This window comes from Bubalus bubalis, chromosome 9, assembly GCF_019923935.1.
Source record: "Bubalus bubalis isolate 160015118507 breed Murrah chromosome 9, NDDB_SH_1, whole genome shotgun sequence".
In the NCBI taxonomy this organism is placed as follows: Eukaryota; Metazoa; Chordata; class Mammalia; order Artiodactyla; family Bovidae; genus Bubalus; species Bubalus bubalis.
The window spans coordinates 79481776-79625954 of record NC_059165.1 but is presented as its reverse complement, the minus strand read 5'-3'; the positions used below and the strand labels follow the sequence as shown (position 1 = coordinate 79625954).

Below are 144179 nucleotides of genomic sequence, written 5' to 3'. Positions count from 1 at the left end.
AGTCGCAAAGAGTCGGACACGACTGAGCGACTGATCTGTTCTGATCTGAGGTGACTTATGTGTACACAAACTTTTTGAAGCAGTGATCTGAATTAACCATTCACCAAAGGCTTCCCAGGTGGCTCAAGTGGTAAAAGAATACTCTTGCCAGTGTAGGGGGCACAGGAGATTTGGGTTCTACCCCTGGGCTGGGAAGATTCCCTGGAGGAGGAAATGGCAATCCGCTTGAGTACTCTTGCCTAGGAAATTCCATGGACAGAGGAACCTGGCAGGCTACAAGGGGTCCCAAAGAGTCAGACACAACTTAGCAACTGAGCACATTCAAGTTGAAAGGCTTTTCAGGGAGGCTTTAGAAAGTTACCTTTTCCTCCAGCACCGCATATAAACTTGCAAACAAAGTAAAAATCAAGTTTGTTCTGCAAACAAAACTTCAAAACGAGTCAGTCCCCTAGTACCCTCTTCAAACATTCGGGAGCCACCACCTATTTCTTTACTTTTCTTCTTTCTCTGAAATACTTCCTAGGGTAAATACCTTCCCTGTTTGCATGGATTGTTTCACCTGTGACTTTGAAAGCTTGAATAACAGCTATGGTATGACAACAGAAAGAAGCAATACTGAGAGATTTATAGGAAAGAAAAATAAGTTAAAGACATGGCATAAATACAAAATACAAGCAAAAATATCATGAGTGAGAGAAACAAATATCTATGTATTTTATTTATATTGCAAATAGATTATCTAAAAGAAGGCATACTAATAGTCTCGAATAAGTTTTGCTAATTAAAAGATTGCAAATTCTCAAATAATACATAAAACAGTGGTGTCCAAAAACATCATCATGAAGGGAGAAATGTCTTTTGTTCTTTCAGTGCCCAGCATCCACTTACCCATTTCCAGATAATTACCCCTTCAATTTTCCTAAACTGAGATCCCTCCTCTCTCCCCCTGCCCCAGCTGATTCTCAGGCCACACACTATAGGTATTATCCTAGATTACCTTTGGATATGGTGGAGATACAGTGGAAAGTCTGACACAGCATACAGGCCTAAGCCAGTCAGAACTGCTGTTCTCTAGATCAGAGTGTTGGTTTGGGTATAAGCACAGATTTTATTTTCTTGGGCTCCAAACTCACTGTGGATAGTGACTGCAGCCATGAAACTAAAAGACGTTTGCTCCTTGGAAGGAAAGTTATGACAAACCTAGACAGCATATTAAAAAGCAGAGACATCGCTTTGCCGACAAAGATCCGTACAGTCAAAGCTATGGTTTTTCCAGTAGTCAGGTATGGATGTGAAAGCTGGACCATAAAGAAGCCTGAGCACTGAAGAACTGATGCTTTTAAACTGTGGTTCTGGAGAAGACTTTTGAGAGTCCCTTGGACTGCAAGATCAAACCAGTCAATCTTAAAGGAAATCAGTCCTTAACACTCATTGAAAGGACTGGTGCTGAACCTGAAGTTCCAATACTTTGGCTACCTGATGCAGAAAGATTCTGATGCTGGTAAAGATTGAAGGCAAAAGGAAAGGAGGCAGCAGAGGATGGTTGGACAGTATCACCAACTCAATGAACATGAGTTTGAGTAACCTCTGGGAGACAGTGAAGGACAGAGGAGCCTCGCATGCTGCAGTCCATGGGGTCACAAAGAGTCAGACACAAACGACTTAGTGACTGAACAATGCTGCTGCTGCTGCTAAGTTGCTTCAATCGTGTCCAGCTGAACAATAACAAAGCACAAATCCCAAATTAACCAGCCAAGTCTGGTGAACCCAGAGCTTTCAACTGAGTAATTAGAAAAAGACTTTCTCTCTTCCTTGCCAGGGCTGATACAGACAGGAGAAGAGGCAAAAGCTGTGGCAGCCTCCTTGTCACCATGAGGGGAGATACTGTTCTGAAGACAAAGCCACAGAGAAAGTAGGGCAGAAACTTGGAAACAGGGGAAAACTGGCTGTTCATGATGACCTTGTTTGAAGCCCTGGAAAAGATGTGTCTAAAAGCAGACCAAAACTCTGTACTTTTCAACTATCTAAGCCCCCAAATTCCTCTTTTGCTTAAATTAGATTGAGATTCTGTCACTTGTATTCCAGGGAAATATAACTAATACATGTCTGTATATTTCTATGTGCACAGCTACATAGATGGATCTTATTATTTACAATTGCATGTTCAATTCATTCCTTACCTACTATTTTAACCTGCTTTTCTTAACCCCCCAAAAAATCATGAACATCTTTCTGAGCAAAGAAATTCAGATCTATATTGCTATTTTATTGGATACAGGATATCTTATAATTTATATTATAATTAATCATCAGTTTCATACTGAAGGATATTTACAGATTATTTATATACATGAAAAAGAACCTCAAATATATTAGTTTAGCCTACCCAAGATCTCTTTGGGATAAATTTCTGGAAGTGGATCTATTAGGCCAAAGGTATCTAATTTAAGACTTTATACACACTCCCACATCGCTTTACAAAAATCTGTAGAATTACATTTACATCAATATGACTTGGACAATTCAGTGTTCCCTACAGTCACATAAACATCTGCAAATTTCATGAGTGAAAAATAATATATGTAATTTCTTTTCCACTGCTCTACTAGTGAGAGTGACTATGTTCCACTTGCTTGTTAATCCTTGCATTTCTCCACTTGTGAACTACCTGTTATTTTTTTACCCATATTTCTGTTGGGGTGTTTGACTGCCTTATTGGTATGCTGGAACTCTTTATATATTAAGTGTATTAATCTTTTTCATATATATACCAGCTTGTATTTTGATTTAACTTAAAAGCTTATTTCATGGCAGAGAAATTTTACATTACTATGTAACCAAATTTATCAAAATTTAATTATGGAGCTTGTATTACTTATATTGATTAGAAATATTGTCCCATATTTTATTCTAGTAGTTTCTGGTTTCTCTCTTTTCTTTTCTTATCTTTTTGTGTAGATTTAACTCTTTGATCCATCTAGAGGTTATTTTACCATAGGAATTCAGCTTGCTTTCCCCCAAATGTCTAGCTGGTAATCCCAATGCTATTTACCAGAAATTCTATTCATCATCTCACCAGTTGAAATGCCTGCCATCTTTCTCATATAACTGACTACCATATATCCTTGGGTCTACTTCTGGCTGCTTTATTATGTTTCAGTTCAGACTGTTTCTGCCTCCTGAGGCAGTTTTGTGTCAGACATTATAATTTATAAATTTAATATCTAGTAGGATAAGTATTGGAGAAGGCAATGGCACCCCACTCCAGTACTCTCGCCTGGAAAATCCCATGGGTGGAGGAGCCTGGTGGGCTGCAGTCCATGGGGTCACTAAGAGTCGGACACGACTGAGTGACTTCACTTTCACTTTTCACTTTCATGCATTGGAGAAGGAAATGGCAACCCATTCCAGTACTCTTACCTGGAGAATCCCAGGGACGGGGGAGCCTGGTGGGCTGCTGTCTGTGGGGTCGCACAGAGTCGGACATGACTGAAGTGACTTAGCAGCAGCAGCAGGATAAGTATTCTTACATTTTTAAATCCTTCCAAAATTTCTTAGCATTTTCATTTATCTCTTTTTAAAATTAACTTTAGAATAGCTAAAAAGTTTCTAAAGAAACAGTACTTCAATATTGAATAAAAATACATGGATATTATAGATTATTTTGAAGAAAGTGAATGATAGTAAAATATTAAGTATTGGTAACCACAACATGGCATGCATTTGCATTTATTTAAATTATATTTAATGTTCTTAAGAATATTTTAGTTTTGTTTTATATACCTGATTAAGGATATTTCTTAACCAGTTTATTCCTACATATTTTATTTTTATGTTTTTACTACTATTTTCAATACTTAACTTTTTGGACAAATTTGGATAATTATTATGTGAAGAATATCTTCTTATTTACACTATTTGGGAGATTTAAAACAATATTTTAAAGTCAGGTATAGGTCTTAAATTTAATCAAATATGTTTTAACATCTATTGGGACTTGACTCATTGAAAGAAATCAATGTATTTGCCAATACTGAATTGAATATGTTCTTGGAGTTCATCTCACTTGGTTATTTTGTATTAATCTTTTGATGTACTGCTAATTCTCTCTGCTAATATATCATTATCATGCCTATATATATATATATATATATAATGCCATGATAATATATATATATATATGTATAATACCAAAGTCTTTGACTGTGTGGATCACAATAAACTGTGGAAAATTCTGAAAGAGATGGGAATACCAGACCACCTGACCTGCCTCTTGAGAAATCTGTATGCAGGTCAGGAAGCAACAGTTAGAACTGGACATGGAACAACAGACTGGTTGCAAATTGGGAAAGGAGTACATCCAGGCTGTATATTATCACCCTGCTTATTTAACTTATATGCAGAGTACATCATCAGAAATGCTGGGCTGGATGAAGCACAAGCTGGAATCAAGATTACTGGGAGAAATATCAGTAACTTCAGATATGCAGATGACACCACCCTTATGGCAGAAAGTGAAGAAGAGCTAATGAGCCTCTTGATGAAAGTGAAAGAGAAGAGTGAAGAATTTGCTTTAAAGCTCAACATTCAGAAAATGAAGCTCATGGCATCCGGTCCCATTACTTCATGGCAAATAGATGGGAAAACAGTGGAAACAGTGGAAGACTTTATTTTGGGGGGCTCTAAAATCACTGCAGGTGGTGACTGTAGCCATGAAATTAAAAGACGCTTACTCCTTGGAAGGAAAGTTATGACCAACCTAGATAGCATATTCAAAAGCAGAGACATTACTTTGCCAACAAAGGTCCATCTAGTCAAGGCTATGGTTTTTCCAGTGGTCACATATGGATGTGAGAGTTGGACTGTGAAGAAAGCTGAGCGCAGAAGAATTGATGTTTTTGAACTATGGTGTTGGAGAACTCTTCAGAGTCCCTTGGACTGCAAGGAGATCCAACTAGTCCATCCTAAAGAATATCAGTCCTGGATATTCACTGGAAGGACTGATGCTGAAGCTGAAGCTCCAGTACTTTGGCCACCTGATGTGAAGAACTGACTCATTGGAAAAGACCCTGATGCTGGGAAGGATTGGGGGCAGAAGGAGAAGGGGACAACAGAGGATGAGATGGTTGGATGGCATCACCGACACAATGGACATGAGTTTGGGTAACCTCCGGGAGCTGGTGATGGACAGGGAGGCCTGGCGTGCTGCAGTCCATGGGGTTGCAAAGAGTCGGATATGACTGAGCGACTGAACTGAACTGAACTGAAATATCATTCACAGTTTTTGTGAGGAAAGAGAGAGGGGAAGAGAGAGGGGAAAGAATTTGTTCGATGTAACTATCACACATATGCTAGGGTCATAAAAGAATTTGAAGAGAATTCCTTATTTTGTGTTGCTCTGGAACAAATTCAAATCATGTTGGAGTAATCTGTCCCTTGGAAGAATGAAAATAATTTCCAAAAATACCTTCTGTGTCAGAAGCTTTTTGGAGAACTTTAACAACATTCACAATTTCTTGCACAATTTATAGTCTATTTCCTCTAAAATTGAAGTTTTAAAATTTACTAATATAAAGTTGTGCAAAATATTTTCTTATGATGATTTTCTCTTTATTATAGTCATTTCTCCTTTTCATTTATTTATTTTATGAACTCATTCTCTTGTGTTCTTGTTCATATTTTGTAGTGGTAAATTATTTATTTTATTGTGTTTGATTCTCCCATCCACTTAGAACCAAGTCTTGAATTAATTTATAATTTCTATCATTTTTCTTATAGATTTTTGCTTCTCATTAAAAAATTTTTTTTCCTTGTGTATTTCTAAAGTTTATTTTGGATTTATTTTTCTAGCATAACAAGTGGCACATTATTTGCTTATTTCCATTCTTTTCTTTTAGTAATATAAATATATATAGTTAAATCTTTTTCTCACTTATTTTTCAGACACCCTGTAATTGTAATGTTATTATTTACTTTATGTGATCAATGGAACAAAATAGAAAGCCCAGAGATAAATCCACGCACATATGGACACCTGATCTTTGACAAAGGAGGCAAGAATATACAATGGATTAAAGACAATCTCTTTAACAAGTGGTGCTGGGAAATCTGGTCAACCACTTGTAAAAGAATGAAACTAGAACACTTTCTAACACCATACACAAAAATAAACTCAAAATGGATCAAAGATCTAAACGTAAGACCAGAGACTATAAAACTCCTAGAGGAGAACATAGGCAAAACACTCTCTGACATACATCACAGCAGGATCCTCTACGACCCACCTCCCAGAATATTGGAAATAAAAGCAAAAATAAACAAATGGGACCTAATTAACCTTAAAAGCTTCTGCACATCAAAGGAAACTATTAGCAAGGTGAAAAGACAGCCTTCAGAATGGGAGAAAATAATAGCAAATGAAGCAACTGACAAACAACTAATCTCAAAAATATACAAGCAACTCCTACAGCTCAACTCCAGAAAAATAAATGACCCAATCAAAAAATGGGCCAAAGAACTAAATAGACATTTCTCCAAAGAAGACATCCAGATGGCTAACAAACACATGAAAAGATGCTCAACATCACTCATTATCAGAGAAATGTAAATCAAAACCACTATGAGGTACCATTTCACACCAGTCAGAACGGCTGCGATCCAAAAGTCTACAAGTAATAAATGCTGGAGAGGGTATGGAGAAAAGGGAACCCTCTTACACTGTTGGTGGGAATGCAAACTAGTACAGCCACTATGGAGAACAGTGTGGAGATTCCTTAAAAAACTGGAAATAGAACCACCTTATGATCCAGCAATCCCACTGCTGAGCATACACACTGAGGAAACCAGAAGGGAAAGAGACACGTGTACCCCAATGTTCATCACAGCACTGTTTATAATAGCCAGGACATGGAAGCAAGCTAGATGCCCATCAGCAGATGAATGGATAAGAAAGCTGTGGTACATGTACACAATGGAGTATTACTCAGCCATTAAAAAGAATACATTTGAATCAGTTCTAATGAGGTGGATGAAACTGGAGCCTATTATACAGAGTGAAGTGAGCCAGAAAGAAAAACACCAATACAGTATACTAATGCATATATATGGAATTTAGAAAGATGGTAACAATAACCCTGTGTACGAGACAGCAAAAGAGACACTGATGTATAGAACAGTCTTATGGACTCTGTGGGAGAGGGAGAGGGTGGGAAGATTTGGGAGAATGGCATTGAAACATGTAAAATATCATGTATGAAACGAGTTGCCAGTCCAGGTTCGATGCACGATACTGGATGCTTGGGGCTAGTGCACTGGGATGACCCAGAGGGATGGTATGGGAAAGGAGGAGGAAGGAGGATTCAGGGTGGGGAACACATGTATACCTGTGGCGGATTCATTTTGATATTTGGCAAAACTAATACAGTTATGTAAAGTTTAAAAATAAAATAAAATTTTAAAAAAATTTGTTTTGTTCCTAATTTTCTTATTTGATTCTAGCACTGAATGTATTTTTTGTTGGAGAATTTTGCTTATAGTATTTCTACTTTGGGGAACTTAGTATTTTTTTTTTTTTTCATTTTAAAAGGTTTGATAAATATTTGTGAATATCTATGGGTCCTTCAAAGAGTCAGACACGACTAGCGACTTCACTTTCACTTTTCACTTTCCTGCACTGGAGAAGGAAATGGCAACCCACTCTAGTGTTCTTGCCTGGAGAATCCCAGGGATGGAGGAGCCTGGTGGGCTGCTGTCTATGGAATTGCACAGTGTCGGACACGACTGAAGTGACTTAGCAGCAGCAGCAGCAGCAGCATGGGTCCTTGAAAAAATGATGCTTTTCTTTGTTTCTAGGGTTTGATATTAGATATCTACATATTTATTAAATACTATTATACATATTGCTATTCAATCTGCTATATTTTCTTTTTTCTTTATTATCCATAAAGTACAGAAAGTGAAGTGTTGCCTTTCACTATTGTTGTGTTCTTAGAAATATATCATTTATCTTCAGTAATTTTACATTTTATTCATATTTTTGCTCATAAGGAATAATTATAATTTCTCTTTGTATTTTAACCTACATCAAGTAACATGAGTCTTTTAGTTTGCATTCACTTCTGCTTGATATTAGTATAAAGTTTCCTGTCAGCATTTTGTTTATTTAGTAGAGTATTACGCTGTTTACTTTTATCATCAAGCTAACATATTAGAGTTTTTTCATACCAATGGTCTTTTCTGCTTTTAATGTCTTGCATCTCCTTTATTTGCTACCTTCTTCTTTGATGTTTGAAAAAATATATGGACAATTTTAAATTCAAAAAGCAGTTGCGGTTAGTTTTAAATAATTTGCTTAAACCTATGGTTCTCAATATATCAACTTTCATTTAAACTACAATTATTTATCCTCACTTTGAGCAATTAAGAAATAAATGTTAATTTTGACAATCATTTTTGTTTCTAAGTCCTTACTCTCATTTCCCTTGCTCTAAACTTAGAATGGCTGATACACAAATTGTTTTATTATTAATTTGTGCAGTAATTTTACCTCCAAGTTGGTGGTCTGAAGAAATACATATTATGCTGCTGAAAACAGAGACAAGGGACTAGCAACTGCAACCAACGTTCAAGGACACAAATTTTATAACATATTTCTGATTGGTCACTTTACCTCATTACCTTGCCTGACAAAAGGCACTGTTTCAAAACTGAAAAAATTGTTAGCATGAATGACCCACTCTTATTTTGTGCCACCTTGTAGCTTTCAGTGGCTGTAGCCAATATATTATAGTTCACAGTCCCCCTTCTCATTAAAATTCAAAAGAGGAATTCCTGTACAAACAACAACAAAAAACCACTGGAGGATAATGCTCCATTCGACTTTGACAGTGGAAACCTATCCTATGTTGATTAAGCAATGATGTAGCTTGGTTCCTTTCTTATTTTTTGAATTGTAATATTTCTTATGGCATTATATTAAAAATTAACTCATGGCAGGGGATAAGGGAGAGAATAGGAATGAAGTATATTTTCCTACCCACCCAAATTGTGACCAACTGGCAGAAAATACTGAACATGTCAGCATGTCACCCTGCTTTGACTCAGAACGAAAGTAATAGCCTTTGGTCCTGTCTAGTCTCCAAGCAGCAGAATGAATTCTGACAATCACACCTTTTTCTCTGTGGGTTTGCCTTTCTGGCTGCTTGTGTGTGTGTGTGTGAGAGAGAGAGAGAGTGAGAGAGAGAGAGAGAATCCTCATGTGTACGTAGATGCCTGCAGGAAATGTATTGTTTCAATCCCTCTGTTCACATGTAATCAACATTCCCACTCTTCTCACACTGAATTTTGGAAAGTGAGTCATTGCAGTGCCCCACGACTGCTTCAATTAGCCAAAGAATCAGAATTGGGAGACTGACTCTTCTAAGGGATGTTTCAGCGTGGTACGGCTAAGAAGTTTGCATGGCAACAGAGTGATTTAGGAGCAATGCCCTGTTTTTTCTCTCTGCTTTGGAAACTGAAAGCGTTGTTCCCTTTTATCTTTTTTCCTGTTACTGTTACATTTTATTAACTATATATAAAGTATTAGAAACCTTTTGGATCCGATTATGATTTTGGTCCAGAAAATGTATAATCCCCAATGAAGAATATATTAAAAGAGTCAACTCTTTTCCAAAACTGTATAATCAGATGTTAGTATATGAATAGCTTTTGGCTTGGCTAGAAAACATGTCTCTTTACCCCATCTTTTTCTACTTAAGCTATAAACTTCCAGAGTAATTTGTCTCCTTTATCAGGGTCCTTGCAAGAAATAGCTGGCACATTCAAGTCAGATAACTTGAGGATCACTTAAAAAGAGACCTTTACAAAGGTATAAGCAGAGGTACAGAGAAACCAGAAGGAATGGCGTGGTACCCCAGGCCTGAGAAGGCAAGGAGGACATTGCTACTGGAACAGGGGAAAAATGAAGGGGTAAAGAAGGCCTCTTACAAGCGCTGAGATTTTCAGTTAAGTAACATGGCCAGCCCAAATCAGCCTGCAGGGAGGAAATGAAAGTAAATGCCTGAACCTCATTCTCTTCTTTCACTCCAGTCTCCTGATGGTGCTCCCACTGGTCAACACTACCAGATCTCAGAGGGCAAGAAAGCCTGTGATGCTGAGGTTTAAGTCAGCCCCTGGTGTGCAGAGCATGACAGAAAGGGTAAAGGGCAACTGCAAGACATTTAGCACAATGCTATTAAAATCAACCAATATCTATTCAATGACTACATGTGAGGAATTCCTCATTTCCAAGATTTCATCATTTACATGAATTGGAATCCAAGAATTTTCCATGAAAATTGAATCTTTAGGTTGTAGGGGATTATTACAGTAAAGTGTAAGTAAATAGATGTGTGTTGTCCTAAGATGTGTATTCCAATCATGACGTCATCATGTTCTAGTTGTATAACAGGGTGAGTCACTTCCCATCCTTTGTATTCAGTGGTATCTATCAGGATGGTGATGATAGTCACATCTTTTTACTTGTGTCACAGGATCATTTCTAGTATAAAGTTATCTAGTGGATAAGAAAACACTCTATAAACTATAATAAGCTTTAATTTTAATTTACTTTAGAAACATTTCTCTGAAGCCATGACATTTCCAGTCTCTTTACAAATCAAACTTCCCTCCTTTCCAAAGGAGGTACTCTTGTCCAGATTGGTTGGTTGTTTAACAGTTTAGACATTTATACCTCATGGAGCTGAATGAGAACTCAGAGTGTATACACAGACTTTCCCCAGAGAATTCCCAATTTCCTTCATCACATCGAGGAAATCTTATAAATAATGTCATATATATAGAGAGTGCTTTGCTCATTAATTACATACGGTTGCCTCCAGAAAGAAGATTTGGCTTGTCAAGAGTACTGCTGATTTGGCTCTCACTAGGGAAGTGAAGAGATGATGCAACAGCCATTGCATTAAGGACTTTCAGGTATTGTCTTCCTATCTCTCTCCCTCTGAAACTCTGAACTGGTTCCAGATGTTATGGAAAGTGCAATCCACAGGTATTTGGGGAGGTATATTCTGTGACTAGTTTAGCAACAAAAGAGTATCTTAATTTTGGAAGACTTTAACAAACTTCAGAAATATAAGTAGATAAAATAAAGCAAAGCGAACAAAAAATTCTTATATGGGATAGAAAAAGGAAAGAAACCAAGACAAAAAAAAAAACAACTAACTACTTTGAAATTTAAACACACACACAAAAGCAATAGTAATAATAAATATAGGCTTAAAAGTATTTAATAAGGTAAAAATTAAATATAAATGAATTAGTAAATACAAACCAGAAAAAGAACAAAAAACAGACCCAAAGAAAGTATAAGAGGAGTCAAAAGAAACAATTAAAAGCACAATAGAATATATATTTAATGTCAAATGTCAACTCTCTGAAAGTACCAATAAACAACCCTTTTGTAACCAGATCAAGAATTAAAAAAATAGGAAACTGTAATTACAGATTTTTTTTGAATAAGAGAACATTTTTACAAAGTAGCTTTTAAAATTGGAATGAATGGCTTTTCCATAAAAGAAATAAAATTTCACAGTGAAGTTAAAAACAGAATAGACCAGCAGCAATGCTGCTAAGTCGCTTCAGTCGTGTCCGACTCTGTGCGACCCCAGAGATGGCAGCCCACCAGGCTCCCCATCCCTGGGATTCTCCAGGCAAGAACACTGGAGTGGGTTGCCATTTCCTCCTCCAATGCATGAAAGTGAAAAGTGAAAGTGAAGTCGCTCAGTCGTGTCAGACTCTTCGAGACCCCATGGACTGCAGCCCACCAGGCTCCTCCGTCCATGGGATTTTCCAGGCAAGAGTACTGGAGTGGGGTGCCATTGCCTTCTCCGACTAGCAGCAATAGACAAATGTAAAATATAGACAAAATCCAGAACCAAAACATTTTATAGATAGATTCTACAAAATCAGACTAGACTATTGAGAGACTGCAAAAGTAGAACTCGTATAAAGCTAGATGAAAAATCCTTCAATATAGTATTAGTATTTTTGTTGAGGTACAATTCACATAGAATATTGTTTAGTTTCAGATGTACAACATAATGATTTAATTGTATATATTGCAAAATGGTCACCACAATAAGTGATGTTTGTCACCGTACGTGCATGCATGCTTAGTCGCTTCAGTTGTGTCCGACTCTTTGCAATCCTGTGGACTGTAGACCCCCAGGCTCCTCTGTCCATGGGGATTCTCCAGGCAAGAATACTGGAGTGGGTTGCCATGCCCTCCTCCAGGGGATCTTCCTGACCCAGGGATCGAAACCACATCTCTTAGGTCTCTTGCATTGGCAGGTGGATTCTTTACTGCTAGCAACACCTGGGAAGCCCATCTGTCACCACCTACAATTGTAAAAGGTATTAGCACTCTTAGTAAAGAATTTCATTAAAATAATAATATATATCATGATCAAAAAGGGTTTAACATAGTATTGCTAAACATTGGGAAAGTGATAGATAAACACATCAATGGAACAGTATAAGGAATCCAGAATCCAGAAATGCATTTATTTGTGTGTGCCTACAATGGAGTAGGCAAAAAGTGGTGTTGGGACAACTAATTGTCCTTAAAAAAAGGTTAGATTCATACTTCAGACAATTTTTGAAAATTCAATTTGAATAACAAGTATAAAACAAGAATAATATATATTATGACCAAAAAATATTAAAGTAATAATGCCAGATATTGGAAAATTAATAATCAAATTGATTGATAGAAAAGAATGGGCAATTCAGAAACAAATTCTTATGAAAAATGATGTAGTATATACACCATGATGTACTATACATCAAATATGTATATATCAAATATGTACTATCTAATAAATGGTGCTTAAATAATTAAACATCCTGGAGTGTGAAGTCAAGTGGACCTTAGGAAGCACTACTATGAACAAAGCTAGTGGAGGTGATGAAGTTTCCACTGACCTATTTCAAATCCCAAAAGGTGATGCTGTGAAAGTGCTGCACTCAATATGCCAACAAATTTGAAAAACTCAGCAGTGGCCACAGGACTGGAAAAGGTCTATTTTCATTCCAATCTCAAAAATGGGCAATGACAAAGAATATGCAAACTACCACACAACTGTTCTCATTTCACATGCTAGCAAGGTCATGCTCAAAATCTTCCAAGCTAGGCTTTAACAGTACCTGACTTGAGAACTTCCAGATGTACAAACTGGATTTAAAAAAGGCAGAGGAACCAGAGATCAAATTGCCAACATCTGTTGGATCATAGACAAAGCAAGAGAATTCCAGAAAAACATCTACTTCTGCTTCATTGACTACACTAAAGCCTTTGACTGTGGATTTCAACAAACTGGAAAATTCTTCAAGAGATGGGAATACCAGATCACCTTGCCTGCCTCCTGAGGAAATGTGTATGCAGGGCAAGAAGCAACAGTTACAACTGGACATGGAACAATGGACTGGTTCCAAACTGGGAAAGGAGTGCATCAAAGCTGTATATTGTTACCTGTTTTCTTGACTTACATACAGAGGACATCATGATAAATGCCAGGCTGGATGAAGCACAAGCTGGCATCAAGATTGTCGGGAGAAATATCAACAACCTCAGATATTCAGATGACACCACCCTTATGGTGGAAAGTGATGAGGAACTAGAGCCTCTTGATGAAAGTGAAAGAGGAGAGTGAAAAAGTTGGCTTAAAGCTCAACATTCAAAAAACTAAGATCATGGCATCTGGTCCCATCACTTCATGCAAATAGGGGAAAAATGGAAAAAGTGACAGACTATTTTCTTGGGCTCCAAAATCACTATGGATGGTGACTACAGCCATGTAATTAAAAGACGCTTGCTCTTTGGGAAAAAAGCTATGACAAACCTAGACAGCATATTAAAAAGAAAAGACATCACTTTGCCAACAATGGTACTATGCTGTGCTTAATCACTCAGTTGTGTCCAACTCTTTGCAACCCTGTAGACTGCAGCCCATCAGGTGCCTCTGTCCATGGGGATTCTCCAGGCAAGAATACTGAAGTGGGTTGCCATGCCCTCTTCCTGGGGATCTTCCCAACAAAGAGATCGAACCCAGGTTTCCCACATTGCTGGCACATTCTTTAACATCTGAGCCACCAGGGAAGCCCTGCTGACAAAGGTCCATATAGTCAAAGCTATGATTTTTCCAGTAGTCATGTCAGGATGTGAGAGCTGGACCATAAGAAGACTGAACACCGAAGAACTGATGCTTTCAAATCCTGGTGCTGGAGAAGACTCTTGAGAGTTCCTTGGACAGCAAGTAGATCAAACCAGTCAATCCTAAAGGAAATCAACCTTAAATATTCATTGGGAGGACTGATGCTGAAGTTGAAGCTCCAATACTTAGGCTACCTAGTGTGACGAACTGACTCATTGGAAAAGACCCTGATGCTGGGAAAGACTGAAGGCAGGAGGAGAAGGGGATGACAGAGGTTGAGATGGTTGGATGGCATCATCGACTCAATGGAGATGAGCTTGAGCAGACTCTAGAAGATAGTGAAGGACAAGGAAGCCTGGCAATGCTGCAGTCCATGGGGTCGCAAGAGTCACATATGACTGAGCGACTGAACAACAATATTTAAAGTAGAAAAAAAAGTAAAGTTAGATCTCTATTTTATCCAATGCTAAAAAAAGAAAATAAAAAATGAATTTTAGTTTGCTTAATAAGTAAGGTTAAAACAAAACAAAAAGACAAACAAAAGAACTTTGAAAGTCCAACTCTTTTCAACCCCATGGACTATAGCTCGCCAGGCTCCTCTGTCCATGGGATTCTCCAGCCAAGAATACTGGAGCAGGTTGCCATTTCCTTCTCCAGGGGATCTTCCTGACCCAGGGATCAAACCCAAGTCTCCTGCATTATAGGCAGATTCTTTACCTTCTGAGCCATTTTATATGTATATAATCTTTCGATAAAGAATACTTCTTTAAAAAAAAAAAACACAAAAAATCAGAATTCCTGATGAAAAGACAAAAGTTTTTCTATATAAAACTTATGAACCTTTTTGGATGTTTTGTTATTGGCATGGCACAAAAGGTCCATCCACATATACCCCATTTCTCTCACTGACTGAAAATTCTGAGCAAAATACAAAACAACTTGAAGACTGAAAAGTAGACAAAAGTAGGCAGATTGTAGAAAGGAGTCAAAACTTGGAGAAGTGACTGCACAGGGATAAGATTCTCATTGTTTTGTTTTTGTCCCTCTTTTCTCTTGTGGCTTTGCCCCCTCTGCAAAGTCTTAGAGTGCTGCAGGAGCGGCAATACTGTAAGTGGCTAAAACTCCAAGGAACATCCTGTATTTCTGGCCAGAGGAATGAGGAAAATGAGTGTCCAGGGACTGGAGAGTGAGAGGAGAATCCCAGAGGGACGACCTGGAGAGGAACGTGCCCGGATTCTCAGTGCGAACCTGCACTATATAACGTCAGGTTCAGCCCTGACGGATGGAAGATTTTAATACCCGTCTCTCACCACATGATAGGACAATGAGAGAAAACCCCTGTACAGATGCAGACAGTCTAAACAACACTCTCCGCCATCTTGATCTAATTTATAGAACACTGCATTCAAAAACTAGAGAATTCTACACATTTTCCCAAGTGTTCATAGAACACTGACAATGATAGACTGTATGCTGCTGCTGCTGCTGCTAAGTCGCTTCAGTCGTGTCGGACTCTATGCGACCCTATAGACGGCAGCCCACCAGGCTCCCCAGTCCCTGGGATTCTCTAGGCAAGAACACTGGAGTGGGTTGCCATTTCCTTCAGGGCCATATATAACATGTTTTTATCAAATTTAAAGGATGAACATTATACAAAGTGAATTTGCTGACCACAGTGGAAATTAGAAATCAAGATTAATAATGTATCTTAGGAAAACACTGAATATTTGGAAATTAAGTAATAGTCACAGGTTAAAGATGAAATCAGAAGAATAGTTAGAAAATATTTTGAATCAAATGACAATGAAAATACAACATATCAAAATCTGTGGGATGCTGCTAAAGCAGTGATGAGAGGAAAACATTGCTTTAAACAGTTATATTAGAAAGAAGGAAGATCTAATAGCAAAGACCAGAGTTTCACTTCAAGAAAATGAAGAGCAAAATAAACCCAAAGTAGGGAGAAGGAAAGAAAAAATAATGAACAGAAATCAATGAAAGGAAAATGAATAATAGAGAAACTGCTTAGCAAACAAAAAACTGGTTCTTTGAAAAAATCAGCAAAATTGACAAAGCTCTAGCTAGACTGATCATAAAGAAAAAAAGAGAGAGAGAAAATAATGTCATCATATGAACAATGAAAAAGGTGTTATCAACACTGCAGATATTAAAGAACAATAATAATGCTAGGAATAACTTTATGCTAAAATAGGAATATTGAAATGAATACATTTCCCAAAAAATACAACATATCAAAATTGACAAGAAAAAAAATGATATAAATAGCTCTATATTTATTAAAGCAATTAACTTTGTTATCAAAACCTTCTTAAGAAGAACAAGTTCAGGCCTAGATAAATTTACTGGTGAATTCTATAAAACACTGAAGAAAGAAATACCATGCCAATCTTATTCAAATATAGTGAAAATTAGAGGAGGAGGAATCACTTCCCAACAGTTTAGTAAAGAGAGTTTGTATGTTCAATTGCTCTTTGGCAACATTGCCAATGCAATTCAATGGGAAAAAGAATTTTTTTTTAAAACTAACAGTGCTGAATCAAATGGATATCCACAGGGGAAAAAACAAGCATCAGTCCTCACATCATATGATACCCAACATGTAACTCCAAAAGGGCCACAGATACAAATACAATATACAAAAGGACAAACTAGAAGAAAATATCTTTGCAATATCAGGGTAGTTTTCTATCCTAGATAGAATATTGAAAGCATGACACGTGAGGGAAAAATTGATAAGTCAAAAGTCTTCAAAAATTGAAAACCTTTTCTTATTGACAGATGCCAATGAGACAACAAAAAGGCAAGTCATGGATGATGAAAGAAACTATTGGCAAACCAGATATCAGACAAAGGACATGTAACCAGAAGACATAAATCACTTGTAACTCAACTATAAAGACTAAAACCTAAAAAGAAAATGGAAAATTTGAAGAGCTACTTTACAAAAGAGGCTATTCAAACATCTAATAAGGGCATGAAATGATGATCAATAATATCATTAGTCATCAAGCAAATATTACAATGAGATATAACTATATATTCATTAGAATGACTAAAATTTTTTAAAAAACTGGCCATACTAAGAGTTAGTAAAAATGTGGCAAAACTAGAACTCTTATAGTACTGCTGCCAAGCACAAAAATGGTGTAATTACAGGGAGAAAAAAGGAGCTACAAAGAGTGATCCCTAGCCACCTGTTCTCATTCACAGTGAAGCCACTTAAAATAGTCTATATCTGCTTTCCAAACTCTCTGGTGAAATATAAACATCTTATATATGTTGTTTATAAGGCACTCATTATATGGTATTCTGTCTTAGCTTGAATGGACTAAGAGAGAAATTGGTAGCAAAAGTTAGGTGTTGCTATAACAAAGGCCCAAAACTCATTGGAAAAGACCCTGATGCTGGGCAAGACTGAAGATGGGAGGAGAAGTGGGCAACAGAGGATGCAATGGTTGGGTGGCATCACCGACTTGATATACATGAGTCTGAGCAAGCTCTAAGAGTTGGTGATGGACAGGGCAGCCTGGCGTGCTAAAGTCCATGGGGTCGCAAAGAGTCAGACACAACTGAGTGACTAAACTTAAAAGTATAGAAGTAGTTTTAGAACTTGGTAATGAGTGAAGGCTGGAAGAGTTTTGAGGTGCATGCTAGAAAAGTCTTACATTGCTATGAACAGACCATTAAGGGTGATTCTGGTAAAAGCTGTTCTGGGAAGGGTGATTCAGGAGAGGAGAGCCTCATTTTTCTTAGAGAATACCTGAGTAATCCTGACCAGGACACTGGTAGAAATGTGAACCATAAAGGTCATTCTGATGAGGTCTCAGACAGAAATGAAGAGCTTGCTACTAAAAACTGGAGAAAAGGTAATCCTTGTAATAAAGTGTCTAATACCTTGACTGAACTGTGCTCCTGTTCTGGTGTTTCGTGGAAGGTAGAATTTGCAAACCATGAAATGGAATATTTAGCTGAAGCAATTTCTAAGCAGAGCACTGAAGATGAGGCTTGGATCCTTCTGAATGTCCATAGGACAATGTGAGAAGAGAGAAATGACTTGAAGATGGAATTGTCCTGCCAAAAGGAAGCAGAACTTAGAGAATGGACACATTCTCAGCCTACCCATATTGCAAAAATTGAAAAAGTGTGTTTGGGAGAGAGCACTAAGGGTGTGGTCAAGCATCTCTTTGATAAGGAGATTGGTGTGTATTTGCACCATGGATTTCATCAGCAACCTCGGCAGGAAAGCTACCAGTTTGAGCTGAGGAGGAAGGAGAGGAAGGATGAAGGAAGATCAGATGGCCGGACTTCTGGAATTTTACAGGATGAAACACTAGAAATATTTGATCATGAATGTGCATTGTTCTTCGAGACAAGGGAATAATAATCCTGAAGACAATTCAGAGATCAACAGGGTCACCCTCTTGGTTTCAAAAGGAGACTATCACCTCACTTTTGAAAGGACAGATAGCCTCTGCTCAAAGCCCTGGGAATGGGGTTTCCCAGAGCAACCTGGGGGTCCCACCCAGCCCTGGCAAAGCTTCAGGGGCAAGATCATCCCCCACACCCCCACAGCGGGGCTACGAGATGGAACTTCTGCCCTAGTGTCTGGAAGGTGAGACCTTTGTTCCACCTAGACCTGGAGGGCAGAGCATCAAGCCAAAGAGGATTGTACTCAAGTCTTAGATCTCATGGAACATGTCTTAGAGTTTGGACTTATTTGGGGCCTTTTACCCCTTTTTGTCTTTCCTATTTCTCCCCTTTGAGATGGAAGCATCTGTTTACTCTGACCTTCTTGTGGTGCCTGTCAGGCCACACGTGTTCCTACCATAGGCCCTTTGCAATCGCTGCCCCTACTGTGTCAATAGTCTCCATCCCCAGGCCCTGGAAAGGAACGCAATCACTTCTCAATTTTATGCTCAAATATCTCACAAGACACTTCCCTGATGACCTTGTCTAAATAGAACTCCCAACACGCTCATCATTCTTAGTCTCCTATTCTGTCTTGTTCTTCTTCAAATAAAAATGTTTATTTTATTCCCCCTTCCACTCTGTCAATGAAAGACCCAGGAGTTCCAGGATTTTATGTTTCCCATTTACTGTTATGGTCTCAGTGCCTGGAACACGGTAGGTACTCAATAAACACTTGCTCTCTGCTGGTTTATTTATTTCAGCACTAGTTGTTTTCTAATGAGAATTGTGTGGTTCACTCTAATTCTCAATGTTTGCTATCCCCTCCTACTTCTCCATCTTCCCTGCGGGATTCAGGCATGGCTGCGGCACCCTCCCTGGACAGAAGCTCTAAGAGCCTGCACACAGCTCAGCGTGCCTTCTTTGCTGCTCCACCACAATCACCAGTGATGTTCTAGACAGAGGCGGCTCTGTCAGCCTGAGCCCCAGAGAAAATGCTGTGGAGCAAAGCCACCATCGATCATGTGGATCTGTGGCATGTATAGTAAATAAACTTTGCTATATTAAGCCACTGAGATTTGGGGGCTGTTCGTTCCTACAGTATAACCTAATTTATCCTGACTGGTACAGACACCTATGCAACCATAGGGCCCAAGAGGATCTAAAACATATTTGACAAATTGTGTAAGCTTGCCCGAGTTGGCTCTTCCTGAACAACCTAGTGTTTTGCCATCACAACATTTTCTTTAAAAAGAGAGAGTCAAACAAAGAAAAGCACTGGGACATTTAGTTTGGCATCATCAGAAGTTATTTTCTTTCTTCACGCTTTCATGAAAAAGCATTACAGGAAAAAGCGAAGTAGCTTATGGATTTAAAAACTGTTTCCCACACATGGCATAACTTAAAATTGAATAAGAAACTTATAAATAAAACTGATTCTAAAGCTTTGCTTCAGGCCAATTGAATAAGTATCCCTGAGACTGGTGTCTTCAACTCTGTATTATTTTTAAAGTTATCTAACTGATGATGATGTAGCTAGTCCAAAAACCAGTTCTCAGGGTAAATGTCTCTATACTTACAACCCTAGGACATACAGGGAAATGTACAGATCAGCAAGAGTCCCTAGTCTATCCAACTTAAAAACACAACCATGGGGAAGGAGATGACAACCCACTCCAGTATTCTTGCCTGGAGAACTTCATGGACAGAGAAGCCTGGCGGGCTACAGTCTATACAGTCCATGGGGTCACAAAGAGTCGGACACGACTGAGCGACTAACACACTTGAAACTATATGACATCTGAATTTGTTTTAAAAGAACCAAGCAAGAGAACAGAACAAGTGGAGGTGAAGAAAAGACTGACCATAAATTGATAACTGTTGCATCTGAATAGGGGTTCAAAGGAATTCACTATACTATTCTCTCAACTTTCTCATGTTTGAAATTTCTATAATAAATTTTTAATGTTTAGAAAAAGGAAAAAATCCAGCATCTTGCAGATGAATGGATAAAGATGTGGTACATATATACAATGAAATGTTACTAAGCCATTAAAAAGAATGAAATAATGCCATTTGTAGCAACATGGATGGATTTAGAGATTGTTATGCTGAGTGAAGTAAGCCAAACAGAAAAGGAGAAATGTCGTATGACATCCCTTATATGCAGAATCTAAAAAGAAGTGATACAAATAAACTTATTTACAAAACAGAAAAGACTTAGAGAATGAATTTATGGTTACAGCGGGAAAAGGATGAAGGAAAGAGACAGTTAGGGAGTGTGGGATGGACATGTACACTCTGCTATATTTAAAATGGATAACCAACAAGGTACTACTGTAGAGCACAGGGAACTCTGCTCAATGTTATGTGGCAGCCTGGATTGGAGGGGCGTTTGGGGGAGAATGGATACATGTATATGTGTTGCTGAGTCCCTTCCCTGTTCACCTGAAACTGTAACAATATTGTTTGTTAATTGGCTACACTCCAATATAAAATTAAAAGCTTAAACACACACACACACACACACACACACATACCCAAGATATGGCTTCTATAATCCCTCATTGAATTGCTATGCTTCAAATTGTCAGTGGGAATTTCTGGAAGATAACTTTCTAAAGAGGAAAATATTTGTTTTAGCTTCAGTGGTCATTAAATGGAAATGGCTTACACTGAGCAAAATTCTCAAGACAGCGTCACTTAGATTGTCTCATAGAAGTAGACAGAACTAAGAATTCCATTTATAAACTCACTACAATTGTTTTCTATTTAGATATTGTAAGATTGACTTGGATCTAGCAGGAGAATTTCATTTATGAATACAATATGAGTTTGTTTCTTCTATTATTTTATAAGCTATAATTCAGATAAAATAGAACCAGTTACCAAGAGTCTTTCAGGAAACACCAAAATGTTACTGTTAGATGCCAGAAACTTCCAGAGTCAGATGTGAAGAAATAAATTGAACTCCATGTGGATATTTCCATGTTGGTATTTCCAAACACAGGCAGTATAATGAGATGTTGAATCTTACACAAAAAGGCTTTTTACCCCCATCCATACCTCATCCCAGGAGTCCCTCCTCCTCACAGGGATGAAGAAATGAAAGAAAGGGTTGCAGCTTTTGAACTTTTGTTTGATGGCAGGGTTGTGCTAAGTCAATTCAGTCAGTGTCCAACTCTGTGATCCCCTGGACTGTAGCCCACCAGGCTCCTCTGTCCATGGGGATTCTCTAGGCAAAATGCTGGAGTGGGTTGCCATTCCCCTCTCCAGGAGATCTTCCTGACTCAGGGATCAAACCCACGTCTCTTAGGTCTCACTGCATTGGCAGGCAGGTTCTTTACCACTAGTGCCATGGGGTTGAAGTTCTCATAAAATTAAAACATTGAAGGAGAGGGCATTTGTGCTACCAATAGAGTTGGAGAAAACACACTCACTCTTCAATGCCCTGAAACGAAACAAGGAGTCTGACACCAGTTTGTAATGTATTTGCTTTTGGGAGCAAGGGGCAATCGCACTAAACAATCCCTGTCCAAAATGAGCTGGGTAGTGCAGTGAAGGTCACTAAGCCAGAAGCAATATCTGGGAGCCATGTGGTTTGCTGGATTCAAGGATCATCTCTGCCTGCTATGGCAGAAACTCGGCCTCATCCAGGTATCCATGCATCATTCAGGGAAAACAGAAATAAACAACTGCCATTGCTGACAGACGAAGAGAACTGGTCTACCACATCTTGGCTTCTTTGCCTTCATGTTTAGCAATGCAAACACAAATGAGCTTTTTCTTTCCCACGAAGTAACTAATTAGTAGGTAAGTTATTTCAAGTCCTAGTATTACTACAAAGAAAAATAAATTCCTTTCTGGCACCACCTTAAAAGAAAAATTTCAATGGGATTACATTCCTTTAATCTATATGAACATAATAATACCTTCTTTTTTTAACCATTCCTCAGCCAAATCCCTATCACATGCTTTCTTCATTCCCACTTAAAAATAGCTTTTATATCTTGGATTTTATGATTTAACCTTGCCAAGACTAGGCAAAAGTATAGACTTTGGTCAATTATCTGCATTATTTGGCATAAGTTACAAATTAAAACACAATGTTTGAATTATTCTGAAAACTGGGGAGGTAAATATAAATCACATGCATGCAAAGAGAAAGAGACAGAGACAGACAGATATGAAACACACACTATTCCATATAGCCCCAGAGTGTTGGGTGATCCTGCCATTGTGCAATTTTTCTGCTCAAATCAACCTGTGAATTGAATGAAGGTGAGCATTGCCTAGAACCTTGTGAAAGTTTCTGCTTTTCCAAAATTTTAATTGAAAATGTTTTTAACTAAGAATTCTTTTGTATGTGTCTCCCTTCTCCTCATAATTTCAAAAAACTTATTTTAAAATTTAACAGATTAGGTGCTTATCATCACAGGCTGTAGTCACCTATGCATGTAGGCATGCTCAGTCGCTTAGTCGTGTCTCTTTCTGACCCTGTGGACTATAGCCAACCCGGCTCCTCTGTCCTTGGGATTTTCCAGGCAAGAATACTGGAGGGGGTTGCCATTTCCTACTCCAGGGCAACTTCCCAGCCCAGGAACCAAACTTGCATCTCCTGCATTGGTAGGTGGGTTCTTTACCACTGAGCCACCCGGGAAGCAAACATTTCTGGGTAAAGTGAAAAAGTTCTTTCAGGTCTTTGGTCTGCCTATCGGTTTGAGACGTGAAATGTGCCTTTTTAGTCTCATGCTCCCTTCAGCTTCTAATTTCCACATAATTGTCAGCAAATTTTGAGTTTTCTTCCAAGATTGTCAATAGAGCAACATCTTTCTTAAAATAAATCATGGAACCTATCCCAAATTCACTTTATCCAGGGGGAAATGTTACTTTATTTGTGTAAAATTTTAAAGAATATATACATTTTAGTTCTTATTTCTTATTTATCTGTAAGTTCCAGCACAAAAAAAAAGGAAAAAAGATCTCAATTGTTTAAAAAATTTGTACTTTTGTAGCAGTTATTTGCTAATCTATACTACATTTGAAATTTGAGAGAACAAAAAAGATCTTTATTAAATCCTTTATTGTACTTTATAGTTCTTCAGTGTTTATTTCATTTATGATACTTATTATTGATCAAATAATTTTATGTAAATATTTGTAATACTTTACTTCTCATTAACCTACAAGTTCCAAGAAGGCAGGAGAGTTTGCCTGTCTTATTTGCCTCTGTGAAATGTAAGTTAATGCATAAATTTATTTGAATAAATGGATGTGTCTGAATAACTGAGCCATCTACACAGTAGGGACAGAGATAGTGTTTGCATTTTAGCTAATCACAAACTGTCCAGGCCATTTTCAGGAAGTCAATCCTTAGTGCATAGATCAAAGATCTGATAATATTTAGAAAATGGTCTGAGAGCTAAATGCTCTTTTGTCACTTCGTAAAATGCTGCCAAAATAATGAAGGAGAATAGTGATTGAGTGACGCTATGTCGCACGTACAAAGCATGAGTCTCTGAGAATTTGAGGAAGCAGTGAGACACTGAGCAGTTTGGTGTGGTGCCATAGTGGTTAGCACACTGGAATGCTTGTCAGAATACCGTATGCCATCACCTACATGCGGAATCTAAAACGCAAAGCAAACTAGCAAGTATGACAGACAGAAGCAGACTCACAATACAGAGAACAAAGCAGTGGGGACCAGTGGGGGGGGTGGGCAACGTATGGGTAGAGGGAAGCATAAACTACTGGGTGTAAGACAAGCTCAAGGATGCGTTATACAACACAGGGAATATAGCCAACATTGTGGAAGCACTGTAAAGGGAAAGTAACCTTTAAAATTGTACAAAAATAAATAAATAATTAAAAATTTTTAAAGAATCCTTATCAGAAGTTTTGTACGTCAGTAAATCTCTCAGAACCATTTTAAATTTCTAACTATGTAACAAGAACTGAGAAAAGGACTGAGATTTTAGCTTATATACAGATGAATTTGTTTGCAGTTTCATGTGTTTAGTCGCTCAGTCATGTCCGACTCTTAGCGACCCCACGGACTGCAGCCCACCAGGCTTCTCTGTCTCTGGGGATTCTCCAGGCAAGAATACTGGAGTGGGTTGCCCTCAAGGGGATCTTCCCAACCTAGGGATCAAACCCAGGTCTCCCACATTCGAAGCGGATTTTTAACCATCTGCACTACTAGGGAAGCCCAGTTTCATAGAGGACCCCTGGATCAGAGACACAGAACAGTTTGTTATACACAGCAAGAGCAGTAACACTTCTATGCTAGTCACTGAACCCTGGGGCACTGGGAGGAAAACCATACTAAACCCATGCAGGAAATAGTTGCACCCCAGGAGGGGAGCCCCGAGCTTAGGGAACCTGAATCTTTTATGACGGGCAGGGAGCAGAGAGATGCTGTTTCCCAAGGCTGTCCACTGGTACACATCCTCAGAAAACAGCCAAGAAGAAAGAACAGTCAGTATGTCCGTTTTAAGATGTGCATGCAAGACTCATGGACAATTGTCAACTAACACCGTGCCTCTGAAAGATATCCCCCCACCGCTGGGCCTTCAGTATATTAATAAATATACAGGGATGGGCGCAAAGATACACACAAAAATATCCTCTATATGGCTCTCTCTCTCTCACACATACACACACACACACACTACTGTCAGAAGGTGGAACAAAACGAGTGAAGGTCTTCAAAACCACATGGTCAACTAAGAAAGAGGGCAGGAGACAAGCACCCAATCTATTAACTGGCTTTAGGGTATCAGACATGAGTCACGAGTTGATGCAGAGAACAGAGACAAGGAAAAACTCCAATAAGCTATTCTGCTCTCCTGTCAGAATCTATTGTCTTGGGTGCAAGTTACATCATTTCTCCTTATTTTATTATTACGTAGAGTTTATGAAAGCCAGACTAGCCCTTTAAAGGCTGTTTTAGCTCCACTTAACACACAGCTGCTTTGTTATCCTCAAAGGCCAGAAGAGACCCAAGGATGAGAGTTCAGATATTCCAGGAGTTGCCAGGGTGAAAGAAAAAGAAGAAAAGCCATTTGTCACCTGTCACACAAGGACCTGGCACTATTGACATAGAAGTCCTGTGAATCTGGCCTATTCCTGCTCCTGCTGGAGCATTTAGGTTAAAAATGAACAGGATTTCCAAGGTTTGGAATTGGAGGAAGCCTTAGTCGTGTAGGACAGTATGTTTGTTCTGTAAAAAAAAAAAAAAAAAAATTGCCTGCTTTTGTTCTTTAGAGCATCCTTCAAGCCCTCAGGGCACGCAGATAGTAAGTGTAAAGGTTTTTTCAAGGATAATAAAAAGCTCTTGAGAATTTATAAACTGTTTCATCTGTCAGAAACTATTTATGCAGAACTTGGCACATAGAGTGAATTACTCTTATTAAACAAAAATTGAGAAAATTGCTTAAGTCTCACCAGAAGGTACCTGTAGTCCATCAGAAGCTAGGGAACTCCATAAGCTATAAACTTAAGAGAAGAGAAATTACATGTCTCTGTGGATGTCTGTGGTGAGATGAATGACTCCACAGAGAATGTATCCCAGCTTTATTCCTCAAGCTGCTTGCTGCGTTGGATGATTTGTCCATTCTCATCCCCCAGGGAGGGTGTTTGCAAGGACCACATCCCAAGGGCAGGTGCCCTTTCCATTTCTCAAGTTGCCTCTCTGTCCATACACAGTATGTACGCTGTCACAGAGCAGGAGCAATCCTATTCAAGTATCATGACAGAGTGCAAGGCCCTATGCAGAGTGCCCTCCACGAATTATCAACTTCTAGCAACAATCCCACGAGGTCCTGTTATTAACTTCATTGTACAGATGGAGGGATGGAGGCTAGAGGAGAGGGAGGATAGAGGATTGAGGATGGAGAGATTAAAGAACTAGCCGAATCCCATAGCTGTGGTGCTAGATCTGAGATGGCACCTCAGGCAGCCTGCCTTCGGGACAGACTTGTCCTCTCCCTAACGCCACAGACACCTCTGCTTCCAGAAGTCACAGGATCATGGATCCAGCTGGTGATTCCATGGACACATGTGGGAATCTGACTGAGCAGTCATTTCTCACAGTGGCCACTCAGTCCAGACTTAGCTCTCCTCATTTACCTAATTCCAAGTTCCAGTCCTTTCCTCAACCCTTTGTCTCTTTTACCTTTTCCCTCCTCTTTCTGACTTCAGAAGGCCTTAACGGTTCTGATTTTTCATCAGTTTGCCAAATACATTCCCATGAAGTGCTTGGCCCAGGTAGAGGCTTGAGAAATGTTTGTTGAGGAAGATTAGAAAGCAGGTAATTCCCATTCTACTGGGCTCATTAGCATCAAAACCACTCATTGCACATGTCCTGCCTCAGGATGTTCCATCTTTGTTCTTTCATTCGAATCCATAAGTCCTCACATTTTTACCTTCCAATATCTGCTCCATCCATCTAGGATGATCAGGACAGGATGTCAAACTCACTTGAGCTAATGGCCCTGTTATACAAACATTTTACAAGTTTTTTTTTTACCCCCCAAGTTCTTATTTAAATATTCCATCAACACTTCTAGAACTTCTCCAATCAAAATAATAGTTTTCCAAGACTCCACTGATACCACGTATTAGAGCTGCACATGGTTTCTGTGAAATGAGCATCATTCTAGTAGCGATCAGAATAGAGAAAAATGTACACAATCACTAAATGTTACATAACTTGTGTCTGAAAATGTTACCACATCAAACAATTAACGATATTCATTTATCACTATTTTCCATAGCTTTTTAAGTGGACTTAGCTCCTCTTGGCTGTCTGCCCTGGCTTCTCTCTGTCCTGACAGAATACTCCTATGAGCTCTTTTTCTTTCAATCCTATCCCCAGTGCTACTGCAGAACGTTAAGGTCTGAGCGGTAAGAATGAGGCAGCTGGGGTCAGCTTTCTCACATAAGGATGCTGTCTACCTTTCAGTTGCTCACTCCCTCACAATCCCAATTCTATATTGAGAAAGGTCACAATATGCTGACATTTCTTCAAGAAATTGAGAATTCACCTTTAACTTTGGCTCTTTCTCACACTCACTCTAGTCACATAATCCTACTTCAAGTGGACCTAAGGAAGGAATTCCACTCCCTTTTATTCAGTCTTGGAGCTCAGAGTCCTAAATGAACTTCAAAATTCTAGACAAATACCAAGGAAATATTCTGGGGTCTAGACAATGGAATTTCACTGAAGGGTTGCATAGACCGTGGAGCAGAATCTGTCCAAGTGAATTCTGCCTTTGCAAACACAGGATCTTCTCCTCCACCAACCCTCCATCTCATCACCAGCCAAATCCTTCCTAGATGTTCATCCCCCTCTTCAGACGTCATTAGAGACTCTTCATCAACTCCAACAAGTTTAAGCTCTTCCTGGCTTGTGGGACACTCCATCACTTTGTGCTACCCTTATAACATGTCCCTGAGCAGATTTTTGAGGTGGAGATCTGCAGGCAGGAAATATAGGGCCTATTTTGGTAAGTGATACCCATAGGGAAGGAGGGAATGCAAGATTGGGCAGAGAGAGAGACGCCAGGCTGTGATACAGTCACAAGAGAGGAATTTGTATCCCACTGGAGGCCTGGAGCTGGGACACCCTGCAGAAACCTTCATTGCGGCCATAAGGCCCAGCCTTTGCATCAATAAATGACTGGACACACACTGTGCTGGGAAAGAGAATGGGACCTTGTCCCTCAGCTCTCCTCTGAGGGCTCTCAGCTGAGAGACATCATCCATCAACAGTTCCAGCATCGAGAGGAATGAGCGGCAAGTCTGGAGCGGGGGTCTGAGGGCCTATTATGGCATCTACCATCCATGGTTTTTATTTCTCCTCTCCATGCCCATTTTTCTCCCAGATCAGCTCTGTCTCATCAACATCTGTAGTCTCATATCCAGAACCCTGGGTTTTTCCTCACGATAAGCCACTAGCCTCTGTTTCACGCATCTGAGACTCTCTTTCTCTCCTGAGATATTATCTCTTCTTCAGGTCCCAGTTGTTTGCTGCTCTTGCCGAGCACTCTGCTGAACTTCTTCCATCTGTGGCATAAATTAGCACTTAAATAGTGTCTTCAATGGAACATTACTCAGTCATGAAAAGGAACACATTTGACCAGTTCTAACAAGGTGTATGAACCTAGAGCCTATTATACAGAGTGAAGTAAGTCAGAAAGAGAAAGACAAATATTGTATATTAATGCATATGTATGGAATCTAGAAAGACAGTACTGCTGAACCTGTTTGCAGGGCAGCAATGGAGACACGGACATAGAGAAGATGTGTGGACGGAGTGGCGGGGAGGGGGAAAGGAGAGGGTGGGACAAACTGAGAGAGTGGCCCTGAAACATAGACTTTATCATATGTAAAATTAGATAGCCAGTGGGGATTTGCTGTATGATGCAGGGAGCTCTGTGACAACCTAGAGGGGTGGGATGGGGTGGGAAGGAGGTTCAAGAGGGAGGGGACATACGTATACCTACGGCTGATTCATGTTGATGTACGGCAGAATCCAACACAATATTGCAAAGCAATCATCCTCCAATTAAACATAAATTTCAAAATATATACCGTGTCTTTTAGTTGAAGCACCAGTGTCATTGGTTCATGTGCCTGGGGGTGAGGGGGCAGGAAGCAAGGGAAGAAAAGGTATATTTTCTCCTCACTTGGATGATGTACTCCTTGAGGGTAAATACCACAGTTTAACTTCTTATGTACTATACAACATATGAAGAGTGCTGTGCATATTGAAAATTCACAGTACCTCCACAAAAAGTATATATTTAGCACCTAATTATGTGCCAAGCAAGCAGCACTCTATGCACTGGGGTTTCGATTGTAAATAAGATAAAGGTAATCTCAAGGAGATTGCATTCTGCTTATTAAGAACTGGAGGGACTTTCCAAGTGATTCAGTGGCAAAGAATTCGCCTGTCAGTGCAGGAGACTCAGGTTTGACCCCTGGGTCGGAAAGATCTCCTGAGGAGGAAATGGCAACAACCCGCTCCAGTAGTCTTGGCTGGAGAATCCCATGAACAGAGGAGCTGGGTGGGCTACAGGCCATGGAGTCACAAGGAGTCAGCCATGACTGAGCATGCATGCTGACCTGACACTGATTAAGAACTGGAAGTCAGTTACTTATTTTAGCATTTTATCAATCATTATCCAGAATTAATACTTGTAAAAAAACTCTAACATTAAAGTCATATGTCTTCCTTACCTAGAGAAGACATCTTGAGGCAATGAATTAACCTGGAAATGTCAGTGATAAAGCATAAATTTGTCACCCTACTGCACTCTGATGAGGATGGGGTGGCACCCCATCATGCAGCTCTGCCAGCTTGAACTCACGGCCTCCCAGTCCTCTTCAACAGGGAAAGAGACCTCTCAAGGCACTGGTTCTTTACTGCCTCATCCCTTCTGCTCTAGTTCATGAAGTATAATTAGGCACCTGGCCTTAAACTAACTGCAAGGGAGACTGAGGAGTGTAATGGAAAGAATAAATAAGCACCAAGCACTAACTGTCTCTGTCATAATAGCCAGGGTCTGTTGAGAACATTTTGTGACGGTGCTGTTCTAAGTGCTGAGAGAGTTTTATCCAATTATTCCACTGTGGAGGAGGGTCCACATCAAGAATTGTTCTCAGACCCCAGCTGGGTGTCCTGCAATTCAACCACATTCTGACACTGTCTACCTGAACAAAGCATCCGATTTCCCAGGTTAAGGGCTCAGTCCTACAAGACTGCTCCCCCCACCGCCCCCCTCCTCCAATTCAGAGGCCAATTGCAAAGCCAGATAATCACCTGTGCTCCTGTTACAGATTGGAGTTTCCAATAACCCCTTCCCTGGGTCAATTAATTTGCTGGAGCAGCTCAGGGAACTCAGAGAAACATTTTACTTACTAGATTACTAGGGTTTTTTTTTTTTTTTTTTAACGTCAGAATGTATACGAAACTCAGGAACAGCCAGAAAGAAGAGATGCATAGGGCAAGGAGGCCGTGGAGCTGTTGCCTAGCTGCCCTAGATCTCTGCTCCAATTGTCCAACATCCCCCTACTCCTCACCTAGGCCACTTAGCAGGAGTTAACAGAAATCTCTTGAGTTAAAGCTGGAGAAGAAAATGGCAACCCACTCCAGTATTCTTGCCTGGAAAATCTCATGGATGGAGGAGCCTGGCGGACTACAGTCTGTGGGGTTGAGTTCAACACGACTCAGAAACTAACACTTTCCCTTTCCCTTTCCTTTTAAGTTAAAGGGTCTAGAGATAATAAAGGAAGCTACAAACAAACAAACAAAAAACAACAACAGATGGAAGCAGCTGGGACCTAGAGGGTGACAGATTTGACCTCCAACAGCCTCATTATACACTGATTTCACTATATTAGCATATTAAATGACACACCATCGGCCACAACCAGACATTAAAGGCCAAAGGTCTTCCCTTGTGGCTCATTTGGTAAAGAATCTGCCTTCAATGTTGACGAGTAGTTACTTGAAAATAAAGATATATAATGAATTCGCATTCTTTGTGCTTCCTAGTTTGACGGCTAGTGTGTGATGACAAGCCCTGGTGGCTCAGATGGTAAAGAATGCGATGTGGGAGAGCCAGGTTCCATCCCTGCGTCAGGAAGATCCCCTGGAGAAGGGAGTGGCAACCCATTCCAGTATTCTGGCCTGGAGAATCCCATGGACTGTCCGTGGGGTCACAAAGAGTCAGACACAACTGAGTGACTTTCACTTTCACTTTAAGGGCCAAAACCCAATAAACAGAGGGTGGCACCCTACTCCCTGGGAAAAAGCTACTCCTTCCCTAGTTGACTAGTGCATATGCCACCCCATCATCAGCAACCCCCCCGCCTTTGTCTTTACTCTTCAAAATTAAATTCTTCTCACCACGTGGACAAGAAGTTGATCTAAGAACTTAGTTCCCCTCTTTCATTCTTTGGCCACTGAGTAAAGCTTGTGCTGTGTCCAAATTAGCTTTGGTTTCCTTATTTGGGGGCTCAAACCAACTCTAATGGTAAAAGAACCCTCCCCCCACCAAGGCAGAGGCTAAAACCATTCTCCCCATTTCTTCATGCATTCACCAACCTAATAGCTCCCTGAATGCCATCTTGGGGTTTTTCTGGGAGGCTCCATCACACAGACATGATTGATAAAAATCATTTAAGTCTCCAAGGTCTCTCCCCTCCCCTGAAGTCAGGGATTGGGGCTGAAAGTGTGTGCTTAATCACTCAGTGGTGTCCTACTCTTTTCAACTCCATGGTCTGTAGCCCGCCAGGCTCCTCCATCCATGGGATTTTTCAGGCAAGAATACTGAAGTGGGTTGTCATTTCCTTCTCCGGGGAATCAGGGATCGAACCTGGGTCTCCTGTGTCTCCTGCATTGCAGGCGGGTTCTTTACCCCCTGAGCCACTGGGGAAAGTTCTAGCCCTCTAATCACAGGTTTGGTTCTTCTGGTTACCAGTTAGCATCCTTGGACGCTTTCCAAAGGTCATCTCACTAACATGACAAAAGGCTCCTTTGACCTTCCAGCTCCATTTGTGACATCTCACTCCTCTATAAGCAAGTGTTAGTCTGTCAGTTGTGTCTGACTCTTTGCGACCCCATGGACTGTAGCCCACCAGGCTACTGGAGTGGGTTGCCATTCCCTTCTCCAGGGGATCTTCTTGACCCAGGGATTGAACTCAGGTCTCCTGCATTGCAGGCAGATTTTTTATTGTCTGAGCCACCAGGGAAGCCTAGTCCTCTATGTGCTGTGCTTGAAAACACTTTTTAAATTTTTGCTGTTTATAACCATCATTAGTAGTTCAACCCTCTCAATAAGCTCCCTTTGAACTAAAAAGTCATACCAAAGTCTGTCTAGAACCTTACTATTAAGCTGAAACCATTGATTAAAATTTTATTGTCTGTCCCTCCCCAAATCCTTACGATGGTAACAGACTATAGAAACAGACATGTTTTATGAATAGGAGTCTTCAGTGACAGAGCTTCCCAGGTGGTGCTAGTGGTAAAGAACTCACCTGCCAATGCAGGAGATGTAAGAGACGTGGGTTCGATCCCTGGGTGGGGAAGATACCCTAGAGGTGGGCATGGCAACCCACTCCAGTATTCTTGCCTGGAGAATCCCTTGAACAGAGGAGCCTGGCAGGCTACAATCCATAGGTTTGCAGAGTCGGACATGACTGAAGCAACTGAGCATGCACTTCAAGTGACAGGAAAGCAGAGTCCTTCCCAAGGGCTCAGGTTTATATACAAGTTTTCTTGTTCCTCCTGTGCTACCCTGACTCCTCTTATTCTTGTTTGCATGAGAACCAAGAGACCATAGATAATTGAAATTAGGTCTGCCTTAATGACTCGATGGACATGAGTTTGGGTAAACTCCGGGAGTTGGTGATGGACAGGGAGGCCTGGCGTGCTGCGATTCATGGGGTCGCAAAAAGTCGGACACGACTGAGCGATTGAACTGAACTGAACTGAACGATGGGTTAACAAGCTGAACAACTTGAGATGCCCACACTAGGTGAGAGAAGAGCCTCTATCGCCACCTGCTGGGCTCCACGGTTTGTATCAGACTACCCAGTCCCACCACTATCAGTCCCTAATACCGAATCTCTAGCTTCTGGCTTCTTTTGCTAACTAAATGCCCTTTGACGTTTGTCAATCTCTCTGTTTCAGTTTGGATGGAACATTGTTATGAAAAATAAATACAAACTTTAGCTTTAAGCATCAACTACTCTTTCACTTCACTTCAGTCGCTCAGTCGTGTCCGACTCTTTGCGACCCCATGAATCGCAGCACGCCAGGCTTCCCTGTCCATCACCAACTCCCGGAGTTCACTCAGACTCACGTCCATCGAGTCGGTGATGCAAGGATAATAACTAACCACGTCTCCACAGCACTCAGTTGCTTCCAAGACCTTTTCATTAAATCTAACTGAAAACACTTCCCAGGATGCAATTTAAAGGGATTATTAACTACATGCCTTGATTAGCCTTGGTTGATAGAATAAATAAATTGGCTGAATAAAAATAATTTTCTTCTTTGTGAATATCCTCATTTTACAAGGTGGGTATTGCTGAAGGTTTTGGTTTCCTGAAAAATATAGTGAGCTGTTAGAGTGCTTTTCCAGTTGTATATTGATTTGTAATGATTTTTGGCATTTAATTTCATACAGCTTTGTATTTTAGCTATCTGATTATAGAAAAACTATTGATATGGACGTCTTCAGGGTCTAAAGCTAAACTTTCTAAGTCTTTTCTGGAGTGTTTAAGAGAATAAATGTTTCAATTTAATCAGATAGATTTAAGAAATGAACAAAAGTTCCCAGTATTTAGAAATTTTCTGAGTGTGATCTTTTGCTGTCCCCCAATTCTCCATTCCTTATATATTCACTGCCACTCAGAGTTATTTGTAAATACATGGCTGGGAAAATGGAGATGCCAAGGGGTTCACAAATTAGTAGAAAAGATGCAAAATGATTGTTACTGCTGAAACAAATTAGCAAGAGTGGGTGGATGGAATTCAGGACTGAAGATTTATAATTTTTAAACACAAACTACATAGTGTTCCTGAATGGAAAGAATCCATTTTGTAAAAACTCTAATTCTTCCTAAAAATTTTTATCAATTTGATTCAATATAGATCAATATCCTAGCAGCATTATTTATTTGACATGCTTGATTGTAGAATTCATCTAAAAAATAGGTAAGAAAAGTCAATTAAAAAAATACCTTTTCCATATCATATAAATATGTACTCTAAAGATACAGCATGTAAAACATGTGATAATGTTTCAGAGATAGGAAAACAGATCAACAGAACACTAATCTGTTTGATATGGGGAAACTTCAGCGAAGAAAAAAAAAAGTTAGATCCTGACAATGCACCATATGTGCATATGTGACTGGTGAAGCAAGTAAAGTCTGATGCTATAAAAACCAGTGTTGTATAGGAACCTGGAATGTTAAGTCCATGAATCAAGCTAAATTGGAAGTGGTCATACAGGTTATGGCAAGAGTGAACATCAACATTTTAGGAATCAGTGAACCAAAATGGACTGGAATGGGTGAATTTAACTCAGGTGACTGTTATATACACTACTATAGGCAAATTAGAAGAAATGGAGTAGCCCTCACAGTCTACAAAAGAGTTCAAAATCCAGCACGTGGGTGCAATCTCAAAAATGACAGAATGCTCTGTTTGTTTCTGAGGCAAACTATTCAATATCACAGTGATCCAAGTCTATGCCCTGACCAGAAATGCTGAAGAAGCTGAAGTTGAACAGTTCTATAAAGACCTACAAAATCTTCTAGAACTAACACCAAAAAAAAAAAAAAAAAAAAAGATGTCCTTTTCATCATAGGGGATGGGAATGCAAAAGTAGAAAGTCAAGAGATACCTGAAGTAACAAGCAAGTTTGGCCTTGAAGTACAAAATGAAGCAGGGCAAAGGCTAACAGAGTTTTGCCAAAAGAACCCACTGGTCATAGCAAACACCCTCTTCCAACAACACAAGAGCCAACTCTACACATGGACATCACCAGATGGTCAATACTGTAATCAGATTGATTATATTCTTTGCAGTCAAAGATGGAGAAACTCTATGTAGTCAGCAAAAACAAGACAAGGAGCTGACTATGGCTCAGACCATGAACTCTTTATTACAAAATGCAGACTCAGATTGAAGAAAGTAGGGAAAACCACTAGACCATTCAGGTATGGCCTAAATCAAATCCCTTATGATAATACAGTGGAAGTGACAAATAGATTCAAGGGACTAGATCTGACAGACAGAGTGCCTAAAGAACAATGGACGGAGGTTTGCAATATTATACAGGAGGTGGTGATCAAAACCATTCCCAAGAAGAAGAAATACAAAAAGGTGAAATGGAGGTCTGAGGAGGCCTTACAAGTAGCTGAGAAAAGAAAAGAAGCTAAAGGCAAAGGAGAAAAGGAAAGATATACCCATCTGAATGCAGAGTTCCAAAGATAGCAAGGAGAGGTAAGAAAGCCTTCCTAAGTGATCAATGCAAAGAAATAGAGGAAAACAATAAAATGGGAAAGACTAGAGATCTCTTCAAGAAAATTAGAGACACCAAGGGAACATTTCATGCAAAGATGGGCTCGATAAAGAACAGAAACGGTATGGACCTAACAGAAGCAGAAGATATTATAAAGAGGCAGCAAGAAAACACAAAAGAACGATACAGAAAAGATCTTAATGACCCAGACAACCACGATGGTGTGATCACTCACCTAGAGCCAGACATCTTGGAGTGTGAAGTCAAGTGGGCCTTAGGAAGCATCTTTACAAACAAAGCTAGTGAAGGTGATGGAATTCCAGCTGAGCTGTTTCAAATCATAAAAGACGATGTTGTTAAAGTGCACACTCAATGTGCCAGCAAATTTGGAAAACTTAGCAGTGGTCACAGGACTAGAAAAGGTCAGTTTTCATTCCAATCCCCAAAAAGGCAATGCCAAAGAATGCTCAAACTACCGCACAATTGCACTCATCTCACACACTAGTAAAGTGATGCTCAAAATTCTCCAACCCAGGCTTCAACAGTACATGAACCAAAAACTTCCAGGTGTACAAGCTGGATTTAGAAAAGGCAGAGGAACTAGAGATCAAATTGCCAACATCGATTGGATCATAGAAAAGGCAGGAGAATTCCAGAAAAACATCTATGTCTGCTTCATTGACTATGCTAAAGCCTTTGACTGTGTGGATCACAATAAACTGTGGAAAATTCATCAAGAGATGGGAATACCAAGACCACCTTAGCTGCCTTCTGAGAGACCTGTATGCAGGTCAAGAAGCAACAGTTACAACCAGACATGGAAGAATGGACTGGTTCCAAATTGGGAAAGGAGTACATCAGGGGTATATATTGTCACCTTGCTAATTTAACTTATATGCAGAGTACATCATGTGAAATGCTGGATGAAGCATAAGCTGGAATCAAGATTGCAGGGATAATATCAGATACACAGATGACACCACCCTTATGGCAGAAAGTGTGAAGAACTGAAGAGCCTTTTTATGAAAGTGAAAGAGGAAAGTGAAAAAGTTGGCTTAAAACTCAACATTCAAAAAACTAAGATCATGGCATATGGTCCCATCACTTCATGGAAAATAGATGGGAAAATATTGGAAACAGTGAGAGACTTTATTTTCTTGAGCTCCACAATCACTGCAGTTTGTTACTGCAGCCATGAAATTAAAAGTGCTTGCTCCTTGGAAGAAAAGCTATGACCAATCTAGGCAGCATGTTAAAAAGCAGAGACATTACCTTGCCGACAAAAGTCTGTCTAGTCAAAGCTATGGTTCTTTCCAGTAGTCATGTATGGATGTGAGAGGTGGAGCATAAAGAAAACTGAGCACTGAAGAATTGATGCTTCTGAACTGTGGTGTTGGAGAAGACTCTTGAGAGTCCCTTGGACTGCAAGGAGATCCAACCAGTCCATCCTAAAGGAAATAAGTCCTGAATATTCAACTGGAAGGACTGATGCTGAAGCTGAAGCTCTAATACTTTTTGGCCACCTGATGTGAAGAACTGACTCATTGGAAAAGACCCTGATGCTGGGAAATATTGAAGGCAGGAGGAGAAGGGGACAACAGAGGATGAGATGGTTGGATAGCATCACCGACTCAATGGACATGAGTTTGAGCAAGCTCTGGGAGTTGGTGATGGACAGGTAAGCCTGGCATACTGTAGTCCATTGGGTTGCAAGGAGTTGGACACAACTGAGAGACTGAACTGAACCGATGCAACACACAGCTATAAAATTTCAGAGGAATTAAAGGCTAAATGTAGAAACTGGAAATTGTTAGAAGAAATGTAAGAAACTATAGAGTCTTGGCAAGGGAAAAGGCTCTTGAAATTACACATCATACTCAGAAAATGTAAGTGAGCAGGACCCTGTGGGGCCTTCCCAGAACAAAAAGCCCCCCTACCACCTCTGTTTCATGCCCTCTGCCTGCCTTTTTTGTCTGCAGAGAAATTTTAGTCAAAGGATAAATTTAATCATAGAAGCAAGAACATGCAGAAAGTAAAACAGTCAAACAAGACCCTTAATAAAAGTTGAGCCATTAAACAAAGTCAAGGACCTTTAGTTCCTTCTCTAGATCTACAGATAACATCCTGACCCAGGTGTCATTTGAGCTGTTTTGCAGATCCTGAGACCTTCACCAAGTGGAAGAAGTTAACTTTATGCTGCCCACAAGCAGGTGGACCCCAGACCAGTTAGAACCAGAAGCTTGATGATGTTGACTCTCAATTGCCTCACTACCAACCAATCAAAAGAATGTCCGTGAGCTGATCACACACCCGACAATACCCTCCCTCACCCTGTCTTTAAAAACGTCTCCCTGAAAGCCTTTAGTGAGTTCAGGTCTTTTAAACACTAGTTGCCCTGGACTCCTTGTTTGATACTCTCCAATAAACTCTGCACTTTTCTTCACTGCAGCCCAGTGTCAGTAGATTGGCCTTACTGTACTTGTGCAAATGGACAAGGTTTTGGTTTGGTATTTAATAATATAGGCATTCAGGAAAAGTCTAACCTACTTCACCACACTCAGATGTTTAACTGGCTCTCAGGCTCCTAAAAAGACGTCTTTCTTCCAGATACAGCATTGCCTACAGTGGGATTTAAGGAAGGGCCACAAATCTCACGTATCCCACACCTTACGCTACAGCCTAGCAAGGAAACAACTATGTGCCAGGCACCCCCAAACCTAAGTAAGGCCCCGTGTGCTCTAAGTAGACCCACTTTCCAGACCCACAGAACAAGAAGGCCTCTCAAATCAGTAACTTCAGACATCCCAACTTCATTAGACCTGTGACCCATCTCTCCCCAAAAGATCATTAGCACTAATCTCATTGGGAATTACACCCCTGTTTACTTTCAACACCACTAGAAATTCAAGCTTCCCAGGGCATCAGGGAAAACTCTTAGTCACAGGCAGATCTGTAAATTCCCTAGCCGTACTTAATCCAAATTTCCACACACTCCCCCGCACCTCCAAGCTATACAAGTTACAGAGTCTAATGTGAAAAGAAAATGGCGATTCCTGTTCAAAAATTAGTAAGAATTTCCTATTGGTAACAAGGCATTAAATCAAGCCTAAGTGTTAGTCACTCAGTTGTGTTTAACTCTTTGAGACTCCATGGACTGTAGCCTGCCAGGCTCCTCTGTTCATGAAATTCTCCAGGCAAAAATACTCGGTTGGGTAGCCATTTCCTCCTCCAGAAGATCTTCTTCACCCCAGGGATTGAACCTGGGTCTCCTGCACTATGTCTTTAACATCTGAGCCTCTAGGGAAGCATGCTGCTGCTGCTGCTAAGTCGCTTCAGTCGTGTCCGACTCTGTGCGACCCCATAGATGGCAGCCCATCAGGCTCCTCCTGTCCCTGGGATTCTCCAGGTAAGAACACTGGAGTGGGTTGCCATTTCCTTCTCCAATGCATGAAAGTGAAAAGTGAAAGTAAATTCGCTCAGTCGTGTCCAACTCTTAGCGACCCCATGGACTGCACCCAGGCTCCTCCATCCATGGGATTTTCCAGGCAAGAGTACTGGAGTGGGGTGCCATTGCCTCAGCCGAGGGAAGCATGGGGGCCTTCTAAGTGTTGGGCTCCACGTGATACACAGGTTATATAGCCAGTGTTTCTTATTCCAAACACCTTCTGTATTGCCTAATACTGTTATCAGCAATTTATCTGTATTTATCTGTAGCCCCAATCTCCTCTTTAAATATTCAAAAGAATTCTGCTTATTCTAACTAAATCTAGGCTGTCCCCCGAGGACACTGTCAGGACCTCATGTCCCGCATATCAGTGCTGGGGATGGGGCACCTGTCATCTGTACTCACTACTGCTTTTGCTTTTTAGAACTTCCCCTTCCTTCTTCAAAAATCCAGTTTCTTTCAATCCCACATCATCCATCTACACCACCCGGGTATCTATGGAACTCCCCTTTGTCCAGACAGATGCTCAAGAAATATGTGTTGAGAAAGTTCATGCATGACTTGTACCATCATTTGAAAAAAATAAACTGGGTAGAACACAAATTCAACTTGCTAGTTGCATAGTAAGAGTCTATATACTTTAAGCAAAGTGCCTCTTTGGCCCGAATCACTCACAGTATGTAGATATTTGCATTCTATATTCTAAATTTTGTCAGAAAATGGACCAAAACATAGCCTGTTAGGTATCTATAGCCTAAATATCTATGATTATTCCTTTAAGAAGTTGGGAGGGAGAGGAGACGAAGGAGTCATGTGATGGGACTTCAGGGATAAATTCATGTTTCTTGTCAGAGATTGCTGCTAGAATAAACAGAAAACCAGACCCTGTCTCTGCCACGTGGTACTTGGGTCTGTGCAGTGAGGGTGCTTCTGCTCATGGCTTCCCAATGCTGCCCTCTCCTGGCAGAGCGCGCTTACTGCTAGAGCTGTGCGAAATGAGCCCCCTCAGGAAGAGAGAGGGAATTGGGAGCCAGAGACACTGATACTGTGAGAGAAACAAAGGGGAAAAACAGTAAGGTGGGAACAAAACAGGAAAGGCAGATTTATACCCCTCCTCGCCTTTGTGTTCACTCACCTCCTTTTTCCTCTGTATATCATCTTGTCCAGTGCCCTCCCGAACAAAAACAGATGGTACATTCCTTCTGGTTTGCTTTGACAGGGAAGCCAGGCATACTGCAGTTCACGGGGTCACAAAGAGCCAGACACAACTTGGTGACTGAACAGCAACAACAACCTCAAGTTGCGGATTTGGAAGAATGAATCCATGACCATCCTGGTCTCTGCCTTGTCATCGCCCCTCACATTTCTTGCACAAAATTCTTCTACCTGCCCCTCGTCCGCACTCACCTCTTCCTCTGACTTGCTGTCCACTGTTGGTCTTCTAGAGAACCCCCGGGCACAATAGGCCTGCTCTTGAACCCACCCCACCACACGGGTCTGCCACGTTTGCCCATCTATAAATAAGGTCTCTTCTAACCCTCTGTGCAAATGTTTCACCACCTCCTGGATCTGGGTTCTTCATTTTTGGAAAATACCCTGTTGGTGACAGAAGCTGGGCAGGAAGCATGTTAAAAAAAAAAAAAAAAAGAAAGAAAGAAAGAGAAAGAGAAAGAGAAGCTTTATCCAGAACACATTACTCAACCATGAACTTTAATAACTTCTTTTATGATCAGTCCCACAGTCTAAAGGCTCTTGTCTTCCCCATGGTCACAATCCCTATGAACATAAAGGGTATAAGGACATTGTAAATCAACTATACTCCAATATAAAATAAAAAGTAAATGTGAAAAACATAAAAGATTTAGAACTTCTGCCCATGTTTCACTTGGAAAATGCTGATATTAGTATTACACAGAGTGTGTATCACTGAGGCCACTCACACCTGGAGGTGACCACCACAGGCTCAGGCCGACAGCCAAAGGGCTACAGCCAAAGGGACGCAAGCGTTAGCACGTCTGTGCTGTGCTTAGTTACTCAGTTGTGTCCAACTCTTTGTGACCGCATGGATTAAAGCCTGCCAGACTCCTCACCCACAGGAATCAACAGAGGGCATACCAGTGTCTGGAAAATACAACAGATTAAGGCAAAGTAACATGCCTTATGAAGTTATCAGGAAAATCCTGTGGACACACCCCAGGCAGTGACAAAGAAAACTAATTAGGGTAGAAAACAAACAAACATATCCAACTCTACCATTCCCGGAGTAGACCACAGTTTGTGAGCTTCTTCCCTGGGGTGTCCTTTAGTGCCCCCAGCTGCCTTCACTTGTTCATCCTTCCAGCTCTGAATTCTCTCTGCTGTGAGGTCTTCATAATGATGCCCGTCCTCCCATCTGCTTTGGCTGTAGGAGTCAGAGCCTGTGCACCTCCCGTCACCGTACCATGCGGTCTTTCACGTTGTTTGCTGATGCTATGCGCTGTGCTTAGTCACTCAGTCATGTCCGACTCTTTGCAACCCCATGGACTGTAGCCCGTCAGGCTCCTCTGTCCGTGGGGATTCTCCAAGCAAGAATACTGGAGTGGGTTGCCATGCCTTCCTCCAGTAGATCTTCCCAACCCAGAGATCAAATCCAGGTCTCCCGCACTGCAGGAGGATTGTTTACTGTCTGAGCCACCAGGGAAGCCCAAGAATACTGGCGTGGGTAGCCTATCCCTTCTCCAGGGGAACTTCTCGACCCAGGAATTGAACCAGAGTCTCCTGCATTGCATGACTTCTCTGGTGGCTCAGACAGTAAAGCGTCTGTCTACAATGCGGGAAACCTGGGTTCGATCCCTGGGTCAGGAAGATCCCCTGGAGAAGGAAATGGCAATCCACATCAGTACTATTGCCTGGAAAATCCCATGGACAGAGGAACCTGGTAGGCTACAGTCCATGGGGTCGCAAAGAGTCAGACACGACTGAATGACTTCACTTACACTTTTTCATTTTCTCCTGCATTGCAGGCAGATTCTTTACCAGCTAAGCTATCCAGGAAGCCCTTGCTGATGCTATATTGAAGCATATTTAACCATATACCCACATTCCCTGGCCTTTTAGGGTTGCTTGCCCCTTTGCTACCTGAATAACCAGGCTCTAAAGTCACTATTCATACTGTTCATGGGGTTCTCAAGGCAAGAATACTGAAGTGGTTTGCCATTCCCTTCTCCAGTGGACCACATTCTGTCAGATCTCTCCACCATGAGCCGCCCATCTTGGGTTGCCCCATGGGCATGGCTTAGTTTCATTGAGTTAGACAAGGCTGTGGTCCTAGTTTGATCAGATTGACTAGTTTTCTGCAATTATGGTTTCAGTGTGTCTGCCCTCTGATGCCCCCAGGTCAGTAGGTGCCCAATATGCTACTGGAGATCAGTGGAGAAATAACTCCAGAAAGAATGAAGGGATGGAGCCAAAGCAAAAACAATACCCAGCTGTGGATGTAACTGGTGATAGAAGCAAGCTCTGATGCTGTAAAGAGCAATATTGCATAGGAACCTGGAATGTCAGGTCCATGAATCAAGGCAAATTGGAAGTGGTCAAACAAGAGATGGCAAGAGTGAATGTCGACGTTCCAGGAATCAGCGAACTAAAATGGACTGGAATGGGTGAATTTAACTCAGATGACCATTATATCTACTACTGTGGGCAGGAATCCCTTAGAAGAAATGGAGTAGCCATCATGGTCAACAAAAGAGTCCGAAATGCAGTACTTGGATGCAATCTCAAAAATGACAGAATGATCTCTGTTCATTTCCAAGGCAAACCATTCAATATCACAGTAATCCAAGTCTATGCCCCAACCAGTAACGCTGAAGAAGCTGAAGTTGAACAGTTCTATGAAGACCTACAAGACCTTTTAGAACTAACACCCAAAAAAGATGTCCTTTTCATTATAGGTTACTGGAATGCAAAAGTAGGAAGTCAAGAAACACCTGGAGTAACAGGCAAATTTGGCCTTGGAATACGGAATGAAGCAGGGCAAAGACTAATAGAGTTTTGCCAAGAAAATGCACTGATCATAACAAACACCCTCTTCCAACAACACAAGAGAAGACTCTACACATGGACATCACCAGATGGTCAACACCGAAATCAGATTGATTATATTCTTTGCAGCCAAAGATGGAGAAGCTCTATACAGTCAGCAAAAACAAGACCAGGAGCCGACTGTGACTCAGATCATGAACTCCTTATTGCCAAATTCAGACTTAAATTGAAGAAAGTAGGGAAAACCACTAGACCATACAGGTATGACCTAAATCAAATCCCTTATGATTATACAGTGGAAGTGAGAAATAGATTTAAGGACCTAGATCTGATAGAGTGCCTGATGAACTATGGAATGAGGTTCGTGACATTGTACAGGAGACAGGGATCAAGACCATCCCTGCGGAAAAGAAATGCAAAAAAACAAAATGGCTGTCTGGGGAAGCCTTACAAATAGCTGTGAAAAGAAGAGTAGCAAAAAGCAAAGGAGAAAAGGAAAGATATAAATATCTGAATGCAGAGTTCCACAGAATAGCAAGAAGCGATAAGACAGCCTTCCTCGGCAATCAATGCAAAGAAATAGAGGAAAACAACAGAATGGGAAAGACTAGAGATCTCTTCAAGAAAATTAGAGATACCAAGGGAACATTTCATGCAAAGATGGGCACAATAAAGGACAGAAATGGTATGGACCTAACAGAAGCAGAAGATATTAAGAAGAGATGGCAAGAATACACAGAAGAACTGTACAAAAAAGATCTTCATGACCCAGATAATCACCATGGTGTGATGACTGACCTAGAGCCAGACATCCTGGAATGTGAAGTCAAGTGTGCCTTAGAAAGCATCACTATGAACAAAGCTAGTGGGGGTAATGGAATTCCAATTGAGCTATTTCAAATCCTGAAAGATGATGCTGTGAAAGTGCTGCACTCAATATGCCAGCAAATTTGGAAAACTCAGCAGTGGCCACAGGACTGGAAAAGGTCAGTTTTCATTCCAATCCCAAAGAAAGGCAATGCCAAAGAATGCTCAAACTACCGCACAATTGCACTCATCTCACACGCTAGTAAAGTAATGCTCAAAATTCTCCAAGCCAGGCTTCAGCAATATGTGAACCGTGAACTTCCTGATGTTCAAGCTGGTTTTAGAAAAGGCAGAGGAACCAGAGATCAAATTGCCAACATCTGCTGGATCATGGAAAAAGCAAGAGAGTTCCAGAAAAACATCTATTTCTGCTTTATTGACTATGCCAAAGCCTTTGACTGTGTGGATCACAATAAACTGTGGAAAATTCTAAAAGAGATGGGAATACCAGACCACCTGACCTGCCTCTTGAGAAATTTGTATGCAGGTCAGGAAGCAACAGTTAGAACTGGACATGGAACAACAGACTGGTTGCAAATAGGAAAAGGAGTTCGTCAAGGCTGTATATTGTCACCCTGCTTATTTAACTTCTATGCAGAATACATCATGAGAAACGCTGGACTGGAACAAACACAAGCTGGAATCAAGATTGCCAGGAAAAATATCAATAACCTCAGATATGCAGATGACACCACCCTTATGGTAGAAAGTGAAGAGGAACTAAAAAGCCTCTTGATGAAAGTGAAAGTGGAGAGTGAAAAAGTTGGCTTAAAGCTCAACATTCAGAAAACGAAGATCATGGCATCCAGTCCCATCACTTCATGGGAAATAGATGGGGAAATAGTGGAAACAGTGTCAGACTTTATTTTTTGGGCTCCAAAATCACTGCAGATGGTGACTGCAGCCATGAAATTAAAAGACGCTTACTCCTTGGAAGGAAAGTTATGACCAACCTAGATAGCATATTCAAAAGCAGAGACATTACTTTGCCAAAAAAGGTTTGTCTAGTCAAGGCTATGGTTTTTCCTATGGTCATATATGGATGTGAGAGTTGGACTGTGAAGAAGGCTGAGCGCCAAAGAATTGATGCCTTTGAACTGTGGTGTTGGAGAAGACTCTTGAGACTGCAAGGAGATCCAACCAGTCCATTCTGAAGGAGATCAGCCCTGGGATTTCTTTGGAAGGAATGATGCTAAGGCTGAAACTCCAGTACTTTGGCCACCTCATGCGAAGAGTTGACTCATTGGAAAAGACTCTGATGCTGGGAGGGATTGGGGGCAGGAGGAGAAGGGGACAACAGAGGATGAGATGGCTGGATGGCATCACTGACTCGATGGATGGGAGTCTGAGTGAACTCCGGGAGTTGGTGATGGACAGGGAGGCCTGGCGTGCTGCGATTCATGGGGTTGCAAAGAGTCGGACATGACTGAGCAACTGAACTGAACTGAAAGTCACTATTAAATGATGTCAGGCATCCCGGTCCTCTCCTCTGGTGATTTTAGGATTAAAGAAGACTACATACCTGTCTTTGCTGTTGCTTGCCATCTGTGGCTCCTTACTGCTCCTTGGGTGCTCCTTGAAGCTTCATGATTGTTCATGTGTAGACACTGGCTCCTCTTTCATTTCACAACTCTACCCAGCACCCCAGCACAGCTGAGGTGAGACAAAGTGAAGACTTCAAGATAACATACAGAATTAGAGTGCAGGAAAGGGACATTTCAAATTCAGTAGCAGCGACCACTGCACCTAAGTCCACCAGCCTTGTCTCCATGTAGGGTGACCCCTACCTGCTGTCTGGCAGAGGTGTTGCTATGGTTCAGAACTCCCAACAGGTGGGAGTTCCTCTCAACCTAGTTCTGAGCCCAAAATTCCAATTTTTTTTTTTTTTTTTTTTTTTGGGTCAAGGAGAATGAAAAATCAGTGTACTCAATAATACTTCCTCAAAGTTTGAGCTCTGTCCACTGTAAAAATGGCCATTCATATTCTTTAGCAAAATTTTCTTCACCCCAACTACCCATATGAGGCTAATCTTTTCATATCAAGAATGCCTTTTAAATTGTTTCCTCAAATATTAAAAAAAGAGCAATGTTACTTCAAATATTAAATGATGCTGCTATTTCTGGTCTGTGAAAAGGGCTATAATTTTTTAAGTTCTTTTTTTTTTTTTTTTGGCCTTAGTTACCAACCTTGTCTGCCTTGATGGTAAGAACAACTTCTTGTCCCACAATTTCAGCCCAAATACTGTCAGTTTCCCACAAGAGGGAATGCGGTTCCCTAACAAGAAGCCAGGAAGAGATTTATGCTTGAGCTCATGACAGAAACTCCTAATTACTCCCCCCCAGTCCCTGGTCACTCTTCCTCCTGCTGTGCAGTGAGAACACAGTGTCCAGACCTCCTTGCACTTAGCTGCAGCCATGTGGCCGAGATTCAGATGCTGAGGACTTCTTCCAGGCTGATTGGGTAACTCCTCGCTTTTTCTCCTCATGTTCGTGCTTGCAGGTTAAGTCGCTTCACTCGTGCCAACTCTTTGCAACCCTATGGACCTGCCAGGCTCCTCTGTCCCTGGAATTCTCTGGGCAAGAATAATGGACTGGATTGCCATGCCCTCCTCTAGGGGATCTTCCCTACCCAGGGATCGAACTAGGGTCTCTTACGTCTCCTGCATTGGTAGGCAGGTTCTGCACCACCTGGGAAGCCCCTTTCTCGCCATGGCTGAGCTGAAAAGAGAGGACCTCCCACAGCAACTTGATTGTCACATGTTGAAAGTGGCAGAGATTTCATCAGCCTGGGATCCTGAATGATGTCATGAAGGAGGGACACCCCACTAAATTGCTCACTTGCCCAGGGCTCTTTTTAAAGCACGAAATAAACTTATCTTATTCCAGCTATTAGAATATTTTGGTCTGTTTGTTACGGCACTTAGCCTACCTTAATACCAGCTCTAAGCAGAAATCTAATTAGAGGTGCCTCTACTCAGGTGTGGAGTTAACAGAGGTCTGTGTGGTTGGGAAGGGTCATTATGGGTCAAGGAACAGCCCGCCCAACCCCTAGGCCCTTTTGACTTCCATTCCAACATTTTGTCTAAAATTTCACCACATGGATTTCATTACTTTGGATAAAGACATACTTCTAGGAAACGTCTTTTAAAATAACCATGTCATCTGAAGGAGATAGCACATTAAACCATCAGCCTCCGTGAATCCCTTAGTATGGATGACTTTCTCAAGTTTCTTTCCAGTGAAATAGCTGGTGAAAAGTCAAGAAGGGGATACGGGAGAGGAATGTGGAAGGGTAGACCGGGAGAAATGGAGGGATATCTGGAGGGTGGAGCACCTGGGTTTTTTTTTCTCTAACAGAAACAGGAGTCCCAGCAGTCACGGGTGGAAGATTAGACAGCAAGATCCAGGAGAAAATGTGAAAGGATTAGGAGGAAAGAGTTCAAGATGCTCCGAGACAGGACATGAAGGCACTTAAGGCAAACATCTTGCTTGACGATTTGGCTGAATGCTGGTCCTCGAATCAGGTACTTGGAGCACACTCCTTTGACAGTTCAGCCTGCTCTTAAGATCTGCCCATGGCCCCTCAGAAAAGTCCCGGTAAAGAGCATAAGAGAACGTTGAGATTTAAGTCATACCTGCACTTTTAGCATTTGAACATTTTGACTGTTCTTCAGTTAGTACCTTATTTAGAGATTCCCATAACTATAAACTTCTATCATTTCAGATTATACAAGTATTTTCTTTTCATGTTCATGGAAAGGATGAGGTCATAGGGTCATTGGCGTGAAAAGTCAATTGCCAAATAATTCAACTGCATTTGTCCATTTATTATTTTTTGAACAAGTGTGTACATATACCAGAGTCACTTTTATGATTTAAAATATTAACAGAACATTAAAAATTGGCATCCAGTTTTTGAGCATGTTGTGAAATAGCTGTGTATTTCAGGAGTGACAAATCTTGGAGCCAGTTTTCACTGGGCTCTGACCCTACTGGCTTTGGTTACGGTGCCCTCTCACGAATGCACGTAGTGGAGATGGCCAGTGTCCTGCGTGAATTTAAGGACTCTACTTCTCAGCAGGAGGTTTGGGAGTCCTAGCCTACGTCACGTCCAGGAACACCTTGTTTTAGTGTGCTTCGCCTCTTTCACTTCTCAGATATTGCATTTTTGTTTTGTTTTACAAGGTAAGAGCTTGTGTCAGCTGTGTCAAGCGAGTCTATTGCTGCCATTTTGCCAACAGCGTTTGCTCACTTTGTGTCTCTGTGTTGTGTTCTGGTAATTTTTGCAATATTTCAAACTTTTAAAAATCATTACTTTAAAAAATTATTGTTCTAGTGATCTGTGGCCAATGATCTTTGATGTTTTTATTGTGATTGTTTTGGCATTTGGGTATTTTAAAAATATCGAATATGTACATTGCTTTTGTAGATATAATACTACTGCACACTTACAGACTACAATGTGAACAAATTTTTCTATGCATGAAAAAACCAAAAAACTTCTGTAATTTGCTTTATTGTGATAGTCACTTTATTGTGGTGGTCTGGAACCAGATGCACAATATCTCTGAGATCTCCCTGTAGATGTTTCTATTAGTTGTCTGTTGCTGCCCTAATAGATTACAAACTTAATGTATTAAGCCGCACACATTTATTTTCTTACACTTTTGTAGGTCAGACGTTCAACCCTGGACTCACCAGATAAAAACACATTGTTGGTGGGGCTGCGTTTCTTGCTGAAGGCTCCAGGGGAGAAAATGTCTCCTTGCTCATTCAGGTTGTTGGCAGACTCTAGTTCCTGTGGTTATAGGACAGAGGTTCCAGTTTCTTTGCTGGCTGCCTGCTGGGAATACCCTTAACTTGGAGAAGCTTCTCTCTGGTCACTGCACATAGCTCCCCACATTCTCAGAACAAGCCAGAGGGTGTTGGATACTTCTTATGCTGTCATCTCTCTTATCGTCTTTCTTTCTTATCCTACTATTAATGACATGATAATATTGGGCCCATCCAGATAATCCAAGATACTCTCCCTATGACGAGGTGCGTAACCTTAACTACATCTGCAAAGGTAACATGTAATATATTCGTAAGTTTGGAGGACTAGGGGCCAACATCTTTGGGGCCATTACTTTGCTGAAAACACAGTTAAGTATCACCTGAAAAACACTGGTCTATAGCTGATCAATGTGAATCAATGATGGGACATAGCCTTCATGATGTCTAGGCCAGTTTTCACTTTTTCACTGTAGTTGCTTTATAGCCATGTGGGTTTAATCTCATATTTCCGGAAGTAGAATTGAAAGGCATCAGAGGCACTCTGGAATCTTGTGTTCCCAGCACCTCTCCCGATCACATATCCAAAAGAACAGCAGTTGAAACATAGACCATTCGGATTCAGTCTTAGCAGGTTTTCAACTAAGTTTACCTGGGTGTGGAGGATAGAAGACTTCATTATACTTTTCCCTGCAAGTGTTATCTATTGAATATTTTCATAATAAAAATTTAAAAGAACTAAGCATAAAACTGTACCGTCCTATGCTAAATTAGCAGTGCTTTTCTTGGTGTAATTCTTTCTACCCAATTTGACCCCCGCTGGAACCTCAACTGCTTCTCATGTGTGCTGTTTCTTCCAAGTGCAGGAAAACCTCATTTCCATCTCTGGCCACAGTACTCGCAGAGTGCGGGCAGGGCCAGCAGAAACAGGCACGGCCTCTCATGTGGGCCAGACAGAGAGTCAGGAGGGAAGTAATAAATGATAAAGGAGGGTGGACCATCGCCAGAGCAAGGGAAGGGCCCCCTCAGGGTTGAGGAAGGAAAGGGCTGAACTTCCTGTCCTTGCCTGGTATGGGATTAAAGCCATATGAGTTGGTTTAGATGGGGTATAAAGAAGAAACACCGCTAATGTCAGAAGCAGACACATTCAGAGAAACCAAGGGCTGTTTTCAGGTTTTTAGGAGAAGGAAGACTTTGGATATTTGCCCTCTTTCTCTTCCCTGCTCACAAATGGGTCTGCCTGTTGGTCGCAGCTTCTTTTTCTGAGACTCAGGCCAATATTCCCCAGGCTGATGTCATCTGGGAGCTTCCTTGGAGATACTGGGACCCCAATGGGAAATACTTCCAAGGTTGCCTGAAGAGGAGATGCCACAATGGAGCTCTAACAGATCTCCATGTTTACTCACCGGAGGAGCATCGCTCCCTCCAAACCCCTTACTAGGACAGGCTTGTTCCATCTCCAGGGTTCCCTTCTGATAATACATGCCCTGCAGCACTAATGTGGGTTCAATGTGCAAGTGAGCATCAAGAAATCTTGGAATTCTTCCCATAATCTCAACTAGAGGGGAATTCAATTAGAGATTGTGCAGCACCAGTTGCCAGAGCTGAAAGGGAACTGTATTGTTATTGATGCCCGGAATACCATCACATCCCAGTATCCCAGACCAATAACTGCCTGAGCCAGTGTAAGAGCTCCAAGGACCTTCACCTAGTATGTTTTTTCATCAGCTAGGAGGCTGTCTATGGGAACCATTTCAAGGGTCAAATTCACAGCTCACAGATGCGCCAACCATTGTTAAAGAGATCATTTCTCTTTGAGTACAAGTACCTGCACAGCTGTGAATGAGTTGAGGGGAGGGCAGATGGCAAAGAGTAGGTGAGCTCTTTCCTGTTGATGGCGAGACTTCAATGATGTGACTTGGTGAAAGACAGGAACCCTTGGATTGATGTCAACTTTCTCCATATTTGATACCCTGCAACATTCGCAGGCCAGCTCAGGTGGAGCAGGTGGAAGCCCCTCGGTCAGCACTTTGATGTTCCTCAAGCTTTTCCTTGTGGGAGCAGTGCTTTCTATAAGAGCTCATTTCTTTCAACCACTTCAAGAACTCAGATTTAATAATTCCTACCGATGAAGTAGTTTTATTTTTCTCAAGCTTTTGAAAGCAAAGGGCCCAAGAACCTTTATGACCCCAATGGCCACTCATTTTAGTTGAGGCCAGAACTTGTCCTTTATTTCCCTTGCTATCTGACTTCTGAACATGATTAGCAGAATGCAATTGGAATACAATGCAATTTAAACTGCACTCTGAATTCTGCAAACTCTTTTCACCTCAGTTTAAGATAAATTCAGACTAGCAGCTGAACTGCAAACATCCTAATTCCCTTAGTTCCTAAACATTGTACAAACTTTCTCCATGTGTCAGATCATTTGTGTTGGAACAGTTAATCTTATTAATGGTGGCATGTGGCACACAAATGGCAATGGATAAGATTTTGGGTTTGGAAGTCCAGCAGTCTCAAGTCGGCTTCCTGACTCCAACCCTTACCTCAAGTTCAGTGTGACCTTGAGTTGGCTATTTTAGTCTAAGTATCAATTTTCTCATGTGTAAAATAAGGATTATATCTACTTGAAGGGTTGCTGTGAGATTTATATAAAGTGATATACAGAAAGCACTAGACACATTGCCTGATCCACAGTACATGCTCTACATATTAGATGTTATTGTCATTTTTGTTAACAAAATGAACTGAAGCATCAACTACAAGTCATTGAAGGGTCTCTTTTACAAGATGCTAATCTTTGGGGGATATATCTAAAAGCCTTAAAAAAAAAAGTTTATTTCTTGCTTCCTTCAGAACAGGCAGGAAAAACAGAATAATTAGCACAATTTTCCTAACCTAGCCTTTTACAATAGGCAGATGTATGACCAAATTATTAGGTGAAATAAATTTGCTTGTACAATATGGAATTAACTGTGCTGTGTAAGGTCATGAATGCAAGGGTTGCAGGAACCTGGTGGATCCGGAATGGCCCTGAAATTCAGCCATTAAATGAACAAAGAGATCAAGCAAAACTGCTGGGAGTCCAGGCAAAGCAGCGCTGCCCGGGGGAGCAGAATTTCCTGGGCAGAGCCCCTCCCTGGCACTGGCTTCCTCCAGGAGAGCTCCGCCTCTCTAAATACACATTCAAGGACTCAAATCCAGAGCAGCTGCACAAGCCACTTTCTGTGCATGGACCCTGGGTGGAGAGGCACAGAACTTGCTGGCAGGCTTTCAGACCTCAACAATAAAGCACCTATGAGGCCCGAGGAGGGCAGAGGAAAGGAACTCTTGCTGGACTTTTTCGCTAGGTGGAGGGAGCCGGTTTCCACCAGGTGATTAATCACACACAGCCGTCTCGGAGCATATGAGGCCGGTGTTGATCCTGAATCTTCCTTGTAGCATTTCTCACCGAGGGAGTAACAGTACTGTACGGTTCTAGTGTTTTAAGCCCTTAGCTCTTTTTTGATATATCGCTCCTGTTGAACAATTTTGTACAGAAAAGAAGAATTCCAGTCACTGAGTCGATTAAAAACATTTCCCTGGATCAGAAAAAGCAGGGAGGGGCAAGTTACTTCAGAAAGCACAGGGATGGGAGGGAAGCCAGTTTTTCTCGGGACTGAAGAGTTGCCTGAAGTCACCCCCCACTAAAATGTTCACTGAATAATAGTCCTAAGCGGTGAGGTTCAGAATCTTGTTCAGGGAAAACAGACCAGATGAAAAAATGGCAACAGCTGGCTCAGAGATTTCCTGGAGATAAAAATGCCAGCTCTGAAGAGGCGCGGCCACGTGTCATTCTGTCCGATCACCGTGTCTCATGAGAGGCGCGCGGCGTGTCTAGGCACACGCACGCGGCTGCTTGTTAAAAGCGGTGACATAACGGTCAAGGCAGGCCACCAGAGCGCTGAGCTGGGCGTCCTGTGCTCCATGGCCTTTGGTCAATCTCAGTTCTCTTTCCCCAACTCCACCCCCACTTTTCCTCCTTCCCACCATAACCCAACTCTTTCCCAAGGATTTAATGCCTGTAACTCTTTCGTAGGGAGAAAGGGCTTTACTTGGCGACTTTTGGTTTACAGGATCGTTGGTGAACAATCAGTCTGTCTGGCAGGAAGGTACGCCCACAAATATTACAGGGAACCAACTGGCTCTGGGCGCTTGTCCAAGCAGCTTCGTTTAAGGCATCGAGATCATAGAAACCCTTGGCTGAAAAGTTAAAGAAAAACAGAGGGGAAAAAAAAGAACAAAGAAAGAAAAGAAAAAGAAAATGGGAAAATGGATCAGTTTTCATTCTGGAGAACCATACTCTACTTTTTATGGAAAGTATTTTCAGGAAATACCTGTTGACTGAGGCTTTTAAACAAATTATATTACTTTTGCCAAAAAAAAAAAAAAAAAGTGCTGCTCAATCTTTTAAGGGCTGAGAACCGTTAGCTCTGAATCAGAGGTTTTCCAGTCCTTGAATTTTAAAAAGGGGAAGACATTGTTTTATGTGTTGTGATATGCATTCTTCACTAATTATTAACATCTTTGTTTACACATTATCTTGAAAATATAACTTTTGGCTTTCTTTCAGTTGACTCTATGAGCTTTCAAAAGAAAAAGAACATGTCTCTATTTTCCTCTTCGGTAATCTTTCAGAATGTTTTTAGAGGCCACAACTGACAATTGAGAGTGAATTTAAGACAAATTATATCCTAAAAATTTATCATCTCTTTACGGCCATAAACTCAGAGATTCTTTGAGTAATTAAAGTGAAGAATGCAAACAGGATAGTTAAGCTGACAAAAAGAAGTGTCCTTTAAGAAAGCAACAAAGACAGCTGAGAGATGTATAATTTTCATTGACAGAGCATAGGAAAAAGGGCATATGGGTTTATTTTAGAGAAACAGTGTGGGATTTAACTTTAATAAAACTTATTTAAATAGAATGGCTTTGGTATGCTAAATTGACTGTCTTAGAATTTCCCAAAAAAAGCATCCCCCCCCCCTCCCCAACAAATGTAGCCAGGCACTCAAAAATATATCACATAGTTTTTAAAAAATTATTTTCACAGCATATATTTTTTTCATTAAAGCCCAGGTAGTTCTCATATATGATTTTTCTATCTAGTGGTTCATACAAATGTAGCCAATGTTAGATTCTTTAACAAGTCTACTAACGTTCTTTTTCTTTTTATCCTCCATGGGAAATTAAACTCTAGCACAACAGGACCATCTAGTATTTCTCCCTTGGATAAAGGAAATGTCACTATATATGCAGGATATGAATGTATATTTTGAGTGCTTTAAACCAGTTAAAAAAAGAATGGTACTGACTTTCTCCTTACTCATGAGTTTTAATATGGGCTCAAAAATTCCCAAGTATTCATGAAGAGTTGAAGATGAGTCATTACATTTCTAAAAGTTTTAGTGCTTTTACTTTATAGTGGGAATTCTCTTCACCCAGAGAGGAAGGGCGCCCTCAGAAAGAACAGTAACATGGAGCCAAGAGGAAAATCGCAGCAAGTGCAATGATAGGACCTGGCTTTTCCATCTGTAGCCAATCAAGATTGGTGAACCCTCCAGGGCTTTCAAACCAGTAGTTTCTCTTCTCTTCTATAATTGTGATAACTCTGCTCAAGCAGAGAAAGTGATGGAGATCAGGAATGAAGGAAACAGATTTTTTATCAGTTGAGAAATGATGGGAAGAGAGTCTCAAAGAGGTAAACAATCTCTTTGTGAGCAAATGCTCTAATTTCAATAGATGGATATTTTCATCTCAAGCTCTCTTCCCACGTGCATGCAGAGTTCTTCTTTTGGCAAGGGCTTTGAATAGTTGAGTTCTGGTAGCCTAGAACTTTATCATGACAACCTAGATTCCACTCTGTGGGCTATTAGAAAACTCTCTTTGGGTCACATGTCTAACAAGAGTGTTCTGAGATAATTGGTACTAAATGGCTTCCAAGATACCTTCTGGATATGTAAATCTATGATTCTCTTACATAAAGAGAATCAATTAACTGAATGATACTTCTCTTAAAACCAAGAATGGTTTTCCTTTGAGAGGAATCATGGGATCAACTGATAAAATGACAATGGTAGACGATGACCAAGTGTGAGCTGGCATGGCAAATTCTCTGAACTACTTCATTCTCTCCCTGAATGAGTAAGTATAAGGCTCTGAAATGAGGCCACACATGACAGTTTATGAAGTTCAGGTTTCATATGGCCTATGCAGTGCTTTACAAAGTATTCACTGCAAAAATTTAAAAATCTGGACATTTCATATAGAAGTCAAGATTTCCAATTTCTTTTGTATTATTGAAAGATACATCACAGTGAAGTTAAGGCTAAGTTTCTTAAGGATAACACCAGCTGGAATTGGGTAGCAGCTGTATCCTTGGAGAGAGGCAGTGCTCTCAGTTCCCCATGGTTCCCACCTTCCCTTTTTCCACACGTGGACAAATGTGCTCAATTGTGGAATCTGACCAGTGGACCTTGTAAGCATTTCACTTTGGAACCCCTGCTCTTTGAACACTAAGACACATTCATATTTGAAAACATGTTTCTAGATGTCCCCAAAGGTTAAGCTTCACATTTTTACAGTATTGTGTTTGATAACATAAGAATGTAACTTTTGGGAAATACAGCAATTTTCAGTGAGTCCCTCTCCTTGCACAGTTTGCCAGGATACAGCGTCTTTGTGTCTCAGTATCTGAAAACAACCCTTTGGTCAGGCATTTTGGAACTGTTTTTTCTATTGGCCACTGTTTTGTGGCCAAGACAGTAAACGTTGCTGATGTCAGTTGCTTGAGCAAGTAATAAAAGAATACCTCAACTCTTTTAAGTTTAGAGAGAAACTGCTAACTGCTAAGTTACTTCAGTCGTGTCCGACTCTGTGCGACCCCATAGACGGCAGCCCACCAGGCTCCACCGTCCCTGGGAGTCTCCAGGCAAGAACACTGGAGTGGGTTGCCATTTCCTTCTCCAATGCATGAAAGTGAAAAGTGAAAGTGAAGTCACTTAGTCATATCCGACTTTTAGTGACCCCATGGACTGCAGCCTACCAGGCTCCTCCATCCATGGGATTTTCCGGGCAAGAGTACTAGAGTGGGTTGCCATTGCCTTCTCCATTAGAGAGAAAAGTCTTCCCTTATACAATCAAGTCTTTTGTTTTCCAAAAACTTACCAGTAATGGTCCTGACTTCTGGTTTCTTTGGTTCTGGTCTCCTTAGCTCTTTAGGCAACAAGTTGTTTTCATTGTGCCATTTTTTCAGACATTGTGGCTCATGAATGGCAATCGATTTTGTTCCATATTCACGACCACAAATATAGCAAACAATGGTTGGTGGATGTCTTATCATTGTTGGCTGCAAGTAATACAAAATGCCTGTTAGCAGGTTTTGAAATTATACCTTTACATTATACTATATTTAAATTAGCTAGAAAAATCAGTAAATTTTAAAAAATCTAAACATTCTGGTGAGATTAACCTTTTTAGCAGTTGAGATAAAAATATATTGTCTGAGTGAATGAGGTGGGGGTGAGGATGTTGCTTTGGGAGGAGAATAGGAAATGAAGAACTAGCTAGAATTTTACATATTGGTACTTTATAAAAGGTATTTTCTCACTTAATAAATACCGATTGATTGTCTTCTGACTATTCTCCATGCTGGGAGAATACAAAGATAAATCAGGTATGAATCGTCTTCTCAGTACATCAATATGCCTGAGAAATAAAGTAATAAATGTCCTTACAGGCACAGAGAGAGTTTTTAACAGACACTGTTGTAGCCTCTCTCTCGTTCCTTCATGTAAAATGCTTCTGCTGCACCTGTGCCTCTCTGCCTCTTTTGATCTGGCATAGACTTCATCTAGAGACAGGACAACTAATCAATTACAGATAGGAGTTGGTGGATAAAGACCCAGCTTGCCCACTTAGGCTGTTTCCTCCAGAAGTCCCCGTGGGATTGCAGCATAGTTACTCATTAACATACTTCCTTCTTTTCCCTGTTTCTTCTTTCACCACTTGACTGAGGTTCCTAGGATCACCTGCCCTCTCTTAACCTTTGTTTCTGGAAGAACCAAATCTAAGGAAGATTTACGTATATAACTCAATAGGGAGTTTCTGCTTCTGTCTAGGATATAGAACATTACAAGAAACACTTCTGCCACTTCAACAATGAGAACAAATCAGAAATTTTTGAGCCATTAGATACTCAAAGTTGCAAAGTAAACTAATGAACCAAAAAACACTGCCTCAGTTTAAGGATGGATCAGCAGAAACAAAAGAAAACCTCCCACACTCCAACTTGACAGGAATTAGAAACAACAGTCCTCTGCCACAGAAATAAGGGCAGGACAGCTGTATGAACTCTTCTGATGTGCAGCATACAAGTACCATCTATATAAACTTTCCCACCCACTGGGTCTTACACCTAGTAATGGGGTGACAGTCCAACACCGGCGAGAGCCAGGAGCATTGAGAGAAACCCTCACCAATTCAGGAAATGGGGCCTGCCTAACTGTGATGGTAAAGCTAGAGAATTAGGCCACGTACTAATCCCAGATAAAAGCAGTATACTATACATATACATCACAAAATACATATATATGATACATATGTGTGTGTATTTTTGTACATATATATGACAAAATTGCTTTGGACCATGGCCTCTTTAAAGAAAAATAATAAAAGAATATGGAATTTATATTCTCTTTTGTATAAAGTCAGAGTAAACAAGAACACAAATTATAGGGACTAAAATTGGAAATAGATTGTCATAGAATTCTTAGATATTTTTCTTAATTTTTTTAATCATAGAATGTGCTGTGCTAAAGATGCATGTTTTAGTGTCTATAATAACCACTAAAGTACAAAATCATGCTAAGAGGCATAAGTAAAAAAAATCAATGGGACGAGAGAATATATTTTTTAAGGATTGATGGGTTAACCATGACCCAAACAAAGATAAGAAGAGAGGAACAGAGGATCTAAAAATAAAAATAGAAAAAAAAAGAAGGAAAGAAAAAAGGCAGGAAGAACAAACATGATTAAAACTCCAAAATGGTAGATTTTATTCTACATATATATATATATATATATATATATATATATATGCACACACACATATATCTATAATTGGAGTAAATATAAATGGACCAAAGAACACAGGTATAAAAAGCATGAGTTGATAGACTAAATAAAACAAAGCAACAGTCAATTATATGTTGTTTATAAGAAACACATTTTATAAACATAAAGACACAAACAGATTACAAGTAAAAGAAAGGGAAACTTTTTCATATAAACACTAAGCCAATGAAAATAGTATGATTATATTATTAAAGTGTATTAAATTCAGAGTTTGGAAATGTTCTTCTAGTTGTGAAGATCAGGAAAAGCATTTGAAGAATGAGCAAAATTTAGATCATAACGACTGGGAAGGGTCTTCCCTGGTGGTACAGTGTATAGGAGTCTGCCTAGCAATGCAAGGGATATAGGTTTGATCTCTGGCCCAGGAAGATTCCACATGCTGTGGAGCAGCTAGGCTCATGTGCCACAAGTACTGAGTCTGTGCTCTAGAGCCCATGAGCTGTAACTACTGAGCCCTAATGCTGCAACAGTGGAGCCTGTGCCTAAAGCCTATGCTCCACAACAAGAAAAGGGATGGCAACAAGAAGCCTGTTCACTGCAGCAAAGAGTAGCCACAGCTCGCCACAACTAGAGAAAGCCTGGGCAGCAACAAGGACCCAATGCAACCAAAAATAAATAAATAAAAGTTAAAAAAAGAAAAAAGACTGGAAAGGATGGAGAAAACTTTTGGATGCTGAGCAAAGACAGCATGAGCAAAGCCCCATGGACAGAAATCTGGAAGCGATTACAGAGAATAGCGAATAATTCAGTTTGCCTGATGTTCAGTCTAGCACTGAGAACTAGAACCAAACAAGTAGGCTGCAGCCATGCTGTGAACAACTTTGAATGCCATGATAAGATCTGGATTTTGTTTTGTAAGTGATAGGAAGCAGAGAGGCAGGGAAATAGCCTGTAATTTCAATTCAGGAAAGTTTGTGTGTCTGTAAAGTATCTAAAAGAACTAATAGGGCAGCATATCTATGAGAGCTTGAGCATTCATTGCTCTGTGAAGTGAAAGTTGCTCAGTCATGTCTGACTCTTTGTGAGCCCATGGAATAGTCCATGGAATTCTCCAAGCCAGAATACTGTAGTGGGTAGCCTGTTCCCTTCTTCAGGGGATCTTCCCAACCCAGGGACTGAACCCAGGTCTCCCACATTGCAGGTGGATTCTTTACCAACTGAGCCACCAGGGAAGCCCAAGTAAATCATGGGTCCAAGAAAACACCAATGTTTTATTCTAGATGACAGGGAAGATGGTGATGTCAGTTACAGAAAGGGAGAAATTGGAAAAGACAGGTCGGGGAAGGAGAGAAAAGAGATTCTGTCTTGGAACTGTTGAGTTTGACATATTAGTGGAATTTAAACACGAATAAGCCCAGCCAAAATAAGAAACAGAAGCCTATACTTCGGGATTAGTGGGATTCAGAGCTATTTGCACAGAGAAGAGGTTTAAAACCATAAAAATTCCAGAAGAGGAATATAGAGAGTAAGTAGAGAAAAATTCCTGGGAGAATATCTACAATAAGGAGATTGAGCAGGGGAAACTGAAGCCTAAAGAGATAAAGGTTCAAGTTCAAAGTTTTTTTTTGGGGGCGGGGGTTTCATGACTTTATTTTTTTTAATTTTATTTTATTTTTAAACTTTACATAATTATATTAGTTTTGCCAAATATCAAAATGAATCCACCACAGGTATACATGTGTTCCCCATTCTGAACCCTCCTCCCTCCTCCCTCCCCATATCATCCCTCTGGGTCGTCCCAGTGCACCAGCCCCAAGCATCCAGTATCGTGCATCGAACCTGGACTGGCAACTCATTTCATACATGATATTTTACATGTTTCAATGCCATTCTCCCAAATCTTCCCACCCTCTCTCTCTCCCACAGAGTCCATAAGACTGTTCTATACATCAGTGTCTCTTTTGCTGTCTCGTACACAGGGTTATTGTTACCATCTTTCTAAATTCCATATATATGCGTTAGTATACTGTATTGGTGTTTTTCTTTCTGGCTTACTTCACTCTGTATAATAGGCTCCAGTTTCATCCACCTCATTAGAACTGATTCAAATGTATTCTTTTTAATGGCTGAGTAATACTCCATTGTGTATATGTACCACAGCTTTCTTATCCATTCATCTGCTGATGGACATCTAGGTTGCTTCCATGTCCTGGCTATTATAAACAGTGCTGCGATGAACATTGGGGTACACGTGTCTCTTTCCCTTCTGGTTTCCTCAGTGTGTATGCCCAGCAGTGGGATTGCTGGATCATAAGGTGGTTCTATTTCCAGTTTTTAAAGGAATCTCCACATTGTTCTCCATAGTGGCTGTACTAGTTTGCATTCCCACCAACAGTGGAAGAGGGTTCCCTTTTCTCCACACCCTCTCCAGCATTTATTACTTGTAGACTTTTGGATCGCAGCTATTCTGATTGGTGTGAAATGGTACCTCATAGTGGTTTTGATTTGCATTTCTCTGATAATGAGTGATGTTGAGTTCAAAGTTAAAGAAGCAGGGTATGGAGACAAAAGACTCCATTCACAATTCTGGAAATGCTTCTGGTTCCAGAAAGCTGGTATCATCGAGTCTGTCAAATGCTCCAGAAGCAATGGGTGGTTGAGGAAGGCAGTTAAATGTGGTGGCCAGTAGGTTATGAGCCAGTGACTTTTGATAATTTAGTTCCAATGGGGAGATAAAGGATAAAAACTAAACTGTTAGGAGTTAAAGATTAGGTCAAGAAGAAAAGTACACATTCAAAAGGTTTGCAGAAAGGATATTTGAGAAAGAAGTAGAGTTAAAGATCAGCTTTGTTGTTGTTGTTAGGACAGGAGTATTTGGAGAGGAGAGCAAGAAACTGTGGTCCTAAGAGAAAAGAGATAATCAATAGAAAAAGTCTCTGAGGAGGTAGGAGGAGATGGGATCAAAGGTGTGGAGATGGGATCAAGGGTGTAGAAATGGGAAAGGGAAAAAGGAAGAAAAATAAAATAGATGGATTTAGAGAAAGGTTATTGTAGAGAAGGGAGGCACTAGTGGAGCTAATATAAAATGAATGTACTCTTCTAAGTATGAGGCAAAGCAATCTTCAGAGAATGAAGAGATTCCAATCCTGGGAAATGGGATAGTGAAAAATACTATGGGATTAAGCGCTGTGGGAAATGTTATAGTGACTCAGTTAGGGAAGAATACTCACTGAATAATGGAAAAGGGCCAGATAAGTTGAGCTGCAAGAAATTTCAGTGAATTAAATGGCTTTTTTCAATATTTCTCAAGTAGCACTGGGTGGCATGAAAGCAGAACCAAATTAAGTTGGTGGTGTGGTCTCCATGGGGAAATAAAATATGGTAAAGTGTGTGCGTGTTTTAGAATCAGCTTGCTTTTAATAAGATTGTTGGGGTTTACACCTGCAGTGGAAAAAGCACAGGGAGAGATCAACATCAGAAGGAAACACATTTATATTTCTGAATGCTCAGGCAGAAATAACAGATTTGAGATGAGTAAATCTGCAGTGAATACAGACCAAGTGAAATGGAAAGTGGAGTTACTTCCTGGATGATCCGAGTCTTTAAAAAAGCACATTATATGGGGAAATATATTTTTATTCTATCTTTCTGTACTGACCTATGTGAATATACTATGTTAATCAAAATAATAAAATAGTTCTTTATCCTTCTCTCTTATTAGCCATGTAGCAAAGCCTAACACTTGAAAAGTGACTTTAAAAATATTTGAAGAATTCAAGACCTAAGAGAAAGAATAAAGCAGAAAAAACAGCCAAAACTTCTTTACTATTTGTATATATTTACTTGAAAGACAAATGCAGGTTTTTTAAGTTTTAAAATGAGAGTTATTCTTTTGACTTTGAGAATAATGAATTTATTAAACTTACATATGTAAAGTATGAACCTTAACCAAGCATGTAAGCAAAATAAATGGTATGGGTCATAAATGAGACATTCGTGTCACATTGTCATAAGATTTCTTCTAGAAGGAAAAATTAAAAGAAAACAGGCAGACACAGAGGCTAGAAGACATGCATAAAATAACTTACAGGGATGTGGGAGAAAATTAATACCATAACAAGGCTAAGATGTCCTGTATTGTATTTTCCAAAGCCTGCCCCATGCTCTATATTTGCGGTTGAACTGCAGTTGAACTTGCAACATACTCCATATTCTTAAGTTTCGAGAATTTTACTCTTTAAAGCCATGCTCCAGGGAAGTGCAAGCGACCCAGACACACAGCTGAAGAGAAAAATCCATCCCCATGGGTCTGAATGGAGATAAGAGACCCTCTTACTGTTCATTAATTTCACAACTGTCAGTCTGAAATTTCAGAGAAAGCTGAAAAATCAACTTGTGGTTACTGCCGCTGCCCTATTCGCCAAGGTTTTACTCTCCAACCTCCTTATGTTTTCAGATGGAAGTCCACATGTGGGGGATTAAGAAGAGAGGAAGAAAAGACCAAGTTATAGGCGGAAAGAGTAGAAGGCCCCTTCTTGGCTAGTGTGCTACTGTGACTGCCATAGCTGAGCGACGTAAGGGTGTGGGAAGGTGTGCCCAGGGGGCTTGTATACATGGGTACTGCCAGGGCCAGCCAATTCTAGGAAGTGTCATGAAAGGGGAAGTGTGGTAAAGAGGAAGCCAAGCTGTCTAAATTTTCTGCAAAGTAAAGGATTAGATTAACAGTTTTCCTGTCAACATCTCAGATCATATTTTGGGGATAAGGCATTATTTTTTTTAACAGCAGGGTAAAAAGATATTTTAAAAAGTTAATCTCTGAATCGATCTGAATTGATGAATCTGATGTGAACTGTTTTGGGGGGGCAACTACTGATAAATGCCCCTACACAGCAAGTTTATTAGGGCTCATTGCATTTTGTTCTTGTTGTTTAAGTGTCCTGGGAAAGTCCATTTAGGTTGGATGTAGCCAGAAGCAATTGAACACTTCAGGGGAAGTTTTCATATGTGTATATTTCTTTCAACTAACTTTCATATGTTTTTAATCATTTTGCTGGCCACTATTGGAATTATTATTCTATTTTCCATGCAGCATTTTTTTTCTCTTTAGTTAATGTCTTTTCTCTGTCAGGAATGCCTCATGTTCCATCTTTTAAGCCAAGACTATGCAATGCAAAGGGAAGTGGACATTTAACAGCTTTCCTCCTAATCAGTGTAGATGACCTGTTATCCATCCATTTGTTTTTAGTTTGCAATATCACCATTGAGTCAAAAGGGAAAGACTAAGGATGTAGAAAAGAGAGTGGTTTAGTGGATAACCTTGAGAGGTGTTGATAGAAGAGGAATGGACATAGTTTCAGAAAAGCTAGACTAGAATACCTATTTCAAATCATTTCAAATAGCTTTCAATGACCTCCCTAAGTGTTCAGGCAGAAAGAAAACCACAGTGAACCACACAACTGAATAGCTAATAGAGCTTATAAAAGGACATATAATTACTGGTCAGAAGGAAAAAATAGTCCTAACATTAAATACTATTGCATGAACTTTAATGAAAGAGATATTAAAAACTAAAGTGGAAGTTCTTATTGAGGCTTTCCAGGTGGCACAGTGGTGAAGAATCCACCTGCCAATGCAGGAGATGCAAGCGATGCTGATTTGATCCCTGGGTCGGGAAGACCCCTTGGGGTAGGAAATGGCAACCCACTCTAGTATTCTCGCCTGGGAAATTCCATGGACAGAGGAGCCTGGTGGGCTACAGTCCAGGGGGTTGCAAAGAGTTGGACACGACTGAGCACACAGCACACACACAAATTTATTACTAGCAGTTTTACAGAGGATCAGAAACACTCTATACTCGGTCATTTCTTATATTAATCGCACAATAAATACTAAGTAGTAATAAGTGAAATTATAGTTGTGTGGTTATTTATAGGAAAGCTTGGAGAACGTTCTCCAACGATGTAACTTTGGGGAGATATGTTGTGAAATATCAATTAGTAATATATATGGAGCCATTTCTGCTGCTGCTGCTGCTAAGTTGCTTCAGTCATGTCCGACTCTGTGCGACCCCAGGGACAGCAGCCGACCAGGCTCCCCGTCCCTGGGATTCTCCAGGCAAGAACACTGGAGTGGGTTGCCATTTCCTTCTCCAATGCATGGAAGTGAAAAGCGAAAGTGAAGTCTCTCAGTCGTGTCCGACTCTCAGTGACCCCATGGACTGCAGCCTACCAGGCTCCTCCATCCATGGGATTTTCCAGGCATTAGCCCCTTTGAAAATCTAATGGTGGAATGGCCATCTCCCCAGAAATTGTACATGCATGGAGAACCATGGATATGACTTAGAATGACTGGTGGACTCCCTAGAGCCCATCCATTAGCCCCATGAAGGGAACTGTTGGGCCTTTAGTCAGAGCCAAACTTTTCCTTTCTAATAGATGCTCCTTTGTGCAAGGCGTCATTTGGCACCATTTAAATGCCTCAAAGCCTTTGACTGTGTGGATCACAATAAACTGTGGAAAATTCTGAAAGAGATGGGAATACCAGACCACCTGATCTGCCTCTTGAGAAATTTGTATGCAGGTCAGGAAGCAACAGTTAGAACTGGACATGGAACAACAGACTGGTTCCAAATAGGAAAAGGAGTACTTCAAGGCTGTATATTGTCACCCTGTTTATTTAACTTCTATGCAGAGTACATCATGAGAAACACTGGACTGGAAGAAACACAAGCTGGACTCAAGATTGCCGGGAGAAATATCAATAACCTCAGATATGCAGATGATACCACCCTTATGGCAGAAAGTGAAGAGGAACTAAAAAGCCTCTTGATGAAAGTGAAAGTGGAGAGTGAAAAAGTTGGCTTAAAGCTCAACATTCAGAAGACGAAGATCATGGCATCCGGTCCCATCACTTCATGGGAAATAGATGGGGAAACAGTGGAAACAGTATCAGACTTTATTTTTCTGGTTTCCAAAATCACTGCAGATGGTGACTGAAGCCATGAAATTAAAAGACGCTTACTCCTTGGAAGGAAAGTTATGACCAACCTAGATAGCATATTGAAAAGCAGAGACATTACTTTGCCAACAAAGGTCCGTCTAGTCAAGGCTATGGTTTTTCCTGTGGTCATGTATGGATGTGAGAATTGGACTGTGAAGAAGGCTGAGCGCCGAAGAATTGATGCTTTTGAACTGTGGTGTTGGAGAAGACTCTTGAGAGTCCCTTGGATTGCAAGGAGATCCAACCAGTCCATTCTGAAGGAGATCAGCCCTGGGATTTCTTTGGAAGGAATGATGCTAAAGCTGAAACTCCAGTACTTTGGCCACCTGATGTGAAGAGTTGACTCATTGGAAAAGACTCTGTTGCTGGGAGGGATTGGGGGCAGGAGGAGAAGGGGACGACAGAGGATGAGATGGCTGGATGGCATCTCTGACTCGATGGACATAAGTCTGAGTGAACTCCAGGAGTTGGTGATGGACAGGGAGGCCTGGTGTGCTGCGATTCATGGGGTCACAAAGAGTTGGACATGACTGAGCGACTGATCTGATCTGATCTGAAATGCCTCAAAAAGTACTGAGTGGAAGCCTGCAAGAACTTGTGAAATATACCACCTCTGGCTTTAGGAAGATCTTAAGTTCTGCTTTGTGTAAAACAGTCCCTAATGTACCTGTTGTCTTGACTAATATTAATAGTGTTCTCTTTTACTCTCTGAAATGTCCCTGTTTGGTCAATAAACTTACACAGACGCTTTTGAAAAACATCAATTCATAAAATATAAGCAATCAAGAGATGAAACCAAAACAGCAAAAATAAACTTAGAAATATTGAAACTGTGAAACCATATGGAGAAATATGAATTTATAAGTCTGGCAATGAATCCATTTAAACACAGAACTAAGGTAAAATGACTATAGAAACTATGGTTAGAAAAGAGAATAGAAAAGCAACATGTCTTGACAAAAATACCTTACAAAAATTGATGAGGGAGGGAGAGGTGAAAGGATGCTAATGATACTAAATTCTCCGATTTTCATGGCAAACAGTCAATTAAATCAGTGTAACATTAAAATATGGAGTGAAAACTTAAATTCTTTAATAATTTATCTTTGTTTTTTAATGTTGGTGGGTCCTTTAAAAACTAACACTCTTTTAGTGAAGAAATATTTTTCTGAAGTTCAGCAATGAACTTCAGCCAAATGAAGTTTCATTTGGCTCCTATTGTCGAAGTCAAGTAAAATTAAATATATTATCTTCATCAATAATAACTTTGATAAGATGACCTCACTTCAATTAAAATATGCATGTCAATATGTTATTTACATAGAGAGATGTCTGGAATGATATTCACTAAGGTCAACCTAAATTGTGGGTAATTTTTATGCTAATTTTATACTTTTATAACAGCTTGATTTTTTATAATGAACTTGTGTTATTTTTATAAGAATAATAAAACAATAAAAAATATCAACTTCAGAGTCAAAACTTAGGCAGAGATTAGGTAATAAAATCAGTTCTAAAAGGAAAAATCAAGTGGAGTCCAAATTACTTACTGAAACGACTGATGATGATGATATTTAAGGTGTTGTATATAATACAGTTTAGTAATAGAAGCAATTAGTAATTGGCATTAAAATTAACATTAGGAATGAATACAGCTTTGCATAGAATAAAATCAATATACAATACAAAATGAAAATATTGACTATCTTAAATTACATTATCCCAATAATGCTATCTTATTTTGTCAATCGTTTATCGTTGAATGTATTAGTTAAATGCTTGCCTGATGCAACTTAACTGAAATCGTAGAATTCAGTTACAAAGCCTGGAAAAATAATCTGAACACAGGATTTAGCACAAGTCTGTTTCCACCATAACATAAGATAGCTCTTCCTGATAGTTTTATTTTATTCAGACTTGTTTCCCTGGCTTGCTTGCAGTCACCAAAAAATGAATTCTCAAATAACTGGATGAGACTTGTAAGGTATAAAGCATCTTGTGTTGAAAAGTGACAGCTAAAAACTTGGTTTGGGGGATGCATGGACTGAACCATTCCTTGAGGCCTATGTTGCCGACTGTGGCTGGACTGAGAAATCATTGTCTAACATTCAGCCTCCCAAATGCTTCCCCACCCTGTGCCTCTAAAAGGTCACGGGTATAATTATCTACCTGTTACCAGGAAACAAAGGAAGCCTCCCACATTTGCACATTGGAAGGCTGCAGTTAGCTGGATTTATTTGCTGTCATTGAAGTATCTGGCTTGCTGGTTTTGGAGAGGCTATGTTAGGGGGCTAGGCCAAAGCAGCCATATCGAAATGTAAAAGATGTCTTTATTACCAAATATGTATGTAAATAAAAGGCCTGGCTCTTTCCCCCAAGTAACACGCTTCACACATTACTTAGAAACAAACACTACTGCAACTTGAATGGTCCTTTTTTTCCCTTTTAGGTTGTATGATAACATCCCTGTAACAACACAGCCTCATGCCGTGTTCATTTGTGGACACTGATTGCTAATGCTAAGTTGCTTCAGTCGTGTCCGACACTATGCGACCCCATAGACGGCAGCCCACCAGGCTCCCCTGTCCCTGGGATTCTCCAGGCAAGAACACTGGAGTGGGCTGCCATTTCCTTCTCCAGTGCATGAAAGTGAAAAGTGAAAGTGAAGTCGCTCAGTTGTGTCCAACTCCTAGCGACCCCATGGACTGCAGCCTTCCAGGCTCCTCCATCCATGGATTTTCCAGGCAAGAGTACTGGAGTGGGGTGCCATTGCCTTCTCTGGGACACTGATTAACCTGAGTCAAAAAGAGATCAGGGAAACTAGAAGTGTGGGAACGTCCTGAAAAGGAAACAGTCCTTGTGCCCCGAACCACCACTTTGAGTCAAATAGGAAAAAGTGTCTCACCTTAAGACACTTTCAAACCATCTTAGTTGCGATCATTAATCTGTAATGATGCAAATCACGAGATATAATATTTTAAAACAGTGACCATGGGAAAGCATACAGGACAATCCTTGCCCTTCTGTGTCAGGACATGGCCTAGAATCGGCCCTGTCTGTTGGTGGTCATGAGCACAGTATGGTCATTTCTGCAAACATCTGGGTTGAATCACAGACATTTCAACTTCATGAAAGCCAATAAAACAATTGTTCTAAATATTGATACTGAAGTTGCACTGTGAGCAGAAAGAAACCAGGGACCTCTGCTGAAAACACGGATGAGACTCAGTCAGCAGATGAGACTGACTAACTGGAAATGCACTGGGAGGAAAGGGCCACTCAGGAGGTGGTTCCACCTCCTCAGGAGTGCTTCCACCACTCAGGAGGCTGTTCAAGTGTAGCCCAGACGCTGCTGTTCAGGAAGAACTCTCCAATTACAGGCCATGTGCCAGGCACTGTGCTAGGGACAGAAGCAGAACTAGCCCTAACGGTGGGGATAATTGTACTTAAATGCACCACCTTTATTTGGGAAATATTCTGAGGCAGTAAGTCAGGTTGACAGACCCCTAAGTCGGGTGTACAGAGCCCATTCCCCTTGAAATTAGTCAAGAAACAAGGGAAGAAAGGGACTTGCCGTGTGGAGTAAGCCTTCTTGACCTCTCTGCCCACTGATGTGTTTGAACTCACACTGATTAGTTCTGGTGATTGTTCTCCAGATGGGAAACTGTTCTAGAATCCTGGACTTTTTTGTGGTCCTTAAAAATTTTAGAAGCTTTGGCTCCCACATATCTGACCCACAAGAAAGGCCTCACTGTTCTGGAGTCTCCCACAGGTGATCCAGATGGTGTTTGGCAGCTGGCATGAGTTACCCTCAGCCCTGGCATGAAGCCTGTGTGCCTGGTCCCTGTGTTTGACTACTACACAACTCTGTGGGTCATGTCATGGGTCCTTGGTGACCAGGCTGTCCTCTTTACGGCATCTTACCCAGGCTACCCCATAGAACTACCTCCTCTTTGCTTCATATTCTGGATTTCAGACTGCAAACTGATGGACTCAGCACAATTTCAGCCAATGGACATTCATGTTTTATTTGACTGGCATGATGCTCTTAGAAGTTTCAAATGTGAATATCCTTAGGTGGGACTTACTCTCATGGATACTGTACTCTCCACCACTCCCTATGGCCCTACATGCAGCTGCCAAACCCTGAAAGCATATGAGCTTGTGACTGAGCAGCCTATTTTTCCCACTCTCTCTTCAACTTTGTTGTGTTCAGTCACTCAGTCGTGTCCACGTCTTTGCAAACCCATGGACTGCAGCACACCAGGCTTCCCTGTCCTTCACCATCTCTGGAGTCTGCTCAAACTCACGTGCATTGAGTTGGTGATGCCATCCAACCAGCTCAGCCTCTGTCGTCCCCTTCTCCTCCTGCCCTCAATCTTTCCCAGCATCAGAGTCTTTTCCAATGAGTCAGCTCTTTGCATCAGGTGACCAAAATATTGGAACTTCAGCTTCAGCATCAGTCCTTTCAATGAATATTCAGGGTGCCCCACTTATCTCCTCAACAAAAGGTATTTGCCTTGTATTTAATTTCTAAGAAATGAGCTAAACTTAGTTAATTTGCATGAATGTGCCAGTGGCTAGACATGGTTTGCTCCCTATCTAGGGGATCTTTGCATTTTAGCTGGGATTTCCTATGGAATCAGTGCTTTGAGTCAAAGGAATGAACCTCTGGCTCTGGAATTTAAGAAGTAGGGCAGGCACTTTAGAAAACAAGTAGGCAGCAATATATTAGTGATTGTCACACTGAAATGTCCCTGCTCTCTTTGATTATAAGCACTTAGGCAATTTGAACAGAACTTGATTGGAGGCTAGAAACCTATCCATAGGCAAAAGAAGCCCCTCTATGAAGGGAGGAGAGTCCAAGAGCACAAGAGCACCCAGCAATGTGCACAACCCTCAAGTTATGTACTTGCTGGAGCATTTTTTGCTTCCTTCACTTCTGGCTGGAACCCAGGTTGTCTAAAGCAGGGACCACCCTGCCAAGGCCTGAGGGAATCGTTCTGTGACTGTGCAGCTTTTGAATGGGTGTCGTTCCATTCACAGTGTTCCTCTTTCTGCTTGACAAAATGAACATAAAGAATTTGGGCCATAGCTTCTGTTTTAGATTTTCCACACTCCTTATCCCTTCTATTAGGCCAAATAATTGAAATGTTTGTGGTGAGTGCACAAGACATATCATAGCATGCAGTAAGGTCAGATGGGGAAATAAGAGGGAAAGTTTTTCTTCCCTATACTTGAGGAAAAAAGAGCAAAACCTCTTAGAAATTCTTGTGTAAGACATGGAGAACAGAAGTATGGTGACCAAGGGGGGATGAAGGGTTGGGATGGATTGGGAGGTTGAGACTGGCATATATGCACTACTATGTATAAAATAGATAACTGAGGACGGATTGTACAGCACGGGGACCTCTGCCCAATGTTCTGTGGTGAACTAAAGGGGAAGGAAAACCAAGGAAGAGGGGATGTATGTATACATATAGCTGATTCACTTTGCTGTACAGCAGAAATTAACACAATATTGTAAAGCAACTATGCTTGCTTGAGGGCTCAGTCACTCAGTAGTGTCTGACTCTCTGCGGCCTCATGCATGGTAGCCGGTCAAGCTCCTCTGTCCACGGGATTCTCCAGTCAAGAATACTAGACTGTGTTGCCATGCCCTCCTCCCGGGGATTGTCCCATCCCAGGGATAGAATCCGCAACTCTTGTGTCTCCTGCATTGGCAGGTGGATTCTTTACCACTAGTGCCACTGGGAAAGCAACCATACTCCAATATAAAATAGAAAGAAATCCTTGTGTATATTCCAATATCAAAAATGTCCGACCAAGAGGCAGCTAACAATTACGAGGCACTTTCTAAGTGCCAGTCCCTGCAGTAAGCACTTATGATCTATCTTAATACTTCTCACAATAATCCTCTGGATAAAATGCAGTATTCCCATTTTACAAACCAGGAGACTGAGGTACTGAGCTGTTAGTAAATGGTAGAGTTGCTTTTCACCCAGACATTAGGTCTTCAGGCTGCCTGCACTGCCACTGTGAAGGAAATAGGGACGTATTGACATGTGGTTGTTTGTCAGACATGATCCTGGGTTCTTTGCAGATATTCTCATGTTTAACCCTTTGACTGGGTGGATCACAATAAACTGTGGACAGTTCTTAAAGAGATGGGACTACCAGACCACCTGACCTGCCTCTTGAGAAATCTATACGCAGGTCAGGAAGCAACAGTTAGAACTGGACATGGAGCAACAGACTGGTTCCAAATGGGAAAAGGAGTACATCAAGGCTGTATATTGTCACCCTGCTTATTTAACTTCTATGCAGAATACATCATGAGAAACGCTAGGCTGGAAGAAGCACAAGCTGGAATCAAGATTTCTGAGAGAAATATCAATAACCTCAGATATGCAGATGACACCACCCTTATGGCAGAAAGGGAAGAAGAACTTAAAGAGCCTCTTGATGAAAGTGAAAGAGGAGAGTGAAAAAGTTGGCTTAAAGCTCAACATTCAGAAAACTAAGACCATGGCATCTGGTCCCATCACTTCATGGGAAACAGATGGGGAAACAGTGGAAATAGTGGCTGACTTTATTTTTCTTGGCTCCAAAATCACTGCAGATGGTGATTGCAGCCATGAAATTAAAAGATGCTTACTCCTTGGAAGGAAAGTTATGACCAACCTAGACAGCATATTAAAAAGCAGAGACATTACTTTGCCAACAAAGGTACATCTAGTCAAGGCTATGGTTTTTCCATGTATGGATGTGAGAGTTGGACTATAAAGAAAGCTGAGCACAGAAGAATTGATGTGTTGAACTGTGGTGTTGAAGAAGACTCTTGAGAGTCCCTTGGACTGCAAGGAGATCCAACTGGTCCATCCTAAAGGAGATGAGTCCTGAGTGTTCATCGGAAGGACTGATGTTGAAGCTGAAATTCCAATACTTTGGCCACCTGATGCAAAGAGCTGACTCGTTGGAAAAGACCCTGATGCTGGGAAAGATTGAAGGCAGGAGGAGAAGGGGACGACAGAGGATGAGATGGTTGGATGGCATCACTGACTCAATGGACATGGGTTTGGGTGGAGTCTGGGAGTTGGTGATGGACAGGGAGGCCTGGCATGCTGTGGTTTACGGGGTCAAGAAGAGTTGGACATGACCGAGCGACTGAACTGAACTGAATCTCTTGCTGTGAGGAACTGAGGTAGGGAGAAATCATTTGTTCAGAGATATGTGATTTCACTGTGCATTTGTCATCTGATTCCAGATGTTTGATTTCAGCAGCTTCTAGAAACATGAAGGGGAAGGTCATCTGTGGTCAGCTGAATATCATGCTCTGCATTATGGGTTCACAGAGTCAGCCATTGTATGGGATTTGAGAGAAATCCACAAAATTCTAACTTCTGCTCTCTGGACTACCTAAAAAATTCATTCCTTTGGATTAAACTGCTTTCTCCCAGATACTCTTTCAAAATGCAAATAGTCCTATGAGAGTTTTCTATGAAGAATTTTATCATATTTCCCCAACCCCCTTCCAACAATATCAAGGAACGGGGGTTGTGACGGGTAGAAGGGGATGCTGAAAGTGATGAAAGGGAAAGGAGATCCAGGTGACCCAAAGCCGTCCCCAAAGTCAGAACTTTGCCTGTGGCCATTTAAAACAATTTCAAGCAAACTGACTGAGCTTGAAAGTGTATAATCAAGTTTCCATTCCCCCCAGGCATGTCCTACATATGCAGAAAAAGTATCAATAGCATTTTACTATATAGGAGTAACTGTGTAGCTCAGTCTCAAACCTCAACAATTGCAGTTTGATTGTCTCAAAACCACTGGTATTTCACGTTTACTTCTAGTGTTTTCAAACAATTCTACCCAAATGTCACATCTGGAAGGATCGTTGTTTGAAATTAAATTGTTTTTGGAAATCACTGGATGCCACGTAAAGGAATTTTCCAATCCAGCCTGTCTATTGGCCAACTATTAAAGAGTCTGCTACATGTGATCTGGGGATTTGTTTTGCTCCTTTTAACAATATGAAAGACTTGGCCATTCACTTGGAAATGCTGTTAACATTAGAGGATTTTCATGTACCTGATTTTTAAAAACAAACTATTGGTATTTTGAATATATGCTTGGCATTTTAGTTATTTATTTGCTAGTCCTGAGATAACAAAGGCTGAAAAATAGAAGTCAAAGAATGAAATCCAAATGAAAGTGTCTGTTTATGAAAGGAATACAGTTTCTTAGCTAAGGTTTTTCCTTTTCTTTTTTCTTTTCACATTTGAGATAAAAGTTTTTTTATTTTTTCTGATCCCTTGGAAAGCTATTGGTTGGAAAGTGAGGTGTTTTTGGTATGGATTCAACCTCTTCGCAAATTCTGGTAAGAACAACTTGCCCTGAATAAAATGGGTGTGGCCCTGGTGTGTGGTTCCTGTGCTCTTCAGTTTGGCTCCAGGCCTGACCTTCATATTCAGATAGCTTCCGGGTCACGGGTAAAATGAAGCAATGGGGGAAGACAGGAAAAACCTAATAATTGTGGCAGGCACTCAGTTTTTCCAGCTTCTAGAGAGAAAAAAAAAGACAGCAGGGGCAGTATCTGACCTGGAACATGGGAGCAGGGCCTGCTTTGGATACAGCTTTTATACTAGAGGGCCCCCAGCTCTGGGAAAGGCCCAGGAAAGAAGTTTTCCAATGAAAAGAAGAAAGATATCATCTTGGATATAAGACAGAGAGGATTCTATCCTTAAGAAACAATTTTGTTATTTGTTTGTTGTCTTCTCCTTTCTTGTCAGAGTTTTTGGTTCCAATCTTTCCCTTTCCTTTCTCTCTCTTCCCTCAACCTCTGATTTCCTGAAGCTGTAGTTTGGGACAAATGATCTCTCTGTTTTTACCTTCTCTGCTTAAACAAAGGTAGATGTGAAAGCTGCTTAGGGACTTTTAATGACAGGATCATGGCATCAGAGTTGATGCTTGGAGTAGGATTATTGGAAATTTGTTGAGACCCTTCTTCAATTTGCAGGACCTCTTTTTCCTTATAGGGCTTCCCTGGTAGCTTAGTGGTAAAGAATCTGCCTGCCAATGCAAGAGACACAGGTTTGATACCTATGTCGGGAAGATGCCCTGGAGAAGGAGACGGCAACCCATTCCAGTAACTCTTGCCTGGGAAATCCCATGGACAGAAGAGCGTGGCAGGCTATAGTCCATGAGGTCACAAAAGAGTCAGACATGACTTAGTGACTAAACAATAAAGCTTCTCTGCTTATAAGACCCTCAGAGAAGTAAATATGTGAAAAAGGCAATGGAATGAAAGAAGGAGATGAGTTACAGAATAAAAAGGGAAAGTAAAAGAATTAGCCTTATGTCAAATTCTGTCAATGACCTCGCTCTTCATAAAGTTGCACTTGTCCTCACATCTAGCAGCGAGGGCCTGTTCAGAGGGCAATTGCCTCCATTTCAATGGAACTTTTTCAAGGTTGTGTCACACTGTTTTTGGTGGAGTTCTAAGAATTTGGGGAGAGATTTTAATTGTTGACCTTGGAATGTGGATTTCTAAGAGCTATGTATATCCATTCAGTCATTACATAAAGGTTTCCTAAGCATCTACCACTAGAAAATGTGGATGTGTGTGTTTGGGACTGGAAGAAGGGAGATGAGGATAACATGGAGAGGAGGCTTAGGAAGGCGCATGAAATCGTGTAAGCTAGATAAATTCCTTGAGAGTACAGCATATTGTAGTTCTGTTCATTTTAGGCTTGAAATAATATTTGAACTTGTAATATGTATCCTCTCCTTTCACAGAGGTTACAATCAGTATTTTTCTTTTCAGAGAAGAAGAAAGATACATACTGGAGCAGAAAGGCACCTACTGGAGCACCAAGGCAGGACCATCTATTGTTGCATTCATCTTTGGGCTCTGAGACAGGTAGCTATATCTATTATGGTCTCTCTATGGATATATGATAGATAATTATAATTTGAGGCTTACTTTTAGAAATGAATATGTTTGGCAGAAACCAAAACAATTCTGTAAAGCAATTATCCTTCAATTAAAAAATAAATATAATAAAAAATAAAATTAAATTTAAAAAATGAATATGTTAAGAGTATAATTTGTATAGGTGAGTATTGTTTTCCAATTTCTATGTCAGAAAGCTATCTATCAATTTTCATTGATGATGCTGTTGCTGTAAAATGTGTAACTCTCACCCTCAACACATATTTCACACACGCTATATACACACATGAGTCCTTTGGTTTGGCTTCGAGAGCCATCAATGCAGAAGAGAATGGTCTTGTTACCTTAAAGTTGCGCTTAGTTCACCTGAGAGCCGTGGGATCCTAGAATGCTGCCCTGATATGCAGGCATGGTTGGCACCAAGAAAAGATGAGGAAATGGCATGTGGAGCTGGCTATTAGTGGCCCAGCTGGCAGCATCATCAAGGGCTGGTTTGTGAGGTTGAGCCTAGTTTTCATGACATCAGCACTGATGAGTCTGAGTAGGTGAACTAGGGCCACTGAAGATGAATATATGAGTAGGAACCACCAGAAGGATCACACTGAACTTTTTCCTACCACTTCCAAAGAGTTCCAAGTCATTCTTGTGATTAGGAACCAGAGGCAAATGGTTCTAGGAGCCTTAGTATTGATTTCAGAAACTTAGTTTAACCGAAGGCATGAACAGACAAAGGACTAAGAAGACCCTTAAGATTCACTTTTCTCTCTCTCTCTACACATCTCTCCTCCTCATCTGATAGTCCTGATAAGCCTACTGGGTATTTCACTGAGAAAATATAAGCTAACAGACTGTAGCTTTGCATTCATTTGCATTCAACCTCCTCCTGAAATAGAGAAACATCCCCTGGTATAAACCCCTCCACTTCACAGCATGGAACCCCAGCCCTGGTTCCCGTTGCTCCTTCAGATTTTACATTTGCTCTTATCACCTCTCCTGCTTTTTTTAAACCTTTCTCTCTCTACTGGCTCCTCATCCAAAATAATCAAATGTAGTCTACAAGCTCCCATCTTTTAAGGGAGCCTCTCTTAACCGAAAATCTCTATTTCTAGCCTACCTATTATTTCTCTCCCGATCTCTAAGCCAAATTTCTCAAAACATGTCCAATATCACCCATACACTCTGCAGCCCCCATCATGACTCTGAATGTGTTCTCTCCAAATTTGTCAAACTAAATCCACATGGCCAAATCAAATAGATTTTCTGGCATTCACCTTGCTCCATCCTTCATCCTACCTCTGAATTGCGTACTGTTCCCCATACCCTTATTCTCCACATTTTCTCCTGTCACAGTGCTCAGGGCACCATACTCTCAAGTCATTTATCCAGCATTTCCAGTCGGTCATTCTCCAGCTTCTTTTTCTCTAACCCCTAAATACTGTGATGCTTCAGGGTCAGTCCTGGGTTGATTTTTCGAGTCCTACACTCATTCTGATGACTTTAAATATATATTAACCATGCACAAATATATTTCCCAGCCCAATTCCTCTTTTGAGACTCAAACTTACATATTTAGCCTGACTTATCTAGTTAGACGTCTCACAAGCATTTTTTTTGCCAGTCTCATAGAAATTTTATTTTCTATTTGGGAAGAAAAGAATAAAGTCTTATAGTTACAAATGACCATAACCAAGGATGATTTTCAATGAATGATATAGTATAAATAGATCTCCATCTGCTTGCACTGTCTTAAGATATTATCTTGGCTCAAATCTTCCTCTGTCAATGTCTGTTGTGTTTAATAACTTAAGACATATACAGTCATCACAAATAAAACTGTCCTTCTACTGCTCACTGGTTACACATATGTTCTGTGCTTACCCAATCCCACCCACTGTAGAAATTTCACCATTCTTTGAGATCTATTTAAAAAGTCTCACAAGTGTTGTGAACTCAGTTATGTCCAGAATGGAGCAATTGGTCTTCATCCACAACAGCCTGTTTCTTAAGTTTTTCCCATCCTAGAAAGTGATACTACTGATACAGTTGCTCAATTTAGAAATCTGGGAGTCATCCTCAACCCTCTTCCTTACTCTTCCACACTCTTCCACATCCCAACTATTACCAGGTTCTGCCCACTGTCCCTTTTTTTCTATCTCTGATACCAACACCCTAGGCTAGGCTTTCATCCACTTTCACCTGGATTCCTGCAACAGCCGAATAACGGGTGTCCCTATGTCCACTGGGCAGCTGTGCTGTTTCCACAGCTTTATCATGTGTACCTGCCCCTTCCTTCATTCGATTCTAACTACTTGTGCACTTTTAGTTCCATTTTAAGATCTTTCTTACCTCAAGGCCTTCACACAGAATGTCTCCTCCTCCTGCCCTTCCCTTCCCCCTACATCCTCTTGGCTAATGTTTTCACACCTTCCATGTCTCAGCTGAAATGTCACTTCCTCCCAGAGGTTTTCTCTAACCAAGAACCTGAATGTCCACCTCCCACCATTAGACACTGTCACATTACAACTTGAAATTTTATATTTATTTTTATTTACTTCATATCATTTCCTCCATATGGCTAAAAACTCCATGAGATCAAGAACTGTGTCTTTTTAATGATTCTACATTTAGTACTTAGTGCAAAGTAAGTAAGTGAAGTCGTTTAGTCATGTCCAATTCTTTGCGACCCAATGTACTATAGCCCACCAGGCTCCATTGTCCAGGATTTTCCAGGCAAGAGTATTGGAGTGGGTTGCCATTTCCTTCTCCAGGGGATCTTCCTGACCCAGGGATCGAACCCAGATCTCTCACATTGCAGGCAGATGCTTTACCATCTGAGCCACTATGGAAGCTCAAGAATGCCTAACAAGAATGATCTGTTGAATGAACAAACTTTTGTCCTCTTAACCCTGCTTAACCAAGTCTCATAAGCCTGGTAGCATAGCCCTACCCTTTTTGTATGACACGTATGCTTCTCTCTTTAGTGACATAAAAAGGTGTGGGTCTCTGGAGTTAGACACATCTGGCTCTGACACCCACTGTGTGACTCTAGGTTAGGTGCTTAACCTCAGTTTTTCCACCTGGAAAATAGGGAGATAGTATCTGCCTTATAGTAATATTATGAATATTAAAATGAGGACATGGACATAAAGCACTGGCCATAGATGCATTCAGTACAGGTTATCTCCCTGTATTGCATGCCTCCTAATAAGCTCCAAACACTTTTTACCTGGGTTGGGAAGTTGGCACCCACTCCAGTGTTCTTGCCTGGAAAATTCCATGGACAGAGGAACCTGGCGGGCTACCGTCCACGGGGTCGCCAAGAGTCGGACACTACTGAGCGACTAAGCACAGAGCACAAGCACTTTTTACCACACACACACCTTTACAGTGTTTCACGACGTGAGCCCATTCACTCTGCCCTTCTGAGTCTTTCTGAGTCTCTGATTGTGACCTTCTAACTAGGAGGTTTGCTTTTGGAGAATGAGATACTTAGCGATGGAACAGCACTGATGATATTAAACCAAATACATAATGGTAGTCCTAAATAAATGGAATTTGTATTATAAGGGCACATTCTCAAATATATTTGGAGGTAACACAGAGAAAGGCAGTAAATAATATTTTTGAGTGTAGAAGGCATTACTCTAAAAGAAAACACCAGATGGCAGCACCAGATGCTAGAGACGTGCCTGATGGGACTGTAGCTCAGACCTCTAGGCTGCTGCTGCTGCTAAGTCACTTCAGTCGTGTCCGACTCTGTGTGACCCCATAGACGGCAGCACACCAGGCTCCCCCATCCCTGGGATTCTCTAGGCAAGAATACTGGAGTGGGTTGCCATTTCCTTCTCCAACAGCATGAAAGTGAAAAGTGAAAATGAAGTATAACTTAAAAACTACATTCAGAGAGACAAATCTTTGTTAAAAAAAAGAAAAAGACAGATCTCCCTGAAGAAAAATAATGCCTATTTTATAACATAGTATCAGATTTTTAGAAACAGTGTTTCACATGTTATCATCAAAATACTAAGAAAATAACCCCAAGCATTATGTAATGAATAAAAGATAGTTAAACAAAGCATTCATTCTGGGTTGTAGTTATACTTAATTAACTGTCAATCTGTGTTTCAGTTAGCCAGAAAGGCCTTAAGTCAAAGACTGAAATACTATCAGCTTATGGAAAAGGGCAAACTTTTTCCCAAATATTAAAGGCAAATATTAAAATGTGTTCACTCATATTAAAATAAGGGTCAATAGTGACCTCCATTCTTGCACTTCAGCATCACTTAGGACACTGCTTGCTAAAATAGAAATCAAAGGATCACATGAAGCTCCAAATTAAACTTTAAACTGATAATCTCTAGTTTCCCACATTATGAATCAAATTTCATCTGCAAGTAACATGACTTTTAAAATCTTGCTAAACTGGATATTGCTTGCTCAGGCTTTCCTTCTTCTAGAGGGAAAAGGGGGAGTACAATGCTGCTCTGACATCAGATAACAGTAGAGCAAACCCTTTTAAATAAAAATCTGCTTTGTGGATGTCATTCCTCTTTTATACTGCTTGGGGTCTTTCACAATGTCACTGTGAAATCAGAGAGAGTGAATTCAGTCTTAGATTTTGGATGACAAGCAATGGGACAAGTTCAAACCCATCCCGTGGTGAGCGGCAAAGCAGAGCTGGTGCAGAATGCCCATTGATGACTTGGGTTGGGGGGATTGTCTTAGGGATCTCGGCATTGTTTCTTTGTTTAGATTTGACTGAAGGGTAACAGGAGCATTTGTCATCAGAGAACGGAGCCAGTCTATGCAGGAGGAACACTCTGAGCAGAGGGTAACTCACTCTGCCAGTGAAACAGTCATTGTTGCCCAACTGCAATGAACTGTTTCCAAGTTCTGTGGTCATAATTCTGAAAATGTTTTTCTCACCTGAGTTCACTACGAGATTGAGCCCCCTGAAAACACTGGGCGAGAATGTTGATTCTAACATGAGTTCAGATCAAGGATTCTAGCGGGAAATTGTTCTAACTGGCATAAGGAAAAAGGAAGCAAACATCTGAACTGAAAAACCATGCGTGTGTCTCACAGTCAGCCAAAAGTCGGCCGCCACAGGCAGATGAAATTCTGAAATCCAATAATGCACAGGGTGTTTTCTTTATGCAAATGAACGATTCACTGCACTATCTAAATCTTACATAATACAAGGAAAAGAAAAACAGCAATAGACAGAGTCCAATAGCAACTGCAACAGAAAACTACGTTCCCCAGGAGAGGCTTTCTGCCGAAAGCGCAACGCAGTGGCAAATGTCTTTTCAAGGGAAGGAATAAAGTCTGTTGGTTCAAGAGGTCTTATTCCTCTTGGAAGCCTAGGAGTTTTCTCCATTTTAATGAACCCTAGCTTGCTCCAGATCTGGCAGCTGAAGGGACCCTAGGTTGGATGACCTTACCATGCCCTCCACTAAAGCCTGTGTGGTCCCCAAACAGGCCAAGGCACATCTGACGGTGGTGGGTGCCAGTTCCTCACTGACACGTGCCTTTTCAGGTCAGGAGCAGAGTTGGCTATGCTCTGACATAGCTGTCGTGTCCTCTTGATGCCTTTGTTTTGACGGACTCCCTCTGATCTAAACGTGAAAATCACTGACAGCCATCGCTGGCCTCCTGTCCTGACAGTCTCCTCTCCAGATGACTCAGTGAGTCAGGAGGTGTCCTCCTGTGAAGCCGGAGGCCCCGGCCAGCCTCTTTTAGCAGTTGTGACTGAGAACATGCTATGCTCGGCCTGCTGGCTCCACTTGTCTGTGTTACAACAACAAGCATGAGCATTCTGAACACGCTCTTCCCTATCTCAAGTTCTGTAATGAGAACATTTAAAGAAAATGCATACAATCAGGAAACAGTGCTGAATGTCAGAACACTAACCAGAGTTCTTGATTTGTGGCTCTAAGACATGGATTCTTTTGCTCGCTGAATCCAGACCCCACACGTTTTGGAAGAAAAGCAACAGCCAAAAGATGAGAAAAACAGTTCATGTTTATGAGACCAGCCTGAAGCCCATGCCACACTTACGAGTTTGGGTTTTCATTCGGCAAAGAAACTAGCTGTTCTTTCTTCAAGTTCATCGGAAAATATGCCCATTAGTCTGACTCTTCGGCTTTAGGATCATTGTTTTGGAATCTCTAAGCCAGCAAGTGAAAGATCATTTCATTTTAAACATGGAAGTTTGGAAAAAGTACCTGACTTTTGCCCAAGTAATGCAATAAAAAAATAAAAAAGTAATGAAGAACAACTGGATTAAAAATAAAAGATGTCTTCCCACCCCCCAATCAGTCTGGTTTAACTGTTTACATTAGCTTGGGTTACCTTGCTTCTGCTGCTGCTGAGTCGCTTCAGTCGTGTCCGACTCTGTGCGACCCCATAGACGGCAGCCCACCAGGCTCCCCCGTCCCTGGGATTCTCCAGGCAAGAACACTGGAGTGGGTTGCCATTTCCTTCTCCAATGCATGAAAGTGAAAAGTGAAAGTGAAGTTGCTCAGTCGTGTCCGACTCTTAGCGACCCCATGGACTGCAGCCTACCAGGCTCCTCCGTCCATGGGATTTTCCAGGCAAGAGTGCTGGAGTGGGGTGCCATTGCCTTCTCTGTTGGGTTACCTTAGTTTCCTGAAAATAGTTCACTTAAAGAACCCCTACAGGTGGGGCGTTTCAAGCAGCAAGTCATAGAGAAAAGACCTTGACCTCCTCCTATCTCTCATGATTTGATGTTCTGTAAAGTGTGACACGTGGCAGGATAACCACTATCCTGGCTTCATGGCAGAATGAAGCACATGGACCACACTTTATCTTGCAGGTAGCCACCCTCATAAGCAACCTTCCCCAATCCTGGTTGATGATGAAATTTCAGGTCAAGACCCAGTGACACTTCACTATATAGGCTGGGGACCCCTAGGGTCATGCTTATTTACAACTGCCCAAATCAGGGGTCACAGCCTGGTGTCTGACCCAAACATGGGGTACAGAGCAGAAGCAGGAACTGAGTATTTCCCAGATCCATGAACACACCTAGTTGACTCTCAGTCTGCGTGGGAGTTAATTCCCCACATACTATAGCCATGTAAGCATTAAAAGAAAACATGCTGCACTTTAGAGCGTGTTTAGTTCTACAAGTGCTCCAGTGTTTAATTACTGCTAAAGTCATTTGGGGTTTTTGACACAGATTCTATTTTAGTACGATAAACTCAGCATAACCCAGTGTTGCCAAAAGTGAATTCCTAAGGTAGATTACTAAAATAAACCAGTAATAAATATTGGCTGTTGGAATGGGAATTATATCTCTGTAATGTAGACACAGCATTACTGACTCATTTTCAAATAACAATCTCTCCCAAGGATTATTGGTATGAGGGATTCAGAGAAGAAAGTCCATCTCTCTTTTAGGCAGCAGAATGAAAGAGAACCAGGGACCCACTGGGCAAGGATGTTTTTATATCTGCTGTGCCAATGGAGATATAGCCCCAGAGTCCAAGAGCGGGTCAACTTAGGTTTCACTGAGGCAGAAATGGGCATTGAAAGAACACCATCATAGGGGATGAGGCAGCTGATTCTGGGGGCATTTTTCTCTCATTCCCTTGGAGGTAGAATGTATCCCCAGGCTACCCGATGCATATCATGTGGCACAAATTACCTTATCAGTCACAGGGGGTGCGGCCATGTTCCTCTGAGGCTTGGGATTAGTGGACTCTTTCAGGCCACCTCTACTCCCTAATGTCAAATCCTGAACTTTTGGCCCACTAGGTTGAGCTTTACAACTTCTCTGGTGTACTGGAAGGCGGTCGGGGGCAAAGGTCTGACTACAGTTTGGGCAGGACACGAGCTGGCCTTGACGTGGCCCTGCATGGTTCGGCTGTCCAGTGAGAAGGGGCTGAGGCTTCTGTGGGAGTGGCTGGCGGAACTCCCTGGGGAGTCGGTCATTCTCTGCTTTCCACTTTTCCAGGCATTTGGGCTCATGGATAGGAAGGGACAGGGTACCAAATTCCCTCCCACAGATGTAGCAGATGACAGTCCTTGGTCGGGTTGTGATGCCACTGGAAGCTTTCTTGAGACCGGCAAGATCATCAGATCTGTCCAGGCTTGGTGCCCTGGGCCCCTCAACCTTCTGCTTGCAGCTTCTCTGATGAACAAGAAGCCAGTCTGGCAAGAATGTGCGGCCACAGGACTCACAGGGCAGCAGCTGAGCCTGGGAACTCTGGAAGGCGGCCTCATTCGCTGCCTGAAGACTGTAGGACCCACTTCCGCTGAAAGGAGGTGGTTTGGAAGGTTCTGGCCTCCTCAGGTGCTTGGGCAACTTGCTGTTTTCAACACGCCACTTCTCCAGGCACTGGGGTTCGTGAATGCCAAGGGATTGGGACCCAAATTCTCGGCCACAGATATAGCATACCCGGAACCCGGGCCTGCGGGATGGGATCACGGGGGGCCTGGGCTGACTTTCAGACATAATCCTCCTACTGGACTGCTTTGAGAGAATTACAGTTCCAGGTCTGTTTTTCCGAGGGTTCGTCTTTATTTTTTCACCCTGATTGTCACGCTCTATTTCTGGCAAGAAGCTAGAATGGGACTCACCAAATAGAACAGCTTGGTTTATAAGAAAGGTGGGCTCTTTGGAATGGTGGAAAGACTGTTGCAATGTGGAAACCCTTTTCTCCTCTTCTATTTCCATTAACAAAGAAGGCTTTCTCTAAGGCTTGCTCTGATTTCAGGCCAGACGCATTTTGGGCTTCTGCTTAGAGTGAAGGTTAGTCAGGTTGGCTGTCTTGGGGTTCCACATCATAGCCAGTACCTTAGCCCCAAAGACTGTGACTCAGAGCTTCATTGCAGGGCAGCAGGCTGGAATGCTGGAAAGTCCCCATGAAACCTCAGATGCCTCCAAGATCTGCAGGGGAAATATAAATCAACAAGTTATTGCATACACACACATTCACACACACACATTCACGTGCACACACACACATATTTTAAGTTGATAAAGAGCAGTGATTTTTTTGACTGAGCATCCTCTTTGGCTATCATAATAACTACACATAGGATTTGTTCAGTAAATGTTGGAATAAATATGAAAAACATTTCTGTTATGAACAGCACTGTTACCGTATCAAACGTTCGATACTGCAAAGGAAGATGGACAATTATTGCACATCTCGACATATATGGTATGAACCAAGAGGCATGGTGGTGAGATCATGCAGGAGAGAACCGAGGCTTCTGAAAACTAGATTAATGAAACTGCGGATCAAGTACAAAAGACCTTCCATTACCTTAGGGATTCTTTTTAGTGCCATGGATCCCTTTGTCAGTTCTTTGAAGCCTATGGACCTCTTCCCAGAATAATAATTTTAAAAGAAAAATATAAAATTCTTACTAGTACAAGTGAAACTAATTTTATTGAAATAATTTATCAAATATTTTTAGTTGTGATTTCTCTTTTACTTGAGCTATAGTCACAGGCCAGACTTTTTGAGTGTCCATGAGTCTAAGATTAAGAACCAGCAGAAGTAATTAAAGCTTGAACAGGAAGATTATCAGGAAGCCTTCAGAGTGAGTTAAGCTTCTTGTAACCTACCAGGTATCCACTCTTCTTTATTATGGGACTGGAGTATTAATAAATTATGGCTGTAATTGTCAAGCCAAGAATGCAACCTTGGGCTCTATTCTTCCTGGTGGTCTATCTGTACACCTTCCCTGGGATGAAGATGCTCAGACTTCAGTTGATGTTCCTTTAACAGATGTTGTATTCATGTTCTTGTTTTATACAGATATATCTTCTTATAGACATCAATCTACCTATCTGTCAAACTATCTTTTTTTTAAAATAAAAATATGGCCAACAATTTTCCTAAACTAGAAGAAAGGGCTGATAAGATCTCATTACAGTCAGAAGCCAAAGGAGTTTTTACCTTGGGGAAAGGCATGAGTCAGTTTTATCCCGGTCTACAACCTAGCTCAAGAAAGATTATCTTCAAAAGTCTTAGGACCTTCTTCATTTCCTGAAGGATGACCTCACTCTGGATTAGGGGTTTTTTAGCCTTGGCTCCCATTCACAGAGGGAGCGGCACCTGATCTGAAGCTAGACCCGACAGCCCACGGCAGGCACTTGAGTTCAAGCGCACCAAGGCCAGCTGTGCTGGTTATATCAGAACACTGTTCAGGCATTGCGGTTGACAAGGGACACAAAGTTGTGAGATCTGCACTCAGTTCCTGCATTTTGGTGCCAAGAGAAGTGTGAATCTTTGCAATTAAGGCTATCAAATCACCTCTGGCACAGAAAAGGAAGTTATTCTTCATTTTGACAGATCCTAAGACAGTGATATTAACACATGTGACATAAGAATGTGCTGGCCCCAAACAGAATGACCAACACAGAAAACGAGGCTTGGAGAAACAAAATTTATCACTTGATCATCACCATCCAAAAGAGAAAGTGGCTCTAGAGAACACAAAGAATCCAGTAAAATTATTTCATTAGATTTTAAACAGCATATGGGTAAAATAATCCCCCAAACCACTCTGCTTTGTTGGTTCTGATTTATTATTAATCTAGGACTTCCTGTTTTAGTTTCCCATTTTCCTTGATACCAAGAAGTTGCAGATAGCAAAAGTATTTAAGGAGACCAATAGGAAAAATTACTGCAATCAAATAAACTAAACTTGTGAAACTTGCCTAAACTTGCTTACAATCTTCCCTCTTCACCACGCTGCTCCCCACAGATGAGAATTCTGAGAAAGCCCCATGACTTGCCCCAATAAATCATCTATCTCTTTTATGTTAAAGATAACTAATATTTATTTAATGCTAACTATGCATCAGCCATTGTACTAATTTTTATGTACATAATTATAGTTAATTCTCAAATGATTATCAGACAGGTATTATTATTTTAATTTTTACAAATGAATAAACTATGACTCAGAAAAGACAAGTAACTTGCCCAAGACAGTCAGTTTCTAAATGACAGAACTGGGAATCAATTCCAGCTCTCTTTGGCTCCAGTCCTTGACTCTTTCCATTATTCATTCTGTCTAAAATTCCACCGACAGAGCTTCTTAAGTTTTTATCCCTATTTTAATGTACAATTCATATGCCCCATGGGTTTATGAAGGTAACTAAGCTCTCACCCGCTTTTATGCTCCCCTTTAGAAGAAGGAAGGGGTGAGAGAGAGGAGGGGAATAGGGCACAGAAGAAGAGAAATCTTTGAGATGGAAAAAGCAGGTGAGAAATCAGGGTTACTGAAGACAGCGTTTCTCCTTAAAGCAACAGGGATCATTTTATTTTGCTGTGAATAATTTTCTAGCAGAAGTTATTCTCTGTATGATGTGCAAAACATACCCTTTCCTGATCTCATCAGTATCTTTAAGAAAAATCTGTACTACTAGCCACAGATGGTGGGTGAGGGGAATTGGGGTGCAATAGTGGGTGCAGAGTGAAAGTGAAGGCTGCCCAAAGAGGTCAGATTGGCATTCAGTCTGCAGCCCTGTCGCTACTTTGATTAGGGATGGATCTTTATGCATGCAGGCATTCATGCATTTTCTCTGCAGCAAAAAATGACAAAGAATCATAACATTTCCATTGAATCTTCATCTTTTCTTTTTTAATCATCCTCATTCCTCCTTCAATGTCCTCCTGAAAACTGTCTTATTGTGATTAAAGGTATCAATGTATGGAAAATGAGGTAGCTAGGACCAAGTGAAATTTGGGGAGACTGAGGTGTTTACTAGAAAAATTTATGATATTTCTGTCAACGATTCTGCTAAGGCAATGCAACAAGGCATAGCATGGTCAGTTGCTCTATCCTATAAGTTCTAAAAGTGAAAGTGCTAGAAAATACTAACTACATATTTAAATCACTTAAGAATTTGGCCTGTCACCCAGACACATTATAAAGCAACGTTGCTAGTTTATAAAGAGAACCACTTTGCAAAGCCAGCCAATTTCACCCCAAGCATCCATGGAGAAATATTCACTCCAATTGGCCTGAATTATTCATTTTGACCATATTTGCACATAGGCCATTTAAAGAATGTCTTGGAAGGCATCATGTTTTATCAATATGATGCCATTTTTCCATGCCCTTTGGACTTCATGGGAAGGGCGAGACAAACTCATGAGGATGAATATAATAACCATGAAAATCCAAAAACTATCTTAGCATTAGGGGGCATTTCTCTAAAAGAGAGGGGAAAGAACACAAGTAGAAGTATGTGGTATTCTAAAAAATAATTTAGTTCTTTGAATTATATGGTGATACATGACCCCTTCTCCGCTAGTATAGAATCCAAATCCTTTAAACGGACAGATGAATAAAAATGAATAAATAAGAAAGGTAGACTTGGGTTTTATGCTGCCTCTGAGAAAAATTATAAAATAGAGAAAGTTTGTCTTCCATGTCCTCCATCGACCACATTCAGTAGCCTCCCCTGCTCAGTACCCTCATATACACTCTAGTCTTCTTACTGATGAAATCTTGCTTTCAAAACAGAGCTGATACACTAAGGCTTACAATTGATGAGGTAATATCCCTCCCAGAGTCTGGCAGAGACAGCTAGTTTCCTATTAATAGTTATTCTGCCCAAGCTCCCTCAAGTTAATAGAGCCCCACTTTCTAGCTGGCACACGATTTCCTAGCCAAAAGTCTACAGGCTTCTTTGTAGCTAGTGGAAGTATTGTGTGGCACTTGTAAAAACTCTTCTTGAAAAGTAGGGGACCAATCTACTCGTCTTCTTTTCCTTCGTTCTGATGACTGATGGCTGGAGCTCTAGCAGCCATCTTGGGGCAGATTATATTCATGTAACACTTAACATTTCAGAGTAGAGATATGGATGAATTTGGTCCTTGAAAATGCTACATGGAGAAGGAAATGGCAACCCACTCCAGTGTTCTTGCCTGGAGAATCCCAGGGATGGGGGAGCCTGGTGGGCTGCTGTCTATGGGGTCGCACAGAGTTGGACATGACTGAAGTGACTTAGCAGCAGCAGTGAAAAAAAAAGTTGTTTAATCTCCTTCGGAATTATGTGAAAACAGGATTTTTCTATCCCTCTTATTCAAAAGCAGGCTTTCAATGGAGTAGGAGTCCCAGGGTCCATCATTTTGTCTGCCTGCTACGGGTGGGCCTGCTTTAATGAGAAGTGGCTAATTCTTACAGATGTGAAAGGACTTGTAAAGTGTCGAGGGTGTCAGACATGTCTTCTTTCTGAGGAACTGTGTGACCCTGAGCAAGTTACCTAGCCTCTCTGAGCTCCACTTTGAAAATAAAAGCGGAAATTACTAATAACTAAAAAAAAAAAAAAAAAAAAGGAAATGCTACAGCCATCTTACAAACTCTGGAGTGACTTCCTTGGGCTTTATTTACATAAGAGAAATAAATGTTTTTTGGTGGTTTTTTTTTTTTTTTTTGTATTTTAGTCACTTTTTAAAAGAGTCTTTAACTCATATGAAAACCTAATACTAATTGAGTTATAGTTTAATAGTTAACATGGAGCTAGGCACAAAATGAATTAAAACAGTGATATTTCAAACTTCAAGATCTTTTTTTTTTGATGAGAAAAAAAGTTGAAAGGGTTTATAGGGCAAAACTGACTTATTAAGTATATACTTTCCCCTAAAAATCAGAAATGAAAAAGCTTGGAACTGTAAATACTGAGCCAATGGTTCTTAAGAAACTGATTCACAATACTTTTTCAGAATTATTTTTTTTAGAAAAAAATTAATGACATTTACCTCAGGAGAATAGAACCTTATTTTCCCCATGAGCTTTTGAAAGACTGAGAAGGCATCATTGTTGTGCCAGCGGTTAATGCACTGTCTCTGTATTCCATACTCTCTCTTCTATATCCAGCTTTGTGATGCGGGCACTGGGATACCGCACGCCCCATTTCTGCTTAGCCAGCCAGCTCTGCATTATGATTTACTAATACCAGTACTGGAGGGAAAAGGTGAGGTTAGAGGAGAGAGAAGACTTGCATCTTTTTAAAAGGTTTCCTGTCTGCTTTTGTTCCTGTATTACCCCAGCAATACTTCTTTATCCCAGCAAAAGCAGTTCTTTCCTGAAGCAGCACCTGAAACCAGTTTACAGTTTTTCCAATATTTGCAAATCAAACTGAATTTCCCCTCCCCCACCAGGCAGCACCATCAGCCAGTCTGTTCTTCCTCTGTGGAAATAAGATTTTTGGCTCCCTAAGGCGCTTCTTCTAAATTTCTAAGTCCTAATAATTCAAACCTCTTCCCTTTGTCCTTCAGCACTAGGAATGGTAGGTAGCTGCTGCTTCCCTTCTATAGCAGTGCTTTTTTTTTTTTTTAACTCTGCTAGTTACCTAGGTAACAACTTCATTCCTGGTCAACAATTCTTTATATTAAATTCATTCTGTTTAAATGACTAGTATGGTTTCTGTCTCCTGACAAATACAACTACTCTTAGAATATAAGTAATAAAAATCTGTGATGTTCAAGCTGCATATTAGCTTACTATTGCAATAAATATAAACTAATTATTTCATAGTGTCTCAGAAACCATGATGCTTAATATTCAACTCTCAACTCATTCAGACCACTGAAAACATACCTTTATAATGTTTACATAACCACTAGCTTCCAAAAGCTAGAAAATGTTGTTCCTCCATTTGTGATCAACTGAATAAAATCATAAGGGGAAATCTGCCATTTTAAGCATATTTGTGTTTTTCTTAAGTTTATATTATACTTTTCCTCCACTGACTACCTAGCCATGAGGCCCCCACTGCCAGTCATAGATCAAGGATGACTGAGAAGTGTTGAGGGGAGATCAATAACCTGTCAGTCTGGCTGGTTCCCTACACTCCCTTCTGGATGAAGCACCTGGGCCAGCGGCATTTGCAGTTCCCAGTAATTTTGATGTACGTGACAGAAGAGCAACTGGGAACTGGAGGTGGTATGGTTTGGGAAAGACAGGAGCAGTGTCTGAAAGGTAAAAAATGGAAACACTTGCAGAAAAGCCATTTAGTCTGAGGCATGATTTTGATGGAATCTGGCTGTCCATATTGATATTCCCAGGCTGATTTTGAATAATGAATGAAAAATTTCCCCTTCCTTGTCTCTCCTTCACTATGAAGAACTTTAAACCAAGATATAAGTTCTTTCACTTTTATTCCATCTAATTGTCAGGTGTAGACATAGTCTATGGTGTTAGGAAAGCTATGAAAACCAAAAATGGGAGAAATGCATTCTTTATGCCTCTAAGTAGAAACTTCTGCAAAGACATTTTATGTTAAGGCTCATAATACCACCCCATGAAAGCTATTGTTAGACCAAGCCTGCAATTTTCACTCTATATTGAGTATTCAAATCACAGAGTACTCAAGAGTCATAAATGCCACACAGGTATGACTGTGTAATTGCAATATTGACATTTGGAGTGGTGGAGAACTGGTTTGGGAAACCACCAGGAGAGTTGCATTAGAGGCCTATACTGTACAGAAATTCAAAGGCTAGACAAAGACAGTGGGAGAGTCAGGCCACTGAATAACAAGCAAATCCACATAACATTTTTTTCTGACACCTAGGATAGTTCTATCCCAATAACAAAAATATTCCAATAGTTTTTTTCAAGACTTTAGGCCAGATATGGCTCACAGATATGCTCTTTTTGGCCTGGATAGAGTTTAAAATATTTGAGCTAGTTGCCATTATTTTAAAATTTACAAATGTCACACAAAATTGTGATTGGGAGTTTCTCTTGAAAAAGTGGAAGATCTGGCCTAGAGGCCATCTACCAGTGTGGCAGCATAGCTGGGATACAGAATAAGGTTGAAACTGTAGATCAGACAGCCAAGCTTTACTCTTGAAAAGTTGCTCATCAGCCTCTTGTTCAATTCACAATTCATGCTTGATTCTCAGACTCATTTCAGTTTGTGACCTTTTGTGATTCTCACTTTAACATGTCCCTTTCCTCCATTTTTCTTCTCAATTGAATATCTGAAAATCACTTTAAGGAGCACTTGCTCTCAGAAAACTGAGAACCCAGTTGAAGTCTTTTCTAATGGAGATAATTACTAAAAACATGACATATTTATTGGTAAAAATTCAGAAGGGAAACTTCCTAGTAAAAATTGAATCAGGATGAAATACTTGGTTCAAGGAGGTAGGGAAATATCCAGGGCAAAAAAGAAAGAATCAGTGACCTGAGAAGGAATTTTCATACATTATTAAAGGGCCATAGGAAATGATGAACCTAGTTTCGGAAAGAAAAAAAAAAAAATGAAGAAGCCTGTGTTTAGATCAACCACAGGGGAGATGATAAAAAGGGGAAAAAAAGAAAGAAAGGAAAAAGAAAAACACAAACAGGCAAGAAATGTGTATGTGGAGACCATCTGAATTTCTTGGAAACATTCCCATAATTGTTTAGTTATTCATTGATATAATAAGAGCTACTCTTCTGCTTTAGACAGCAGCCCCTGATTTACCATTAATGATTCCCCAGATGGAGAATGTTGGATATCTTATGTTATTAGATACAGAAAGAATCAGTCAATAAGAAGAACCATAAGTAAGCTACTAATAATAAAGACTATTGTTGCCTTTCCAAGATTTGGGCTGGAAATACTTCCTAAGAGACTTATACTTCCTTGTAGGGATTTTAGAATTTGATGACTTTTTTCTTTCTGCCAAGTTGACCACTGCATCAAGTACCATCTACGTTAGTTTAAACTGAAAATGGTTAAGAACAGCACAGTAATTCCTTTTCAATAAAGAATGACATATTCAATATCCATGAAGTGTTTAAATCCAATGTATTGATAAAAACATGGAGGGGGGTAGAACTACAGATACTCTTGTTTTAGTATTAAATTTTAAAGAGAATTACAAATAGATTCATTGTTTACTAGTTCCCGTCATGTGATATGCTTGCACACAGTTCCCACTGCCTTCACACTCTTGATTTACTGTCTCAGAGGGCTAACTCAGTGCAGTATCTTTGGCAAAGACTTCCAAGCCACAGAGTGTTAGTATCAGAAGTACAGTCACTAGACTAGTGTCTCCAGGTTGAAACAAACACAATGAAGAATACAGCTGCCCTTGATGGGATGTTCCCGGCCGAGACAGATGGGCCTCACAGTATCCCGGAGGAAACTTTTTTAACCACATCACCCTCTTACTCTCCAAAAGCCTCAAAGTCGTGCCTTAGCTCTACCCACCTCCAGGAGGTCAGTGCCTCCCAAAGCCTGGCTAATGCTTAAATTGATCATCATTACCGTTCATTACAGACATCAACACCCTTTGTTAATAATGCTCTCTCCACCCAAAGCTGTTTCTGAGGAAAGTCACTGGGAAGGAAGTCAAGAACAGGGCAGAGCCCATAAGGCGGGCTGAGTTTCGGCTGTGTGTGAATGAATGTGCTTCTATTTTCTGATACGTGTAGCATGTCTTCTCTGGAGGTGACTCTGGAGACTGGGTCATTTAGGTACATCCACCAGCTGAAGACTGTTTCTGAATAGGGGCTTTTTGTTGCTCTGCTCCCTGCATCGCTCATCCTCCTATGTATACAGAAGTCATTAAAAAGCTATTGTTATTCATTCGACATCTCTGAGTGTTGTTAACAAGAAACTTTTTCACAGGCCAGATGGTTTGAGCTTGTTGATGGGTATAATCCTGCACTCCAACCTTTTATTGCCCAGGAAATCTTACCGAGCCGATCCCCGGCTGGAGAAAACCACTAAAAAGAGGCTGCTGGTGTCTACGAGAAATGTGTTCCTTCTCCGTGTCCCCAGAGCCCAGGCCAGACATAAAATGTGGTTGACAGCTCTTTACTTGCAAACGCTCTTAGCTTGTAGTTTAAATATTTTGCGGTTTCAAGTTTACTGAGAGCCTCCTTCCACCCCACGCCCAATAACTATCAAATAGCAAGGGAGTCAGTGAGAGTATCAACTGCTTTGTTCTCTTTTCCTTTAGTAAACAAAAAAGACCTGTATGTATTTTAAGTTACACCTAGGATGGAAAGAATGGAATATTTGATTAAAATAATTCAATTTAAAATCAACTCTTTGAATGCTATTTTCTCTTCTTGCTTGTGTTTCTAGTGGGCTTTTTCTCCTCCCACTGCCTGTGCTTTCTCTTTGTTTTGTTATTTCAAATGTTGGTCTGTCTCCACTTTAAGTCTAGAAAAACAACCCAACGGCATTAAGGACAAGGTGCCATCTGCAAGGGAGTGAAGGATGTGGCATCCTGTGGTTGACCCCACTGCTAATTTGCTCTAGACTGGTAAGACAACACAGACTGGCTCAACACTAGTCAAGCATGTCTTACATTTCAACTCCACTATATTCTGGAGAAAACAGGATGAGAAGTGATAGGCCCCACCTAATCATGCGACTTCTCAAAAGTGGAGAACCTATCCATCTGGTGACAGAGACAGGGCAATGGAAGGAAAAAGGGACGCAAGGAGCCATTGCTGATGCAAAAGTGGAGGACTGGGGCTATGTGTAAGCAACGTGGGTGGCTCTAGAAACTGGGGAGGGCAAGGAAACACGCACAGGGTTTCCAAAGGGACACCGTCTGCTGACACCTTGATTTTACCCCACGGCACCCATGTTGGGCTTCTGACTTATAAAATGATAAGATAATGAGCTGGGTTTCTTTAAAGCTGCTTATTTTATGATATTTGCTATAGCAGTAATAGAAGACTAAAACACCCCAAGAGAAAAATATCAGCACTGTGAATGCAGCCTTCTGAAAACTATTGCTCAACTAAGTTTTGGCCATCCTATGACCCAGAAAATTAATAGTCAGCTCAGGGTCACACCCAGCTTTAGTCTCCACTGGAAATACCACCAGAATGACTCCTTTCCAGGGGCCTTGTTGAGAAGCCCCAGGCAGCTCTCTATAATGAGAATTAGTACAATTCATTCTAGAGTAACAAAACATAAATATTCACATAACGTTATAGAGTGGGTTCAAGGATCTCTGTCTAACTCTTATGAGAACCCTCAACCAGTGTGACTAAAGAAATAATCCTTTAGATTTTGCATTCTCTGCAGTGTGGTCTGTCTTTTCTGACCACAAGTCAAGCTTGCTCTTCCCTGTCCTCTTTGACTGTATTCTTTGTTTTGGTATCTGCTCATTTGCAACTGGTAGTTCAGTTCAGTTCAGTTGTTCAGTCGTGTCCGACTCTTTGCGACCCCATGAACCGCAGCATGCCAGGCCTCCCTGTCCATCACCGACTGCCAGAGTCTACCCAAACCCATGTCCATCAAGTCGATGATGCCATACAGCCATCTCATCCTCTGTTGTCCCCTTCTCCTCCTGCCTTCAATCTTTCCCAGCATCAGGGTCTTTTCAAATGAGTCAGCTCTTCACATCAGGTGGCCAAAGTATTGGAATTTCAGCTTTAGCATCAGTCCTTCCAATGAACACCCAGGACTGATCTCCTTTAGGATGGAGTGGTTGGATCTCCTTGCAGTCCAAGGGACTCTCAAGAGTCTTCTCCAACACCACAGTTCAAGAGCATCAATTCTTCGGCGCTCAGCTTTCTTCACAGTCCAACTCTCACATCCATACATGACCACTGGAAAAACCATAGCCTTGACTAGCCGGACCTTTGTTGACAAAGTAATGTCTCTGCTTTTTAATATGCTATCTAGGTTGATCATAACTTTCCTTCCAAGGTGTAAGCATCTTTTAATTTCATGGCTGCAATCACCATCTGCAGTGACTTTGGAACTCCAAAAAATAAGTCAGCCAGTTTCCACTGTTTCCCCATCTATTTGCCAGGAAGCAATGGGACTGGATGCCATGATCTTAGTTTTCTGAATGTTGAGCTTTAAGCCAACATTTTCACTCTCCACTTTCACTTTCATCAAGAGGCTCTTTAGTTCTTCTTCACTTTCTGCCATAAGGGTGGTGTCATCTGCATATCTGAGGTTATTGATATTTCTCCCAGGAATCTTGATTCTAGCTTGTGCTTCCTCCAGCCCAGTGTTCAGAAACCTGATTTTAATACATTCTGCTCCAGGTTAACTGACTACATTTCTTGTCAAAGTGCCACATGCATAAGTTTTCCCTTCAAATCATGAAAAGCCTTATAACTAATCTCAAGAATGTTGAGATTTGTTCCCAGTGTACCTTCGCAATTATCTGTATCAATTATTCACCATTATTTTTCCTTTCTCATTTCACCCACATCTATCTTACCACATACATGCACACACATACAACCACTCACATCCATCTACAAAGTCATACATACACATCTATTTACATACTCATATTTATCTACACACTCACACCCACACTCCTTCACACTAACATGCATCCACTCACACCTATATATACACACACCCAATCACTGACACCCATGTACACCTACCTATTCACTTACATCCATACTCATACCACATCTAACAATTCATACATCTATCTATACACTCACCCCACACCCATCCACTCACATTCATGTACATGCCCACACCTATCCATTCACCATCCTCAATCCTAAAGGAAATCAACCCCAAATATTCATTGGAAGGACTGATGTTAAAGCTGAAGCTTTAATACTTTGGTCACCTGATACGAAGAGTTGACTTGTTGGAAAAGACCCTGATGCTGGGAAAGTTAGAAGACAAAAGGGGAAGAAGGCAGCAGAGGATGAGGGGGTTGGATGGTATCAACAACTCAATGGACATAAATTTGAGCCAACTCTGGGAGATAGCAAAGATCAAGGCAGCCTGGCATGCTGCAGTCCATGGGGTTGCAAAGAGTCAGACATGACTTAGCGACTGAACAACAACAAGAATGTTGATTTCCCTATAGGAAATGGGGAAATTTTATATTTTCTTATAACATGTATAACATACAATTGAAAAAAGATGACAAGTGAAGAAATGTTGAGAACATCAACATTTAACATTCAGAGACTAGGGAAAGGGAGTTCTTTGGTTTCCTAACAGGATCCATTAGCGTTTACTCTAAAAGCACACTTTTAGTAGGAAAATAGATCCCTCTGATTTACAAAATGTACTTTATACCTAACTTCTTGAGACTATGTATACTAAAAGCACACTTTTAGTAGGAAAATAGATCCCTCTGATTTACAAAATGTACTTTATACCTAACTTCTTGAGACTATGTATACTACACACTGCCAGACTTGTCTATTCCTTCCAATTCTGAATTTCTGCTTAATGTTGCTTCAAACAGTTGCCACCATGTCCCATCTTATGTTGCTAGTAGCGGACATATGTCTAAACATTTTTGCTGAAAATCTTGACAAATACTTCTGGCCTAGATAGCAAACTTCTGCTATAAAATTTTGCTGCATTTAGACAGAGCTTCAAGAATGAAAGAATTTATCTCCAACAGTATCTTCCCTCTAAATGCTGAATCAATTCCCACTCCTCTTTTTGTGTGTGATAGGCTCAGGTTATTCCGATATTAATAAAGGTTTCACTTACACATCTGGGAAACAAAGTTCAAGTTCAAGCAAATTCTGAAATACACTGGTACAGTCTAATTTGCTATGTAAGAGCAGAAAAAGTAACTCAGCCAAGAATTCAGTAATGCTCTTTTAGTTTCCACTTTAAAGTACTTTTGCAAAATATTCAGGTCTATTTTAAACACTGGCTCCAAAATGTCTATCAGCTATGGAATCTTGGGATATGTAACTTCTCTATGCCTCAGTTTCACTTACATTTTGGAAGAATGATTGATACCTTGCAGAGTTATTGTGAAGATTAAAAGTAAGATAAAATGCTTAGCACAGAGTCTGGTAGGGGATAAATATGATATCATAATTGTTACTATATGGTTTTAATAGGTCTTCTTTCCCATATTTTCAATAATAACACTGCAGGCTGAAAAATGTAATTAGGTGACTACAGATTTTTAAAATTATTCTTCCTGTTTAAAAATAGTCTGAGGAAGTCCTAAGTTTTTATTCTGTAGCTAATTCAAATAACATTTTATTCATATTTCATTAAAAGACACTCCAACCTGTAGTCTTGAAAAGGAAAAAAAAAACTGAAAAATTTTGAAAAACATGACTACATTTTCTAAAGTTATCAGATCAAAGCAGTATGAAATATTTCAATTATGGTGCTTGTCATACTGATAGCCCCTGCTAAAGAAACCTGCTCCTTCTCCTCTGGACCAATGGCCCTGGGTGGTCACCTTCTGTAGCATACTATTCAACTCCCAATCCCCAAGCTGATTGTATCAGAGCTTGGGCACTGGACAAACCTATCCATCATAGGCTCATCAGCAGTAGTCTATGAAATGGCTGGACATGACCAGATGAACTGACTCAATCACAACTAGTCTCTGGGGAAGGATAACAGCAATGGCTGCTAAAGCAGAAAAGAAAATAAGAAAGAGTTGTGAAGTTGGAGAACAGAAGCATGAGACATCACAGAAAATAAATTATGCTTAAGAAGAAGACAGAATATGTAGAAGAGCTAAATATTTCTCTAAAGAAGACATATACAGATGGCCAAAAGTCACATGAGAAGATGCTCAACATCACTAATTACTAGAGAAATGTAAATCAAAACTACAGTGAGATAGCACCTCACACCAGTAAGAATGGCCAGCATCAAAAAGACTACAAATAATAAAAGCTGAAGAGCATGTAGAGAAAGGGTAACCCCCCTACACTGTTGGTAGGGATGTAAACTAGCGCATCCACTGTGGAGAACAGTATGGAGGATCTCTAACAAAATAAAAATAGAGTTACATATGATCCTGCAATGGGCTTCTCAGGTGGCACCAGTGAAGAATCTGCCTTTACAGATCCTGCCAATGCAGGAAACATGGGTTCTATCCTTGGGTCAGAAAGATCCCCTGGATAAGGCAATGGCAACCCCCTCCAGTATTCTTGCCTGGAGAATCCCATGGACAGAGGAGCCTGATGAGCTATGGTCCAGAAGGTTGTAAAGAGTTGGACGTGACTGAAGCACCTTATCACACACACACACATGAATGATCCTGCAATACCATTCCCGAGCATATACCCAGAGAAAACTCTAATATGAAAAGATATATGCACCCCAATGTTCACAGAAGCAATATTTACAATAGCAAGAAACCTAAATGTCCATGGACAGATGAATGGATAAAGAAGATGTGGAATATATATACAGTGGAATATTACTCAGTCATAAAAAATGAAATAATGTTATTTATAGCAACATGGATGGACCTAGAGATTATCATACAAAGTAAGTCAGATAAAGACAAATACCATATGATATAACTTATATATGGAATCTTTAAAAATGATACAAATGAAACTATTTACAAAACAGAAAGAGATCCACAGATATAGAAAACAAAATTATGGTTACCAAAAGGAAAAATAGGGGAGGGGAGTGGCAGATAAAGTGGGAATCTGGGATTAACAGATACATACTACTCTATATAAAATAAACAATAAGGATATATTATATGGGATAGGAAACTATATTCAATATCTTATAATAACCTATAATGGAAAAGTATCTGAAAAAGAATATGTGTATGTATTAATACATAACACACACACACACACATGAATCACCTTGCTGCATACCTGAAACTAACACAACTATTGTAATACAACTGTAAATCAACTATATTTCAATTTTTAAAGATTAAAATAAAGAAGAAAAAGACAGAAAAGAAGGAGATGGAATGACTCCTTCCATCTCCTACACATGCTCTACCCTACACTGTTGGTACGGATGTAAACTAGTGCATCCACTGTGGAGAACAGTATGGAGGATCTCTAACAAAATAAAAATAAAGTTACATATGATCCTGCATTGGGCTTCCCAGGTGGCACCAGTGGTAAAGAATCTGCCTTTACAGATCCTGCCAATGCAGGAGACATGGGTTCTATCCTTGGGTCAGAAAGATCCCCTGGAGAAGGCAATGGCAATCCCCTCCAGTATTCCTTTACAGATCCTACATGCTCTACAGAGGGTAGAGCATGGGAACAGGCTAATGATGGAGCACTCAGGTGAGCAACCATGAGGGCTGCCACTGCCACCTGGGTGCAGAAGACATATGATATTCTTTAGTCTTTATGTCTTGCAGTATGTCTGGAAAATATGTGCACTCCTGGAACTTTATAATTCTATTGGAGAATGGAAGAAACCTCTGTCACAATGTCCCAAAGAAGAAATGAGAGATTATGTTCAGATATGACTAAAGTATAAAGAGAAAGCAGGCCACCTCACAAGTGGGAAAGTTGTGACCAGGTCAGGGTTGCAGAGTTTGACTGTGGATAGGGCTCTTTCTTCATCTCTCCTAAAAAGGAAAACAGGGTGGGGCTTTAGTTCTACTCAGAAAGAGGCCTACTATAGGGCTGAATACAGGCCTAGTATAGGGCTGAAGGGTGATTGTAGCCATGAAATTAAAAGACGCTTACTCCTTGGAAGGAAAGTTATGACCAATAACTTTTTAATATGACAGCATATTAAAAAGCAGAGACATTACTTTGTCAACAAAGGTCCGGCTAGTCAAGGCTATGGTTTTTCCTGTGGTCATGTATGGATGTGAGAGTTGGACTGTGAAGAAAGCTGAGCGCCGAAGAATTGATGCTTTTGAACTGTGGTGTTGGAGAAGACTCTTGAGAGTCCCTTGGACTGCAAGGAGATCCAACCACTCCATCCTAAAGGAGATCAGTCCTGGGTGTTCATTGGAAGGACTGATGTTGAAGCTGAAACTCCAATACTTTGGCCACCTGATGAAAAGAGCTGACTCATTTGAAAAGACCCTGATGCTGGGAAAGATTGAGGGCAGGAGGAGAAGGGGACAACAGAGGATGAGATGGTTGGATGGCATCACCAACTCAATGGACATGGGTTTGGGTAGACTCTGGCAGTTGGTGATGGACAGGGAGGCCTGGTGTGCTGTGGTTCATGGGGTCGCAGAGTCGGACACAACTGAGTGACTGAACTCAATGGAACTGATAGGGCTGAAAAGCCAATGGGGATAATATCTGACTGTTAATTCTGAATAATCAGCATAAATAAAAAAGAACTTGGTTGAGAAACTCTTTTTACTTTCCTCTATAATTCTGAAGCTTTTATAAAAATTACTTACTAATTATTTTGGTGTTTGGCCTGGAGAACAGAATCCACTCAACTCTTTGGCTAGGAATTTCTCTGGAACAGGTAGTTCTTGCCCTTCGTGAGGTCTGGTTGTTTGAGTCCCCTGTGTTTCCATGAACATGTAGCCTTGTAATAAATGCCCTGTCTAAGTACACTTGAGTCCACTAAGAAGGCCTGGGTGGAGTTGGATTTATTTAATAATTCATTCAGCCCAGAATGCTGCCTCTGGCAGAAGAGCCTAGAACAGATATTTTGTGATATAATTTTTGAGTTCCCATTACCACAACCACAGTTAGACATATTTCCAAATAATCCAACCCTTCCATCAATGAGTTAACTAACAGACTACTACAATATATTTACTTCATCTATATACCTGTTAGGATTGTGTGTTGTGAATCTGAGTCAGTTGAACTGAGGTGGGCAAATCTACAGCCTGTTATACAAAGTGAAATATTATAAGTCATAAAAAGATAAACAAATATTGTATATTAACACATATATAGAGAGTCTAGGGACTTACCTGGTGGCTGAGATGGTAAAGAATCAGCCTACAATGAGGGAGACCTGGGTTTAATCCTTGGGCTGTGAAGATCCCCTGGAGGAAGGTATGGCAACCCACTCCAATATTCTTGCTTGGAGAATCCCCATGGACAGAGAAGCCTGGCAGACTACAGTCCTGCTGCTGCAGCTAAGTCGCTTCAGTCGTGTCCGACTCTGTGTGACCCCATAGACAGCAGCCCACCAGGCTTCCCGTCCCTGGGATTCTCCAGCAAGAACACTGGAGTGGGTTGCCATTTCCTTCTCCAATGCATGAAAGTGAAAAGTGAAAGTGAAGTTGCTCAGTCGTGTCTGACTCTTCACGACCCCATGGACTGTAGCCCACCAGGCTCCTCCATCCATGGGATTTTCCAGGCAAAAGTACTAGAGTGGGGTGCCATCACCTTCTTCTAGACTACAGTCCATGGGGTCACAAAGAGTCAGACATGACTGAGCGACTAAGAATATGACATATGGAGTCTAGAAAGATGGTACTGATGAACCTATTTGCAGGGCAGGAATAGAGATGCAGACATAGAGAACTGACTTGTGGATACAGTGAGGGAAGAAGAAGGTGGGAAGAATTGAGAGAGAAGCAATGAAATATATACATTACCATATGTAAAATCGATAGCTAGTGGGAAGTTGCTTTATAACACAGGGAGTGCAGTCTGGTGCTCTGTGACAACCTAAAGGGGTGGGATGGGGTGGAGGTGGGAGGGAGGTTCAAGGTAGATGGGGATATATGCATACTTATGGCTGATTCACATTGTTGTACAGCAGAAACCAACACAATATTGTAAAGCAATTATCCTCCAATTAAAAATCAATTAAAGAAAAAGAAAAAGAAAAAAAGGTTTGTGTATCACTTTTAATAAAAAGACTCCTATTCTAGTCACTCAAAGAAACAGAGGCATAACTTTTTACCTAAGTGAGAAGGATTTTTTGAAAAAAGCAATCAGATTCTCAATAATACCAAGGCTTCAGTGATAGTCTTGGCTTTTCCTTCATGGATGGAACTACTACACTATTATGATGAAATTATTTGCATTATATGATTCTAAATACTATCTTCATATAGGGCAGATGGACCATTCCTAGGGTCTAGCAGAGCTCTTTTTTCTATGTGGTTTTTCTGTGAAAGTTGGTGGTTAACCCAACCTCAAGGGGAACTTATTAGACTGCCATCAACCAAGGTCCACGGGACACTAACAAGAGTCATCATGAACATCTTCCTTTCATTCTCCTCCTTTACCTTTCCTACCCTTTGAGGCCCAGAAGTCTCATCAGCAAAGTCCACTCCACTCAAAGACATATATGGCAAGTCACTCCTAAGGTGATTAAACAGGCTTTTTCTTTCTCCTTATCTTGAGAATTATTTCATTATTCTGGACCCCAGGGTGGAAAGGTACAGATGAGATGCACTTAGTCCTCATTTGCTTTCAGTGGGCTTTATAAATTTCTTGGTTTTACTTTTTCTGTTCATTGTTCTTTTCTCCCTGTAGCCTCCTGAAGCTTCCACTTAAGTGTTTTGGCTGTTTGTTCATAGTTTTTCACTTTTATGATTTTTTGAATCTTATAATACCACAATTATATGGGAAGATTAAATAGGCTGAAATATCTCAAGACATTATGAAATCAGTATTTGAAAATGTATAGATTTTAAATCTGTTTTGTAAATACCATGTGGAAGGATGACACAATTTCAGGCTACAGATTTTTCTCTATTGATTAATTATAAAATTCCAGTCACAAAACTAAGACTAACACTAAAAGTTATTAAACTGTTGGTGAATCACAACATTACCTATTTTATTTAGACACACAACGGATAGTGTCCATTTCAGAAATTACAGCTAGAACAGTGTTCTTGTGCTACTTACCAGTAAGCTTTTCCTGGGAGTCTCTGTTGAAAAGTTTATTTGGAAACTTTTTGTTACTCATAAACACCCCAATAGCTAAAATAATTAAACTCCACTTGACACAGTATTCAACATAGGAAAGAAACTAACTGAAGAGGAAAATGTGGTCTTAATTTTTGCTGACTGAAATGTCATGTGTTTCATATATACTATGGTTCACTTGGAACTGAACAGATAGAGCAGTCCAAGATTTATCATTATTTTAATATTGCACAATCATTTGGTATTTTTGAGAGGAAATGCCACAAAGTGATTCAAATAATGTAAAAACTAATTTCTTACTACACATTTTGCAAAGAGCTACAATACAAATAATTTTTCACAAACTAAATGTATGTATTTCCATCCTTTCAGTGAATATATACACTTGGCAAGAGGCTGGAATCTTATTAGCTCTATTTATCATAACTACGCTGAGCACTTTCTTTCTAACTAGTCACACACACATCCCCCTCTATACATTTTCCTCCATATCCCTTCTAGGTCAAGAGAACAGACTGATAACCCTTGTCATAATCTTCATTTGACAAGGAATCCATGCCAGGATTCCAGTCCATGTAGCATGTAATTGGTAATGATATGCTGGATTGTAACTAGGTCAGATGATACTAATAAGAACAACAGTTGGCTAAACATTGAATTCTGAGTCTTTCTCCAACCATGGATTTCTTCTATTTCCAATCCTCACTACTTTCACTTTGTACATTTCACAGTAATTTTACTGAAATAACCTTTGACCACATCTTTTGACCTGGGAGAAGTCCTACTAGTGGCGAAGGCAGGGGAAATGATCATGAGGAAACCTTCCTTTGCCCCAGCTCTCCAACTAACTTCTTGATCTTCTTGTGGGCTTGTATGGGAGATGTGGGGTTGGGAGAAGAGAACAAGAGAAAAGGTAAAAGGAACTAGTAGACACTCTAAATATTCATCTGCAATGCGTGAGACCTGGGTTCAATCCCTGGGTCGGGAAGATCCCCTGGAGGAGGGCACGGCAACTCACTCCAGTATTCTTGCCTGGATAGAGGAGCCTTGAGGGCTATAGTCCACGGGGTCACAAAGAGTTGGACACGACTGAACAATTAAGCATGGATACTCTAAAAATAGATTTAGCATTTTTTATCCCCATATAAGTGCCTTTTAATGATTCCACAGGAAAGCAAACATCTCGTTTTACACCAGTCACCTTATATTTTCTTTCTGCTCACTTTCTCCTCTCCTGTCCTCGGCTTTTGTGTGTGTTAGTGTCTCTCCTTTCCCTATTCTTTCACTCCTGTCTCCATTCTTCTAGTGATGCTGGATAACCTCATGATACTATATTAATTCACATATAAACGTTCTTCACATCTGTCTCTAATGTAGCCAGTTATCCCATTTGGATGTTTTGTGCACTCTATTAAGTTTACTGCCTTGCAGATAAATGGATGTGCCTTGCTGTCCACATGCTCTTTCAGACACAGCAGGAGAAAAATCACTCCTACTGTCTAATCCTTCTTTTTCAGAGCAGACATAGTCACCTACTAAAGTTCTAAAACAAATCCTCAACCTCCCCCGACTAAACGTACCATGGTTGTGGCACTATTCTCAAAATAAAGGCCAAACGCTGGAACTTCTATAACCCGGTGCCTCCCCAAGCCTCTGCTTTGGGCTCCCTTAACTCTCTCCCGTCTGTGCTGTGCTGCATCCTTGTTCACCTCTCGGTTCCTCAAATAAGCCACCCATTCTTGCTCCAGGTTAGGGGAGAGACTGAAAAGGAGCTTTGCACACGCTCTTGCTACTGCCTAGAATCTTCCCCCAGCTCTTTGGGTAGCTTTCTTATTTTATTTTCCAGATCTCTGTGGAAATGTCAACTCCAACGGACAGACCCTTCCTGACTACTCTTTCTCAGGTAATTTCTTTGTCTCTTCCTAAAACACACACACACACACAGAGAAACACACACGGGCACATAGACACTCATGCACCTACACAGACGCATGTGCACACGTGCATACACGTGAACATACCGTGTATGTGCACCATACAGACGCATGAACACACACACGTACATGTGTGCCGTGCAACCGCCACTAGCAAAGTTATGTGCACACTTGTGACAGTGCTATTTATTTTCTTCACAGCTCTCACAGCGCATATTATCATCGTTTGTTTGTTTACATGTGCAGTATTGGTTTCCTTTACTTGAACGTAACCTCTGTGAACATTAGGGTCTTATTTGCTCTCCGCATAGTCACATCCCAAGCAACTAGGCCAGTGCCAAGCACATTGCAGGCACTGACAAAAAACTGCTGCCTGTTGAATGAGCCGAGTAAGATTAGCTTGATTTTAAACAGATTTTGAAAACAAAAATCAAGCCCATTAATTAAACAGAAAAATAAAAACAGAAAAGGACTTTTGTAGAGAAAGGATTAAAAACTACTTTTGTGCTGTTTTCTCAAGTATTAGGGATATCTGAGCATCTAACCCTTGTTTAGTCTTCCTAATAATGCTAACTCAAGGGATTAGTATTTTGCACAAATCTTTTTGAATCTAACTCCTAGAGTAATGAAAATTTTAAAAAAAGTAAACAAATGAGGCCTAATGAAACTTAAAAGCTTTTGTACAGCAAAAGAAACCATAAACAAAATGAAAAGACAACAAACAGAATGGGAGAAAATATTTGCAAAGAAAGCGAATGACAAGGGATTAATCTCCAAAATATACAAACAGCTTATGCAGCTCAATATTAATAAAACAAACAAACTAATCAAAAAAGGACCGATCTAAATAGAAATTTCTCTAAAGAAGACATACAGGTGGCCAGAAAAGCACATGAAAAGATGCTCAGTATTACTAATTATAGGAGAAATGCAAGTTAAAACTGCAATGAGCTATCACCTCACACTGATCAGAATGGCTATCATCAAAAAGTCTACAAACAATAAATGCTGGAGAGGGTGTGGAGGGAACCCACATACTTTGCTGATGGAAATGTAAACTGGTACAACCACTATGGAGAACAGTATGGAGGTTTTTTAAAATCTAAAACCAGAACCACCATATGATTCGTCAATCCCACTCCTGGGTATACATCTGCAGAAAACAACGCTTCAAAAAAACACATGCACCCCAGTGTTCATAGCAGCACTATTAACAATAGCCAAGGCATGCAAACAATCTATTAATAAATGTCTATCAACAGATGAATGGATAAAGAAGATGTGATACATAAATGGATAAAGACGATGTGATACATATATACAAAGGCATATTTTTCAGTCATAAAAAAGAATGAAACAATGCCATTTGCAGCAACATAAATGAACCTAGAGAGTGTAATACTAAGTGACAGACAAAAAAGGACAAATACCATATGATATCATTCATATGGGGAATCTAATTTTTAAAAATGATACAAATGAACTTATTTATAAAACAGTGTCACAGATTTTGAAAACAAACTTATGGTTACCATAGGGGAAATGTGAGGATGGGGGGAGAAATAAATCAGGAGCTTTGGGTTAATATACTATATATAAAATATATAACCAACAAGGATCTACTGTATAGCACAGGGAACTCTACTCAATATTCTGTAATAACCTATAAGGGTAAAGAAACAATAAAAGAAGGAATACATGTATAATTGAGTCTGTACACCTGAAACTAGCACAATGTTGTAACTCAACTATACTTCAATAGCTTTTTAAAGGAATTATCATTCTGGACTTCCAAGTGTAACTATAGTCAGTCACTTGTATCTTCAGGTTTTGCATCTGCAGAATCAACCAACATCAGATCAAAAATAATTTTTAAAAGTCCAGAAAGTTCCAGAAAAATGTAACTTGAATTTGCCATACACTGGCAACTATTTACACAGCATTTACTTTGTATTAGGTATTACAAGCAATCCAGAGAGGATTTAAAAGTATACTGGAGGATGAGTGTAGGTCATATGTAAATACTATACCATTTTGTGGCAAGAATACACAGAAGAACTGTACAAAAAAGATCTTCATGACCCAGATAATCACGATGGTGTGATCACTGACCTAGAGCCAGACATCCTGGAATGTGAAGTCAAGTGGGCCTTAGAAAGCATCACTACGAACAAAGCTAGAGGAGGTGATGGAATTCCAGTTGAGCAGTTCCAGGTCCTGAAAGATGATGCTGTGAAAGTGCTGCACTCAATATGCCAGCAAATTTGGAAAAGTCAGCAGTGGCCACAGGACTGGAAAAGGTCAGTTTTCATTCCAATCTCAAAGAAAGGCAATGCCAAAGAATGCTCAAACTACTGCACAATTGCACTCATCTCACACGCTAGTAAGGTAATGCTTAAAATTCTCCAAGCCAGGCTTCAGCAATATGTGAACTGTGAACTTCCTGATGTTCAAGCTGGTTTTAGAAAAGGCAGAGGAACCAGAGATCAAATTGCCAACATCCGCTGGATCATGGAAAAAGCAAGCGAGTTCCAGAAAAACATCTATTTCTGCTTTATGGACTATGCCAAAGCCTTTGACTGTGTGGACCACAATAAACTGGAAAATTCTGAAAGAGATGGGAATACCAGACCACCTGATCTGCCTCTTGAGAAATTTTTATGCAGGTCAGGAAGCAACAGTTAGAACTGGACATGGAACAACAGAGGTTCCAAATAGGAAAGGGAGTACGTCAAGGCTGTATATTGTCATCCTGCTTATTTAACTTATATGCAGAGTACATCATGAGAAACGCTGGACTGGAAGAAACACAAGCTGGAATCAAGATTGCCGGGAGAAATATCAATAACCTCAGATATGCAGATGACACCACCCTTATGGCAGAAAGTGAAGAGGAACTAAAAAGCCTCTTGATGAAGGTGAAAGTGGAGAGTGAAAAAGTTGGCTTAAGGCTCAACATTCAGAAGACGAAGATCATGGCATCCAGTCCCATCACTTCATGGGAAATAGATGGGGAAACAGTGGAAACAGTGTCAGACTTTATTTTTCTGGGCTCCAAAATCACTGCAGATGGTGACTGCAGCTATGAAATTAAAAGACGCTTACTCCTTGGAAGGAAAGTTATGACCAACCTAGATAGCATATTCAAAAGCAGAGACATTGCTTTGCCAACAAAGGTTCTTCTAGTCAAGGCTATGGTTTTCCTGTGGTCATGTATGGATGTGAGAATTGGACTGTGAAGAAGGCTGAGCACCGAAGAATTGATGCTTTTGAACTGTGGTGTTGGAGAAGACTCTTGAGAGTCCCTTGGACTGCAAGGAGATCCAACCAGTCCATTCTGAAGGAGATCAGCCCTGGGATTTCTTTGGAAGGAATGATGCTGAAGCTGAAACTCCAATACTTTGACCACCTCATGGGAAGAGTTGACTCACTGGAAAAGACTCTGATGCTGGGAGGGATGGTGGGCAAGAGGAGAAGGGGACGACAGAGGATGAGATGGCTGGATGGCATCACTGACTCGATGGACATGAGTCTGAGTGAACTCCGGGAATTGGTGATGGACAGAGAGGCCTGGTGTGCTGCGATTCATGGGGTTGCAAAGAGTCGGACACGATTGAGTGATCTGATCTGATCTGATCTGATACCATTTTGTATAAGAGACTTGAGGATCCACAGATTTTGGTTTCAGTAGGCAGTCCTGGACCCAACTGCCCAAGGATCTTGAGGCAGGATTACCTGTATACCAAATCCAATAGAAATGAGAATCCAGCCAAGGACTGTGTACTGAACCAAGCCCTATACCCCATGGTAAAGACTATTCAACAAGAAATGAGCTACCTGCATCTATGGCACTAAGCTCCTCCCAAGAACAGAGCTAGACAAGCACATCAGAGGTGGCTTTATGACTAGGTAGACACATGTATTAGGTGCTGTAGGACTAGGAAGAAAACTGAAGGAGAAACAAAGTTAGGTTTTCCTTAACTGATCTTATTCGTATATTGTTTCTTTTGACCACATGCATTCTGAATGCAGATGACTTTCAAAGCTTAATTCTCCTTGGAAGTCATATTTTCTTTGAAGATAGCCCTACAGTACCAGGCACTCAGAGGAAGAATAGTTTCAAAGCCATGGTTCTTTACATGTCAATATACAATTTTGCAAAGTATTTCATTAGAATTCCTTGAAGATTAGAACAAGGGTCGACAGTCTAGGGCTCCCTGGTCAAACCTGGCCAGCTGTCCATCTTTTTATTTTTTTTGTAAATAAGGTTTTACTGGCACAGAGCCATGCTTGTTCATTGGTGTATTTGTCTTGATTGTTTTTGTCTTACCACTGCAGAGCAGACAGACTACGAGGCCTAAATTATTTATTATAACGCCATTTATAGGAAAAGTTTCCTAACCTCTGAATTAGAGCACACAAACGAGAACACTCCATTTTAACAGTGAAACATCCAATTATTCATCAATGTGAATGTACAAAATAGCACTTGGTGCAACCACAACCCTAACAGGTTTTGTTTGCGAGAACTCCGTGGGCCTCCTTTTAGAATTCTCTGAAATAAATGTTTGGCTGCACTGACTCTGGACATTCTATTTGCGTTGTCCTCACTTTTAACCTGCTAACAATGTGCCTCCCTTACATTTCCCTTCCTGTTGCCCCCAACACTGTGTGCATCCTGCTGTACTTGTATGCTGTAATTTAGAAAAGGTTTCTCTACGTCTTTAAGACTCCACAGGAATCTCCTCTGCTGCCTCAGGAAGGGTGCTCTGGAATTGCTCACATTCTTCACCACTTACGACTTATCTCTTGAACTGCAAAACGCCTAAAAATGTTTCATTCACCAGGGAGTTTGGGGAAAATTTTTTAAATAATAATATTAGAATAAAATAATATTCATTTAAATTATATAAATCCAGAGAAGAAATGGTCATATTAAAGTCCAGTTTCTGAACAAATTTCTCTTAGAAATAATATTTAAGATTCAACTTCCAAAACAGGTTGGAAAATTCAAATGGACAGAAGGGATAGTTTACATTCTTGGGCTTAAAAGAAATGGATGTTTTATGACAGGGATAGCAAACTTGAAAAGCCTGAGGAAGTATTTTTCTTTAGTAAACTTCTGAGTGCTAATAATTTTCTGTAAATTCATAGGAATGTGTAAAAACATTGTATCCAATGTTTATTTTATCAGGCATAGGTTTTTTTCTCTGTAATTGTGAGATATACGCTGTTAAATAGGCAAGAGAGTAGAGATTATAAGTATTGCTTCCTTGTAAAAATTATGAACAAAGAAATATTTCCCTCCCCTCTTCCCTTGTTTAGAACAGTGTCTGAAAAACAGTAGACAATAAATTATTGAATGAATGAATGAATGAAAATTAAGTTCAAGCCACATTTTGTATAAATGGGTTTGAAAAATGCATCCCTTTTACTGGGATTATCATTCTTGATTAAATTTATAACCATATATTTTTGGTTTTTGCTTACCACAGACTAGCTTAAGATCAGATTACTGTCTAGGAGGAGATTTGGAAAACATAAGAGACAGAATGCCCAACCTGATTTAAACTCTTATGCATGGTTCCACTGGCAAACAGTCATGGAAGCACTCAACTTGTATATCTGTTTTGAAGTTGGACACGACTGAGCGATGAACACTTTTCATACACACAAGCCAAGATAACTGGCTTATTAAAAATTAATGATGCCAATAAAGACATCAGTGCAACTATAATCCTATCAAGTTTTGTTTAGATTGATGTAATGGAATAGAGTCCAGAAATAAATGGTCGATCCACATATGTGGTCAATTCATATTGACAAAGATGCCAAGATAATTCAATAAAGAGAGGAAAATCTTTTAAACAAATAATGGTGGAACAACTGGATTCATGTGGCAGAAAAATTAGTATCAACCATCTACTGTCACCAAACGCAGAAACTAACTCAAGGTGAATCACAGAACTACATATAAAAACTAAAACTATAAAGCTTCTAGAAGAAAGTATAGGAAAATACTTTATGATCTCAATATTTGCAAAGATTTCTTAGACAAAGAAACCAAATGGCACTAAACATAAAAGAATTTAAAATTGTACTTCATGTAAATTAGAAACATCTATCCTTTAAAAAATATCATTAAGAAAACTAAAAGATAAGACACAGACTGGGAAAAATTTTTTTCAATGCATATATTTGACACATATGTGGCAAGCAACCCAACGTGGGTTGCCCAAGACAGGCAAAAGCTTTGAATAGACTATTCACAACAACAAGAAAATGTATAAAATATCAATAAGCTCATGAAATAATAGTGAAAGAAAGTGAAGTCGCTCAGTCGTGTCCGACTCTTTGTGACCCCATGGACTGTAGCCTACCAGGCTCCTCCATCCGTGGGATTCTCCAGGCAAGAGTACTGGAGTGGGTTGCCATTTCCTTCTCCAGGAGATCTTCCCAATCCAGGGATCGAACCCGGGTCTCCCGCATTGCAGGCAGACACTTTACTGTCTGAGCCAACAGGGAAGCTACAAATAATAGTAAATTAAACTAAAAAAATTAATTTGCATTTTCCTGTTATTAGAATGGCTAAAAAATTTTAAATTGTCAATACCAAGTGTTAGGATGTGAAAAAAAATAGAAACTCTCATATATGCCTGATGGGAGTATGAAATATTACAACCACTCTGTAGAACCTTTGGGCAGTTTCTCATAAAGTCAAATCTATATCTACCTGATAACATGGACATTCTATTCCTAAATAATTACAAATGACATAAACACAGGTTAACAAGTGAATGGATAAACTATCTATGATGCATTCATATAACAGAATATTACTCCACAATACAAATAAACAAATCACATACAATGACATAGATCTCTTTCAAAAATATTATGCCAAATAAAAGGTCATATGCAAAAGAGAATGTATGAATTATTTCATTTATATAAAATTCTAAACAGGTAAAGCTAATCTGCAGGTGACAGAAAGTAGATCAGTGATTACTTAGTGGCTGGGTGGGCAGAGAATGAACTACAAAGGTTAATGGACATGTTCTTATATTGTATCATTGGTGGTAAAATGGATAAAATCACTCATCAAAACTCATTAAACTGTGTACTTAAAATGAGTGCATTTTATTGTATGTGAATTATATATCAATGAAGATGATATAAAAAGAAAAAACACTTAAACGGGACAAGAAATATGAATAGATACTTAAAAGAGAGATACAAGTCTCTAACAAGCTCGTGTAAAAAATGCTTAACTAATTTTCAGTCATGAAGGAAATACAAATTATAACCACGGTGCCATATCATTTCATATTCCTTATAAAGTTAAACACACATCTACCCTGTCATCCATCAATTTTAGTCCTAGGTTTGAACCCAAGATAAATGAAAACGCATGTCCACCAAAAGACTTGTGCGAGAATGTTTAGAGCAGCTTTAGTTATAGGAGCCCCAACCTGGAAACAAACCAAATATCAATTAATAAGAAAATAGATAAACAGCTGTATAATAATTCTATAATGCTATAATACTCATCTATACAAGGAATTGAACTGCTTATATACATAGCAACAGGAACCATCTCAGAAACATTCTTCTGAGCCAATGAAGTCAGATACAAGAATATACACTGAATGATTCTACTCATATAGAATTCATGAACAGCCAAATTATTCTCATGGTTAATAGAAATGAGAACTGTGGTTGCCTATGGAAGGGGGATTGACTGGAAGGCCTGTGAGGAAACTTTCTGGGCTATATAATTCTGATAAATGTTAAAAATGTATTTTATCAACTTTTCTTTGAAGAAAATTTTAAATATCGACCCCTTAAGTGGAATTTGATTCTTTTAGTAATTAAAACATTTAATTCATAGTTCACATTATTGCCAAAATCATCCAGTGAAGTAAAACCGTATTTGTTCATTTGTTTAGTAGTACTTGAGGGTTATTTTTTTAACTTAAGAATGCATTACTTTTCTTTGGATTCCTTTTCTATAGCAAGAAAATATCACTACATAGTGGTGAGAAGGACGTGGAAGAGATTAAGGTCATTATTGCTAGTTGAAAGATAAGACTTGAGACTGATTAGCTACCAGACAACAGAGAAAGAACACACCTTCTAGGAGCCTCACCTTGTAATACTCGTTCTTTATTTTTCTATTTCGGCTTTTGTCATGGCTTGCTGAATCCCTTGGTGGGGTAGCTGGTGGAAACAGGAGTAGAACAGCTGGGAGCTCCAGAATTCACATCCCCTCTTGCAGGAGTTCTTTTAGGAGGTGAGGCTGGCTGCCAGGAGCAGGAACCCCTGCCTTTGTCGCCTGGATGTATCCTGGCAACCTGTCAACAAAACGAACAGGACTGAGTTCTATAGTAACAGACTGGAAACTCCAAAACAAGGGGAGAAGAAACTCAGAAACAGAAGGCGAAATAGGTACGGACCTCAGCTTTCTTTGAAGTTGACTCTGGGAGTTTTACCAGTGGACTAAGCATCACAAAAAGGGATGCAGATTGATTTAAGCCATTCTTGGCAATGGAATGGAGAAACACTTCTTTTTTCCTAAAGAAGAAAAAAAATTACTGATTATTCTATTGATCTTTTCTAGAATGTTTAAAAAATAGGAGACCTTGACCTCTTCTAAAAGGAAATGGATATTCTCCATGGTTCTCAAAGGGTGTGTTGGTCTGAAATATAACAAAAATGCAAGAGGTAGAAGATAATTATTTTCTAATGTGTCTTAAGATATAGAAACCATTGCTAAAAACTAAGGTCAACATTTAAAAATGTCTCTAAAATATATTTTAAAACCCTACATTTAAAAATACTCAGTTATTGGGCTAATCATGGTACAATTCTAAGAAATCATTATTTTCTAATTCTGTAAATATTAAAAACTCATAAGGTGAAACAGTTTACTAACTTAGGAAAAAGTCCATACTATGTTTCTAAATGAAAAAGAGAAACTACAAAGCAGAATAAATATGATCTCATTAAACTCTGTGTATGTGTGTATGCACACATGTCCACATACATGTGCTTAAAGAACATATACTAAAGTGTTAACAGCAGTTACCACTGGATGATGAACTTAAGAAACATTTTATTAAATGTTCCTTAGGGCTAGGAATTAGGGAGAAAATTCTAACCTTCTAGATTCCAAAATCCTATCCTGCACCCCCAGATAACTGAATTGGGATATACAGGTAATTCACAGGACTATTAATTCTGTTGAAATAACTTCAGACCACACAGTCTAAAGACCTCACTGGATAATGAAGTTCCATATTCTAACACTAGATAATGCTCTAGAGATGAGCAGATGTGTCCTCGACAGAGATTTAAAGATATCTTAATTATACTATCACATAAAATAGTTCTAATTTGGATGCTTTTCTCCCAATACCGTTTGAAAGATACCATACGTAGATGATAAAGCATACCTAAAATATCTAAACAGCTGCTGTGACGGTGACTAAATATTGAGATGGGGAAAGAAAACTTAGTCTTACATTTGGCTTCTTACAAACTTGTAGGTCCCTAGTTAACATGTTTCGTACTTTATACAAACTGCATGCCTTCTTGGCCCTATTGTGAGCTAAATGAGATATTTCTCATTTAGCCCAATAAGTAAACACCACCCCAAGTGCACACACAGTATTCAGTCCAGTGGCCAGCTATTTGAGCCAGATGGCAGAAGAACAAACAGGAAATGCTGGCCGTGGGACAGGACAACCCCGGGAAAACACCAGGAGAGCAGATATTTCCATGCTTTAAAATAGGGCAAAGAGTTCTTTATCTGGACGAGAGGGACTGCTCTCAGGAGGCCCGAGAACAACAGCTCTTGGGGCAGTGGGCACACGAGTTAGCTGGGTCACTGACAGCGCGGTCAGAGCCCTCCCTTCCCTTAGTGGGGCTGCTGAGTGGCCAGCTGCTTTTCTGCATTCGTTGGAGGCGCTTCGGAAAGTGAGTGGAGAGGAAACTTTGTATTTTCCCCAGTTCTGGACCCACTTGAAATTCTTCGGTTTGTAGTTTCAGCTTAAATTGAACTTCCTGGTGTTCAAATTTATTTCATCTTGGCTAAATAGGCCTTCCTAGTTATCTCTCTTTCTCTTCTCCCTCTCTAACTTTTACAGGAACAAAAACTCTGAAGCAGCTTATTTTTTTAAAAATCAAGCTCAAAAGCTATCTTGGACATCACACAGCTTTACAACACAATCTTTTGATGATTTAAGTGTAAATGAAGCAGAAACATATGGATTCCATTTCCCATAAATCATACACAATCCTCAAAAAATCAAGGGAGAATGTGCTCAGCACAATGTATTCTGTTTGGTTGAACCCAAAACATCTGAAGAATACTTGGAGGCTGATGGATCCAAAATATTTATGCATCTCTATTTATAACCTTGGGAGTGGGGGAAGCCCTTGATTCATGGCGACAGTTAAACTGCTCACATGTGCTAAGTGGGCAACCAGAAACCAGTGCAAGCTTAAAAATAATGGTGTTAGCCTTCTTCTGTTCCCGCTCCAGACATTCAAGTCGACCTCAGATCAATAATACTGAAGCCCTTACTTAAACGGAGCTAGTCAAGTCCGGTATTGCTTGAGCTTTCCTCGCCTCAAACAACTGCAAGTTATTTCAAGCTATTGCATGTACAGTTAAGTTCGTGTCGCTGTAGGATGATGCCAGCCTCCACCAATAATCCAAAACCGACCCCTTGTGGCAACAGCCCCCCCCACCCCCGAAGGGAATTCTGGATTACTTTCCCCTCATAAAACCACAGCTGTTGTGCCTCAGCAAGCCCCCCACCCGCCTTTCTTTTTTCATTAAAAGGATAAATCACCGTGATTTTATAGACCAAGAGAAACGCTGTTCCTTGCTGGTATCTCTGACTGTCCTGATGTCTCTTGATTGATGCAAAGCCCAAATCTTAACTCTGAAAGTTACTAATAGTCCTTTTGAGTTTATTTAAATTGGGCAGGGGCCACATGCGGTGTGGAAGAAAATTTTTTTTTTTTTTAACAGCAGCAGAAAGAACTCAAACAGGATGTTTGTGAAGTTTCACAAAATAGGTAAACTGGGCATCATGTCCTCTTCTTGCCAGTTACTGTCTTCTTCTGCCCTTTGCCTTACTGCCTAACTCAGAAACGTCCAGCGCCAAACCACCCATCAGTTGTCTCAAAACCTTCACGAACACTGCAGCAGGAAGCATTAGCAGCCTTTTTTTTTTTTTTTAACAGATGAGGAAACTGGGCTTCCAGGGCTTTCCTGGGCTTTCCCCTAATTACAAGGCTAACCCAAAGCAAATCTGGGATTGAAATGTGTGTCTTTCTCTTACTCAGCAACTCTCCTTCCTCTGCCTCCTGCACAGCCTCTCTGCTAGACTGCCAGACAGAACAGTCTGACCTCAAAAGAGACAGTCGTTTTTCAAGATGTGGCTTTTGTCACAAGAAAAGTCTTTATGTAAAGTAAATTTGAAAATGTCTAAATTTAAACCATTGCAAAATTTGTCCTGTAGGAGATTAGAAAGAAAGGGGGAAGATAGACTTTAAATATAGACTTCAAAAACTTTAAAAAAATAAAAAAATGTGTTGTATGTGATGGGATCCTAACCCAACAGATCTTATAACCCTACCCTCCCTCAGGACTCTTTGCCCAGGGCAGTATTTCTCAACACTTTTAAATTTTATTATTATTATTGCTCCCCCTCCAAGTATTTTTGGCTTTTCTGGTGGCTCAGATGGTAAAGAATCTGCCACAATGTAGGAGACCTGGGTTCGATTACTGGGTTGGAAAGATTCCCCAGAGAAGGGAATGGCTACCCACTCCAGTATTCTTGCCTGGAGAGTTCCATGGACAGAGGAGCCTGGCGGGCTACAGTCCATGGGGTCGTAAAGAGTCGGACACAGCTGAGTGATTAACACTTTCACTTTCCAAGTATTTTTATATATTTTTTTCCTAATTCTCCTGGATTTCATCACCATCAAATTTTAATACCATAGATATGCCTTATATCTGATTATGTATTGCAGCCCTTTGGTGGCCTACAAACCAACGTATTCTCTAAGATTACATCACCCTCCAAGCCAATTTTTACTGCCCCTTGGGGGAATACATGCCTGGGAGACATTCATCCAAAAAGCTGACAATGTTGGCCTCAGATAATCTATTGTCAAGCTGATGCACAGAAAAATGGACCAGTAGACCACAGAAACCATGGAAACCCTTCCTAAATTACCAGAACTAAAAAGCACAGTAAATTGTCCCTAACTGTGTTCAAGAGAAAAATGGACTTTTTGAAAAGGGGCAATAAACACACTATATTTTCTATGCATCTGAGTGGCTTTATCATAGAACTAGAACTCTTAGAGTTCAAGTGGGCTTTAAAATAGCATCTAGCGCAGTCAACTGCAGGCAAGAAGATATTATTGGTCTATTTTAAATTGATGAGACATCTAAGCTGAGGACATTAAGTTATTTGTTTATGGGCCACAGATTGAAGCTCAGACTCCAATAAAAAATTAGTCAAAGGACTCCTCTGCTTTATCTTTGACACAGTGAAAACATTGGCAGGCCAAAGAGAAGGGTTTCTTTCTTTTGATCCCCTTTCCTAGGGACAGAGGATATTTCTTCAATACTGATATCTAGTACTCCACCAATAATAAAATATTTTGTATATACTGTGCTGTAAAACCTCCTTGTTTCAAGGGCCTGAGATTCTAGATATGAGTCTAGAGGAGCTCATCACAGCTCTGGCCCTCCAGGCGTCCTGGCTCAGCTCCCCACCCTGCTACTCCACCTTCTTCCCAACAGCCACCAAGCCAGGTCTGAAACACAGTACTTGTGAATTGCAGGCACTCAGTCAACATTCACCCACTAAACTGGGCACACACCTTTTTTGTTATGAGAGATAACAGTGACCAGTTTGGCTGAAGATGACAAGAAGTTACAAGATGTGAAGTCCAGATTAATAGTCAAAGTTTTCTATGTAATATAATGTAAACATTTTGAAATAAGTTTGCCTTTCCAGAGAACTGGCAGAAGTCCAAATCCTTAGGGCATGTGAATGATAAATGTTTAATAAATATTTAATCATTAGTTTATTACCCACAGATTTCTAAAGCTGGTTTAAATTAGAGTGTTCCCAGCTGATAACAGTCTAATACTTTACCTTTTCATGTGTATTTTATGAAGGACATTTTAGCCTCTTAATTGAAAACAGTAAATTATAAGGGGATTCCCTCTAATTCTTTCCACAGGTCTCCAGGGGATGCATGTTTCTTCTCTTAAATTTTGCTCCCCTGGTTGGTGTCTCCTCTCTAGAACATCTATTTTCTTTTGTTCTTCTGGCTTCTTACTCTCCACTGTCAGAGTCTCAGGTATCCTCTGTCTTAAAAACATTGAGAGAATAGCAATGAAATGTATACATTACCACATGTAAAATAGATGACCAGTGTGAGTTTGATGCATGAAGCAGGGCACCCAAAGCTGGTGCTCTGGGACAACCTAGAGGGGTAAGATGGGGAGAGAGGTGGGAGGGGGGTTCAGGATCGGCGGGGGGACAAATGTATACCTGTGGCTGATTCATGTTGATGTATGGCAAGAAACCATCACAATATTGTAAAGTAATTATCCTCCTATTAAAATAAATTAATTCAAAGAAACCAATCTATGTTGTGGGCACCTACCTTCTTCTTGATAAAGAGGAGTCTAAGCCACTGCCCCCATTCTCCTCATATCTCCTTTCATTTTAAACACTTTCTCTAGCCTATCATTTGGTTCCTACCCTCTTTTCTCACTGGAGCATCATCTTAGAACATCATGAGTGCCATCCTGATCAACTCGTCTAGAAGGGTTCCTTGATTCCCATCGCCCACAATGACTTTGATGCACTTAACACTGTTACCCTCCCACCATAGAAATGTTCTCCTCTCTCAACCATCCCATTGAGAGTACAAATTGCTCAGACTGACTTCAAGACCTGATTCAAGACCTATAATCAATCCAAGCAGAGTTTAAAACCTAAGTCACAGCCTATAGATTCTGATGTGGATGCTGTTGGTCACCAGTCTGATTGAGTGGGGAGAGAGATGGCAGCTGGTTGGCAGGAAGCACTGTATTCTGAATCCTAGAAAGAAAGAAGAGAGATGACTTTTGGAATTTTCTGTCTTTCCTTATTCCCTGCTTTTCTGCTGAGCTTCACCAAGACAGAAACTTGGTTACAGTAAAAACATGTGAAAGCTTTACCTAAGAGTTGGTCAATATCAGCAAGACCAAGTTTGTTTGCCTTGTCAAGGCTCTCCCTGAATTCTGAAAGCCTCAAGTGAACTCTTGAGGCAACCATGTCCCCACTGCCCTAGCAAGCTGCCTAATGAAGCTGGATTGAAGACACAAAGGAGGGAACGTCAGAAAAAGACAGTATTGTTCAGACACCCACCTAGTCTGACTCTGTACAAACCAAAATGAAACTTGATAGGAAGATAATCCTCTGAATCAGTAGTGTTCAACTTGTGGCGATTACTAAATGTCCACCCCCAGAGACACTACATTTGGCAATGTCTTGTTATTTATTGGTTGTCACATATGGATTTGGGGTGCTGCTACCAGCATCTAGTGGGTACAGGCTAGGGATGCTGCTAAAAATCCTACAACATACAACAGCCCTCCACAGCGAAGAATGATCTGGTTCAAAAAGTTGATAGTGCCAAGGTTGAGGCTGTGCTCTAGATTCTCCATGTGTTCAAATAAGGGTGATTTCTTTCCAGAAGAGCCTGTGTTAATGGATCTTTCCAGATTCATGGTGCATAACTAAGGGATTACATTACAAATGAAGCAGCAGGCATGGAGATTTTAAGCAGCTGAGTCATATTTCTATGGCCAAGTGAGGACACCTTTAAAATGTGAATGTAAGTCTGGCCTGACGGGCTTTGAAGCTTAGGCTCTTTTCCACATGCTCCGGCCCAAGTTAGGTGGCAGACATTCAGTCTTACATGACTAAGGGTGAAATCACTTCTGCCATTCAAAAACCAGCTAGAAAAAGTGCAGGGCCAGAGACGTGAGCTGAGTCTTCACTGGTGAAAGCTGTAATGGAATTAGAGTGGGCGAGCATAAAGCTAGGAGATGTCTGAAGCGTGGGCAAGCAAAGACCCTGAGAGATGATTATAGAGCCCAGTTACAGGAAACCTATAAGACACCATCAACTGGGCTGGTCAAAGGCAGACACACCACAGTTTGCTCCTAGATAGAGAAAGGACAGACAGAGGCTCTTGTGAAGTCATGATTCCAGTTAGGTGACCATGGTCTTAGGCCATTATGCCCATGAACATGCTGTTTTGTACTGCCCTTTGGGCTACTAGACATTTTGCCCTCTAGTCCCCCACAGTGTCCACCCAATAAGAAGCAATTTCTCCCTTCCCCTCTTACTTCCTGAGTGCTCCTTCTCAGAGCAGCTGCTCAATATATAACCACTGAATTTTGAACTTCATGGCTGGCAAGATATGGCTTTTGATTCATATTGCTATTATTAACTACATATGTTATCTCTCTCCACTGTCAGAGTCAGATGAAGATTTTTATTTTCCATAATTGTGGAGTCCCTGATTTAACAAATATTAACTATGTCTCTAATCTAAACTCTTTTTATTGTTCTGTCGCTAAGGTGTGTCGCTAACCCTAACCCAACTCTTTGTGACCCCATGGACTGCAGCATGCCAGGCTCCCTGTCCCTCACTATCTCCCACAGCCAAGTTCATGTCCATTGAATCTGTGATGCTATCCAACCATCTAAAGTCTAGCCCACTTCAGTTTAGAAAAGAGGCTTCTAAGGTCTGGAGGGAGAAAATGATCCACCTAATTTAATGAAGAGTCAAAGACACACATTCATATGTATTCTTCCTCACTCTGTCTTTGGACACTATTATTCATTTTCTTAAAGGGGTATATAGATATGCATATATATAAAATTTTTAAATGAAGAAAGGGTATACACACACAAAATATTTTTTCCCCACCCCTGACTCACCAGGTTCCCACTTCAGGATACTGCAGCAGCAGCCTCTGTTACAGTTTCTTGTGGACTCTTTCAGAGCGTCTGTGCATTTACAGAAGTACACTTATGCGTGCATGTCACCTTCTGACCTGCAGGCTGGTGTCCTTCCCATTCCTCTCTATGGCCACTGCAGCTTCTATTGCTCAAGACCAGCTGTGACAAAACAGATGACACATTTGTCCTGTTGAAGGAAAACTTGGTGACTCAGACACAAATTGTTCCATACACCTTTCATCCTCATTACCAGGTAACTCTGCCAAGGTCAAGTGGTGACATTCTGATTTACTACTAAGCAGACTGACTACCACTCACATTTGACGAGAATCTGAAATTCAAATACCAAAAAGAAAAAAAATATATATTTCCTTAAGGCTTCCAGTTTCGTAATCAAACTTGCTTTTTTTGCTTTGTTGAAAATATTATTTTCCTCTTGGTTCAATGAACACAGTCTGTCTGAAGGAACGAAAACAAGACTTCCCCTGAACCTCCAATTAATCACCAAATCTTTAAATTTAAGATCCAATTTCACCCCATTCCTAAAATCTCTATTTAGTGGCTCAGAGGGACGAAGGAGCCCCACTGTTTTCACTGGCAAAATGAGGCTGAGCCAAATCCAGGCTCCAGGTATGAAATACAAATTTGGCTGACTGTAGATATGCCATTTACTAGAACCTGTATTCGAATAAATCAAGAATACATTTCTCTTGGCTCTTATAGAGAGCCTTTCAAATGGTGACTCCAGCCCTCCTAAGGATTTTGTCCAGATTGCCTGAAAGTGAACAATTTTCACAAGTTTGTTTTGGCATCCACAGCATAAATTTTTATTGAAAGTCACAGTTGTTTTAGTGGGCACCACAGTCTCCCAGGAGACCTCTACTGGGGCCTCCCAGCCAATTTGATGAGAACTATGTGCACCTAAAAACATGCCAAGTGTTGTAAGGACTGACCTGCCCTCCAACTCCTTGCTCGTTGGTACACGACCACTGACTCATTTGTACTTTGCATTTAAGGACGTGCTCTTGAGTGTGTCTGCAGCATTTCTGAAATCAAGCAGCCATCTCCATATTGAAGATTCTTTTTTTTTTTTCTTCAAGGTTTCTGTTTCTCTGGAGTTACACCCAATTTATTCTATCATATCAAACAGGTAAGGCAATAGGAGAATGGGTTCACTAGGAATATACATTTTCCATGGAATGAAACAAAATAAAGATGTGCTTGGGAAGGAAAGGAATGTAGCCCAACCCGATTCTCAAAATGTCTTTTAAATAACCAGTGGGGGAAGATCACAGATTTAGGAGGCTTCAAAAGAGTATGTAGAGGTATTTTGAGACAAAACAGGACATCTTTCATTTCTATACTACCATACATAAATCATCACATAATCACTAGGAAGGCAAACCAAAATGGGCTGAAATTTGAGTTTACAAGATCCTTGTCCCATGATTGAGAGGTCTTCCACATTTTTCCTTTATTACTTTTTCTATGGGCCATTTTATCCTTATGTTTTATTACTTGGAATGATGGGAAAACTTAGAATTTTACTTTATGAAATAATTAAGAAGAGTTAGATTATTAATGGGTCAACACTGAAACAGCACAATTCTCATTTTAAAAAATTAAACTAAAACCCTCTAAGCCATCTTTTTCATATTTATAAACAGCTTTCTTAACAAATTTTCATTAAGGCCAGAAAACTAATATAACAAAGAAAAAAGTACATGAAATAAATTTTATTAGCATCTCTCAGTGAAAAAAATGTCTCATGCCAACCAGAAGAGAAAAGAAACCTGCTATTTTACAATTTTCACCTTCCCTTCAATTATGCTAGCTTTAATATTTTTCTCTTGAATTCCCATGGGTTATACAGAACTCTTAAAGCTCAAGAATAAAAACAAGAAGCCTTTTCAAAATCACATGGGTAAAGTCTCAACTTGCTGTTAAAAATACTACTGATGAGGCCAGTGCTTCCTTCTCTGGGAAGGTTTCATGGGTTACGTGAATTCAGAGAGCCACCGTGGGTCACGCTGAATGACAGAGGGTGTGGCATTCTGTATCACCACTTCTCCAGAAAAATATCATGGCAGATTCTAGGAGCGATCCCACCAAAAGTTATTCCCTGCTTCATTTCCCCTTTCCCACTAAAGAGGCTTAAAAAAGGAAGATTACTTTCCCATCCTCCCTTGCACCTGGGGATAGCTATATCACTAAGTTCTGGTTAAAATGACATTAGAAAAAGTTGATAAAGGGCAGTGCTGCTAAAACTTTACTGTGGGTAAGAATTATCTGGGGATCTTGGTAAAATGTAGAATCCAAATCAGTAATCAGGATGGGACCTGGAATGTTTGGGTACCAAGGTGTTAGAGGGCATTTGGCAAGGACTTTTCTCCTTGATTTGGAGAGAGGTGTGCAAAGAGAAAGCTACTTCCTGTCCTTCCCTTCAGCTTTCTGCTTTGAATAGAATTGAAGGAGGAGGTAAGTGTGGGGCTGTATGAGCTATCGTGTATCCAAGAAGGATGGAATTCCACAGAGCAGTGCAAAGTAGAAGAATGGAAAGCGTCCAGGTATTGTTAATTATTTTCTTCGTCTCCATTTAACTCTAACTCAATTTTAGTTCAGAATCTTTTTATATCCACAACATCCTTGTCAATACAATCAAAGAAACTCCTCAAGCTTGAAAAGTATTTGTAGGTAAATGCTGAAGCTGAAACTCCAATACTTTGGCTATATCATGTGAAGAGTTGACTTATTGGAAAAGACCCTGATGCTGGGAGGGATTGGGGGCAGGAGGAGAAGGGGATGACAGAGGATGAGATGGCTGGATGGCATCACCGACTCAATGGACATGAGTTTGGGTAAACTCTGGGAGTTGGTGATGGAGAGGGAGGCCTAGTGTGCTGTGATTCCTGGGGTTGCAAAGAGTTGGACATGACTGAGCGACTGAACTGAACTGAACTGAACTGACACATCTTGGGCTTAATCAATGATCACCTTAAGATAAATGTGGAGGATGGCAGGCTGAGTCTATAAATCATTGTGTTCTAAAGGGCCTATAGAAACTCCCAGGAAAGAAATTTTCTGAAGCGAAGAAGCAATCTTTTAGATGTATTGCTTTGTTTGGGGGTACTCAGTGCCAGGACAGAGAGGATAAGGATGATTCTAAGCATAACCCCATTTATGTCCGTAACTGTGGTCTAGCCACCATGATCTCATACTTGAGCTCAAGACAAAGAGGACTGTAATAGAAAAAATGAAGAAAAAAAAACTAATGCAAACAGTATTTTTGCGAGTTTGTGGCATTGCTATGTTAGAAGTTTACGTGACAATGTGAGGGGTCATTTGTATTAACTGCAAGAGTCAGAGCTTTGGTTTAGGTGGCATTGTCATTGGCTTATGACACTGCCATCTTGGCTCAGCAAGTTTTTATTGCTGTACAATAAAAACAGCTCCTCCGTGCATTGTTAAAAGAGCGGCTGCTATGTTCATTGCCATAGTGATTTGGGCTAAAAAGATCACAGATGGCACACTGCAGTCAAAAGATGCAGCTGCAGACTACTTGGGAAGCATTTGAAGGCTACTAGCATTTCCACATGGAGAAGGAAATGGCAACCCACTCCAGTGTTCTTGCCTGGAGAATCCCAGGGACTGGGGAGCCTGGTGGGCTACCGTCTATGGGGTCGCACAGAGTCGGACACAACTGAAGCGACTTAACAGCAGCAGCAGCAGCATTTCCACACGGAGAAGGCAATGGCAACCCACTCCAGTACTCTTGCCTGGACAATCCCATGGACAGAGGAGCCTGGTAGGCTGCAGTCCATGGGGTCACGAAGAGTCGGACACGAAAGAGTGACTTCACTCTCACTTTTCACTTTCATGCATTGGAGAAGGAAATGGCAACCCACTCCAGTGTTCCTGCCTGGAGAATCCCAGGGACGGGGGAGCCTAGTGGGCTGCCGTCTATGGGGTCGCACAGAGTTGGACACGACTGAAGCGACTTAGCAGCAGCAGCGGCATTTCCACAAAGCAGGTAACATGTAGCTAGGAAAAACTGATTTGTAGTTGTCTGTTTTCCTCTTGCTATGATTATGAAAGTTAATTCTTCATTCAATACTTCTCACAATTCCACATTTCCCAATGGCTATTGTATGGATATGGTTCAAAGCATGCCTGTTTGATTCCATCTTCCACCAGCTACTGCTCCCATCTGAAAGAGATGCACATCACTTTCATCCCCATTCTACTGCCCAAAGTGAGTTACAGCTTTAAGGAGGGCAAGGAATGAAAATAACTACCGTGTTCCTAGAAGGAGAATCAGACTATAACAGTCAACTGACTGCCACAGTACTTAAACAGTGAATTACAGATGTCATATAATAGGAGTAGAGAAATTAGTGATGCTTATTATAAGCAAATCAAAATTAAATTATTCCACCTAATTTTCGAGCTAACAATTACATTATTATTCTCCTCACCTAGCACAACTCTGCATGACTCCCTAAGTACCGGTTGTGCCTGCTAACGTATGACCTAACAGCCAAACAGTATTTTTATTTCCTTTATTTTCCTTTAGGAAGCCATGATTCTTTTGGTCTACATTACATTGGAAAACTGGCCATGCAACAAAAAAGTCTCATATCTGATGTTTAAAATAAGTTACATTTTAAAAGTATTTCCAACTTTCCTCTTGAATGGTTACAGTGGACAGGGTTCAGACTAGGAAAATTTGTGAATGGGGTATGATTTGGAGCCATTTCATTACTGTTTGGGGATACACTTTCTTTCTACTCTCTACTCCTGCATTCCAAGTCTTCTACAAGTCTACGATTCACACTTAAGTTTTCAGTTTTCTAAAGAGAAACCCTTATTAGGAACTGTTCCAATCATTCACAATTAAAATTTGACTCTACTGTGACCCATTTCTTTAATGACACACATCTTTGCTAATCAATATGAAAAAAATAATGTATTATAAAGTGTTCATGGTCAAAAGGAACAGAATATGTGACCCTTTACACTAGAAAATTTACAAATTAACATGGGCTTTCAATATGTGAAGCCAAAGGAAAGAGAAGCACTAGGAATTTCAGTGTTTAGGAAAAGAATTATGGCATAACTTGTTGAATAGAGCTTCCCTTGAGGGTTTCCCTCAACTCACTCCATCGACCTTGAAATGATACTAAAAACATAATATCTTTTTCATTCTCCTGCTACTAAAATAACCCAAATGATACCATCTGATGCTGGCAAGTGTGCAGTATAATGGGCCCTCTAATACAATGCTTTGTATCAGAATTGGATGACTTTGGCTGGAAAGGAAACTTGGATTATCAACTCAACAGATATTTCAAGGTTTGAATCTGATTGCTAATGAATGTTAAGCAAAATGCAAAAGAAACATTCAAATATTCCTACACGTGAGCCCTTCTGCAGGCACACTGCTTTCTTTCAGGGAGTTGTTCACCACGTACATTCCCTTGTTTCTGTGGGTTTTCACATGCCATTAGCAGTGCTTGGAGTGTATCACCCTCTTTCTCTATCCCACCTGACATTTTTGCTGATTAGGCCTGTATTTTTTATTTAAATGTTACTTCTTCTAGGAAGCCCTATAAGGCTCTGGAATGAGAGGACTGAACCTCATCTATGTGTTTTTATAGTATGTCTGTGTCCTTGTCAAAGCACTGTCTCTTCTATAGATCTGTCTGCAGCATCCATAATAAAGAAAGCTTTATTAGGATAGGAGTGGTGTCTCTCTAATGTGTCAGGAATGGTACTTGACATACTGTTCAAAAAGGATATTTTGAGTAAATTAATATATTTAAATTGCAGAAAATGATCTCTTCCTAATACACTGATTGGTTGTACCCATGCCTGATACTAGGGCTTCAACATTTAACTATTGTAGTAAATCAGTAATAAATAGAGACAGATACACTCTTTAGATATAGACTTAGGCAAATTAATAGTCTGCTACTGCTGCTGCTAAGTTGCTTCAGTCATGTCCTACTCTGTGCGACCCCATAGACCAGGCTCCCCCGTCCCTGGGATTCTCCAGGCAAGAACACTGGAGTGGGTTGCCATTTCCTTCTCCAATGCATGAAAGTGAAAAGTGAAAGTGAAGTCGTTCAGTCGTGTCTGACTCTTAGCAACCCCATGGATTGCAGCCTACCAGGCTCCTCTGTCCACGGGATTTTCCAAGCAAGAGTACTGGAGTGGGGTGCTATTGCCTTCTCCAATATCCCATTAGGTTAAGCAGAATATTTAAAAAGGTATAAGCTCAAAGATGCTCTTAAGATCTTTGTTTATCAAACTTAAATATCAGATTTATTTCATATGGTCACCAATAGGGGATTATTTAAATAAATTATAGTGTGCCCTTGAATGGAATATTATACAGCCACTGAAATGATGATTATAAAAGAAACGTTTGAGCAGACTATGTCATAACATGGAAAAGCCTCATAATAAAGTGTTAAATGATTATAAATTAAGACACTAAATTGTTATGGACATTATTATTATAGCTATGTGAAAACATGCATGGGGAAATAAGGAGATTAATGATTGCATTAAAGTGGTGGATTGTAGGAAAATGCTATTATTTTCCTTCAGTTCATATTTTAATTCACAGGACTATGTTACATTTATAACTAAACTATGTAATAAAGATATCTGTGACTTTCAAAGCAAATCAATATACATAAAGGGTGACAAAGTAACAGTTTGACTGATCATTGTGATTCAAAGTTTGAAAGACAAGATGCTAACGATGGAAATTAATATTGACTGGAAAAATGTAGAGAGTTTACTTAGTTTGACAAATTAAAAGAAAATAAATTCCAAATTTGATAACAGATGTTCCTGTGGCAGAACTTTTTTCCCAGTAGAATGAAGGCAGCTGCCTTGCTTTGCCAAGCAGGGAGGAAGGCACCCTGGAAGGAGGCAATGCTAATAACAGGAAGTGCTCGTGTATAATTCTTGTCTGATCTTTGTAAATAGAAATGCTAAATTTTTACGTGAAACACCTGAACAACTGGGCGTCAAAAGCAGAAGAAATGGAAAGGTAGAACAAGCAAATAGCTAAACAAGGGAGTGTTTCAGAGAGGAAATATCCTGTCAGTCTTTGGGTCAAAAGTAAATGGTTTTCTTGTGGAGAGAAGTGTTCACAGCATCTATTAAATGCATACTCAATCCACTCTATCACAAAACAAAGCCATCTGTTTAAAATCAACATTTGCAATAAACATTTTAAAGAAAAGACTATAGAAGGCATATATACTCGAAAATGAAATCTACACTCTTGGGATAAGTAATATTTCCTTCAAAAGAACTGCAGTGCTCCAGAGCTTATTCTTTATACCAAAAGAAATAACAATTAGATGCACAATGTTAACAGAGGCATATTTAGTTCTCTGAGAGGAAAGTCTATTAAGCTGCAAATCAAACACATGATTCCACTGTTTAGTATGCCAAACTTCCTTAGATGCAACTGACAAAAGCAAAAACATGTAACTGGAGTGTATTCTAAAAATTAGAAACACAAATTGCACATCTTAAAGCCATGACTTAGATATATTACACTGTTTGGCTACCCTAAGAAGCTATTTGTTAGGAACTTCAACACAGAATCACGATTTATCAATTTATATTTGGACACTAGCACTGAATGGATATATGAGCGTTTTTTTAAAGGGATGTATTTAAGAGAGCAAGACTGGGGCAATAGAATCATAAGGCTTAAATTGATGGGTTTTTTCACCTTTTCCAGTATTTTTATGGCTAGGTTTCATGCACATGGACATAGACCATATTAGATACTTAGCAAGTGGAAAGAAAAAATCCTGTTTTTTATATTCCTGTTTTAAAATATCTGTGTTGAGAAACACTTTAATAAGTCTGTCCAGTTCTAAAATAGTGGCCTCTTGCTCAATGTTGAATGATTGGGAGCTGTGGTGTCCAATTTAATAACCATTATAATAGACACATGTAGCTGTTGAATGTTAACGTAAATTAATTAAAATTAAATGTGATACTTAATTCATTTCAAGTAGACACTTGTGACTAACAGATTGTATAGCACAGATTATAGAACGTTTCCATCACCAGGGTCGGATAGTGCTGATTTAGGGGAAGTTTAAGACAGAAACTATTCTATAGGAATATTAGATATGAGGGACCAGGAAATTTCTAAAGAAGGGACAAGGAGATCTGAAGAGCGGGAGTGGAAGCTGCAGTGTGGGAGAGGCAAGGTCCTTATTTGAAAAGAGGTCCTGTTGGCTATTGTCTGGAGTATTTTTACAAACACAGCTAACATTCAGTATTAAGTACTTCACTTCATCCCACCCTTACCCTTTGTTCCAAATCTTCAGGAAATTCTCTGCCCTGTACCCCCCTCGCCAGCAGTATTATTTAGGGGAAGATAAGTTAGTGTCACAGAGTTAAGGTGAAATGAAAAAGTGGAGATTAAAAATTCAATAGAGGTAGGAACTTAGGAAGAAAGACAAAAAAAAAAAAAAAAAAAAGACATTCCCTTCCTCTTATTCCAAACTATCCCCAAGTAAGAACGCTTAGAGTGGGGGCTTCTATCAACTTTTATTGAAACTAATCAAAGGATAGCTAATTCCAACTGACCCTAGAATTACTTCAGTTTGCCAAATGACACAGGTTATAACACACGTGTGAAAAAAATCATAAACTATCATTGTTTGTCTTTATCTTCTGAGACAATAAGCCTTTTCTTAGGCAATAAGAGGGATAAAACAAAGAATCCCAATGCATTTTTATCCATTTATCCATCTGAGAAAGGCTTAAGTTAAAAAGATAAAAATACTTTTTTTTCGAGGTGGGAAGTCCTTGCTTGTTGATGAGGGGTCAACTTTGGAAACTTCCTCTTAGCTTTATTCTGTCTCTGTCTACTCTGCTACCAGCTTTAGAAACATTAAGAATAGAAAGGGCCTTCGTGCAGGGCCTACTTTCTGGGTGATGTTCCAACTCAGAAATAAAATAAGGCTTATGTCATGAGGTTTCTGGGTTGCCAACACCAGAAAGTCCGCTAGCTTTTGGGTTGGGTGCAAGAGTGACTGACTGTTCTTTTGTTTTTCAAAAACCAATAACATTCACCATATTAAACAGGAATTTGATGTTTATTTGTGGATTTTTTAAAAAGTCTTTTGGTCAGCCCTGCAAATAATGCAGACTTCCAAAATTAAAGGAATACCAAAATAACTGTGGTATTTCCTCAGTTGAACAGAATGGTTTCTTCAGAGCAGATTTGCTGCATAAACACTAAACATTTTCTTTCCCTCCAGTAACATCTGTGAACAAGTTTACCACTTGGGAAAATGAAGGACTAATAACTACATCCAGACATGGGTGGGTACAGGTGCTTCCACACAGTTCCACAAACACATCCCAGTTCCGACAAGAGGGCTATTTCTGACTGCCCTCTTCCCTTTTAGACTTCAGTCACACTGTGTGTTTGGCCTGGGAAAAAGGTGACCTGCGGGCAGGGTCGTCAGCAGCAGCATCTAAAGGGACTGGCTTTTTACTGGCAGAGTGCATTCCCTGAACATATTGACTCTCTGAACAGAGGACAACAGCCCAACAATTTATTAAAAGCAATTGCGTGCTTCTTAGGTCTAGCCAAACATTTGGTGCATGTTATACAACCCTCCAAGACCAAACTTCAGTCATACTTCTTGCAAGAAAAGCTTCCCCAAGTATCCCAGATTTTGATGAACTTCTGATTTCCCATGGCAACCATTGTCTGGAAGGTTCATTGGACACTTAACTATGCACTGCCTTAGAAGCGGTACCACTTCCACTTTTAATAAAAAGTTATTTAAAATTTTTATTCTATGTAATTTCTCTCATTTAGAACTTCATAATCTTTCCTGGCAAAGTTAGATTTTTACATTTATTTGTTTGCTAAATAATTCTTAGTATGATAGATTGTACCTAATAGGCCTTAATACATTTTTGTTTTTTATCATAATGATGCATCAAACATAAATATATATATACACACATGAAATCAATGCCATAATTGCAATAGTGAACATGTCATCATTTCTAATAATTTCCTTGTCCCCTTTGTATGGTTCCCTCCTGCCCCCAACTCACCCTGAATTACCATCCCCAGACAACTAGTGCTAATCTTCTGACACTATGGTCTTCATTTGCTGGAATTTTATGTAAATGGAATCATATAGAACATATGCTCTTGTGTTTACCTTCTTTCATTCAACAGAACAATTTTGAGATTCACTCATGTTGTGTGTTCACAAATGGCTCAATTTTTTTTAATTGCCAAGTAGTATTCCATTCTATGGATACACCAAATTTTGTTCACCCACTCATGTTTCACAGATATTTGGGTTGTTTCCAGTTTTTTTTACCATTACAAATAAAGCTGCTATGAATGTTTATCTATTTATCTGTCTTTGTATGGACATATGCTTTCACTCCTCTTGAGTAAATGTCTAAAGTATAGAAGTTGGATTGTAATTGGTGTGTATTTAACTTTTTAAGGGACTTCCAAATTGCTTTCTAAAGCAGTTGTATCATTTTATATAGCAAACAGCAATATATGAGTATTTAAGGTCCTCTACATCCTCGCCAACCCATTATATGACGAGTCCCTTAATTCCAGCTACTCTAATAAGTATATAGTTGTATCTTGTATTTGTGGTGTTGCTTGCATTTCCTAATGACTAAGGATTTTTAACATCTGTTCAGGTGCTCATTTGCTATTCATAGGTCTTTTTAGTGAAGAGTCTGTTTAAATATTTTCCAAGTTAAATTTTTTGACTGTTCACCCATTTTTTTATTTTTGAGAGTTCCTTATACAATTTGCATACAAGCCCTTTATCAGATATATGATTTACAAATAGTTTCCCTCATCTCTGACTTCTCTTAATTCTCAGAAGTTTTAATTTTGATAGAGTCCAATTTATCATTTTTGTGTATGTGTGCGGGTCCTGCTTTTGTTATTGTGCTTACGATCTCTGCATAAACCAAGGCAAAACACACACACACTTTTATCCTGTGCTTTCTTCTGGAAATTTTACAGTTTTAGTTTCTCTATTTGAGTTCATTTTTGTATGTGGTGTGAGATATGGGTTGAAATTTGTCTGCATATGAATAGCCATTTGTTCTAGAACCATCTGTGGAAAAGGCATCCTTTCTTCACCCAGTTGCCTTTGCATATTATTGAAAATCAATTGACCATATACTTGTGGGTCTGTTTCTGGACTCTGTACTCACTTACATTGGTAAATTGGTCAATCTTTAAAGCAGTATCATATTGCCTTGCTTTCTGTAGCTTTAGAAGTCTTCAAATCAGGTAGTGTTTGATCTCTTGACTTGTTCTATTTTTTCAAAACTGTTGTGACTATATTCTTTTTTTCATTTCTGCATGAATTTTAGCCTCAGCTTGTCAATTTCTACAAAACAGCCTGTTGAGGTTTTTTTTTTTTTTTCCGATTGAGCTGAATATATAGATCAATATAGAGAATTAATACCTTAACAATATCTTAACATCTTCTAACCTATGAACAAGCACTGTTTCCCCATTAATTTCAGTTCAGTTCAGTCGCTCAGTAGTGTCTGACTCTTTGTGACCCCATGGACTACAGCACGCCAGGCTTCCCGGTCCATCACCAACTCTCGGAATTTGCTCAAATTCATGTCCATTAAGTCGGTGATGCCATACAACCAACTCATCCTCTGTCGTCCCCATCTCCTCCTGCCTTCATCATTCCCAGCATCAGGGTCTTTTCCAATGAATCAGTTCTTTGCATCAGGTGGCCAAAGATTTGGAGTTTCAGCTTCAGCATTAATTTAGGTCCTCTTTAATTTCATTCAACACTGTTTTATAGTTTCTAGTGAATGGGACTTGTATATATGTTGTTAGATTTACCCCTAAGTATCTCATATTATCTAAGGATATTAGAAATAATATTGTTTTTTACTTTCAGTTGCTGACTGATTGTTGCTAGCATAGAAATACAGCTGATTTCTGTCTACTGATTCAGAATCCTACAGCCTGGTTAAACTCACTTATTAGCTCTTGAACTTTTTTGTGTATTCCAATAAATCTTCTACAAAGATAATCATGTTGTCTGTGAATGCAGTTTCCTTCATTCCTTTCCAAACTGGATGCTTTTGTTTTTTCCTGCTTTATTGAATTCGCTAGATCTTCTAGTATAATGGTGAATAGACATGGTGAGAGCAGACTTCCTCTCTTGTTGCTGATCTTTGAAAATTCAGTATTTCACCATTAAAATATTAGCTATAGTTTTTGTTTTCTAATAGATACCCTTTCTCAGGTTGAATAAGTCTCCTTCTCTAGTTGCCTGCTAAAGTTTTGGAGACTTGTTTGCTTTTAACCAGCAATGGATGCTGAATTTTGTAAATGATTGCTCTGTGTCTACTGACCTGATGCTGAAGCTGAACCTCCAATACTTTGGCCACCTGATGTGAAGAAGTGACTCATTGGAAAAGATCCTGATGCTAGGGAAGATTGAAGGCGGGAGGAGAAGGGGACGACAGAGGATGAGACAGTTGGATGGCATCACTGACTAGATGGACCTGAGTTTAAGTAAACTCTGGGAGTTGGTGGTGGACAGGGAAGCCTGGCATGCTGCAGTCCATGGGGTCACAAAGAGTTGGACACGACTGAGTGACTCAACTGAACTGACCTGATCATATATTGCTTGCTTTGTAGTCATATTTATTTTAATATTTCTCTGCCTTCTTTAGAATTAAATATTTTTATGGTTCCAATTTAATCTTTTTTTTTTTGCTTATATCTTTTGCTTTGATCTTTTAGTGGTTTCAGGTTTACAGCATAACACCTTTACTTGTCACAGTCTGTCAAGTGATATTATACTACTTTGTATGTAATTTAATAACACTAAAATAATATACTTCTTTTTTCCCCTAGGGACTTTATACTATGGTTTTCATACATTTTTATTACACATATATTATTTAAAAAATAATGATCATTATCTTGTAAATAAATTCACATCATAAGAAAAAATCATATATTAATATTTGTCCATATATACTTGCATCTTTTTGGTGCTCTTCTTTTGTGTATTCTATATTTCCACTACTGTTATTTTCTTTCTGAGAGGCTTCCTTTAAAATTTTATATTATGTAGGGCTATTGGTGAGGAGGGCATGGCAATCCACTCCAGTATAATTGCCTGGAGAATCCCAGGAGAATACCCTGGTGAGTTACATATCTGTATGAATGTTTATATCTGTATGTTTCCTTTATATCTGTGCTTTAATGGGTAAAGGAGACCAAGAAGAGATTATTAAAGCTACTCTGTGCTTTACACTTGGAAGAGATGCATGAGGTTAGTGTGGCAGAGTAAGGGGGACATGCTGAGAATCAAGGGTAAATAATGTTACCCTGTTTTCCCAATTTCTGAACTAGAAAGATTATGTGAGTTGTATTTCTTTCATAATCAATGGGCTGGATCAGATTTGGATATATGCTTCTTTTTGGAGTTTTTATTACTCGATTTTCTATCTACGTTTAGTTCACCCAGGAACCCAGCTTCCCAGAGGTCTTTGATTGCTATTCCTTGGATAAGAACATGGAATGAAAAAAAAAAAAAAAGAACATGGAATGTCTTTGGGAAGGTATGTACCCAGACAGAAACAACAGGGCTGGAAGAAGGCAGGAGGTAATATTTTACCTGGGAAGAATAAGCATTTAAAAAATACTATTTTTTTCTCACAGTAATCCAGTTTTTCACCTTCCCCTATTGCCCTTGAGCAATTAAAGCTAGACCCAGAGTTTTACTGTCCCATGGAAGGAGTAATATACAGATATTCCCTAGACCAAAAATGCCATTGCTCAGGTTTGAATATAAAAACAGACTGTTTTGACTCCTTTCTGAAATCCAGACCTCACTGAAACAAAATCTTTAAAAAAACAGATTCTAAACTTCCCTTTATATATTAAGAACAAAACATGAGGGTCTGAGAATATTTATTGTAAGCCACAGTAAAGAGAAAAATGAAGATAATTGTAAAGGAAGATTCCATCCAACAGAAATAAGAAAAGATGTTTCTAATTTCTATGGAGTGGAGCCTAGAAGGATGGGTGTGGGGCAAGTGGTTATATGCAAGAATATCTAGCTCCTCTCTCGGGGTCAATGTCCCTGGGGTGAGAGGAACGTTAGTCACTCAGTCATGTCCTGACTCTTTGCAACCCCATGGACTGTAACCTGCCAGGCTCCTCTGTCCATGGGATTCTCCAGGGAAGAATACTGGCGTGAGTTGCCATTCCCTTCTCCAGGGGATCTTCTTGATCCAGGCATCAAACTTGGGTCTCCTGGATTACAGGCAGGTTCTTTACCATCTGAAACACCAGGGAAGCCCCAGGGTGAGAGGAGGGAAGATATCAAACAGGTTGAGGGATACTTCAAAAGCATGGGAGCTAGTGGTCTACGTTTCTAAAACGAGACAGCAAAATCCCATATCCAGTTTGGTGTTGCAGCAACAGGGCTTATATGGGCAGAATAGCAATGGCTAAGTGAGGGGTCTTGAGCTGTCCCACAGAATCCTGAATCCCACAGTCAGGCATGGCAAAGCAGTCAAAGGTCCTGGAGCCTCCTGGTGGGGCACTCATGTATAGGACCAATAGACCAAGGAGGCCTAGAGCATAGGGTCACTGTACATAAAGGCAGTGCTAAATCTATGATCACTGACCTGTGAATGCCAGCACAATACTACAGAATCAGTCTAGGTAAGACCAGCCACAACTCACCGGGCACCAGTGCACAGCCCTTTCAGGCTCAAGGCAAAATGAGGGCATCTCATGAAAAGCTAGAGAGAAAGAGACTGCCTTCCCCCAAAGCTCTAAGGCTGCTAGAGCTTCCCCTAATACCTGAACACCAATTTGAGCAGAAAGAAAGGGAGTAAAAACCTTAAAAATAATAAATCAGAATTTATAATCTTCAAAATAAATTTGAATTTTAAGAGAATAACTTGCCTTTCATTCAGTTCAGTTCAGTTGCTCAGTCGTGTCCGACTCTTTGCGATCCCATGAATCGCAGCACACCAGGCCTCCCCGTCCATCACCAACTCCCGGAGTTCAGACTCATGTCCATCGAGTCAGTGATGCCATCCAGCCATCTCATCCTCTGTCACCCCCTTCTCCTCCTGCCCCCAATCCCTCCCAGCATCAGAGTCTTTTCCAGGGAGTCAACTCTTCGCATGAGTTGGCCAAAGTACTGGAGTTTCAGCTTTAGCATCATTCCTTCCAAAGAAATCCCAGGCTGATCTCCTTTAGAATGGACTGACTGGATCTCCTTGCAGTCCAAGGGACTCTCAAGAGTCTTCTCCAACACCACAGTTCAAAAGCATCAATTCTTTGGGGCTCAGCTTTCTTCACAGTCCAACTCTCACATCCATACATGACCACTGCAAAAACCATAGCCTTGACTAGACGGACCTTTGTTGGCAAAGTAATGTCTCTGCTTTTCAATATGCTATAGAAAGTGATTATTTTTTTGCCATCAGCAGGAACAGGGTTTCTGAGGCAGGATGAGATCTGTTTTAGAAAATAAAGATATTACAATCTGTTGCAGATTTGAATCTTGGTGTGTATAGTTCAACCACTCCCCTCGCTGCACTACACATTCCTAAGTTTTAGCAGTCACTCCTAATGCAGAATTGTGCAGAGAGAGAGCTCCAGGGTGTTACAGATGCCTGCAGTCTCCCAGGGTCAGACTTACTCCCTTCTCTGAGCAAATGATGCTCTGCCTTCTGCACAAGAAGAATCTCCTGGAACAAGTAAACACAGATGGTGAGGCTTTGTTGAATCAGTTCACCTTCTCACACTTTCACATAAGGGAAAGGACAAGAGAATTAGAGACTTGTTCTATTTTTCAAAAATGAAAGGATACATGAAAGAGAAACCCTAAGAAAGTTTATACAAGTCTTTCATACCACTGTTAGTCTTATAAAGTAGTGCTATTTATTCATTTATAAATATTAATTGAGCACCTTCTATGTACACATGAGCAGTGCAGAGGGCTCTAGGGTTTTCTGTGGTGACTGAATATATATTCAGTTAAAATCTTGGTGAGGAAAACAGACAATTATCAACTTTGTGCTGGATTTAGCTATATTTTCCTGTTTTGGGGAACAAGGTATACAGCATGCCTCATTAAAATTTTGCTAAAGTTTTGCTTTCTAATAAAAAAATTCTATTTGTAAGAATAATATAATTTTATATTCTGATTTTTTTTTCTTATATTGAAGTATATTTGACTTACAATACTATATTAGTTCCAGGTGTACAGCATAGTGATAAAATACTTTCACAGATTATACTCTATTTAAAATTATTACAAAATAACGGCTATATGTCCCTGTGCTGTACAATTTATTCTCATTGCTTATTTATTTTGCACATAGCAGTTTGTATCTCTTAATCCCCTCCCCCTACCTTGCCCCTCCCCCTTCCTCTCCCCACAGTAGCCGCTAATTTGTTATTTATATCTGTAAGTATGTTTCTGCTTTGTTATATTAATTTTTTTCAGATTCCACATATAAGTGGTAACATACAGTATTTGTCTTTCTGTGTCTGACATTTCCTTCAGTATAATATGCTCTGTGCTGTGTTTAGTCACTCAGTCATGTTCAACTCTTTGCGATCCATGGACTGTAGCCCTCCAGGCTCCTCTGTCCATAGAGATTCTCCAGGCAAGAGTACTGGAATGGGTTTCCATGCCCTCCTCCAGGGAATCTTCCCATCCCAGGGATCAAACCCAGGTCTCCCACATTGCAGGTGGATTCTTTACCATTTGAGCCACCAGGGAAGCCCATAATGTGCTCTAGGTCCATCTATATTGTTATAAATGGTAAACTTTCATTCTTTTTTATGGCTGAATAATATTCCATTGTATATATGTGTCTGTATGTCTACACATACATGTATACAATATTCCATTGTATACATGTATGTGTATACTGCAGCCATGAAATTAAAAGACGCTTACTCCTTGGAAGGAAAGTTATGACCAACCTAGAAAGCATATTTAAAAGCAGAGACATTACCTTGCCAACAAAGGTCCGTTTGGTCAAGACTATGGTTTTTCCAGTGGTCATGTATGGATGTGAAAGTTGGACTGTGAAGAAAGCTGAGCACCGAAGAATTGATGCTTTTGAACTGTGGTGTTGGAGAAGACTCTTGAGAGTCCCTTGGACTGCAAGGAGATCCAACCAGTCCATTCTAAAGGAGATCAGCCCTGTGATTTCTTTGGAAGGAATGATGCTAAAGCTGAAACTCCAGTACTTTGGCCACCTCATGTGAAGAATTGACTCATTGGAAAAGACTCTGATGCTGGGAGGGATTGGGGGCAGGAGGAGAAGGGGACGACAGAGGATGAGATGGCTGGATGGCATCACTGACTCAATGGACATGAGTCTGAGTGAACTCTGGTAGTTGGTGATGGACAGGGAGGCCTGGCTGCGATTCATGGGATTGCAAAGAGTTGGACACGACTGAGCGACTGAACTGACTGAACTGATACATGTATGTGTATGTGTCACCACTTTATCCATTCATTTATTAAATACACTTAAAGTTGCTTCCATATTATGGCAATTGTAAATAATGCTGCTATGATCATTAGGGTATATGTACCATTTTGAACTAGTGTTTTCATTTTCTTCAGATATATACTAAGAAATGAAATTACTCAGTCATATGGTAGTTCTATTTTTAGTTTCTCGAGGAACCTGCAGATTGTTTTCCACAGTGGCTGCACCAATTTACATTCCAGCAACAGTGTGCCAGGATTCCCTTTCCTTCACATCCTCGCCAACATATAAGTTGTTTATAGCCTTTTTGATGATAGCCATTCTGACAGGTATGAGGTGATATGTCATTGTGGTTTTGATCTACATTTCTCTGATGATTAGTGATGTTGAACATCTTTCCATATGCCTGTAAACCACCTTATACTTTCTCTGGAAAAATGTCTGTTCAGGTCTACTGCCCATTTTTAATCAAGTTGTTCATATTTTGATACTGAGTTGTATAAACTTTTTATGTATTTTGGATATTAACCCCTCATTGGTCAGAGTATTTTTAAAATTTATTGATTTCTATAAATAGTTTATTATCACACTGTGATAGATGAATAAGATAAATGAATTAGTTTTTGGAACTGGTTTAAAATATTAATTATAGAATGCTACAGTCCAAAAAAAAAATACTTTCAGCTGGGTGGGAGGCTACTGTCGGGTCTGGGATTTGATTTTGCTCTACTTACAAACTAATAAATTAGCCTGTTACTGTTTCATGGATTCTGGCTGAAGACACAAGACTCTTTGATTAGAAACACAGAACACTATTACTCATGGAACAGCAAGGAGTATGAGTGTCAGCATATTTACCAATCCCTGGGTTTCCCTTGTCCCCAAAGCCCATCAACATATAACCAATATGCTCAGACTGATCTGATGCACATGGTGGGTTTGCATCACAGCTAAACTACACTGACCTTGAGGAATCTACTGCTTTTTGAACAAACAGTAAGCAAGCCTATTCTTTATCTGGGGAAATATACTTACCTCTTCTCACAGAAGAGATCAAAAGTCTAATTATATCTTAGACTAGAAACTAGGTTAGGTGACATTTCTGGTCACATCCATCTCTGATATGCTTGTCTCTCTAATTGAAAATCAGTCGCCCAGTTGTGTCTGACTCTTTGCGACTCCATGGATTGCAGCACACCAGGCTTCCCTGTCCATTACCAAGTCCCGGAGCTTACTCAAAGTCATGTACATTGAGTTGGTGATGCCATCCAACCAACTCATTCTCTGTCGTCCCCTTCTCCCGCCCTCAATCTTTCCCAGCATCAGGGTCTCTTCCAATGAGTCAGTTCTTTGCATCAGGTGGCCAAAGTATTGGAGTTTCAGCTTTAGCATCAGTCCTTTCAGTGAACATTCAGGACTGATCTCCTTTAGGATGGACTGGTTGGATCTCCTTGCAGTCCAAGGGATTCTCAAGATTCTTCTCTAACACCACAGTTTAAAAGCATTAATTCTTTGGCACTCAGCCTTCCTTATAGTCCAACTCTCACATCCATACATGACTACTGGAAAAACCAAAGCTTTGACTATACAGACCTTTGTTGGCAATGTAATGTCTCTGCTGTTTAATATGCTGTCTAGGTTGGTCATAACTTTTCTTCCAAGGAGTAAGCATCTTTTAATTTCAAGGCTGCAGTCACCATCTGCAGTGATTTTGGAGCCCCCAAAAATAAAGTCTCTCACTGTTTGCACTGTTTCCCCATCTATTTGCCATGAAGTGATGAGACCAGATGCCATGATCTTAGTTTTCTGAATGCTGAGCTTTAAGCCGACTTTTTCACTCTCCTCTTTCACTTTCATCAAGAGGCTCTTTAGATCTTCTTCGCTTTCTGCCATAAGGATGGTGTCATCTGCATATCTGAGGTCATTGATATTTCTCCCAGAAATCTTGATTTCAGTTTGTGCTTCATACAGCCCAGCATGTCTCTTGATGTACTCTGCATATAAGTTACATAAGCAGGGTGACAATATACAGCCTTGATGTATACCTTTCCCTATTTGGAACCACTCTGTTGTTTGATGTCCAGTTCTAACTGTTGCTTCTTGACCTGCATACAGGTTTCTCAGGATGCAGGTCAGGTACTCTGGTATTTCCATCTCTTTAAGAAAGTTAAAGTCATTAGGCCAAAGAATTCCTACTTCAATCACAATTTTTAAACAGATAAATAGGATTCCTGATGGCTTCATATTAAAGAATCTGCCTGCCAAGGCAGGAGACATGGGTTTGATCCTTGGGTTGGGAAGATTCCCTGGAGAAGGGAATGGCTACCTCTCTAGTATTCTTGCCTGGGAAATCCCATGGACAGAGGAGCCTGGAAGGCTACATTCCATGGGGATGTGAAGAGTCAGACACGAATGAGTGACTAAACAACAACAGTAGAAGATAAAATTTTTCAGTAATATGTTTCATATAATTTCTCATTCTAAGATTCCCCCCGCCCCCCACATTCTCTGTGTGTGTGCTTAGTCACTCAGTCATGCCCAACTCTTCCCGAGCCCGCCAGGCTCCTCTGTCCATGGGGATTCTCCAGGCAAGAATGCTGGAGTGGGTTGCCATGCCCTCCTCCAGGGGATCTTCCCAGGGATTGAACCCAGGTCTCCTGCATTGCAGGATGATTTTTTTTTTTTTTTTACTGTCTGAACCACCAGGGAAGCCCCTGTGCATTCTACCTGATGGCAAAACTGAAAGTAAAACTCAGTAATTTCACAGCTATTTAACACTCAATGACATTGGGCTGCCCCCTTTCCCTGAGGTCTGATGCTTGTAGGGCTTACACAAAGGCTGCTGTTGTAGGAATGAGCACGGGAGGGAGGAGGGTGTTCATTTCCTCACCTGCTTAGGCTCGAGGCTGCCTTCCTGTTTCACACATCATTCCTGTCATGTGCAATCGGGTCATACGCAGGATTCCTTGGGATTGATGGCGAAGTCATGAGAAAAAGAGAAGAGCACACTGGGTAATAAAAGTATTATTCTCCCATACAAGGCTAGTTAAATATTGTTTGATGGTCAAAGGTACTAGGGTGAGTGAGGGAAAGAAGACTCTAACTCCTGTAAGGTCGAGAGTCACTTTTCTTAGGATTTCTTTCCTCATATAGGAAGCCCAGCACGGAGTTCATGTATAATTGCACAATGTTGTTGTTTAGCTGCTAAGTCATGTCTGTCTCTTTCGCGACCCATGAACTGCAAACGGTCAGGCTCCTCTGTCCATGAGATTTTTCAGGCAAGAATACTGAGTGGGTTGCCATTCCCTTCTCCAGGGGGATCTTCCCAACCCAGGGATCAAACCATGTCTCCTGCCTTCGCAGGCAGATTCTTTTCCACTGAGCCACCAGGGAAGCATAGTTGCACAAACCATGTTTCATAGAAGAGCAGGTCTAGAAAAAGAATAAGCTTCTGCAAGTTACCCGCAGTGACCAGGAGAGGGCACTTAGCACAAGTGAATGAAATAATTCTGCCAACACCTGGTTTTAAAAGTTCCTCTTTGACTTTACCATCTGTACCTAACAAGTCAATTTATTTTATGTGTGTCCATGGCAAACTGTTTTTGATCTAAGGATAATTGCAATTATGCCTTCCTCTTGATGAGAGTCCCCAAATTTATAATACCCCAGGTGGCTAAGATACTCATTTTTCCATAGAAGACACAGAAACAAGTTCATATGAATATGAAAAAATGTCAAAGGAAGGAATTTACTTTTGTAGATAATTTCTCAAAATGAAGACTTTAGAGGAACCAAAATGTGAGCAATTTTTTCAGAAGAAGGAAAACATATACTTATTGAAACGCTGTAAGGAAAGACTTCTGATATATATTCTCTTTCCTCTCTTACATGTATAGGTGGTTCGGTTCAGATTTTGAGCCCAAAGAATTCACCATTGAAAACACCAAAACAAGGGAAAGAATACTATTCTATCATAAAACAAAATGAAACGCTGTTTCCTGAGGGGGGAAAAAGACTTGAATTCTATGTATTTACTTTTAGGCTACCATAGACAAACAACAATAAATTGGCCAACCATGCTCTTCGGGCATATAATTTTCTTTCTTCCCAAAGTGGACACTCCCTGGGAAAATACAAATAACTTCTAATTTCAAAATCCTTCAACACAAAAAGAAAGTAGGCCACCTTGACCAGAGCACAAAATAATCTTTTCCAAGAGGACTTGAATGAGTACCTCATTATCCAAGGAAAAAATACATACCAAGATATTTTTAATACTTTGTTTCATTTCATTTTAAAATACTTTTTATAGCCATGGAAAAATATTGATGAATTTATTTTTACAAAACAAAGCCATTATATGTCTTTTAATTTTAGCCTGAAAGTGGCTCCTCATCACAAGTATTTTAGAAATAATAACACTGGCTGAGAGTAGCTGAGAGATTTGCTCATGGACATACAGTGTTTCCAACTTTGGGGTAATATTTCCACCCATGAGACATTAATTTTTATACTATAAAGTTGCCTAGAAATTTCAAACTGTTTCTGTCCTACTAGAAATAAAGAAATGTTTATAATCCAAAGAGATTATGGTTTAATTTACATTTAGTAACTGTAACCGATTTCAGTTTGGGAACCTAATTTTTTCTGAGTCAAAGAAGTACATTTTGCTCTTGATTGACAATTCACTCCCCATGTCTTTAATAATAAATGATACCATTACTGAGCAAATACTTTGTGCCATTATCCTTGCAGCTACCCTCTAAGATAGTATTTATTGTCCCCATTTTACAAAAGAAAAGACAGAGGGAGCTCAGAGATGTTGTTGCTGTCGTTTAGTTGCTCAGTGCTGTCTGATTCTTTGCGAACTATGGACTGAAGCCCACGAGGCTCCTCTGTTCATGGGATTCTCCAGGCAAGAATACTGGAGTGGGTTGCCATTTTCTTCTCCAGGGGCTCTTCACCACACAGGGATTGAACTCACTTGGCAGGTGGGTTCTTTACCACTGGACCATCTGGGAAGCCCCCTCAGAGGTGTCCCTAAACCTTAGAGGCAGAGGCAGAACTGGTGCAATGGTGTCGACTCCTAACCCTTGCTGTCTCTACCATGCCTCACTTTTCTTAATTGCATAAATTATTTTACCAAATTGAAACACAAATGTCATTTTCTCTTACTAGTAACAGTGACTACTTTCTTGAGTTTTTTATTTTTCAATTTTTGGCAGAAAGGGGTTACGCAGTGAAATAATTTTGTATTGCATCTGGCAAGAATCCAAAAAGTACTAAGAATTCTTCCTATAAAAAGTATAGGAAGAATTACTAGGCTGAGAACATGCTGCTACATATATTTTCTAAGAGATCTTGTTATTAATCAATATTAAGGCACTTTGTTGACTTATTTATTTCATTGTAAACCAAGGTTAAAATCTTGTTGTTGGATATAATACTTAATGATCTAACAATCAAGTTCTTGAAACAACAATATACAGTAATCTGAATAAAAGTATAGATTTCAGAAGGATACTCTGATGCTGGGAGGGATTGGGGGCAGGAGGAGAAGGGGATGACAGAGGATGAGATGCCTGGATGGCATCACCGACTCGATGGATGTGAGTTTGAGTGGACTCTGGGAGTTGGTGATGGACAGGGAGGCCTGGCGTGCTGCAATTCATGGGATCGCAGAGAGTTGGACACGATTGAGCGACTGAACTGAGCTAACTGAAGTAGATTCTCTCAAATATCCTGCATGCACTCACATTCAGAGACCCACACAGTTTTTTAAAATCACTTTCACATACTTTGCCAAGTTTCAACTAGGTGATATAACAGGCTTTAGAAAATCTAGGGCTTCTTTTTAAAAGATCAGGTACATAGAACCTCAGAAGGGCATACAATCATACAATCCTTTAACGTAGCTGCCATCTTCCTGAGAGCCATCAGCATCAAAACAACAGGCAAAGTTTTCCACGTGGTCACTGGTAGCCTAAGCCATTCCTTGGCAGGAGTGCTCAAGACCAGCTAAGCTTTGGGGAAAATACCCAGAAGATAGATTTCTGGGAGCCCTAAGCCATCTCAGACTAACCCCTCTGCCTGGTTCTGTCCCTTTCACATGGATTGTAGCCGAGAGACCTGTAACCTGATCCATGTGTTGAAAGAGCCTGCATACAAGGCTGCTGTGTGTGTCAGAGTGCTCGTGTGCCCAAGTAGAGGCATGACCCAGC

The 144179-nt window shown here is 40.2% G+C and overlaps 1 protein-coding gene across 5 annotated transcripts; it reads right to left on the bottom strand.

The window, feature by feature from the left end:
- Positions 1 to 52862: 52862 nt before the first annotated feature.
- LOC102399131 (zinc finger protein 474) lies at positions 52863 to 120593 on the bottom strand. Of its 5 annotated transcripts, XM_044947799.1 has the most exons (8): positions 120364 to 120576; positions 118365 to 118470; positions 117514 to 117732; positions 112783 to 113025; positions 112476 to 112680; positions 82528 to 83772; positions 55994 to 56174; positions 52863 to 53029 (listed from the first exon to the last, which is right to left on the bottom strand). In XM_044947799.1, the coding sequence occupies exons 6-8, from the start codon at positions 83557 to 83559 to the stop codon at positions 52878 to 52880; spliced, it is 1365 nt and encodes a 454-aa protein (XP_044803734.1). In that variant the 5' UTR covers positions 83560 to 83772; positions 112476 to 112680; positions 112783 to 113025; positions 117514 to 117732; positions 118365 to 118470; positions 120364 to 120576; the 3' UTR covers positions 52863 to 52877. The 5 variants fall into 5 exon arrangements, 4 of the variants coding, with proteins under 4 accessions (XP_044803734.1, XP_044803735.1, XP_044803736.1 ...); XM_044947800.1 differs by lacking the exons at positions 117514 to 117732; positions 118365 to 118470 and having other exon boundaries at positions 112783 to 112900; XR_006553441.1 differs by lacking the exons at positions 52863 to 53029; positions 55994 to 56174; positions 82528 to 83772 and adding an exon at positions 111262 to 111798 and having other exon boundaries at positions 120364 to 120593.
- Between the last annotated feature and the right edge of the window lie 23586 nt (positions 120594 to 144179).

What these genes read in the sequence shown, in the direction of transcription:
- LOC102399131 (XM_044947799.1), bottom strand. Translation starts at nt 83,559, where the DNA reads ATGGAAATAGAAGAGGAGAAAAGGGTTTCCACATTGCAACAGTCTTTC. An exon ending in CACCCCCTGTGACTGATAAG is followed by an intron (nt 56,175 to 82,527) that starts GTAATTTGTGCC and finishes TATTACTTGCAG; the next exon opens with CCAACAATGATAAGACATCC. An exon ending in AGAAGTCAGGACCATTACTG is followed by an intron (nt 53,030 to 55,993) that starts GTAAGTTTTTGG and finishes TTAACTTTTCAG; the next exon opens with CCAAGGGTTTCTATGATCTC.